This window comes from Xyrauchen texanus, chromosome 25 (genome assembly GCF_025860055.1).
Source record: "Xyrauchen texanus isolate HMW12.3.18 chromosome 25, RBS_HiC_50CHRs, whole genome shotgun sequence".
Classification (NCBI taxonomy): Eukaryota; Metazoa; Chordata; class Actinopteri; order Cypriniformes; family Catostomidae; genus Xyrauchen; species Xyrauchen texanus.
Genome location: NC_068300.1, coordinates 37,966,204 through 38,074,015, shown reverse-complemented (window position 1 = coordinate 38,074,015; position 107,812 = coordinate 37,966,204). Strand labels below are relative to the sequence as shown.

The following is a 107,812-nucleotide window of genomic DNA, read 5'->3' as shown; positions in this document are numbered from 1 at the left end:
TTATCATTGGATATTCCCACTAAAGTTACCAAACAACTAGATAAAATGCTTTTTGATTTTATTTGGAAAAACAAGCCACATTATTTGAGAAAAGAAATTTTATGCAATCCTAAAGATCATGGTGGTTTAGAGGTTTTGAGTTATGATGCTTTGAACAATGTATTTAAAATAAATTGGCTTATTCAGTATTTAAAAAATAAGGAATGCATTTGGAATTCCTTTCCCAATTATCTGTTTAAACAATTGGGCGACCTCTCATTTTTACTGAAGTGTAACTTTTCGATTGACAAAATACCATTTAAGCTTGCAAAATTTCATAAACAAGCTCTCATGGCATGGACACTGGCCTACAAACATAACTTTTCACCTAGGAGATATTACATTTGGAACAACAAAGACATCCTTTACAAAAATAAATCTCTTTTTTTTGATTACTGGTTTGAAAACAATATTATATTAGTTAGCCAGCTTTTGAATAATGATGGAAATTTATTAACATATAGAGAATTTTTGAATAAATGTAAAATACCAGTTAGACCTAAAGACTTTGCAGTTGTAATGGATGCGATTCCCAGGAAAGTATTGATCCTTCTTAAAAATGCACCACAAGAGGAAGATCTAAATTTTACAGACATTATGGGTAAAATATTTCTGGGTAATACAGACATTTTACAAAATAAAGTCTCAAATAACTATGTTAGGAATATACTTAATAATATTGTTTACCCTCCAGCTCGTTTTTTCTGGTCATCTGTGTTTGGAGATGTAAATTGGTGTAATGCTTGGTGAACAGTGGATAAATTCTACATTAATAACAAAGTAAAAGAAGTCTCTTTTAAAATAATGCATAGAATATATCCAGTAAAACATGTATTGGAACGTTTTAAATTAGATATTGATTACTCTTGTAATTTCTGTAAAGGTGAAAAGGAAACAATTTTTCATTTATTTTTCCATTGTATACATACAAAAATATTTTGGATTGATGTGGAGCGTTTAATTAAGGAAAAATTGACCATTGACTTACAGCTGAGTGGATTTGACATTATGATACACTTTAGTGATCATGGGATTGAGAAAGATAAGGCATACTTTATACAATTGTTAATACTGATGGGGAAGTTTCACATTCATAAAATGAAATGGTCTGACTCCAAACCTAACTTTTCTTGCTTTAAAAATGATTTTAAGCTTTATTGTTCTCTTTTGTGTAAGTGCACAAGTAAAAAGGCAATTAGAGCTTATAGCATTGTAAGCAGGATATATAATGTAACACCCCTTTTCTGTTTGTAATACTTTTTTCTTGTCCTCTGGCACTGTTCTTTTTTTTATTTTACTTTATTTACTTGGTTTTTTTGTTTCATTTTGAAGGATTATGTCTCATTGTATTGTTCTGGTTCGTGGCATTAATAAAAAAAAAAAAAAAAAAAAAAAACAAGTCTAAAGAGACGACCCTACACGGTCATTTCTATAAAGAACTCTAAAATCACAGAGAGATTAATATAGATACTATTTAATTTGAAAAACTACAGTACCCATTTTGAATTCGGTAATTTATTCGATGTTTTTTCCCGAAGCGCTTGTTAAGACTGAGGGACATCTAGTGGACTGGTGAGGTACATCAACGCACCAATGAGTCCGACCAAAGGTACTTTCAAGGCAAGTCAGTCCACTCAGCGTGTATTTCTGGAACGCACTAGGGAGGCTATTTCCAGTCATGAAAGTGCAGCTCCGACATACTTGAATGGGGAAAGACCAAAATCTCCATAACGGTTTTTGTCAAGATTAAGATCAAAGAGCATATTTAAAATCAGCAGTAAAATATGACAACACTGGTATCATAAACTGTGTTTCTTTTCCTCAGTTAAAATAAATAAAAAATTACTAAAATACGTAATTTTCCCGTCTTGTATAACTAATGCGCATGCGCGTTCTACAGTTGATTGACAGGCGATGTCTTTGGTCATTCCATAAAATTGATGCCTTTTGCGTCCCAGAAATAATCAGACATAGAATTACTATAACACCAAATAAATGTGTGATTTAAAAACATAATAATACTATTTATTCTTTAATAGACATGTCAATTAAATCTTATTTTAAATAATTAAAATTGCATTTATGCTAATAAGGGTAGGGTTTTTGGCCTGTCTCTCACTATGATTGTTCTTTTTAGCAGGACTTTTAATTTGCAAATTGAAGGCTAAATGATACAAAAATCCCATTTGCATATTGTTCTAAGTATAGTCTCATTGTTAAGCAATGTTTTGGTATAAGTATACATTCTTTTTATAAAATAGAAATAATTTTATCGGTGTCCCTGATTTCATGTCAGCCCTGTAAAATAATGGTACATTCCAGTGACATCACTTCCAGGAAGATACATCATCTCTCAAGCAGGATTCCAACAGTTAATACACAAATAAGTTTCTCTCTCTTCTAAAATGTTCTATTTTTTAAGATTTATGAGTTTTGACCATAGAGCTGATCTATATATAGATCATTGGGTTTGACTGATGGGGGACATCATGCAATGTCAAAACTGTTAAAATTTTTAAAAGTATAAATTTAAACAATTATTTATTTAACTTAATATAATCAATAACTACAAGTAATATCCTTTCAAAGTGTACAACATGCACATTTTGTGGCCTTGACCTATTAGCTAGCAATTAGCAAATTAGCTTTAAATAATCAAACCTTTAATTTAATTCTCAAACTTTTCCAGAGTAACAGGTTTTTACGTGGGTAACGGGTGACATAGATTAGTTGTTACCTTAGGGTTAGGTTACCTCACCTTAGCCACACTGTTTTTAAAGTTTATCTGTGTAAAATGCAAATATTTTAAAATGTCATCCTGGGTGTATTATTGAGCCTATATCGTTCAGTGTTGGTGGCATATGAGCAATAGTTAAATTTTTAGTTCATATTGTGGGTATTATTAGTATTAGTATTGTTGGTACATGGATCTGGTAATTAAAGTATTAACTATTTAAATAGCTTTAACATTATTTAGTTGATTTATATTTTATTTTATATTTGCACTATAATACACTTTTACAGAAGATGGTAGTATGCCATTAAGTGCAACAGAAAAACAAAGGCGCTATCCTGCTTGCCGAGACGCAGATCCTGAAAGAAGGGCAAAATACCTTGAATGGGAGAAGCAGAAATGGAGGAGAGACAGAGAGCAGGAGAAGAAAAAACATACAAGAGTGCAGCGAGAGGGAGCAAAGGTTAGAGTGAAAAAAATGGAGAGCAGCTCAGGCAAAATGTAGGGCACCTAAAAAGTCCGCTTCAGTTGCACTCAGCACCTGTCCACACCTCCAGTGAGCCCAGAATCACTACAGCCTCAGAAAATCCAACCAGTTCCCTCAACAATGCGCCTACATTAGGCTGTGACACTGGCAAGAGGTAGCCTGATCTGCCGTGATGTCAGTTGCATATGTGTAACTATGAAATGGCTTGAATGTCAATCCCCTGGCTCCCAGTTCCTCAGTTTTCTGTGTGACCAAACTCCAATCCAACACAGTGCAGTTGACTGGACCAGTTCAGAGGTCATTGGAAAGTGGTGTGTGGTCAGATACGTTGATGACCTTTATCCAGGGATTGTGATGGCAATGGATGACTCCTATGCCCAGGTCAAATGCATGCACAGCGCAGGTCTAAATAGATTATTTTGGCCTAATCGAGATGATGTACTCTGTAACTGTATGATGATGTAGTTTGTTTCATCCCTGGCCCCCTGCCAGTCACTCCCAGCTATATGGAGATCCAGAGAGACATATGGTTGGATCTTACTCCGTAAAATGAGTCATTTCTCTGTCGAACGTAATTGCCTTTGAAAAACCTATGAAGAAGGTAAGACATTTCAGCACTTTCATTTGTGTCTCTGTTCTCAGTTTGTTTTTATTGCTACAAAATATAATGGTTACATTGTAAGTTTTGAAATCGGTTCCCTCCTTCAATGTGAAAACAAGGTTTTTCACTTTGATATGTGATGTGAAGTTTGTATGGCTGTTCTCATTCTCTTTTAACAGCTAATTTTTAACAAATTTTTTTTTTACCTTATTGCCTTTGGTGAAATGTTGGCTCCTTTTATGTGCTGGCTGTTTTTGTTTGGTTTAATGCTGCCAGTTGGTTTTAACATGTTAAAGACCAAGATAAGATGATCGGTCTCAGTAAAACGTATTTATTCCATAATTCATTGTCAGTAATGCATCCATGTAAGTGCAATTAAAACAAGAGCAGTAAGGTGATTGCAGACCCTCGCCCCAATCTTGCAATGTTCAAGAAAGTGAAACCAAATTTCAGCATCAAGATCTTGGTCTGGTTTCAGATGATCATAGGAAGACCATGATCTGATCATCGTCATTGCCTAATAATTGAACCAGATCAGTATATTTTTAGTTCTGTGAGTGGACATACACAGACAAACAGATGGACGCATGGGTCTAATTACAATACCCTTAAAACTTTAGATCTCTTAGAAATGTAATGTGCTTCACTAATACAACTATGACAAGTGCACAACAATATAATGCAATATAAAAAGGTAAAAAACAAATATGTGCAGTGTATGCCGAAGAATGTGTGTCCTGTCATCCCTGTTACCCTGTGACGTCAATCCTGTTGCTGACATTCATTTCACTATAGTCTAGTGTATTTTGGACAAAGCTCTTCTTTTAATATATCTCTTGAAAAATATATATTTTTTCTTAATTGACATGTGATCACCCTCCAAAATTAGAATGTTCTTGGTCATCTGAATAACAAATATAAGACTTGAAAACAATCCCAGTGAAAAGAGGGTCTAAAATACTGTTCATATATGTGAAAACTATTACGTAGTTCTTATTAAAACTATATTATATAGTAACGCTTGTGTCTGTAACAGGGATGACAAAAATATCAAAACATGAGGTAGGTAAATAGTCATAAAATCAGAAATTGCATAGCCTGAGATGGCACAATACAATTTCTTGTCATTTTAAGCTGTCTTCATTTCATGCATATTCTTTTTTTTTTTTTTTAAAAAGCACAGATTTTGTGGAATGACCCCTTTATCTAAAAGGTGATTGACTCTTTTACCTGTAAGGCAGGACTTCCTTTCTACATTCCCTGGTAAAGAAAAGGTATTCCCTGATGGCAGTGGCCTCTTTCAGCAGGATAATGCGCCCTGACAATCTGCAATAATTTACAGAGTTCAAGGTGTTGACTTGGCATCCAAATTCCCCAGATCTCAATCCAATTGAGCATCTATGGGATGTGCTGGACCAACAAGTCCGATCCATGGTGGTATGAGGTTGTTCATCAATTGTATATGCATCCTTTGAAGTCATCCGTCTCTGTTATTTCAACAATTGGTCTGTCTTGAAAGTTATATATGTTATCACTGAAAAAGAATCTTGACATGAGAGGGTTACCTTCTAGACACGACCAGAGAATATTTAGCATAGATGGGCCACTTGAATTGGAGAAATGGGTATGCCCAATTATGGAACGTGGAAATAGAGACTCCAGCCACCATTGTTAAATTCATTTCGGGGGCTCGAGCATCTGACATCAAGGCAAGGCAAGGCAAGGCAAGTTTATTTATATAGCACATTTCATACACAATGGTAATTCAAAGTGCTTTACACAGAAGAGGTTAAAATAAGAATAAAAAAAAAAATAAGAATAATTGAAACAGTTTAGAATATAAAATAAAATACAGTACAAACAGTCGGACACACAGTAGCACAGTGCTCATTCAGTAAATGCACAGCTAAACAGATGTGTTTTAAGTCTGGATTTGAATGTGACTACTTTAGGAGCACATCTGATCTCTTCTGGAAGCTGGTTCCAGCTGCGGCTGGCATAATAGCTAAAAGCAGACTCTCCTTGCTGAGAGTGAACCCTTGGTATTTCTAGATGATGTGATCCTAATGATCCTAATGATCTGAGTGATCTGTTGGGTTTATATTCAGTGAGCATATCTGCAATATATTGAGGTCCTAGCCCATTGAGTGATTTATATACCAGTAATAATACTTTAAAATCAATCCTAAATGTAACTGGGAGCCAATGTAAAGACCTGAGGACTGGTGTGATATGTTCATATTTTCTGGTTCTGCTCAGAATCCTGGCAGCAGCGTTCTGTATGAGCTGCAACTGTCTTATGGTCTTTTTGGGAAGGCCAGTGAGGAGTCCATTACAATAATCCACCCTGCTGGTGATGAAAGCATGCACAAGTTTCTGTAGGTCTTGACTGGAAACAAAGCATCTAATTCTTGCAATATTTTTCAGATGATAGTATGCTGATTTAGTTATTGCTTTGACATGACTACTGAAACTAAGATCTGACTCTAGAGACACACCAAGATTCCTGACTTGCTTTTTTGTTGTTTGACGCCTAGCGTCAAGGTATGCATTCACCTTGAGCAGTGTTGCCAACTATTTTCAATGGAAAGTAGCTAAAGCCTGCTCGAAAAGTAGCTAAATGTCGCCAGATGACGTCATGCATCATTAGCATATTAATGACGTCATCGCATCGTATTTGCATTCTGCCTAATTTGTCGGTACTGTAGCCTACTTCAGTTTATAATAACGGTTATCTCCCCTAAACCGTGCTCATACTGTTTTTATATAAGTATATAGCCGAATGTCCAGTAAAACAGTTCTCAATTACATATTTTCTGTTAGACAACGGAACGGAACGGAACTTAGCTAACGTTACATGTTCATGAGTTTGAAGAAGGTTTATAGTTGTGTTTGGATAAGTAAAATGTATAGAGTCTGTAAATATACGATCTGAAGTTGGAGAGTTCAGAAACCGAACCGGAATGAATTAAAACTCTGATTAGTAGTGAATATAAGCGCATGCCAAGAAAAAACGGTGAAATTAAATGTTTTGAACTAAAACAAAGGAGAAGGCAGCTGCTATGTGATCACTGATTGGTTCCTGCTAACACAGCGTGCACATGCGCAGCTCATTCATGTCTATGTCCGCTGGCGTGCAGTCAACGGAATGTGCTGCTCCTCTTATCCGCTCACTGAACAGAGCAGACGCCGCGGGGAAGTAAGACCTCACGCTTGCAGTACTGGCGATATTTGGAATTTGGAAAGTTGCTAAGGTTTGTCCAAAAAGTCGCTAGATTTGTCGCTAGTCGCTTTTTTGAAAAAATGTCGCTAAAGGGGTCTGAAAAGTCGCTAAAAATAGCGACAAAGTCGCTAAGTTGGCAACAGTGACCTTGAGAACTTCATCTTTGTTTCCAAACGTAATGACTTCAGTTTTGACTTTGTTTAACTGAAGAAAGTTTTGGCACATCCAACTGTTTACTTCATCAATGCATTGGCACAGGGAGTCAATGGGGCTGTAATCGTTAGGTGATAAGTAGATCTGTGTGTCGTCTGCATAGCTGTGGTAAGCAATTTGGTTCTTTCACATTATTTGGCTCATTGGGAGCATATACAGGTTGAACAGGAGTGGCGCAAGAATTGAGCCTTGAGGGACTCTGCATGTCATGGACGTCCACTCAGACTTATGGTCTCCTGTACTCACATAATAACCTCTCCCTTCTAAGTATGACCTGAACCATTTTAGGACCATAACAGAAAGCCCCACCCAGTTTTCCAGCCTGTCAAGAAGTATGTTGTGATCGACAGTGTCAAATGCAGCACTGAGGTCGAGTAGTACCAGTACTGATAGTTTGCCTGTATCAGTATTTAAGCGAATATCGTTTATTATCTTTATGAGCACTGTCTCTGTGCTGTGATGCGATCGGAAACCAGATTGAAAATTGTCAAAGTATCCATTCGAGTTCAAGAATTTGTTCAGCTGATTGAAAACAACTTTTTCAATGATCTTGCCTATGAAAGGAAGAGATCGATCTTAATAATCGGTCTTGCTTAATATGGTCTTATCCAGATTGCTCTTTTTCAAGAGGGGCTTGACAACTGCAGTTTTCAGGGAGTTTGGAAAACTCCCAGAGAGAAGTGAGGAGTTTATCACTTCTAGGAGATCTGCTTCTAAACAGTTGAACACACTTTTGAAAAAAGATGTGTGAAGTGCATCAAGGGCGCAAGTTGATGTTTTTAGGTGTTGTACGGTTTCTTCCAAAATTTTGCCATCAATTTCTTTGAAATCAGACATAGTAACTACTTTCTGAGGTTGTGGTTTGATTTGTCTGACCCCAGCACAACTCAAGGATGTGCTGATAACCTTTCTGATATTATTGATTTTTTCAGAGAAGAAAGAAGCAAACTCACTGCACTTGCTGTCTGAGAGCAGATCAAAGATCAGATCAATATACAAATTCTGGCTAATGCTAAATGTAGATTTTTTAAAAACTGTTATTCATGTCAACACTAAAGATGTCTAGCTTCACCAGTCAGAGATGATTAAAGATAATGTTAAAGAGTTGTGTGAACTTACAAGAACGATGTCAGACACTGTAATATGCTCTAGTCCCCTCCCTGCTTGTCGTGGTGATGAAGATTTTAGTAGATTAGTGTCAATAAACGGCTGGATATTTGAGTGGTGCTAAAGAGAAACAGACTCCATCCCTCCAGGGCCACTCTCTTCTCAAGTAATTGGGTTCATTGTTTTAACAGTGATAGTATTTGACTAACTGGGGCCCAGGTCAGGAAGCAGACAAACTGGTTAATCTGAACATATACTAGCTGCCTTGAGATATCACACGGGTCACATAAACTACTAGACATAGAGACAGTATCACCTAGATGTCATATAGAGACTGTGTCTGTTTCCCGAACTGCCAAACACAAAACTTTCACTTAGAATTTTTTTTATTAACGTCAAACTTTAAAAAACACACAAATTAAGATGAACATCATATAAATGAAGGGCTCTCTTTCTACCTAAACACAAATTGTAAATTAAATTATTACAGATCATAGTTTGGATGTGCTCTGTTTGACTGAAACCTGGTGTAAACCAGATTAATATAATAGTTTAAATGAATCTACTCCCCCAGGTTATTGTTAAAAATATTATCCTCATCTGTAGGGTTGAGGTTGCTACAATTTAGAGTGAAGTGTTTGGTGTTACTCAGAGGACAGGATATACATTTAAGTCTTTTGAACTAATAATGCTTATTGTGACACCGTCAGATATAAATAAAAAATCACTGTCGTCTTTTTCCCTTGCTGCAGTGTACAGATCACCTGGGCCACATTCAGATTTCCATGGAGAATTTGTAAATTTTATATCAGATCTAGTTGTTAATGTAGATAGAGCTTTAATTGTTGGTGACTTCAACATTCACATACAGTAGATAATGAAAATGACATTGGGATTAGCATTTATCGATATTCTCAACTCTCTTGGAGTCAGACAAATGTGACAGGACCAGCTCATTACCATAATCATACACTAGATTTAATTCTGTCATTTGGAGTTGATGTTGATACTATAGAATTTTACCACAGAGCAATGATATCTCAGATCATTACCTGGTCTCTTGTTTGCTGTGATCATCTAATGTCGCTCAATCTATACCATGCTATCGTTCAGGTGGAACTATTCTATAGACCACTAAAATCACTGATCACTGAAAATATTCCAGAATTGTCTCAAATAATCAGTGAGCCAAAAAGTCTAGAAGAACTTGATGTAGTATCAAAATATAAATACAGTCTTCTCTAGCACTCTTGATAGTGTCTCCACCCTTCGACTAAAGATACTTCAAGAAAAAAAGCCTCACACCATGGTACAATGATCCTACTCATGCTCTCAATAGAGCAGCTTGGAAAATAAAGCACAAGTGGAAAAATACAAAATGGAAGGATAGTGTCTGTAGCTACAGACAGGCACTAAAAGCTGTCAGGTCAGCACATTTTAGCAAACTCATAGATAATAACCAATGCAATCCTAGGTGTTTATTCAGTACTCTCGTTAAATTGGTAAGGAATAAAGCATCGACTGAACCAGATATTCCATCTCAGCACACTAGTTATGACTTCATGAATTTCTTTACTGATACAATTTATATAATCAGAAATAAAATTGGAACTTTGCAATCATCTGTCACAGCACCTCGGAAAACAGTGTCTCATAATTTTCCTCATGAGTAACTTCAATCCTTCGCTGTCATTGGTCATGAAGAGCTAACAAAACTTATCAAAACATTAAAAGCCACAACATGTATATTAGATCCAATACCAACTAAGCTCTTAAAAGAGGTATTCCCTGTAATCTCAGAACCTCTTCTTAATATTATTAATTCCTCACTATCCTTAGGATATGTCTCAAGAAACTTTAAAAGGGCAGTTATCACACTGAAGAAGCCACAGCTCGATCCTGGAGAATTGGCTAATTACATACTGATTTAAAATCTACCATTTATGTCAAGAATACTAGAAAAGGTAGTGTCCTCCCAACTATGTTCATTTCTACAGAGAAATGGTATATATACAGTGCATCCGGAAAGTTTTCACAGCACTTCACATTTTACACATTTTGTTTTGTTACAGCCTTATTCCAAAATGGATTCAATTCATTATTTGAAATCTTTGCAAATGTATTAAAAATAAAAAAATAAAAAATCACATGCACATAAGTATTCACAGCCTTTGCCATGACACTCAAAATTGAGCTCAGGTGCATCCTGTTTCCAAAGATCATCCTTGAGATGTTTCTACAACTTGATTGGAGTCCAACTGTGGTAAATTCTGTTGATTGGACATGACAATACCATCCCTACAGTGAAGCATGGTGGTGGCAGCTTCATGCTGTGGGGATGTCTTTCAGCAGCAGGAACTGGGAGACTAGTCAGGATCGAGGGACAGATGAATGCAGCAATGTGCAGGGACATCCTTGATGAAAACCTGCTCCAGAGCACTCTGGACCTCAGACTGGGGCGAAGGTTCATCTTCCAACAGGACATCGACCCTAAGCACACAGCCAAGATAACAAAGGAGTGGTTATGGGACAACTCTGTGAATGTCCATGAGTGGCCTAGCCAGAGCCCAGACTTGAACCCGATTGAACATCTCTGGAGAGATCTGAAAATTGCTGTGCACCGACGCTCCCCATCCAACCTGATGGAGTTTGAGAGGTACTGCAAATAAGAATGAGAGAAACTGTCCAAAAATAATTAGATACTGCAAAAATATTAATACATTATTTGTAAAAATTTGTAAATGGTACAAGCATGTATACATACCACAACAAACAAACAGCAAATGTTTGGCTTTTAAAGACCTTGGTTATTAATTAGCTGGACATTAGTTAACAATTTGTAAATAAGAATTACATTTGTAGATGGCAAATTATATATTAAATGTAAGCAGAGTGACATCACTACCACGTGCGGTCGATTGCGTATCAACAGGTTAAACAATGCTTAACAGATCACAGGTTAATATCAGTTAAATTCATTAGTTAACATTAACAAGGGCATAATCTCATATTTCTACTAATTTGAGAATGCATTAACTAATGATCTGTTAAGCATTATATAATGTTTGTTAATGATTTGTTAATTAAAGTTATTACAAATGATTGTCCAGAGCAGCACTTTTTGCACCCACATTTAGAATTTTTGAGGCTTTTTTGCACAATTCTCACCAACCTCAAACTGTCATTCATTATAACGACAACTTGATCCAAAAGCAATTTGTTGGATGGGAATTAAACTTGGGTCAACTGCTTGAAAGGCAGCTACAATATGTTCACCACTATACCACCAATGCAGGTAGATAGGGTGCCCAGAACTATGAGTTTTGCTAAAGACTGGAGGAAGTAAATGTTTGTTTAGGGGCCACCCTGTGAAACACATGCCTAGAGTCTGGATTCCACCTTACATATCTTTGTGAGAAAGTGTTCCCTGTTAGGGAGTGTAAGGTAATCCTTGAATTCATGCTGCTGATGTTATAATGTTCTTGTTGTGGAAGCCCATGTTTAAAGGTCCATTAATTTTTTAACAAACTTATGCAACTGAACTTATGCAGTTCAGTTAATTATTCAAATTATATAGAGCAAATTTTTTTATATAACTGCAATTACAATCTGAGAAGTCACAGAAGTAACAATAGACACAGTGGGCTATGGCTAGGGCTACAGCTATGGCACTCCTCTACTACACCATAATTCTCATAAAGGGTAATCTGTGGTGCATGCTCCTCCCAGATCCCTAAGGTCCTGCATTTGCTTGTGAGTAATATAATAGTTATCATGTAATTCATGTAATATAAAAATGCTTTTATATTACATGAATTACATGATAACTATTTTTTTAATGAATGTGTTAATGGAATATAATGTTTCCTATTAGCTAGCTCACAGTTTGCCTTTTTTATTGTTCGTAATAAATATGGTAGGCCCTTGTCAGCGGCTTTTAAAATAATGTTATGTTTGATGTGCAAGGATTTCAGTGCAGCATGTTGCTCACTCGCATCACGTGCATGCAGATTTCTCCCAAAAATGTACAATTTTGACCTCATTTGTATATTTAGTAAAGTCAGATTTAAGCTTAAAAGAATTTCAAGCTTCATATTATACTGGAACAGGTCCCCTCTAAGTGCCCTGTGGTCTGTCTCTTTAAGAAAATAAATAAGTGTAAGTAATTTTTCATGTAATGTAACTCATTTAAAAAAAAAAAAAATTCTGTATAAAGTTAAAATGCTGAATGTTTATAAAATTATATTTTCCCTATTCAGGTCCAAATTACAAGTGATCAGCATAAGGATGGCTCCAGTAAAGTCTGGAGTATCAGTCAGTTTCTCTGTGCCTTCATATTTTATCATTCACATATTATAACTGCAAATATATTACTAACCTATAACTAATAAATATTAATAACCAATGACATTTCTATTCCAAAACATATTTTGGAGGCCAATATTTTTGTGCCACTCTGTTATATGAAAAAATATTTAAGGGTTTATATAACTTTGCAATGCATGTTTGTATATTGGCATTATACTGTCTCCACTTTGTACTACAGAAACATAGAAGCTCAAAATGAAAGATGTCTAGAAGTAAATAGTATATTTACATACAAACATTTCTGTTGAAGACATAGCTAAAAGAAAAACAGATATTGTTTTAATTGAAGGTTTATTTGTTGCCTAAAGTACATCTTCAACCAGTTACAACTAGGCAGGTATTAAAAAAGAAAACAAGGAAAAAACAAAAAGTAAAAACTTAACTTAAGATAATGAGAACAGGAGAATGGCAATATTCATTAAAATGTACATCTTTACAGAATATTAAAATGAAGTGCAAAAGAAACAATTCCAACATAAGACAACAGTCCCCACCAGTAAAAACAGAAAACAAAATGTGCAATAAAAAAATCCAACAACATCAACAACATAAACGTAATAAAATCAAACATATAAACATACTTCATTGATAGCTTTGATTCAAATTTTCCTATTTACACAGGTTATAAATGATAATTTCTTCTTTCAATGTAACATTTTGAGAAGGTAACAGTGTCCATAAAAGCAAAAAGAAAATGTAAATATTTACAGCACTATTAAACCTATTTTCTAACCATACCAACTGAACAACCAACTCAAACATTTAATAAATATTGCTCCATCAAAGTGAAACAGACATCTCAACATTTTAGACAAAACAGAAATACCCAGAAATAAATACAACTGAAAATCTCTAATCACAAAAAACAAAAAAATTAAACTCTAAATATTTGGGATGAAAGACATTATGTGAGCCAACCAGTGTTTTGTATGTAGGTGGAGAGAAGCTAGGCACAGCTGATGCTGAATATTTAAAACACTGTAAACAAGCAATATGACAAGAAAATACAAAATATTGAACCCAAATTTACAACAAACTTTTGTTGAAAAACATTTTTAAACCACAAACTCATTGCCCAACATGGTCCCATGAACACAACCAAATGAACCTTAAAATAAGACATTAAAAAATCATATTTTTCTCACTTTTTGCCAATTACATTTTGTAGTGGCTGTTTTGTTGTTATACAAACCAAAACAAACAAATATCAAATCTTAATCAACATAGCAATTTTTCTCTATACACTTACAGTATGACCTCCCAGTCTGATATGCATTCTGGCATTAAGAAAACATGGCATGCAATTGGTCACTGGCGATGCTAGCATGGTTCCAGCCAATATACTCAACCCATACTAATGGCATATTTCTACACAATAAAAGTAAAGAGTTATTGTCCTATTAAGATTCTGTCTACATATGACACTGAGATTATGCCAGATAATGTAATTAACATCGGTCATGTGCTTTTTATTTATCTTAATGCTTGAAGGAAACATTTATATAAATGTACTAGAATATTATATCCAGAAGTTAAGCAAAAACATTGTTTAAGAGAGAAACCTGTTCAAAATGAACTTACAATGTTCTGTAGAACTTACAATCATGATCTGACCTTAAAGCAGAAAGTTTTGTTATACAGCATGTGATGGAAATTATTTGAAAGTTAAATCTGTATAGTGTCCTGCTTATATATGTAAAAGCTACTTTGTGCAACAAAATTAAAGTGTAGATATGAGCCAAATTCAGTGAAGTACTTTACAATGTAAATATATAGACATACACTTTGTACTGTGTCTTTAAGTTCTGTAACATGTTCCATGTGGAAGGTTTTCAATTAGATGGCATGTTGTCCATTTTCCAAGCTTCTTATGCAAAACTGCTAGAACTGAGACACTGGAACTTTTCTCTCAGTGATTGGACAATTTTGGGCTGATTTACACCCTGCTGGCTGCAGTCCGGATTATTCCACAGATATCCCTGTAAAGCCATCTCAGGGGTGGTCTGCTGTCCCTTTCCAAGGGTCTGAATGCTGCTTTGAGATTGGCTGCAGTACTTTACTGTGGTTCCCGACAAACTATGCAGCTGAGCCTCTATGGGCGTATCTTGATTTTGCTCTTCACCCTCATCTTCAGAACGGATCTCCACATAATCGTCATCATCATCTCCAGTGTCTTTAAAGTTGGCCAGATAATTCTCAGTGGCACTTTGTGCATTCAGTGGCACCTTTTTGCCCAGAACCACCACTTGCTGTGAATCCTGTAGTGTGATATCACATGGCATTGAGAGGTCAGAAGTCACCTGGACAGGGCACTCAGGAAGGCTGTGCTGCCGAGACATGTACATCATTGACTCTTTTCCGTGAAGCTCCCACATCTTATTACATTGTTCACTGCCATTCTCTTTTGCAGTTTGATCTATCAATGAAGACGAGGACTGGCAGCAATTGTAAGGTGACACTTTAGTGTTGCGTGGTCCTATTGAAGAGTAAATGTGATCGGTGTTACTTTTACTTGGTGTCACACAGGCACTCCAACGCTGATTGGATGGAGTACTTAGAGCCGGTGGGAGGTTCATCAAGGCAGGAGTTGAAATGGCAGAGGTCAGTCCTCTCTGTTGAGCTGAAGTGCATACTGCAGATTCAGCTGGCCAGGACACAAAATCAGCAAGTTCCTCATTACTGTATGTGCAGTTCAACCAATCAGACTCTTGGGTAGCACTATCGGATAGGGAAGTGGAGGAGGTGGTGTTGGGGAAAAGTGGATGGGGGCCTGTAATACTGACAGAGGACTTCAGTACTTGAGGAATTGTTGGAGAACCCTTAAAAACCACCTGCTCATACAAATGAGAGTACTCTGCTATTCTTGCACCTGGCCAAAATAAAGGAAAAAAAGAAAGAAGCATTCATAAATAAATCATTTCATAAAACTTGCATGCGTCACACTGAGTAAAACTTTGTAGAACAAAGAAAGAATAATAATAGCCTTGCAAGTATCCCTTACCTATAGCAGTGCCACCTTGTTTATTCTCCTCCAGTATGGCTGCCAGGTCTTTCTGTTTATTAAGCCTTAGCTTGGCACAACTAGGTTCATGGTCCATGCTCTTCATCTTCAGTAACTGGTTGGCCTTTTTGATCTTCTGACTGTACTGCCTAGCCATGAGGAACACTCTGTTCTTTCCCCTCTCTCCAAGATCAAGAACCTGGTCGCCAGCTTCCCCACCCAGCAGTAGACTAGAGGAGCCAGGCTCCAAACTACTAAACAAGGTCTGAAGCTCTGAGCCCTTCGGTGAAGGGATGTCCTCATCATCCATCCGGAAGCTTCCACTGCTTAACCTCACTAGTTTGTTGCGGATACTCTTCACTGTGCCAGGTTGGGGCTCAGGGGTGGGGGGCAAAGGAAGGGAAGGTGCTGTAGGAGAAGTAGACACCTCATGGTCTTTTTCCTTTAACCTTGTTTCTGGAAGGAGGTCTGGAATGTTGAGGATGGGGATATGGAGAGTTGGAGGGGGTTTAAATGTAGTTGGAATAGGTGATCCAGGTGGAGCAGAAATGTTTAAGGGTAATTTGCTTGGAGAGTCATTTGCCATTTGTTGCAACCTGTTGACTTTACTTGGGGAGCTGTATGTTTTACTTGGAGAGTCTTGTGCTTTTTGTGGAGAGTCATGGGTTTTATACGTAGAGTCCGTTCCACTTACAGGAAATGCTGCTGGAAGTCTATCTGGTTTCTTTTCATTGTTCCGGATGTAGTTTTCCAGATCAGACCAGATTTCATCCACTTGTTCTAACGTGTTATTGGCTGTGGAAAGCTGAGAAGTTTCCGTGTATAAAATTGGAGTGGACGGAATCTGAGGAAGGGGTCGATCAAATTCAATATTGTTTCTAGGACAAAGGCTTTCCTCAGAAACAAAGCCTCCTAAAATCTGTCTAGCCATGAGATCTATCTCCGATGTCTGCAGACTGTCTGTTTTTCCTAGATCAGCATCAGTTGAAAGGACTGGGCGATCCTGGAAACCTATGGTGTCATAGACATTCTCTTCTTCCTCAACAATTTGCAGATCGCAGGTCTCAAATTGCTCCCCCTCTTGGCCAGAGGACCTGTTGCTCTCACATGAACTTCCAGTTACAGTTGGACTGATTATAACTTGTGGCCCTATACTATATTTGACCTCTGTAATCTCTGCAACTTCATCCTTGCGAATCAGCCCCATGGCCTGAAGCTCTTCATAACTAATGTTGTCATAAACATTCTCAATATCGTCAATAGTTAACTGCTCGGCAGAAGATGATCCTGAGATTTCAGTGCTTGAAGACTCAGTCTGGGCATTGGTCTTTTCCTCTTGCAGGGCTCGTTTGGTAGGGCTTTGCCTCTCACTCTGTTTTTCTCCAACACTGCTGACCCTACGAATTACCCTGCCTCCACTAATGGGGACGTCTAGCTGCGATTTCTGAGTCTGTTCAATATGCCAGCTACAGGGTCTCTCTGGATGGTCAGCAGTTTCATGGTCACTCTCTGCATAATGACTGCTTACATCATTCTCTGTTGGCTGGAACGTCTGATAGATGTCTTCATCATCATCAATTTGGACAGACTTTTGACGAGTAGGAAACATAGCCCTCCGTACTCGATGGTGTGCCCATATGTTGCGGACAGATTGTTCCCTGCCTGTTCCCAGCGTGTGAGAGGTGTGTTCGGCGTTCTCTGTTTCAGGAGGACCGGTCACCCGTAGGACAGGGGCGTTCATTTTGACAGCCTCATTTTGTAGAGACTGTTTGGTGGTCTGAGAAAATATTAATATGCACCATTACAATATATTCAAATCATGCTGTGTACTTGTACATGTTTATATATGTGATATTACAAGTAATTTGTAAATCTGCATTCACTCAGGTCATTGTACAATGTCTACAATTTCAGCCAGACTTGAATGATCTGTTCGATGTCAAACATCTGGATACACATCGAAGTGCACCACATGGAACAGCATAATGTTTTGAGACTAGTTACTGTTATTAATGTTATAAATCATGCCTTTAAAGATTAATTGTGACCATCACACAACTTATGAAGCCTTTTCAATAAGAGGTATATTAAACAACTTAAATAAATGGAAATAACGAATTCTGTACCCAGTCTTTAAATTCCAACTCTGAATACAGGCAAATTATGTCCTTTATTATTTTCAAGTTGTTCCTTTAAAACACAAGCAAAAGGATGTGTTTCAAGTTGACTCTGGATATATCCACGGGAAGAAAATGTCTGCAGCAGCAGTCATCACAATGGAGGGGCCATATCAGCCAAGTGAATTAAATCCATGACAGGTTGCATGTTTCATACACAGTGTTAGAGCCAAATTTCGATTCCTAATGTTTAAAGGAAATATGTATTATTTAGCTGATTATGATAATAGTTTAATTTGACAATTCTGAAATATTGTAATGTAAATTTATTGTAATGTAAGTTTTTTTTTAAAGCTTTTATTTAATTTGACTTTTAGTAATATTTTTTAAGAAGCAATATGGTGGTTATTCAGGACACACCTCTGTTGTGAGGTGAGTATGTAGTTAGCGTTTGTCTTTAAACAAGCATGGCATGGTAGCTTAGGAAAGTGGTGCAGCCTGAAGCTACTTCTGGTAGAGTGAACGGTGGTGTGTTTGTCTGCCACTGCTCCAGGTACTTTTCAATGTTTTAAGATGCTTTTGTTTTGTTGATTAGGAAATCAAGTGTTATGCTTCTCTTTTATAGACTATTAACTTTTTAATTTGTTTGAAATCTACGCTACACCTCACAATTACTTCAAAGGAAATTAACTCCGCTGCACTCACTGATGGTCTTCACTGGGACTGCTACATGCAGTCTTACATAGGCTGCTTGGTTTTCTGTCCATCATCCATGTCCAGTGGGGCTGGAGTGTGTGGACTTTGAATTCGAGTCATGTTGGTGGATTCTTTGAGGATGTTCTGCCTTCTGTTGTCCATCTTGGCCTTTTGGAGTTTTGCTGTTGGCCCTCGCCAGTTTCAGCGGAGAGCTCCCTGTTTTGTTTGCAAGTTCATGCAATCATCTTTCTTCCGATATGGTTTTACTCTACTCATCTCTGGATTTACGGCATTTGAATCCCTTGGCCCTTCCTATCGCACTGCTTATGAAATTGTTCCTTGCCCACTGGTATGTCCATCGAGGGTCACACAAATGTCCCTGCAGATTACTGACTAATTTCCTTGACTACCAACAACATACCGGCCATATTGTCTCCAAGCCTTCTCCCTCCGACTGGTGAAAGTGATGTGAAGCAGGGTGTCAATCTTTTATTTCACCGCAAAAAACAGATGTCGCCACTGTTAAGATGGCCCTCATTAATGCATGTTCAATACTGAACAAGTCTTTTAATCTGAATTACTTTTTTTATAGCATGTTCATTGGACTTTTTATTCATCACTAAGACCTGGCTCAGTCCTGGTGATCTAACACCGACAGGCTGTGACTTTTTAAATTCCCCATCGACTTCAGGGCGAGGATGTGGTATTTCCTCTGTTTTTAGAAACTCTTTTAAATGCAAAACACTACCTATGGACATGTATTCCAGTTTTGAGGTCCAATTATTAAAGATTGAAATCTTGGTTCCTGTGCACATGTGTACAGACCTCCCAGATTTAATGAGGAATTCATCCATCAATTTTCGGACTTTCTCTCTGAACTGGTGTGTCGTGGTGACAGACTCCTGATTCTTTGGGATTTTAATTTTCATGTATGCTGTGCAGCAAAATCTCTGGTAAATGAATGTATCTCCCTCTCTGAGTCTTTACATTTTGTATGACATGCATTTTGTAGGTCATACATAAGATATTGCGTTATCTTATGGTCTTTCTGTATCCAACTTAGACGTCTTAGATATTGACATTTCTGACCATTATTCAATAATGTTTGAGTCTGTCTCTACTTGTCCTCTCCCTACATTTTCTCAGGCCTTACATCACTCTAAGTCTATTCACTCATCTACTCCCAATCTGTTTTCAGAATTTTATCTAACTCATTTCACAGATGATGTCTTAGCTGGACTCAACACTGAATCATTGGTTGAAGCTTTTAATAAATCTTGTACTTTTACACTTGAAAATGTCGCTCCGCTCAAGTAAAAGAGAATTAAGGGTGTTTCACAACCTTGGTTAAATGACGTTACCCGCCCTCTCAAACAGGAGTGCAGAAAAGCTGAGCGCAATTATAAAAGAGACAAGCTTCAGGTCTCTTATGACATTTTAAAGGAGTGTTATCAGAGAGCTGTAAAAGAAGCGGGAAACTAAGTTTTTCTCTACATTAATCTCTGTTAACGCAAATTAACCAAAACTATTGTTAAAAACAATTGATTCTGTTTAAAACCCAACTAGAAATGCTTTTCTGGACACCAACCTAGAGTCCTGTAAAACATATTTAAACTTTAACTAACAAAATTGAGCAGATTAAAGGTGCGATTGCACCTTCACAATTTGATCAACGACGAATTTCTTCCCCATCCAGCTCCCTGACTCACTTTGAACCAGTTACGCAAGCACACTTAGCAGATGTAGTCTCCAAGATGAAGTGTTTCAGATACAAACTGGATATTCTTTCTCCACGTCTTCTTAAAGAAGTTTTCATGACTAACATTTCCAGTGTGACAGCTATAAATAACAACTCATTAGCAAGTAGTTTTAAACATGCAATTCTACATCCTTTTTGTATTCGCAGCTCTACTCCAATCTAAATACATTTAACAATTTAGATACATTTCAGTCTGGATTCAGACCTTTGCACTGCACTGAATCTGCATTGTTGAAGGTCACTAATGATATTTTTTCTCTCCATGGATTCAGGTTCACCTGCCATCTTAATTTTATTAGATCTGATTCGACACTATCGACCATAATATTCTTCTCAATTGTCTAGAATGTATTGTTGTCATCCAGGGTACGGCCCTCCATTGGTTTTCCTCGTTCTATGTAAATGTATGTAATTTTTCTTCTATGTCGGTTCAATTACAGTGTGGTGTCCCTCAAGGATTGATTTTAGGACCCTTGTTATTTTCCCTGTATATGCTTCCTCTGAGCTCTATTTTTCAGAAGTACAGCATATCGTATCACTGTTATGCTGACGATTCCGTATAGACAAGAATTGTTCATCTGAGAATGGCCTAAATTGCTTCAAAGATATTAAACATTGGCTGGCAAATAATTGTGTACAATTAAATTAATGCAAAAACGAAGTTCTGATTTTAGGTTCCTCCATGTCCTCCTTACCTGGCCTGGTTGCCCAGTTAGGTCCTCTGTCGTTGAATGTACAAGATCACGTCAGGAGTCCTGTAGTGATTCTAGACGTGTTACTTTTCAATAAGCAGATCAATGCTTTTTTCAAGGGTAGCTTTTTCCACCTGAGATCTATTGTTAAAATAATAACTTTTCCATAAAGACTTGGACATTGTGATCCACACACTTATTACATCAATGTTAGACTATTGTAACTCATTGTACATTGGTCTGCCCCAAACTAGTTCAAAACCCGGCAGCTAGGCTTTTAAAAGGGTTAAGAAAGAGGGATCACATTTTCCCGGTTTTAGCATCTCTACACTGGCTTCCTGTTAAATTCAGGGTTGATTTTAAAATTCTGATTTTTGTCTACAAGTCACTATCTGGTCTCACGCCCCAATATATCAGTGAACTTCTACACCTTACTCCCCCACCAGAGTGCTCAGGTCTTCTGATCATCTTCTATTGAGGGTTCCTCGTTGTCGCTATAGATCTAAGGGTGACCGAGCCTTTTCTGTGATAGGTCCTAATCTATGGAATAGTCTCCATTTCCATGTGAGGTAAGCTTCATTATTAGCCATTTGTAAATCTTCTTAAAAAACATGTTTTTATTCTGTAGCTTTTGCATAGATAATTGAATAGTTTGAAATTGATAAATACATGATGTTGTATTCATTTCTTTTATTATATTTTATATTTATCTTTTAAATCAATCTGTTTTTATATCATTCTGTTTATATCACATTGTTTGTTTGATCTGTAAAGCATTTTGTGTCAATTTCTGTTGTTTTTAAATGTGCTCTATAAACTTCACATTTTATGGTTCTTTGGATTATTTAGTTTGAATTATTGTATCTCATATCTACACGAATGATGGTTAGATGAACTGAACTTTTTGTTGCGTTTTTTTTTTCTTTTTCCCAGAAACAAATAAACTATAGAAAAAGCATTTGGATTGTTGGAGTGTTTGTGAAAATTAGTCAACCACAGGAGCACACCTCAAACCTATAAGAGTGAATTGGTTGCTCTTACTCACATAATAACTGTTGGTTTGGTGTTAACTATGTATTATGTGTCACCTACAGTATGTCCTTACCTGGAGATCTGTATGAGTGAGGTTGTGGTTTCTCCACTGGTCAATGCTGTCCACGGACACTTGCTGATTCAGCCTTTTACGGCTGCTCTTCCCTGGCACCCTCAGCTTGCCCCCAGAGCCCTGGTTGTACAAAGGTTATGATCAATGAAACATAGACACTATGATTGCACAAAGTGTGTTTACTTTTCCCTGTGGCGCTGCCGGAAGTGCAATGCATCATCAGCATTGTATACTCTGGTTCAGATCCCATGTTGACACCAGAAAGTAATCAAGTTTTGCATAATAAATAAGCATGATTCTAACATTCCATTTTACTCCTCTGATGGTTAGGTTAATGTTTGTTTTTGGGGTTTGGGTGGTACAGTTAGGTCCTCTTTACTGAGGAATGCATAACATTTACCGTGATGTATTTGGTATTACCCAGAGGTCAGGATATAACTTTAATTCTTTTGAACTGATAATGCTTCATGTGAACTTTTATGTGACATCGCCCGATATAAATAAAACATCTCTGTCATCTTTTGTTCTTGCTACAGTATATAGACCACTAGGGATAGATTCTGATTTCCTTAGAGAATTTGCTTGATCAGATCTGGATGTTACTGTGAATAGAGCTTTTTTCGTTGGTGACTTCAACATTCACATAGATAACGAAAGTGATACACTGGGATTAGCATTTATCGATATTCTCAACTCTGTTGGGGTCAGAGAAAATGTGACAGGATCAACTCATCACTGTAATCATAGGGTAGATTTAATTCTTTAATTAATTTCATATGGAATGGAAGTTGATAATATAGCAATTCTGCTGCAGAGCAATGAAATTTCAGATCATTACCTATTCTCTTATATGCTGCGTTTAGCAAAGGTCACTCAGTCTACGCTGCATTATCAATCGGGTAGAACTATTCTTTCGACCACTAAAGATAGCTTCATTAATAACATTCCTGATTTTTCTCAAATTCTCAGTAAGCCAAAATGTTCAGAGGAACTTGATATAGTCCCAAAAATATATAGATACAGTCTTCTCTAATACTCTTTACAGTGTCGCCTCCCTTCAATGAAAGACAATTAAAGAAAAAAGCCCTGCACAGCTGATCATACTCATGTTCTCATGAGATCATCTTGGAAAATGGAGCACAAGTGGAAGAATACCACTTAGCGAGACAAAGAGACCCAAGATCAGAGGAAGAGTTCAAAGGATTTATTAACATTAAATTGTAAATTCAACTGGGCTGGTAAAGAGTGGAGTATCCGGCACCGTTTGCAGTAAGCAGGAGATAGGTGTTCGTTGATATGTGTGTGCTGTGGCCACGCAGTGAGCAGATCTGTGAGGAATCCTCCATGAAGAGTGTGTTCATAGGCGAATGTATGCTTTGTGGTAGTCAGAGCAGATCTGTGAGGAATCCTCAGATGAAGAGTTGTGGGTGCAAAGAACAAGTGCACAGCAGACTGGAAGGTAACCATACTCTCGATACACGGGCAGCGACAGGCAACCAAACAGATACATGAGACAGGACCAGTTAGGTGGAGAGAGCGAGGTAAGTTACTTCACATTAAACAACAATCTAGCAAAGATACTGCCACAACAGGATTAAGCAGGCAGTGAATCAGTGGGGAACCAGGTGCTGCTAGCATGCTAATTAGTGTGCCTGAGACACATGAGGGAGATAAATAACAAAAAAAACAAGAACATACCGACAAACTCACTGGAACATGACAAATGTCTCCAGACAGCCTCTAAAAGCTTCAAGGACAGCATATTTTAGCAAACTCAGAAAATAGCAATCTTTGTGTTTATTCAGTACTGTTGCTAAATTGGTAAGGAATATCTGGCTGGACCAGATATTCCATAGTAGTAATGACTTTATGAATTTCTTTACTGATAAATTTTAAATAATCAGAAAAAAAAATTTGAATTATGCACCCATCCAAAGCACCTCAGTGTCTCAATATTATTCTCTATGAGCAACTTCAGTCTTTCGCTCTCATGGGTCAGGAAGTTAACGTCAAAACATCAAAAGAAACAGCATGACCACCCCTTGAGTCGTGAGTTTGAATACAGGGTGTGCTGAGTGACTCCAGCCAGGTCTCCTAAGCAACCAAATTGGCCCGGTTGTTAGTGGAGGCTGAGATAACACGCTCAACAAGCCACATGATAAAATTTGCGGATTGATGGTCTCAGACATGGAGGCAACTGAAATTCATCCTCCACCACCCGGACTGAGGCAAGTCACTACGCCACCACAAGGACTTAGAGGGCATTAGGAACTGGGCATTCCAAATTACGGTAAAAAGGGAGAAAAAAAGCAACAACATGTATTTTAAATCCAATACGACTAAGCTCTTAAAAGAGGTGTTTCCTGTAATATCAGAACTTCGTAATATTATTAACTCATTATCTTTAGGGCATGTACCAAGAAACCTTAAAATGGCAGTTATTAATCCACAAGAAACCACAGCTTGATCCTGGAGTGTTGGCTAATTATAGATCAGTGGAACTGCGATGCACCTTACTGGCCTCTGCCTGTATCATCTTGGTCAAAGGATGGACTATTAAAATATACAGACAATAAATGTATTGCCAACTAAAGACTTCATCAGCCAAATAACAAAGGACAATGCATTTTTTTTGGACTTCCGCAGTTAATTCAGGATGGACTTCAAAGACTTTAGTCTTTAAATTTACAGTCCATAAAAAATATTATTGTTTAAGAATTGGCCCCTAACGCTAACTTAGTTTACTTACTTAAAGCATGACTTTTACTTTACATAAATAACTAATATTGGCATTATATTAATGCTGTTTAGCCAGAAGGGAACTGGCCCCCCACAGTGATCCAGGTTTCCCCGAGGTTATTTTTCTCCATTAACCAACATCTTTTTGAGTTTTGAGTTCCTTGGCACAGTCACCTTTAGCTTGCTCACAGGGGGTCACAATACAAATATGAATTATTTATTATTTATTTTAAGGCACAATTTACAATCATGTTTTTGTAAAACCACACAATCATGACACTAAGACAATATCATACAATACAATGCGTTTCAACGGCCTACTGTCATTGAAATAATAGCATCAGCAACTCTCTACCACCTATTTAATATGAGTGAGAGAGGCGCCTGAAGCACAGTGAGGAAGAAAGAATATAAATGAATGTGGTTCGGAGCTAGAGAATTTTTTTTTGTTGAGGATATAGCCCCGAAAGCCTAGAGCTATCTACGCCCCTGAGCACTTGCAGTGAATATTTATTTTTATAATAACAGGAGCACAGTTCACTTCCAGCGCTCTCCTTTGTCATGTCTCATGGACCGGGTGTAACCAATTCATCCAGTCAGCCAGGGTCAGCAGGACTCATGATAGGGTGGGCCAGGTCCACCCTTTCCTCCTTATGGATCTGGGCTTGTTTTACTGTGAGATCAGTCTGTTGTTACTTATGATTTAGAAAACACATTTTATTCAGAACTAGAAAAGGAAAAGTAGTTAGAAAACTTTGAAGTTTTGAAGATTTTTAAATATGATTGAATGGATGGATAGATACTTCAGTTGAGCAAGTCATAGTAGGTGTTCCAGGGATGTTAAGTTGATTTGTTTGTTGTATTTAAAGTAGATCTATCGAAATTACCACGATAACACATGCGATACATTTAAAATGTTTAACACATATTTTTCTTAAAGGCAATTAACACATTTACCAAATTTCACATTGGATTCTGACATTTTATTCAGCTCACTGTAAGTCCAGAGCACATCTACACTGACGCACACCAAAAGGTTTGCCAGAAGTTGGGTAGTTTCATACCTGTGCTATATTCCTATGTAATTAGGGTTAAACAAAAAATAAATAAATGACATGAAGTGAGGAAACACATCAAATGTCATATCAGACTTACCACACCAGTATCATCTTCATCATCAGCATCTTGTGGATGCCCTTCATCTAAATCACTGTGGTCACCAGTGTCCAGTGACTCCTGTGATTCGCTGACAAGGCTACGGGATCGACCAATAGAACCCAAATGGGCCACAGGTGACAGCAGGGCGACTCCTAAACTAGAATGCTGTGAAAAGAAAATACAAGTTTCTGACATATTCTTGAATACTTAGGTCTAACACTTAAGCCATGCCCTTACTACATGATTTTTTAACAGATTTTACTGTCGCGGACAGATTTCAGAGACATACATAGACAGCCTGTCCGCGTCTTCCCAATCATTCTGCTCTATTTATTTTTTTGTCTCCTCTTTTGTTTTTCAGCCAAAATCAGTGCACAGACAACTTGGACATTAAGCTGATCATGACCCTCCATTTCTGGAAAAATCGTATGATCACTAATTTCTTGTTGACTTTATGTAAGCGTTTTTTTAGCCAAAGTTCTTGTAATTTGTGAACCTCGTCTGCATACTATCGAATAGTATGTGCGCTGCTACGACAAGAAGTTGTATAGTGAAGGCACGGCTTTATTTTATTTACATTTTTTTAGATGTATTTGATAAACTCTAGATTTATTTAATGGATTCATGCTTTGGTGAATTGAGTTCTTTACCTTCTGTGTATCTGGGCTGGATACTACAGAAAAAAAAAGGGAAGAAACAAATGATTTAAGTGACATTTGTAGAATTTGTAGTAATGTTGTTTCATTGATCACTTTTACAAGTACTTACTCATGTGTTTGGAGTTTTTCAGTAATTTTGCTAATGGCTCTGAGGATAAGGAGAGACAGAGAGAGAAAGACATTATAAACAGATACTGAGATTAAGGGGGCTTTCACACTGGCAATTTAGTCCACAAAACAGAACAATTTGCATAAAAAATTGGTAACATGAAAGCTGTTTTGCGGATAGTGGTACAGAACCCGAGACTACCTGTAGGGGGTGCTCTGAGCTCAGTTGTAATGGAACTGTGGCACAGTTTAAATGAGAGAGAAAGCAACCTGCACTCGGGTCCGCATTTGTTCAGGATGTAAAAAAACTTGCTCATGGGTTTTTGCTGATTTTAGCATGATGACATCAACAGTCTTTTGGACGTTTTTTATGATGCAAGTTGATGAAGGAAAAGCTCCTGGGATCGACAGAATCTAAGGCCATGTTCACATTACCATGTTTACTTTTGAAAAGCATTAATTTGAAAGTTTTGTTTTTTTAAATGATGATGCATTTGTTGTAATGTGATACCGAAATGTAATCCATTTACCCCCACAAAATCACACGGTGGCTCATGTTGTAACGGCATTGCTGTGCCTGCTTCCTTCAAAGGCAATTGCGTTTCAATCCATACATGGAAATGACGCAGGGTCACATTTCTTAAAAAATGTTCTGCATATGCATTAAGGGGATTTAAAACGTGCAACTTTCGGAAAACATTTGAAAATGATAGTGTGGACGGAGAGCATTTTGAAAAGAAACCAATGTTTTTGATTTTATCCGGATTCATGTGGACTTAGCCTGAACGTGTCTGAAACCAGACCAATGCAACGATCATCACACTCGGATTCGGACTGCAGCAAACGTGCCCAGTATGAAAACCACCTAAAAGAAGAATCAGAAACATTTGAATGAAACTGTTTTGTTCGTTGTATCTTTTGTGTCTTACCGGTCTTCCTGCGCACTCTCCTTGGTGAAGGGCCCTCTTTAGTGTCCTCTCTCTTGTAACCCTCAGAGTTAAAGTTAAAACCTGGGTGGTCTACAAAAAGTTAAAGAATAGAGTCTGAAATCCAATTACTTCAATTTTACACATGTACTTCACATATACATGCACCGTAGCTTTCAGTGTGAAGTTATGCATAATACTTACTTGCAGTATCCATCTCCAGAATGGCCTGCTTAGCCTAAGGTGAGACAGAGAGAACATTTACTTCCTGTAACACCTACACAACCACTGCAGCACTCTGCATTTTGGTTCATCAATTTATATGATATTTATACCATATAAATGAGAACTGTGAATAGTTGCAGCTTCTGTTCAAAATATTGTTGATTTTGTTTCAACTAAATAGACTATTGGAGGTGCTATGCCCTCACTTCTGTAAAAAGGGAATCCTCTGCTTCACCTTCACCATTCTTTCATTCTCTTGGATATTAACTACTTTATCGTAACACAGTTCAGTGGCAACAGCCATATTTGGCCCCATTATATTAGACATTGTGTACAGTATGTGCACATTCTAACCTTGGCTGGTATTTTGGCTGTATGATTTTCAAGGATCAGCCTTTTCAGATGCAGGACCCATATTCTCTTGTCCTGTTGAGACTTTGCCTGAAAGTGGATTAGAGATATATCAGCACAATCTGCAGGTTTAAGATCATTTACTGACACACATCTATAACACCGCTGTGACCGAGTCACCCAGCAATCAAATAACATCAGCACCAAACATCAAAATCAAAACAAACTTTGAAATCAACTGGGTGGATGTCAGCAAATGTCAGTGACTAACAAACAGATAAGATTGACTGGAACTGCCGCTCATCAGCGACATTACTGTATTTCATAGACAGTCACAATTAAAAGCCTGTAGCACATTTTTTTTATTCAAGCTAACAGTGAGCTTATGGACAACTAACCGCAATGAACATAAGAACAACATGTAAAATGATGTTATCCAATATACGTTATAAAAACCATATAAAATGATGAAATATAGCCCAGAAAGGCTTATTTTATCACAACAAAGACAGTCTACAGCAGATGTTACAATGATGTGTAAGATATTTTAAATTGTGACAATTTCAGAACACTTAAATAGGGATGTCCCGATACCTCCAGAACAAAAGTTTGTAAAAACCATCTGACATACAAATGTCATTTTCTAAACATGTAGCACACAAATATAACTCTATTATTATTAAACCGCAAAGGCTGCAATTTAATGAGTTGAAGTTTGCATGTTCTGCATGCTTCAAAGTGAATGTGTGAAGCTGGACACTCATACACTTATAACACATGATAAACATCACGTGCAGTCTGTTTGTAGCAGATGACAACAAGCAGAGCACTAATACACAATTAGGTAATGTAGCAACATGCTTTTCAGGAGGTTAGAAGCCACCATCAAAAAGGCACAGAAAAGGAAATGGCTTAATTTCTAAATAAAAGCTTCCGCCAAAATAAAAGCTCCATCGATGATGTCTTTTTAAAAATAATACAAATATAATAAACAAGCTGACCTCAAATCGTCAGTCTCACAGTATTGTATTTATAGAACTGCAACAATACAATACAAAAAACCCTAAAAATATGTAGTATCAGTATCTGCAAGAACCTATAAAAAAAAGGAGCGGTATACTTTTTTAAATAATGTTTTAGATTAACATTATAGACTATAGACTTAAGCATATTTTACCCCCCAACTCTCAATACCGGGTTTTACTTTTACATTTGAAAACTATTATGATGCATGAATTGTTTAGAATTTAATAATAAATATTTTTTTTCTTGTTGCAGTAATGAGAGTATCATGATGACCATCTTTTTTTGCATTGCGGAAATTAGAATTTGGAGGTAAATTAAAATTAAAATTACATGCAAAAAATGCTAAATATAATCTCTTTTGATTTTTGGGTAAAATATGACCCAGCTTATGAAAGAAAAGGAGAACATGTATTAGCTCCTGAGATAACAGCGAGCCATCCAATCACATTAGAGTGGTGGTGATTTACGGGCATTCTGAAAGTTGTAGCACATACTGCATCACATTTATGACTTCTTGACTGATGTCCAACACACAGGTCAGATGTAACATTACTGGCTTTAGACGAGACACACACACACACACACACACACACACACACACACACACACACACACACACACACACACACACACACTTGTGCATATATTCATACATACCAAAGCCTGTAGGTAGAGGGGTGTGGTTTTACTAGGGTAAATTTCAAGGCGACTGGCCATCTGTCAGAAGCCTGGCCTCAGGCTGGACATTCCAGCATTTGTTTAATACGACCTACTGATCATAGGTTACATACCGTATGCATGTACATGTGTGTGACTGTTTGTGGTTACCTGCACAGTGTGTTGAAGTTTGGGGTTCTTATAGTGAAACACACTGAAGCTCAGAGGTTCTTTAGGAATTACCTCCACCAACATAAGGTTACAACACTGCAAAGAAATAAATAAAGAGACAGAGAAAGAGAAAGAGAGGAAGAAATTCAATTACAGTTCCAAACTATTTATACAACCATGAAAGAAATTTTTGTACAGTTCATCTCCACGTTGCTGGACAATCCAGTAAAAACCAGCTTCTGAAATTAGCTGGTTTTACAAGGGTTTTAGCTGGTCATAGATGGTAATTCATACACTCCAGCAAAGTTAGTATGGATGAATAATGCTGATTTTACACATTACTTTAGTGTGATTAATGAAATGAAAAGTAAAGTATTAATAAACGCAATTAATCATGCCTCCGAACTGTACGATAATTCCATAATGAAGGATTTTCCTACTATCGGAGCATTTCAAGCTTGATGTACCACCTTAAATAAGTAGGGACAGTCAGCGCTCCATCTGTACAGGCAACGCGCCTCATCAAACCAATGAGCCTTCCACAGATGCGCTTTTGAACTCATACAGACATCTGGACCGATCTGGGATCTCGAGGTGTGTTTTTCAAAGGCACTTCGTCCTAAAAGCACAGCACTTAGGACATAGAGGCGCTGGAAACGAATGAGACATGATGCAACCAAAGTGAGAAGTTCCAAAAGCGTCCATCTGACAAACAAGTACACAGGCCAACAATTCAAAATAGAGCAGAGGTATGTAGGCCAATAATAGGGTTATGTTTGCTGATATGATCATTTGTTATCAATGATGACATGCCTCATTTTATGAATAGAATCCACATGGGATCATTAAAAGAAGTTGTTTTAATCACTCGATGATGCTTTAAAGTCATATGCTGTCGATACCCAGATAGCACACAAGATGTCTGTTTTAGATCTTTTATCTGGAAAGAATCACAGTCTAACTAACATCTGAATATAAATATGTCAAAGACATCTGCTGAATGTTTTATAGGCATATTGCAGATGACTAAACAACCTAAAAATGATGTATTTCAGATGTAAACACACATGAAATAGACATCTGGGTGATGTATTCGTGCTATTAGGGTAATGTGTAGATTGTCATGTTTACAATCTGCATTCATGGCGCCAATGCTAGTGCTTACATCGTATAAGCGGCCATAAAATGCATTGGTTTATTTTTCAAGGGATTTATTTTGCAATAATGACCGACTGACTACATTATCTTGCTTATTACATGACTACCAACAAAATAAATAAGTAAAAAGACATGAAATATTAATTTGCATCGGAAAGATGTAATTATATGACAAGAAAGATATTGAGTCTATAGAAACAGCTGAATATTACCACTATTTGTGTCTTTTGGTGTTTATTTTGCAAAAAGGACGGCCTGACTGCTCATATCCCACTTATTATAAGACTACTTGCCAGACATATAAATAAATGGACATGAAACATGGATTTGTGTTGAAAGATTTTATTAGCTTTAAAGATCGCAGAGTCGTACGAGAAGAATGAAAGATGACTCGCAATATCCAGATGACCGGTCTGAAATCTCTAAATCCCTGGTTTTGCAGTAGTTATTTAGAACTATCTAGATGACTGCTAGATTGCTAGACGGCGCAATTGAACAATCAGTATCAAGTATTCAAGAAAGTTCTGTAATAATGTATTTTATAGACTTCTGCAGACTTAATCTGAAAAGAAATCACATGACATGATCTTGGAATATGTCTCTACATGAACGATCAATTGTCTAATCTCAACTGACTGAAGAAATCAACCTGAAAAAGACGTTCACATCAAAGTAATGGAAGCACTGGGTAACACCCACCAGTGATGTGTACCAATAACAGTATGAGAGTGTTTATCAGCCGGCATGAAGTTTTCCTGAAGGTTCGTGCTGGCAAGCTGCTTCGAACCACCACGATACCTTTGTTTTTGGCAAGATTTTCTTCAAATTATGCCATAACCGTTCTTTCTTCAATTCACCAGAAGTATATTGGTGCCTTTAGGCTGTTTTCACACTTGGTTTGACTGATTTGTCAGAAGTTCATCAAGAGTTCGATTCCACCCCTTCCCCAGGAGTCACACTGTGCTATTCGGGTCTGAACCATGGTACATTTGAGTCATCATCATGAATACCACTTAGTACTAGCAGCAGCTGTTTACCTTTGCAGCCATGTAATGAAACAATTTAGGAGAATAACAAGCCAGCTTCACTGTGTTATTGAAGAATTTGTCCCTTTTGCTTTACAATACCAGAATGGCACTTGTGTTTTTCTGCCATGGATACATTGCAAGAGATGTGAAGAATGTGAGGTACTCTGTGAAAGTCATTTAATCTGAGACAAGCAGCTATAGGAAATGCATTATACGTTTGACTAGGATTTGACTAAAATTGCTTTCATGCTTTCATTCTAGCATGTTTGATACATACCCGGGTTCGTTTCACGTCAAAGTTTGGTTTGTTTAGTGTAAACACTGTTTGGCAGGTGTCACAAACCACATTTGAAAATGGTTAAAAAGGTGGTCAGTGGTAAGCTTCATGTGAACTTCTGATATGAACTATCAATCCTAAATCGCGGAAGTGGACATTTCAAGTGGACTCAGTTTGCTGGCACACACCTAATATGGAAAACCACTTTCACAACAACCAAACAAACTGAACTCATCAAACTGACTTGGGTGTTCTCCAAAAGCTCTAGTGTGAAATTGCCTTTATGGTCATTAGATGGTCACACTAGTCTACTGTAAATGGTTGATCAGATGGACAACCATCTGGTAGGCCTGGCTTTGACCTGGTTGATCACCTTGGCTAAGCTTGTAGTCTCACAATAAACTAGCTACCCAAAACACTAACTTGACAACCTGGTATGACTTGGTTTTTCAAGCAGGAAAAACTGGTGGGTTCATTGGCTCTCACCAGGATGTGGGCCTTGTAGGTGTAAGTATCCTCTCGTTTCTTGGTTATCAGTAGCAGTCTGTCAAACAGGAAGAGCGTTCTCTCATTTTTCGCTCTCTGGATTCGAAATGTTCCCTCAACAACCAGCTCGCCATAGCCAATCAGATCAGGCCCATTCCAGTTAGTCAACAAACTTTGAATCTCCTGTGAGATAGAAATAGAAAACAGAAGAAAACATCAATTAAATTGGCAGACAGACTTTTAAGTTTGATGAACCTCAACCAGAATGTTCTTCTATCTGTTACCATACCCACAAACAAGGTGTTTTTCCTGCTAGAAAATTCAGTTAAAACTAGCTTAGGGTAGAAGTAGATTTTACGTTGGCCAAGTTGGACATACAGTATATGGTATTTTTCTGGTCCAAGCTGCAATTGGGGAAAGGTGCCCTGATTATTGCGGGTTGATTTTTATTTCTTGAACCAGAGAAGCTGCTGTGCTCTATATAAGCGAGGAGACATTTAGAGTTATGGCCTCGTCAGGCTGTCAGGCACAAAGCGTGGCACCCTTCTCCAATAGGCATGGTCTAAATCCAATCTAGTGTAGATGTTTTATCAACTGGACAGCTTGTCCACATGGTTTTTCCAGAAACATGTAAAAGCACAACCTAATATATTCTGGTAAAATAATTTATATACCAGTCTATTCTGAATATATACTGTATGTGTATATACAGTAACTGTGTAGGCTACACAAACCTGTAGTCTCACTGCATGCTCATGTTTTCTCTTCATGTCATTAATGTGCCAGGCAACTCTCTGCATGGTGTCAATGGCCTCCTGAATCACGTCGTACATCTCTGACTCCTTCTCCAGATGTGTGGCAATCTCCTGCAAGACACCAGCACATCTTTGACCTCCTCAGTGTGACTTGTGTGTGTGTGTGTGTGTGTGTGTGTGTGTGTGTGTGTGTGTAGGTAAGTGTGTCATCAACAAAGGATGACCATAGAAACATGATCATGACATGATCTTACACTTCACAGAGTACAGTAAATTAAATTGATGTGAACATGAAAGGACATATGGCATGTAATGGACACCAACAGATTTTCTGATCTGACAAAAAGTACCATGTTATTACCATATTTTTGGACATGCACAATGGTATTGTCATTTTCTGGACTGTGGTTATGCCAAGGTACATTGAAAGGCCCCAAAGGGCCACTAAAAACAATGGCTTATCAATATTTTTGACAACCAATATGGTATTCATTCAGTCCCATGTCAAAGTACCATGTTAAGTACCCAAATATCAAAGTGACTCGGTATTACCATCTGATACCATCACTGTTCATGGTACTACTATGGTAGGCATCTACGACTACCTTCAGAAATAATCTAATTAGTTGACTAGTTGGTACAACCCCTACAGTACATTTTTTGTAAGGAGTGTGTGTGTCTGTATGTGAACACTTACATGCAGTAGTAGATGATACTTGAGGATCCTCTGGACAGGTTTAAGCAGGTATGAGCCGAGAGGAAGGGAGTGTTTTAAACTCTCCTGACGCTCACGCAGAAACTTTGCCACCGCTTTATTCCGCATGCACTCTGTTAAGACAGCGACGGACCTGCAGCCGCACACAAACACACGTTAGCAATAAAACATCTTTATTTTATATACACTAAATCACAGACTACATATTTGACAAACAAACATTACAACAACCAAATATTATAAATACACTGGCAAAAATACTATTTGGATGCTTAAGTCATGCTTAAGGTCCTTTTACACCAAGACCAAATTTTCTGTGTTTATGTTCGTTCCAAACAAACTTTTGAATAGAAACAATGGATTCCCATTGCGCTATTCACACCGGGTCTGACAAATTATCTGGAGATTTTTTTACATAGAGCAGTCCGATTTTTTTCTACTGACTGCAATGAAAATTGATTGACCAATGAGGTAAGAGCTTTCTGTCATTTTTCACAGTCACTGCTGCTGCACAAACCAGCGCGTTGGTGGCGCCAATCGACAGGCAAGCAGGTGCTGTGCTGAGTGCTCTTTTACTCATCTCACACACAAGAAACCTTGACTTCAATACAAATATGCAATAATTAAATAAAGACCTCGAGGCTGTCTTCTTTTAGATAATTTTGAATGTTATGCATCACATTTTATGCTCTAACTGTGTTACTTAATGTGCATTATTCCATGTTTATTTATATAACTGTACCTTGTGTTATATTATCAAGGCTTTACAAAAGAGAAGCTGGGTTCAGGAGTTTGCTTGGAATATACTCGTAGCAAAATAAATGTATAATATGAAGACAGTGGACACATGCAACAGTGCTATTTACTCATCTCACTCGCACAAAAACGTTGATTTTATATCACTCATAATGCATTAAAAACATGGAAAGAACATAATGAAACAGTTATGCCAAATTAGGTAAATAAATGCATTAACTGTTGCATTGACATTTGACATGCATTGACAGCTGAATGCACTAGAATAAATGATAGTAGAACATCGCCACCTACTGTACAGGAGTGAAATTGTTTTTCATATTTATTCGTTTGTCTTGGTGTGAAAAGACATTTCGGCAGTTCGTCTCAGAAATCTGTCATAAATTTGGTGTGAATACGCCTTTATTCAGGTGCACACATTACTGTCAAAATCTGCTGGGCATTTTTGCCTGCCACACCTCCGCCTAGTGCCTTCAGTCCTGCTGCGGGGTCATAAGCTGGGAGCAATATAATCAGGGCCATAGCAAGGTATTCTGGACCTCCTGACTGTATATTTCTCTAGGCCTCTTTCATATAAAAAAATACCATAAAACATTTGTAGTGGAACCCCCTGGACCTGTGGGCCCCTAAAATCGTTACCACCTTTCACCTCATTAGCTTTGACCCTGCATGTAATATATTCAGTATATAGCCATATAGCTTATAAATGTATGTAAAACATTCTCTTAGTTTATAACATTATATCAATTTTTTTATCATTTAAAGCCAAACAAACTTCTTTTTGAGAAATATTTTGCTTGAAAAGTGTGCGTGTGCTCTCTTTTAAAAACATAAATGCCACTTGGTTGGATATTCTGTGATCTAATGCAATGATATTCCGATATTTTGAAGTATGACTTACGTTTTTCTGGCCAGTATACAGTGTATTCAAAAACACATGCACGATTGAGATCGAGCACTGCTTTTAAAACACAGATTTTACAGTTTATTGGGTCTGCTACCACACCTCACTAAGCACTGTGATAGATAGACGCGTGTGTGTGTGTGTGCATGCATTCCAGTGTCCTGCACACAGAATTCACATTGTCCGAATGGGAAATATGACCCGAGAATCACTGAGATACAGCCATTGCTTTCAGGAGCGTAACTGTATGTGTGTGTATGATGTGGGAGCATGCCATGTGACCTTGGTTAAGGTCAACAGCTGTGTGAGGGTGTGGAGAGAGTGTCTCAGTGGTCCAGACAAGAATCCAGTCACACACACAAACTATGCAACATCTGACAAAATTACAACTGATCCATATCACCTTTATGCCAAGAGTAGCCAAAACAGAATAGAGCATAAACAAAATATGACGCATCTGCTGACGAATTGCTGTTTGTTGTTGGTGCGGCTATCCATAGACATAATGATTTTTATACTGTATGAACTATAGATTATATCCCCTAACCCTCAAAAAACTTTCGCATTTTTACATTTTCAAAAAACATAGTTTAGTATGTTTTTTTTAAGCAATTTGAATTATGGGGACACAAGAAATATCCTCATAAAACACATTTATAGCATAATACCCTTGTGATTACCTGTTTGTAACCTAAAAATATGTCCTCGTAAACCTGCCAAACCCGCCCACACATACACACACTTTTTTGGGGGGATTCACTTCCTCATCCAGTATAAATGTGGTTGTCACTAAACTTTGCAGTGTGTAAGTGGCTTTCATTTCTCTTAACATCAAAAATAGGACACTGAGAAGCACGTGCTGCAGCCGTATGCGTGTGTGTGTGTGTGTGTGTGTGTGTGTGTGTGTGTGTGTGTTTAATAAAAAAAGAGTCAGTGGGTGTGTGTCAAATTTTGCCAAGGAGAAGGTGTTATATGTCAGTGCTTTTGTTGAGCTTTGTTATATTTCAGGCTGATAAATTTGCTTCAAATGTCTGCACACATACACTCACCCAATGGCAAACACACATCTGACACATATACACATTAATCTCCAATAACCTTTGGCCTCGATACACTTCTGCTACAACAACTCTGACATCCTGTTTGTTTTCACCTTCTCTGACTCTTTATTACAGAGCTCCTTTAAGGAATGAGAGGGACCTTATTTTCTGAAATAGCTTTGTGATCCCTTGAAATACATTTTGCGTATCCTTGCAAAAGTTTGCATTCCCTCACAATAAGTTTTGTGCACACTCCAACAGTTTGTGTTCCCTCGTAATACGTTTCTTGTTTTCTTGCGATGAGTTTTGCGCACCTTTGGAATAGTTTGCGTTGACAATAGTTTAGATTTCCCTTGCAATACAATTAGCATTCATTTGCAATAGTTTAATCACAATACATGTGACATTCCCTCGCAATATTTTGCATTCCCCCACAAAAGTTTGTGTACACACACACCATGTATAATATGAGCATACACTCCTAACATTCCACACACACACACACACACACACACAAACATGCACACACACACACACACACACACACACACACACTATGCATAATATGAGCATACACTCCTAACATTCCACACACACACACACACACACACACACACACCGACACACACAAACACACACACACACAAACACACATTCACACATCTCTTGAAGTCTTTATAAAGCTCTACATTGAGAGACAGATGGTGATATGTCTATACATACAAACACACACCACATGAAGTGAACTACAACCACAAACCACTGGATGTATTTCTTACCTTGGATAATTTGTGCAGTATTGTGTGTATATATGGAAGTCTTCACTCTGAAAAACAATTAGGAAATTGGTGTCAGTTACTAAAAGTAGATGTGTGGGTTTACAGTGCTTAGATATACTTTGGGAACATAACAGAAGTGAGAACATTTGACAAACCCTCACATTTTGGGGCATCCCCAGATATAAAATAAATAAATAAATAATAATAATAATAAGAAATAAGAAATTTGGGTTACTGGGTAACACTTTACAAAAATGATACATGTAGTTAACTAAACTTTTACATTTCCTGAAGAAAATGTAAGTGGTGCTTGCCCTGACGAAAGTCACCACCTTCATTGAAAAGTAGTCATTTTACTAATTACTTTACTTTTAAGTTACTTTCTAAAACACTTTTCAAATATTTTTTTTCTGCACAACAAATTCAAAATCCTTTCTTTTTGTTGCACACCCTTTAGCTGTCACAGAAATGCAAACAGCCAAATGTTTTTTCTTGTACATAAATTATATTTAAGGAATTTACAGTGTGCAACCCATGTAATTAAAGGTAATTACCTTAATTAAAAGTCAGTAAATGTAATCTGATTACAAGAATTTTAAATGTAATATATTACCCATATTTTTTACTAAACATGTAATTAGATTACAGTAACTAATCCCTTTGTAATCAGATTACCAGGGTGTTACTATGCGGTTGCTAAGGTGTTCTGAGTGGTTTTAAGTGTGCTTGCTATACAGTTATATAGGGTGTTCTGAATGGTTGCTAGGATGTTACAAGAGTGTTAATCTCTAGATATAGCTCAGGACTCTCCTTCGATGTTTGTATGAGATTTTTTTTATATTCCATCAAGTGATATTTATAGTATTTATTAATTAATTTAATATTATGTATTAATTGTATTATATATTTTAATTAGGCATATATACATTGCATACTATACACCAATCAGCCTCAACATTAAAACCACCTGCCTAATATTGTGTAGGATCCCCTTGTACCGCCAAATTGTGCCAACCCTCATCTTAGAATAGCATTCAGAGATGATGGTAAGAAGGGAAGGGCATGAAGCGATTCACCGTCATGCATAGTGCCCACTGTACAAGCCTCTGGAGGCAGTGTTATGATCTGTTCGACTCTCTCGTCATCAATACAAGATCATGGCCAAAAATGTATGCAATTCTGGATAAAAATAAATGTTGTGGCGTTGCGTAAGTTTGTCGAAACAATGCTATGATGAATGCGTGCTGTAATCAAAGTTAAAGGTGGCGAAATATTAGAGTATGCTACATTTTATGTTCAACCATGCTACTAAGTTTATTGTAAGCAAATGTTCATTGTAAGAATTATAATATCATATCTGTTATTATATTGCTAATTGTATAGTAGCACAACTGGAATGTGGTATTGACCAATCAGCATCCAATACCAGAACTATCTGTTTTATAAGTGCTAATAGGGTTGTGTAATATGTGTCTGTCTGAACTGGAGAGCTGCTAACAGCACATTACTGTTCTCAGAGAAATACACCATGTCAGCATTAGAGAGAAAGAGAAAGAGGGGGCTGTGTTCTCATGAAAACTTTGATAGGAATCAGATGTAATAAAACCCCACACTTTTACTGCAATCACAAGCTCCTTTGTACTAGCAGTACCTTAGAACTGTAGTTATGCAGAGTAATGCATTTTACACACAGTTCTGGATCTGGGATTGTTTGCTGATGAGGATTAATCTCAACCAATACACACACACTTTATACCTTCTAAACTCTTATCTCCACTGTGAAGGCCTTTTCACACCAGAGGCGATGCACTTATGTGAAGTGAATCACTGTCGAGCAGTCCTTTCACATATAAAGCGGCACAAATGTTCGCAATAAGCACATTCATGACTGTACAATTGGTGGCGCTAATCGACAAGCAACTGGGGATGGGGAGCTTGGGTTACCTTCTAAACACAACATTCTGGGTGCTTTCTTCTACAGTGATTAATGTCAGGTGTTTATAGCGCCACCAAATGCGTTGGTTTTGGTAACTGCAGCAGATCCTGACACGTAATCCACAGCTCAAATTTGATTGGCCGTGGCGTTTTATCAGCAGGCGAAGAAAAAATATCAAAACACTCACCAAAAGTGTTTTTTGCAGCACAAATGTCGCTACAGGTGTGAACGGCTTATTAGGAATCCATTGTTTCTATTCAAAATGTCAATCATGGTGAAGATTTGTGTTTGGCCAGTCATTATAGCTAACTAAACTCAGACAGAGGACCCAGACACAAAGTGAAGTCCTCCTTATTAAATGGCTATTTACAACATTATTAAAATAAATTGTATTGGGTTTAAATGACATAAAAAAGAGAGTGTGGAGTTATATGAGAGACATGAAAATTGCACAGCTATTTAGGAAATTGGTCAATTTTACAGTTAAGCAACGACATATTTGTTCAAAGAATTATGGAATTGACCAATCAGAATCAAGTATTTCAGAGAGCCATATAATTAGTTTAAAGTCCTCAATATATTCAGTAGTTTGATGTTCAGTTTTACGTTATCATTTTACACAAAGGTTTTATGGTTTTATTCAAAGATATTATGGAAACAGTTTACATTAATATTCCAGTTGTAAAGGATTTATAAAGGGTTCATTAATGACTAGTAATTAATTTACAAATACATTATATATCTTTAATCTGCATTTATTTCAACGTGCATAAAAAGGTTGACTTTCATGCAATACCTGCCAATGAGTGAGCCTGTTTACTTCACATGTTATAAATGCTTCATAACACTTAATCAAGATTAGTTACCTATGAAAATATACCTTAATGTAAAGTGGACATATATGGAGAATTTATTATGAAGTTGACAACATTAAAATCATATGTGCATCAAGTTCAGTATGGTTTAATGTTCATCAGTCTTTATTATATGATATATGCTGTGAATGAGCATGAATTGCTGAAAAGTGTTTTTTTTTCAGAGGATTTTAGATTGGGACATTATTCAGAGTAGCACCATTCTTTTGACATTGACATTGACATGGATAGTGACAACACAAGTGAGTCAAGACATTGCAGTCATGAATAGAAACACAAAATGACATAATCCCTGTCATAATCTCACTATATTAGTGTATTTTTGCTACTCTGTGACATAAATCATGAATTAGGGCAATTCGTTTTTGATTAATATAAATATGAATATGTGTATTTATTAAGTATTTAAACTTAATAAATTTTCTATTACTGCATATAAATGATTTATAACGCAATAGTAAATGACTTATTAGTCATTAATTAACCCCTCTATAAACCATTAACAGATGTAAAGTGTTACCAATATTATTTAATATCACTGCATCAAACAGACTTCTTTACACACACACACACACACACACACACACACACACACACACACACACACACACACACACACACACACACACACACACACACACACACACACACACACACACACACACACACACACACACACACACACACACACACACACAGCAGAAATAGCAACTTAAACTAAAAATGGTACTTGTGAAAAAGGGTAGTTTTATGTGAACAACGAGGAATCCAGTAAAGTAAGGGTTGGTTTCAGAGTGTTTAAGGAGTGAGCAAACACAGGAATGCTCTCTGTTTTTCTCTGTCATTTTGTAGTAGTAAACCTTCATTTCCTCACGTCTGAAGGCATGCGCTCAGGTCTGGGCTGTGTGTTTGGAAGTTTGGTTGTAAGGTTTTTATAAGTTTCTTGTTTCCCAAGTAATTTGCACTTTGTTAATTAGCAGCCCCCTGCTACCAGTGCATTAGCACAACAATAACCCGAACAAAACAATCATCACACAAAACCACAGCCCAGAAACCCACTGAAACCAGCATTTCAACAGCTGCTAATTAGAGCTGTAAAACAGCTGCAACACTTTGTTAAAGACTTAACTATTATTAGACTTAAGGACTATTGATGCTGTCAATAGAGACACTTGAGGTGAGAAACTAATTATAGCACAAAGCAGTGTGCAAGATTGTTAATGTGTGTGACCAGGGACAGTCAAGCCCAGATCAGGACAAAAAAGCACCATTAAAAGTAATTCAGAGGATTTGTGTGCTTTATTCCAAGTCTTCTCAAGCCGTACGATATCTTTGTGTGAGAAACAGACCCGATTTTAAGTTCTTATTCACTTTAAAATCTTCCACTCCACTGTAATTCTCAATTCTAATTTGTGCGTGCATGCACATTCATAATTGGTTCAGTTATGAGCAATATGTCAATGACGTCATTGACGCAACCTGTTGCAACGCATTTTTAAATATGCACCATGTACAAATTCAAATTCTTAGTTACTTTGGAGGGCAAGATTCAGCAAATAATATCTTAAATTTCAGTCTGTTCCTCATGCAAAGCTATTATATGGCTGACTTGGACTTGGATAGCGCCTGAGTTGTATGCACTACTTTAATGGTGTCATTTTGGAGCTTGACAGCCCCAGTCCCTACTCACTTTAGGCTTAGAAAGACATGAGGGTGATTAAATGATGATGATTAAATGATTTACTTTGAGGTGAACTGTACCTATAAGGTTTGTCAGAGTGAAAAATGTGAAGAAAAAATAAGATGCAGTTACCTTGGCTACGAAACACTTCGCTATGGCAACTGGGTCAGCGTTACACTTCTCCAGGTCATGAAGTAAATCACTGAAACATACACACATGGATTCTATGCACTTAATAACATGCAATAAAGCACATTAATGTGCTATATTTTGAACACAGTCACAGCTAAAAGGTGTTGCAACCTCACAGCAAAATGGATCACTATATACACAATATAGCATAACCTCAAGTGTCATTGCTTTTATAAAACAGTTACTAACTAATACAAATATAAAATACATACAATACATTTTAGGTTTAAATGTTACTCAAATATTCATTAAAGGTTCATACTGTAGATTGGAGCCATCTGCCCTTAACAGTAGAAGCATGCTCACTTGATTTCTGACGTTTGTTTTTAGGCAAAGCAATTATATTATACTAGTAATAAATAACTTTAGATATTACCTAAAACTGTACCATTTTCCAGATGTAAATTATATTCCAAAGCTGACAGGGGCAGCAGAGACAATCATGCCGACCAACGTCGAAAGATGGCAGTATAGCGTCTAACACCACTGTAATATCGGTACACGAAGAAGAGCAATGCTAACCCTAGCTGGAGAACTAACGAATGCCCGTTTAAGTGCCATCTTTCCGCTAGAAGATACAGTCATTGACAGGTAAATTAAGGATAATAGCTGGTCTCACTAGGTGCTGTGCATTGATTTAGACAGTAGGTTGGTGAACAAGCATCATAACTGTTACTATATTGTGTATTAATTAATCAGCATTCAGGAAAAGAACGCTCCATTAGTGTTGGGTTAGTGTCCACCTTAGTCGAGTCTGAGTCAAGTCTGAGTCTTTAAACAATCCAGTCAGAAAGGGGCCGAGTCGGACTCAAGACTGAGTCCATAACTACGACTGTACAATTTGTATTTATTTATTTTGTTCAGTGCATCACAAATGATATGCCATGGACTCGTATCCGAGTCAAATCCAATTAAAAATGCACCCAAGTCCATTCCAAGTCCTTTAAAATTGGATTTGTGACTCCAAAGTCCGAAACTCAAGTACCCCAACTCTACTATCCATTGATATATTATATTATTACTCTATTATATGTGTGTAAGGGCTGAACCGGTTATAAAACTATTCAGATTCTATTCTAGTTATGTGCTGTATTGTATGTATTGGAAGAAAAGGCCCACTTCCATGAATTGAGCACCATTGTGAAAGTGTGTGTGGTCACTTCTGCATTGCAATTGTATGAGGTAACACTTGGTAAGTGTGTGTGTGAAAGGTCAGAAGTGAACCTTTGGTGTGAGACTGGCAATGTTCAGGTTTGTGTGTGGTCTGAAGTTTTTTGTCACTGAAAAAAAAACAGGAACCAAAATATGTGTGTATAATCGGGGTTATACTAACATATTTGGACTTCCCATTTCAAAGGTTAATATTAGCAGGGTTCAGAAGGTTACTTTTACAAATTTATAAAATACATGCAGTAAAATGTAATTTGTAACATATTCTGTCAGATTACTCATCGTCAGTAATGTAATCTAAATACTTTGGATTACTTCTTCAGCACTGGCACATTTTTTAAAACAATTTGTTTTGACTATAAACAAGTAAATAAAGTAAGATAATTTTAACACCACTGTAAAAATACATTCTCTGAAGAATATGTATAAATGTTTTCTAACTGAATAGACTAAATATTAAATGAATCAAATTACAATAAAATGCTAAGTAATCTATACAGCTATCAAAATACTTTTGGAATGTAACTGTATTCTGATTACTAATGATTTACATTGTAACTGTAGTGGAATACAGTTACACATTTTTAGTATTTTAAATATATAATCCCATTACATGTATTCCATTACTCCTCAACCCTGAATATCAGTAAATTTTTACTATTGACAAGAATGAAAATAAGCTACAAAACTGTTTTCTCCTGAAGTCAATGCTTTTTAAAAGCAGACAGATTTATGCTAGAAACACACTTTGCATAATACCTATGAATACTAATGAGATCATGTTACCTCATGGAACAAGATACCTGTTAAAGTGGTAGATGTCACGGATATTTCCAAATAAAGAATTCCTCTCTTCATCTCCTAACAGCAGAAGAGATTGATTACTGATGCACTCCAGGTAATCCTGCAGAGAGAGAGAGAGAGAGAGAAGGACAGATGAAAGAGTGGGTAATCTCATCACCGGTCATGTGAGTCAAGCAGCATGCCTGGCTTCAAACAAGGATGGAGGAAGTGCTGCCCTCTGGCTTTATGTCACTCAGAGTTTGCCATATTTGGACAGTCAGACCTGCTTTACTGTTTAAAGTCAATTCAGTTGCGGCCTCATCACTCACAAATGACATGAACATTTCTGCCTCAGTAGCTAAGCTATGTCCGCAAGTTATGTAATACCACCTCTAAATGCTATACTTTTCTGAACAATTCTGGAACTTTGGATTGCGGCACTTCTCATGTTATTGTCTCCCTAGAATGAATAAATACAATCCCCATTAAGCAGATCTAGACACATGGTGCTGGGGAGGAGGAGGGTTTCATAGAGAAAACACTTGTAGCATGCTGCAGTGAGAATGTCTATTTAAATATATGACAAAGAGTGAGAACACAAGTTTATTGGCTAATAGAGGCTATAGATTACATGTTCAAAGGACTGATCCGCTTGCACCATATAGAGTTTCATTACTGAATAAAGAATCATAAATATAAATGTAAATATGCGCAAACCTCTCAAAAAGGAATTTCTAAAAGTAATTTTTGAGGGTTACTACTAAGGTTTGTGGAGGTTTGTGGCGCTCAACCCAAATAGTTTTTTGGCACTCCTAGCAAATTTTAGCACAAAAATGATTCTTGATAAGAAGTTGGTTCTTCGATGAACATAAAGTGCTACAAAAGAGCATTGAAGAACACTTATTTTGAAGAGTGTAAAAGAGTGCACTATCAAAGCCCCAGTGAGCTTATACACAGGCACAAACACAAAGCATGTCAGAATGTGTAGTTGTGTTGTAACGGCTCTTCTGCTCTGCCCTGCATTTCAATGTCTCTCTTTCTGGTTGACAGACGAGATAAGTGATTCTCTCATCCTGATAGAAATCTTTACCTGAGCACCCTCCGGCAGTGTAAAATAACCATTCTGTGTCTACCCAAGAACACACCCTATGTCACCACTCCTCACACACATACACATAGACATTGAGGTTGTGTTGTGTGCCAGTTATTTTCAAAACTGAAAATTAAAGTGATGGTAAACATTATACACATTCCTCATTTTATAGTGCACAATTCATGTGTTATACCAAGAAAAAAGTTTTAACAATCTTTCATCAAAATGTAATAACTTGCTCCGCCTCTGAAATGACTATATTTTGGCTGATGTCACCAAGCCCTCTTATTTCTCAACCCCTCCCCTCCAACCAACTGTCATATAGCATCTGTTCCCAAGAGTTTGAAGGTAGCTTGTTGCTAAGCTAATGCAATGCTTTAGATACTCTAATAAGCATAAATGTTAGTAGCACTCTGACGTAATAATGTGACGTGGAAAGTTTTAATTTGGAGGTTGCATTTTCGCTCTAAAATTACATTTATAAAACAGTTAGTTCCAACCCTGCATTCTGCTTGGATGAGCCGCATTCAAAGCCTGTAGAATGACTATAAACCTGGCATAGGCTTCTGCTTTCAACTGTAGCTAAAGAACGGTTGCCAACTATAGCTAAGCAGGGTTGAGCCTGGCTAGTACATTAAGGTTGCTGCTGGAAGAGGTATTAGGGAGGCTAGCAGGGGGTGTTAACACTGTTGTCTGTGTGGATCCTAATGGCCCAGTATAATGAAGGGGACACTATACTGTAAAAAGGCACCATCCTTCGAAAGAGACGTTAAACCGAGGTCCTGACTCTCTGTGGTCCTTAAAAATCCCAGGGTAATTCTCGTAAAGAATAGGGGTGTAACCCTGGTGTCTTGGTCAAATTCCCTCCTTTGGCCTTTCTCAATAATGGCCTCCTAGTAATCTCCATCCATAAATATAACTCTGTTCTCTCCTCTCCACGAACAGCTGGTGTGTGGTGAGAATACTGTCGCACTATGGCTGCTGTCGCATCATTCAGGTGAATGCTGCACACTGGTGGGAGGGGTGAGGAGAGTCCCCTGTTCCCTGTATAATGCGTCTTATTGCTTTATTTTACTCCACTGATAATTAGGTTAGGGTTGTGGTTTGGGTTAGGGGGTACAGAGCAAATAAAATAAGCATTCATGTTGACTATTACATTAGGCCCTGCCACACATGCAACCAGGAAACTTTCAGGAAAATCATTGGGTTGCTTTTACTGGTAAATGTACCAAATGTTCTGTTCACGCATGAAAGTCCTTTCTGTTTGTTTCTGCTTTGCTACCATTCACACATCAGCACCAAATGCCGTTAAACTGTGACGTTATTTGCCAGAAATGACCTCAACACAATTGCGCCAGAAATGTGGGCTTTTAGCTTGAAAACATGGTGGGTATGGTTTTGTAGTGGGCAGTAATGCTGGTGGGTTTTTTTTTTCTGTTTTTTGACAAATGTTTTCATTTATGCACCTACTTAAGACTCAACAACACCATATGCAACAACTTTAAATGAGACTGTTGAACTACAGAGAACAAAATGCTGTTGCTAGCATCCGAAGACATAGAAGACTCTATCTGCGGCTGAAAAAGAGGTCTGCGTGAAGAATGTGGGTTCATCGGAGAATACATGGGAAATCGCTAACTGTTCCTTTCAGTTGTCGGGAAATGTATTCATCCACTCGGATGAAGACTATCTGACCAGTTTGTTGATATTTTTCTTACTTCCGAGTCACCTGTGTTAAACGCCGCAGATTAATTTCTTCATCTCTGTCTGAACGTTCATACGCCAGTGCGCCCTGACTACAAAACCAGTAATCTTATGGCTCTGTTCACACAAACCATCAATATAGAAATGTATAGGTAATAAAACAACATCGCATTAAGGAAAATCGCCAGAGCAAAATTTACCAGTATTTTTAAAATGGTCGTGTTCACACACCTCTAAACTGGAAATTGTAGGTAATTTTCTGGAAAAGTCTGTATGTGTGAATGTGACTATTGTAAACTACTAGAAATGATACTTACTTTTGTTTCCACTCTGTGGATGTTTCACTTCAACAGTACTTTCAGCTTTGCTCTCTGGGGGCAGTGGTTTGAATATCTTTAAGTACAGACTAATTTCAACAGAAGAAATGTCAACCTACTGTCACCGAATTCACAGTGTGATCATTCACAGGGGCGGAGCCAGGAGTTTTTCACAGGGGTGGCCGGGCAGGGGCCAGCGATCAGTCTGTGGTGGCACAGAAATTCTCGGGCACTACATGTTAAATCTTGTGCTCAAAAATGACAATTGCAAGTGGGGTGGCCAGGCTTCAGTCCATGGTGGCCATGGCCCAAGCTCTGCCACTGATCAGTCTGTTGCATTAGGAGCGTGCTTATGATGATTTAAAATGCCACCTACAAAGGTGGCTCACTAGAGTCTACTAACCATCAAATAAATTCTGGATAGATAAAAAAAAATATTTACAACTTTTTTCATGAAATATCTTGTATTATTCGGAAATACATCACATTATGGAAATAAAAGGTGACATTTAAAACAAAGAGACTTATGAATATGTAACTTGTAAAAGCAATACAGAATACTATTGTCAAAACAAAGTAAAGCCTCAGTTATGTGACCTCAACAGAGTTTGTGTTGAAGCCCAGATCCTTCACCATCAGACTGGCAACACCCCAAATGGGGCTTTGTCTGGGTTCAAACTCAAGGCAAGTGAGTTGTGTGTGTGATTATGGCAAATTCAATGCTACTGGAAACTGGGAGAAACTCACACATATGGATATGATTATTGTAGGTCACGACCCTTACTTATGTGGTCTAATGGATAAGGTGTCTGGCTAGAGCTCAGCTGAATGGAGGATGACTTCTGCTGTGGTTGCTGTTTAGACTGCAAGCATCAGTCAGCAACTTTTGATTTGAGAGTTGTAAAAATGTTTGCCGGAGGTCAGGGCTGGACTGGGAAGAGAAATCGGCCCAGGATTTTACATGGCTACTGGCCCAAAAAGGGGGGTGGGGGGGACTGTGGGGTGTTCGCTGCCCTTTTCTGCATATCGTGGCGCCGCTTTGTGGTCCGTTCTGCATAACGTGGTGGCTCATTTTAGCTTATCGCAGCCCATTTGGCAGGTTTCGCAGCCGACCCACCAGCCTGCTCGGTTCTCCCGATGGCCAGTCAGCCCCTGATCGGCACCAAAGTGTGTTGGACCACCGGGAAAATGCCCGGTAAGCCAGATTACCAGTCAAACCCTGCCGGAGGTTCACCACTACCGGTGAAGAGCTGCAAACTTCTGGCAATCATTTTCGGCAAATCACAAGCTCATTTGCCTGTGAAAATAACGAACTGGAAATTTGCGGCAAGTTTGTGGCTAGTTTAGTTTTTTTGTAAGGGTTTTTCAATGAGTGAAAATCTTAAATCTCAGACTAGCAAGAACTATCCACTTACAGTGCATTATAGTCACTTAATATATTTAACAACTGATAAATTTGAGTACTAAATGATTATATTACAGAGAGAGAGAGAGAGAGAGAGAGAGAGAGAGAGAGAGAGAGAGAGAGAGTTTATGAGTGTACATTGCCTCAAGAACTTTACATACACACACATGTAAACAGCAGTGTATTAGTGTTAGCAGAAAGCACCATTGTTTTTCTAACCTACTTTCCTCTCCTTTATCTGCTATCTCAATCTATCCTGCCTGCTTTCCTTTTCTCCCTTTCTCCTCTCCAAACATCTATCATCAGTACCAGGGAACATGTAGAGTTAATGTAGATAGGGCCAAGGGACTCCTAAATATCATTGCCCCCATGTTAACAGAGAAAGAGTGAGAAAGTAAGGGTAAGGGCGAGATGAAGGGTTCATCTTCCTCATTCATCTTCTCATGTGCATGTTACACTTGGTAGCAGGTTTGACCAATCAACTGGAGAGTTACCACCCTTTTGTACCCTTTACCCTTAAATGCATGGGAGCATCATCAAACATTATTACATACATCGGGTCTTTAGCAACCGATCTACCAAATGCCCAAGTAGTGTAACATTTTAAAGAATTCTTAAGACAATAAGAAAATAATAGAAAAATAACATGTTCGGTTTTAATTGATGTCTTATTTCTCATCTATCAAAGAGATAATGCAACTAATGATAAAATGGAAGTTATTACTTCCACTTCACACAACACATAATCTACACACAAGTATTATCTCAGGCACTTATTGAGTCTAAATAGACATACAGAACATCGATATTATAGGGTACTCAATTGCCTTGTAATAAACAAAGAAATAGTTATGTGATTGGAAACTTATGTAGATAAAAAGTGTATCATTAAAGAGCACCTATTATGTATTTTTTTTAAATATGATCTTGCATGTAGAGTGTTATATAGCTGTTTGTGAATGTAAAAAAGTCTGCAAAGTTTCAAAAATCAAAGTGCACCACAAATGGATTTATTGACTCCCAAAAGAAAGAACCGATTCTGAACACCTGAAACGAGTCGTTAGTAATTTCAGACTCACTTCCTGTACTAACCTATGGAATTTGTTAACGGTAAACCCTCCTCTGGTCTTCATTGGTTGCTCGTGAAAAGCTTTGTCCCGCCCTCAAACACTACACTAAGCGGCAGACCAATCACAACAGACTGGGACATCTGACCAATCAGAGCAGTGTAGGCTCTCTGAAAGGAGGGGTTTAGAATGAACGAGTCGTTTTTGACACTGGGGGAAAAAAGTAATGCAATTTAAATTATGAGCAAATTAAAGTGATTTTTGACCTTGGATGCATGTAAATCTATTGTATGAGACCTCATAAAAATATGATTTATAGAAGCGCAAATATATGTTGCTACACTTCTACATTTAGAGGCATAGAGATACTGTGGAAGTCAAATTTCGGTCTGTTTCAAGCACAAAGCTATCGCATGACTTCAGAAGGTTCAGAATAAAGCGCATGAGACATAGGGACTACTTTTGTGATACTTTTATTATGCTTTTTTTTATCATTACTTGACAGCCATGATCCCTATTCACTTTCATGATGTGGAGAAGAACAGCCTGAACATTCTTTAAGCTCAATTGACAAAATGTGTGGCATAATGTTGATTACTACAAAAAATCATTGCCAATAACTTGTCGCTCATTAATATATATATATATATATATATATATATATACGTATATATAAAAGAAGACAAAATTGCAAAATGAGTTGTTCTACATTTGAACATGTTCTCTTTTCCTAAATATTCATACAATTATTTAAACTTGTTTTGTTTGCATCCAAAAGGCATTATTAATAGTCTTTGAAATCATATTTCTTTTCTTTTGACTTTATTCACATATGTGAACTTGAGGTTAACCAAAAGTAATTAAACTAGACAGATTACATTACTTTCTTATTGCGGTAATTGAATTAGGTTACAATTTGTTTTTTATTTGTAAAGGATTACATTTTAAAAGTAACCCTCCCAACCCTGATGATGACAATTTTCCTTTTTGGGGGGAATACTCATTAAACATTGTCTTTTTGCAATTACTGTCCTTGAATGAGAAATCGGATCATGATAAAGTCTCACACTGCTCAGGAATTAACAACACAAACCTTCCATTTTGCTCACCTGAACTATACTGCGAAGGTCCTGGACGTAGGTTTTTTCTGTGTCGAGAATTTCTTGCACCACTCGGTCCACATACTGGAGTTTACGCCCTTCGGGGGACTGAACATCTCCCTCGCTCTGATTCGCCGGTGTCGGTGTCTGTCTTCCTGACTCCTCCTCGTCTAGCTGACCGGCAGGCACCAGCTCCAATCGAATGGCCCCAGAATCCCGATCTCGCTCAGGGGTGGAGCCTATCACCGGCCGACCCACCAGCGAGCAGTGGCTGTCCCGGGATGAGGCAGAGGAAGAGGTGGAGCCATAGCTGACCGGTCGGTCGTTGCAGTGCGTGGAGTCCATGCTGTGCGGGGAGCAGTATCTCCGGGCAGAGTTTCTGATGGGACCACCCAACTGGCTTATGACTGCCCCTCCAACAGGGACCTCCGGCAGCGGTGGTAAAACATCAGTGGAGAATGAATAATCTTCTGAAAGAGAGAAAGATAAAGAGTAAGACCACTAATCGTTTGGACTTTTTACTGGTATTTAAACTTTTCTTCTTAATTGGTAATCAGTTTTTTAATATTGGGTCTACCAATAAATGCCACCAATTGGTGGATCTTTAGCACAGGAATAGGAAACAATACTTTTCACAAGAAATAACGTAAAATTATTTGACTTAATTTAAATTATTCAAATTTTACGCAACAGCCATTAATGCTTTTTTTGCTTTTAGCGTATGACTGTTATCTTTAAACATTGTTGGGTGTAAACTGATTACAAAATAATTAGTGTAATCTAATTAGTTTTTAAGTACAAATTGTAGTGTAACAAATTACATTTAAATTCTTGTAAATTACAATAAGTACATTACTTTGCTTACACATTCATAAATAGTATTATTTATTTAGAATAGATTTAAAACATGCATTTGCATTTATGTGACAGCTGAAAGGTGTGTGCATTGGTAACCAGCTGGTAGGTAGATGTGCAGTGTGTAAACCTCACTCCTCTGGCCTCAAGAGGCCTCGTCATTTGTGCGCCCACCTCCTTTGCCGGAGACGCCGGTTTGAATCCCGCTTGGAGTGGGTCGAATAGGATTAGTTACATGTGCGTAGATAATAATATATAATATAGACGTTATTTTGAATGTGTTGAGAGAAATGTGTAAAGTAATTATTAATGGGATTGTAATCAGTAAGGTAATCTGATTACATTTTTAAAAAGGTCATTGGTAATCTGTAATGGATTGCTTTTTTTGAGTAATTTACCCAACACTGGCTTTAAAGAAATCTATATGCTAGTGTACTCCTAAAAGTTGATAAAATGTACTTTTTAGACGATAATAAAAAAGACCACTGTAATTACACATAATATTTGAGTCCCACAGACCCACATCTCTTGGGGAAACACTCACAAAAAAACATCCTGAGAATGCACAGTGGTCTAAGTATTCTTCTAACATAATCACCACACACACACACACACACACACACACACACACACACACACACACACACACACAATTTTCGGTTTTGTCTTTCAGACAACAATGCTGATCTCTCATTCTGTGCTCCTGTCTTTCTCTCATACACAGCTTAGAGGAAAATTTGAACTTCAACCCACTTTTAGCTTGTAGCAGAAGCAAGCGTCACTATTGCTCACACTTAGGGTTAGGGATTTTAACTAATTTCAACACGTAACTTTTCCTTCACCATTTGTGCAACAGACATCTTAAATCATGTGGCTTGTTGAGAAGAAATGTGTTACTTCTTTTCTAAACTTTAAATTTTCACCCAGAATGCCATAAACCCGGTGAAAAATCCCATAGATTTACACTGAGGAAGAGACCCCAGTCATATCTACAGACTAGAATTTCATAGAGACTTGAAGGTGGACTCATTTGACTTGGGTCAGCAACACTTCAGAACTCCTTAGGAACTGCAGGGACATGCAGATGAGCTTGCAATTCACTGTACATGTTTGCCAGAAGTTTCTACCGGTACTGGTAAACCTGCAGCCAACCTTTGACAACAATGAAGTGTGGCAAATTTGCAGCAAAACTCTTGATTTTTGTAAAGGGTAGGATATACACGTTTTTCATCATGCCGTTCAGTCTCGTGCATGGTCGGGTGCTTAGCCTTTTAAAGATTACTCTGTTGACCACGAGCGCATACGGATACGTTCAACACATGTGCACTATAACTTCTTTGTGATACTCTTTAGTCAACAGCAGGTGCTAGAACGCCAATGGTGTGTACAGACGAAGACTGAAACTGGGATGCACAAACCGGAACGTGGATAACCAAAGTATAATTTGGCCTTTAGCAACACGTAGCAAGATGCTACATACCACATAGAGCACCTTAGTAACTGCATAGCAAGACACTAAAACCACTCAGAACAACTTAGCAATGTCCTAGCAGCCACATAGCAACACTCTTAAAACTACCCAGAACACCTTAGCAACCCCATAGCAAAATGCTTAAAACCACTCAGAACCCTTTAGCATCTGCATAGCAACATGCTAAAAACCACTCAGAACACCTTAGCAACCCCATAGCAAAACGCTTAAAACCACTCAGAACACTTTAGCATCCACATAGCAACATGCTAAAAACCACCCAGAACACCTTAGCAACCCCATAGCAAAATGCTTAAAACCACTCAGAACACTTTAGCATTCACATAGCAACACGCTAAAAACACTTAGAACCTGTTAGCAACCCCATAGCAAAATGCTTAAAACCACTCAGAACCCTTTAGCATCTGCATAGCAACATGCTAAAACCACTCAGAATACCTTAGCAACCCCATAGCAAAACGCTTAAAACCACTCAGAACACTTTAGCATCCACATAGCAACGTGCTAAAAACCACCCAGAACACCTTAGCAACCCCATAGCAAAACGCTTAAAACCACTCAGAACACTTTAGCATCCACATAGCAACGTGCTAAAAACCACCCAGAACACCTTAGCAACCCCATAGCAAAATGCTTAAAACCAATCAGAACACTTTAGCATCCACATAGCAACGTGCTAAAAACCACCCAGAACACCTTAGCAACCCCATAGCAAAATGCTTAAAACAATCAGAACACTTTAGCATTCGCATAGCAACATGCTAAAAAACACTCATAACCCGTTAGCAAACCCATATCAAAATGCTTAAAACCACTCAGAATCCTTTAGCATTCGCATAGCAAAACGCTAAAAACCATCCAGAACACCTTAGCAACAACACCCAAACAACATCCTAGCATCTACAGTACATAGCAACACCCTTGCATTGTGGCAGCGAGTTTAGCATGTACAACAAACACCACTCAAATTTTGTGTATATACACACATAATGCCAAATTAATTTCCATGGGAGAACACACATGCACACAGATAAAGGCATATACACGAATATACACAGACACACACACACACACACACATGCACACACAGACATGCACACACACATGCACACACACTGAGTCTTTCATAAAAGAAAAGGCCAGCACTGAAAGAGAGAGGCTTTAATGACCAGATTAACGTGTAATGGAGACACTTTACTTCTTGGGTTAAATGAAAGAGAACACTGTGACAGTGTGTGTGTATGTGTGTGTGCACAAGTGTGTGTGTGTGTGTGTGTGTTGTGTGTGTGTGTGTGTGTGTGTGTGTGTGTGTGTGTGTGTGTGTGTCGCTATCTATTAGTCTCACTAACACAATATTGCAAGACCATCCATTTAGACGCACCCTCTCCACACACACTCGCACAGGTGTGCACATACAATCAACTCACTGTAACATGGCAATTTTCCCTCTCCATTGACACAATGGGTCATTTACCTCTGTGGAGAGGAGTAAGTGATACACACTTCCATTGAAATGTTTGAACATACCTACTTATTCTTTATTGTTAATAATTTTTGACATTTTAGAATAATAACATTATTCATAACTATGAAATAACACAGTGGGAATTATGAAGTGATGCTTTTTAAACAGTATTGAAGGAGTTCATATGTATGCTGGACACCTTATGTCTGCTTTTGCTTCACTATCTGGTCAAATAATGAATAAATAAATAAAATGATAAAATCAATTAAATAATAAAAATGTATTCCTACATAGGGGAAAATTATATTGGTCTGCAAAACTAATTTTAAGCCTTTAGCATAAGTCTTTAAAATGTTTTTAAAACCATGAGAAACATACATTGCAAAGTGTTTCTGAAGTTTTGACTGGTAAATGGGAAAAGAGGGACAGACAGATAAAGCAAAGTCTTGGATTACAATATAATGTGGAATTTGCACCAAATGAAAGACACTCAAATTGCAACAAGTTATCTCACTCTGAAAACAAAACCACATAAACAATCTCCAGGGAATTGAAGACTTTCGTTTTATCTTGCATTCAGCCACATATCTTCCATTCTCAGCTGCCAGTAAAAAAACCACTGTCATTATTCACTCAACACAGAGACATCTACATTATCAAGGGCTCCAGAGGAAAGCCACATGATTGGCTTTTGCCTGTCTGGACCAGCCTGTGATTGGCTCTATCCTGTACATGCCAAACACACACACACAGACCCACATTCACTACACAAACACAAAATGAGGTGCTGCCACCTAAAAACTCATGCACATATTGAACTATTGAACATGTAAGTTATTCATATGTATATAGATATTGGTGACACTTTACATTAATGTTCTCTTTATAAAAGAGTTAATTAATGACTAATAAGTAATTTACAAACGCATTATAAATCATTAATATGCAGTTATAGCATACATGTTTTAACATGGTCAAATGTTATAAAATACTTAAATACACTTATTCATACTTAGTGAGATTAAAAAGAGGGATTATTATTTATATTCATTACTGTAATGTCTTGACTCACTTGTGTTGTCACTTTCCTTGTCACGTTGATGTCAAAAGAATGGATTTACCTAGTCCTAGTTACTGAAAGTCCTCTGCAAAACACTTATCAGCTCTTCATACTCATTCACAGCATACACCAGATGAGCCAAAACATTATGATCACCTGTCTAATATGCTCTTGGTCCTCCGCTTGCCATCAAAACAAGCCCGACTCTACAAGACCCCTGAAAGTGTTCTGTGGTATCTGGCACCAAGACATTAGCTGCTGCTGATCCTTTAAGTCCTGTATGTTGTGAGGTGGAGCCACTGTGGATCGGACTTGTTGGTCCAGCACGTCCCACAGATGCAGATGGAATTTAGAGGCCAGGTAAACACCTTAAACTCTTAACATTTTCCTCAAACCATTCCCAAACAATGTGTGCAGTGTGGCAGTTCACATTGTCCAGCTGAAAGAGGTCACAGTCATCAGGGAATAACATTCTCATGAAGGGGTGTACCTGGTCTGCAACGCTGTTTAGGTAGGTGGCACATGTCAAATTGACATCCAAATGAATGGCAGGACTCAGGATTTCCCAGGAGAACATTGTCAAGAGCATCACACTCCTTCCACTGGCTTATTGTCTTCCCACAGCCCATCCTGGTGCCATCACTTCCCCAGGTAAACGACACATGTACATGGCCATCCACGTGATGTAAACTCATTGGACCAGGCGACCTTCTTACATTGCTCCAAGGTCCAGTTCCAATGCTCGTGTGTCCATTGTAGGCACTTTCAAAGGTAGACAGGGGTCATCATGGGCACTTTGACCGGTCTGCAGCTACGCAGCCCCACACTCAGAAGAGTGCGATGCACTGTGTGTTTTCTTCCCGTAACCATCATTAAAATGTTCTGTGACTTGTGCCTGAGTAGACCTTCTGTCGGTTCGGACCAGACGGGATAGCCATCGTTGTCCTCGCTCATCGATGAGCCTTGGGCAACCAACACACTGTCGCCAGTTGGTTTGATCCTCCTCGGACCACTGTCGGTAGGTACTCACCGCTTCTGACCGGGAGCACCCCACAAGTCATTTGGCCATAACAATTTGGCTGCTCAAGTCTTTACTCCTGCCCATTTCTCCTGCATTCAACACTTTGACTATGAGAACTGATTCTTTGCTTACCATTTGATCTACCCAGACCTTGACATGTGGCATCGTTAGGAGACGATTAACGTTATTCGCTTCACCTTTGATTGGTCATAATGTTTTGGCTCACCAGTGTATCTAATAAAGACTGATGCAGTTAAACCATACTGAAATTGATGTACATAGGGGTCTCATGTTGGCAAGTCCTTCATAAATGCTTCATATGTGTCCACTTTACATTAAGGTACATTTTCATAGGTTACTAACGTTGAATAATTTCTATTAAGCATTTATAACATGTGAGGTTAAATAGCTCACTATTTGGCAAGTATTGAATGAAAGTCAACATTTTATGCATGTTATAATAACTACAAATAAATTATATGATGCATTTGTACATTAATTAATAGTCATTAACAAACCCCTATATAAGCCCTTAATAAGGAGAACATTTAAGTAAATATGTATGTTGTACCAGTATGTTACAGCAGTTTCATGCCGGCTCAATGGTTATTGTTTTTTATTGGGTTTTGGTGGGTGGAGTCATGTTTAAGTCAAATAAACTTCTGTGGGGTTGTGTTTGTACATTGTGTTCATGCCACTAATTTAACACAATTTTTCAGTTGTGTGACAGTAGCTCAGTTGTTTGCAAAACAGTATTGTTTTTCCACAAGCTATTTTTCCAGTGACTACATTGCTGTTTTTATGTCACATTGCATTTTTTTTATAAAATCAAGTCCCATCCTGAATTTTGTTCTCATTGAATATCCTTTTCACTCTGAAATATGTCATATTACAGTATCAACAACCCGATCTCATGACAAGTTGTACATAATTAATGAATTGGCTATTTCGTATGGTCTCGCACGATGTTGTTCACATAAACTCAAAAATTCTCAAATGTTTAATGCGGAAGCGTGAGTTCAGCACACAAGGCATTAAGGACATGCTTATTAATATTATGCCCTCACCCAACCCTTTATCTAAACCTAACTGATCAGTAGAGTGTGTAAACATGACAGAAAGCTGTTGTGTGTGACAGAAGCAAATATTTGCCACGTATTAGATGGAAACGATGTCCAGTGACATCATTGGCTGTAGTGAAAGTCATATGAATTCAAATGAGTTCAGTCACACGATATCATACGTTAGCCAAATTTAGGAAAGTCGTACGAATCCTGACGATTTCGCCTTGAGAGTGTGTTGGTATCAAGGTCTAATGATGATAGTTTATAGTTTGCTCCATGCAGGTTTCGAACCAGAAACCTCACAGTTATGGTTACCACAGTTTTGCTGACTACGCCACACCATTTTGTTTACCTTCTTAGTATTTTTCAAGCAGAAAAAAATGGCCTAATTGGGCTTTAGTGCTGATAAAATAGGTGATTTCATACTTTTTACCCACATACAAACACAGTCTGAACTCATGTGCTGATTACAGTATTGTGAGAATCATGGACGTTGGAAGCAGACAAGCGTGTATGTGTGTTTGTATAGAGAACGTATCCTGTTACAGAGAAACTCCAACTGTCACATGACTTGAACTACATTTGATTGCTCATGAAACCTCTCTCTCTCTCTCTCTCTCTCTCTCTCTCACACACACACACCGGTGTTAGAGACACACCCTGTAAAGACAGCTGAGTCTGACTCTGAGTGTATATACAAACGTATGCACATGTCTAGATGTTTACATGCATGTATACACAAACAGACAAGTGTGACGCTCCTGTTCTACCCGCTCCGTACAGGACTCGAACTACCGTCTCTGGCATGGGAGGCTGGTGCACTAACAAGGAGGTTAAAGGCTACAGCCCCAGCATCAGTCACTAGTGCACCTCTTGAGGTCAGGAGAGTGAGATTTATATACATTGCACAGCTTTCTATCAGCTGGCTCCCATTACACATGCAAATAAACACGAAGCATGGCGTGTGCTGCTGAGCTCGAGTTGTGTGTGAACACAAAATGTGTAATAACCCACATAATGTAATTTAGCTAAGAATGCCTCCATAGTTACGTAATTTTCATCTGAACATATTTGTGACATCTTCATACATGTTTTCTAATAGAGGTTAAAAAAATATACAGCCCCTGTATGAGCCATCCTTTTATTTACAGCAAAAATATCTATGTTGTCATATATTCTGTACCATTGCTGCGATATTAAATTACTCATACTATAGTACTATACTATGTTCAAGCTAAAATTTTGGTCGATGCCTGAGTGAAACAAAACAGCCATTTCTATTCTTCAATAAAAAGTATTAGTTCTAAGTAATCTTGTTGTGGCCATTGCTATGTGGTTGCTAAAGTGTTCTGAGTGGTTGCTAGGGTGTTCTGAATGGTTGCTTGGTGGTTCTTCACTGGTCCAAGTCAAAAGAGCCCACCCCCAAGTCTCTATGTTATTCTGGTCCTTAGCTATCACTATGGTCCCTCCTTCAATAGCCACTTTTCCACTATCGGGCCAATGCGAGCAAGGGCTCCAAAACCTGCCCTTAATACGCCACCCTGGTGCCAACATCTGAGGTATTATGTTATCTAGTTATCTAGAATATCAAGTTGATATCATACTGTATGTAAACATTAGCTAGCTAGCAAGATAAGTTAGTTTTGACTAACTTACCGACCGTAACTGCCATGATGTCCTGAGTGATCTCTCCACTAACAGTTGGACGATGTCCCAGCACACTGTCCATGAACCCAAACCATGATCTTTGGGCACCACTTTGTCCATTGTGCCTTTAAACGGATTTGTACTCTGCAATTTTTTTATTTTTTTTCCTCACATGTGCTGGATACACAACCTGCAACCTCTGCGCACTTGATGCTGAAACCTCTGACCTGACTCTGACTTTGACCTCACCTCAATCCCCAGTTGGCCTTGTATGGCCCAAGGGTTATCAGTGGGCCAAATGCCATTGGCCCAAAAGAAGCCCAGAGGCAGCACAATGAAGCCTCGGAAGAGACAATGGGAACACAATTAACCCTGTCACGAACTAGCACGCCATCATTTGGCCTGATAGTTGAAACGTGGCTAATGGAAGTATATAGGGGTTTTCCCTGTTTTATTGGTCACCAGATAAAAATTGTAAATCTGATTTCTTACTAAATTAACAGGCCACTTCATATCAAGAATTAGTATGATTTAGGTATCATTCATGTCTGTAGGTCAAACGATGGAAAAACTGAAGTTCAATACTTAGGGTTAAGGATTTGTTCATATCCCTAACCTTAAGTATTAGCAATAGTAATAGTGATGCTTAGCAACACCACTAATTCCAAAAACTGAAAGAGTTATGTTGCATTAGATGACAGAGTACACTTGAATGAGCCTTATGAACCCTTATGTAAGTCTTAAGAAGCTTCCATGTAGGTCCTAAGTCCCACGATGCTCACTGCAAAGTTCTTTTTCGTTCTTTGATCAAAGCCAAAACAAAGTTCAAAACAGCTTAGCAATGACATACTGTTTGCAAACATTCAGACACCATGCCTCTGGCCGGAGAAGCATTTAAATGAGGACACACAAGAATACATGTAAAACATGAACTAATGTGACATTCAAATTTATTGTCAATGACTTCATGCCTCATTCTATTAGTAGAATTCACATGAGATCAGTAAAATTTGCCATTTTAACCACATGATGATGATTTAAAGTAATACATATGCAGTTTATTATGTGTAATTTGACATGTTTACATTCTGCATTCATGGCGCTAATGTGCTAACAAGCTATACAGGGACATTATATTCACCAATTAAACTTTTTGATACTACTACAAAGATGGGTGTATAAAAGAGTGTTAATGGGCAGAATACAGACAAATGAATGGAGATAAGTTTTAAGTAGTTTGTGCAGATGTGTGAATGGCTTTCGGCAGCAGACAGCACATGAGTCACTAAGTATATCAAAACACAGAGTGAATGGGCACTTGAGAGTATTTGAGTAGATTTAATTCCTTTTGTAGACTAATTAAACAAAAAAAAAATGACATGTTCTTGGAAAATATCTCTACAAACAAACGCACGGATTTAGGTATGTTTGCACCAGCTCGCTAATAACTCTACAAGCCAGTGTGTTCATGTTGACTGAACTTAACTGACTGAACAACGTATGGGGAATTAGCTGTCGGTCTCAAAAAAGGTGGAGCTCCAGGTCAAACACATCGATGACGTGGACCAATGGTAGTAATAATGTGTTAAGCAGCTGGTATGAAGTTTTCCTCAAAGTTTGGGCTTGCGAGCTGTTATGAACTACTGAAACACGCCCAAAAACACCTTAGTTTTGGCCAGATTTTGTTTGAAATGACGTCACACCTGTTCGTCATTCGTTTGATATTTTGTATGAAGTATACCGGGGCCTTTACGGTCTTAAGGCTTGCTTTCTCACACACACACACACACACACACACACACACACACACACACACACACACACACACACACACACACACACACACACACCCTCACAGTGAAAGCTAGATGAAGAATGGGGGTAAGAGTGATGGGGAGGGGGTGTAAAATGCGGATTAAGTCCCTGTCTCCCCCCTTCTGAGCTCTACTGCTGGGAGACTCAAACATGACATAATTCAGAGCAGACTGAAGGACAAAGGCCTTTCTCTCTCTCTCTCTTTCGCTGGCTCTCTCTCTCTCTCTCTCTCTCTCTCTCTCTCTCTCTATACACACACACACACACACATTCACCGTCTTTCTCGGCCACTAGAAACAGATTGACAACATCAAATAGTTCTCCCCCAGCAGCTCTCCTCAGATGAATGGTGCACGTTTCACAGTTACACACACAAACACACACTTTCCTTCAGAAAGTTGAAGGAGTTCAGGGCAGGCGTCCTCTTAATGCAGAACTTTTACAGTTTACGAAGTCCTAAAATTGAAGTCTGAAGTCATTTATGTGTGTATATATAGCTGGTGGTCAATAAAACTTTTAAATACATACTTTGTTTTTGAAGATGAGCCAGCTGTGAGGTAAGCGATACGGTTGAATGGTGCCTGTGGCCAGTGTGTAACGGGTAAACCTAAATTAAATTTATACAACAAACTAGTGGTTGCCTGATAAGGGGTTTCAATGGATTGCGGACGATATTATGCCAATTTTTACTACTGTTAGATCCGATCCTCTAATTATATTGGCCAATAGGCTTAAATTTAGTATAACAACACTGGGACACTTCAAGGTTTGTCACTCTTCTGGTTTGTGCTCCTGGCATTACAGATAGTCTGTCAGTCTGTATGTTGCTCTGCTACTTGCATCAGTGTATCCTGCTTTGGATTCATTTTATTAGCGTAGCGCACAAAATTTACAATTTTCTGTCCAACGATAGTGAATGATATGCATATGCATGTACACATACATATTATACATGCTATTTGTTCCTCAAGGTTGTTATGTTGTTCAGTGATTGGCTTGATTTATATTTGACATTGCTATTTGATGTAGAACCAATGTGGAAGTATACAATAGCAAGTACAACATATGAGCATGATATGGATATTAACATTTGGGTGTATTTCTAAATTCTGTAAGTTGTTAATCTATTTCGACTCAATAAGTGCCTGAGAAAATACATACACTGGCAGCCAAAAGTTTTGAATAATATACAGATTGTGCTGTTTCGGAAGGAAATTTGTGCTTTTGGAGCTATTTGGTTCATTAAATTAAGCTTAACATTGTCTTTGTGTTTGTTTTTGAGTTGCCACAGTATGCACTAGACTGGCATATCTTAAAGTCTTAAAGTCAATATTAGGTCAAGAAAATCTATAAACTCATCAGTCAATCATTGATTTGAGGAATGAAGGATAGACAGCTTGAAATTGCCATAAAACTGAAGATTTCCTTCAAAGGTGTGCACTACAGTCTTCAAAGACAAAGGACTACTGGCTCTAACAAGGACAGAAAGAGATGTGGAAGACCAGATGTACAACTAGACAAGAGGATAAGTACATAGATGCCTCACATGTCCTCAGCTGACAGCTTCATTGAATTCTACCCGCTAAACACCAGTTTCATGTACAACAGTAAAGAGAAGACTCAGGGGTGCAGGCCTTATGGGAAGAATTGCAAATAAATAGCCACTTTTGAGAAAAACAAAAAGAAAAGGTTAGAGTGGGCAAAGAAACACAGACATTGGACAACAGATAATTGGAAAAGAGTGTTACGGATCTTAAACCCATTGAGCTTTTGTGGGATCAGCTAGACTGTAAGGTGCGTGAGAAGTGCCCGACAAGACAGTCACATCTATGGCAAGTGCTACAGGAAGTGTGGGGTGAAATGTCACCTGAGTATCTGGACAAACTGACAGCAAGAATGTCCAGGATCTGCAAAGTTAGTCATTGCTGCACATGGAGGATTTTTTGATGAGAAATCTTTGAGGTAGTTTAAGAAGTTCTTCATATTTTTTTCAAATTGTAATAGTAATTTTTCACATTATTAATGTCCTGACTATACATTGTGATCAATTGAATGCAACTTTGGTGAATAAAAGTACCAATTTCTTTCCATAAGAGCAAAAACTGTACATTATTCCAAACTTTTGTCCGCCAGTGTATGTGTAGTTTATGTGTTATGTGTAGCTCAATATGTGTTTGAAAGCCATTTGTGTCTCATAAAATTTCAGCTTGGATGCAATGAATCCCGTTCCCATTCTTTTTATTGTCAGGCAGGTGAAAATTTTAAGTTCGATCACTTTGAATAGTAATTCCACAACTCTCCTCAACAAGATTCCACCATTTTTCATTTATGTCCAAAAGTTTGATACTTAGTTTAATACTAAGGGGTTATCCCTAAAAAGCATGAAAATTTATTAAATGTGATTGTTGCCTTAGAAGCACCACTAATTAACACAGCCACACAAACGTGTAATCCCACCAGTCGTGCACAACTGCACAGAGATAAATGCACACTGAAATAGTCTGCGGTGTGTATTAGTTGCAGTCTGCGGTCCATCAGTCAACTATAACTGTAGTCTGTGTGCACACTTCTGCCCAGTCATTATGCACAATAAGCATTTCTTGCCACACATACTGTACAGTGAACATACAGTACATAATCATTCTCAAACACACACTCATATATATGCCAAACACTCAAACGCGGGTGTGAATAGCTCATGGTCTTGCATAACATAGTCACATATTGGACATGAATGATCAAATGTGTCAAGTGTGCAATTGTTTTCATTTACACAATGATCTAGATTGAAGTGTACAAAGGATTAAACTCTACCTTGTGTTACAACACATGTCCACCTACAGAGAATGTGAGCTCTTGAGGTATGTGTGTGGATTCTTTCTTCAAGGCTGGGCAGTGAACTGGGCTCCATTGCGAGAGGAAACTCTTGCAGGAACCAAAATGTCAATATGAAATGCTGTTTGCAATCTGACGTACAGTGAAACAGGATATTCAACAAGAAAAAATGTAGAGTGGAACTGTATTTTTTGGGAAATGATTGGATTGTGAATAGTGGGCATCAAATACCAAAACAGAGCCAGGTGATTGGAGGGGTAAAAGAAATCCTAAAAGTAATTTAATAAGTATAAGTGCAGTTTGACTAATTGAAATAACTAGTCCCCACTAGGGATGCCACTGTCATGGTCCTGTCGCCGTGGCATCATCGGCCCATGTCAGTCTTGTGTTTCGTTATCTGTCTTTGTGTGAGCTCATGGTTTTGGTTGTATTCGTGCCATGTGCTCTTCAGTTTGTCTTGTTTCATGTCGGGAGCATGGTATCTGGATTCTGACTTCCTGTCTGGTTCGGTTTCGATCTGTGTTGGGATCCAGACACTCGTGCTCCATGTCTGTCTGTTATTGACGTGGTTGCATCGTGCTTATGTCATCTTGGCAGCTTGCATTTGCATCAATAATTTCAGGTTCCGTTTAGTGTGAGAATGCATGGCATCGCTTTGATTGGCATTGCTACGCATTCTCTCCTCTTTGTTTGTTGGTTGACATGGTTGTGTATTGGCTTATTGTCTTGACCAAGTGTCCTCATGCCATTCGTGTGATTCGTTGTCTTGTGAGAGCATGTGGCTTAGTTTTGTTCTATATTACCGCATGTCTTTGTCTTACATCATACCCACCTGCTTTTTTGCCCATTATTAGTTTATTAGTCACACCTGCCCTCTCTTTTGATAACCCATTTGATTTCTCTACCTCTTTTAGTCTCCTCATTTTTGCTGTCCAGGGCCAGTTCGTCTTATTTGCAGTCATGTGTTTGTTCCAGTTAGTCGTGTGTGTTGGTTGGTCAAGTTTGTCAGTCGGTTTAATGGTAAATGGTAAATGGTCTGCACTTATATAGCGCTTTTTTATTAACCTTAGAGGTTACCAAAGCGCTTTACACTGTGTCCCAATCACCCACCCACACTCACATTCACACACCAATGGCGGCAGTCATTGTTTATTCCCCCATCTCTACCCGGTCCGGTCGGTCCTGTCTCCAGTTTCTCCTGCCCCAGCCTGGATTATTTAGTTTTTTTCCCTTATTTGTATTTAATAAATTCCCTTTTATTTCTTCAAATCTGTGTCTTGGTCCTGTCTCTGCATTCTGTGACAGCCACGATTAAAAACCGTTACAGGATTTATTTTCATGTGGCAAAGATCTTATATCTAATGCATAAATATATCATATAAAATACTTTTTCGAAAGATTTACTAAGCCTAAATGGGAAAACTCTTGTGCCTGTGTGGGTTCTGGAGCTCTTGCTATGGTTGCGGTCAGTGGCCGCGTGGTGCCATTTTTTTAATGTGTGTGTTTATCAGTTTTCTTATTATAGGTCTTCGCTTAGCGTCCACATATCCCCCAGAAATAAATGAACTTAGACGTTCAATTGTTATAGTCACGTATTGGACCCCTGTAGGGACTCTTATTTTGAAAGTTCTTTTGTTTCCCTCCATTGTCTCTGTCTTCAATTCCTGTCCAAATGTTATCACAGGTAAATGGTCTGCACTTATATAGCGCTTTTTTTAACCTTAGAGGTTACCAAAGCACTTTACACTGTGTCCCAAGCACCCATGCACACACATACACCAATGGCGGCAGAGCTGCCATGCAAGGCGCTAGCCTGCCATTGGGAGCAACTTTGGGTTCAGTGTCTTGCCCAAGGACACTTCGGCATGTGGAGTCATGTGGGCCAGGAATCGAACCACCAACCCTGCGATTGGCAGCCGACCCGCTCTACCACCTGAGCCACAGCCGGCTTGTTAGCCCTTGTGGGGATAAATGTTGTTCCTTGTTCTTGTATATATGTAGAGTATTGTATGCCAGTATACTGCTGTTATGTTTACCTTCTTCATTGATTTGCCTCTTTTTCTGTTTGTTATCCATTAAAAAAACTGCATTGGATCCTCTCTCTCGCCTCATCCCTACACAAACTCTGACAGTTATATGATATGCATTTTTTGCATCAACGTTGTTTCATATCACTGCTGTTGCATAATAAGTTTATGATTCACGTCAGGGCGGAATAAATGCACTTATGATTCGTGTTAGGGACCCAGATTATGTTGTATGTAGCAATACAAATACAATCAAAATGGTCCCAGGTCCTACCGGGTATGCAGTAAGCCATGTCACAGACATAAAGTCATCTTTTGAGCTTTACATCTCACCTCCATTTGAAAGAATTATTCTTGAGATGACAAATTGAGAGGGGAGGCAGGTTTATGGTGACAAGTGGAAAGATGTAAATGCAATCCTCCTTCAAAGCTATATTGGGCTACTGCTCCTTGCTGGCGTATACAGATCAAAAGGTGAGGCTACATGTAGCCTCTGGAATGCAAAGACTGGTAGAGCTATTTTCCCAGCTACCATGTCTCTTCAGACTTTTCATGTCAAGTTACAAGTCATACAGTTTGAAAACATGGAGACAAGAGTTCACAGGAGGGAACATGACAAACTGGCAGCCATACGGGATGTTTGGGAATGATGGGTTCAGCAACTACCCCTCTTCTATAACCCATGTCCCTATGTGACTGTCGATGAATGTCTTGTTCTGTTCAGAGGAAAATGTAGATTTCGGCAGTACATGCCAAGCAAGCCTGCGAGATATGGTCTAAAGATATGGGCAGCTTGGGCAGGTTGCGATGCCAATAATAGCTATGCTTGGAAATTTCAAGTCTACACATGTACACATACATATTATACATGCTATTTGTTCCTCAAGGTTGTTATGTTGTTCAGTGATTGGCTTGATTTATATTTGACATTGCTATTTGATGTAGAACCAATGTGGAAGTATACAATAGCAAGTACAACATATGAGCATGATATGGATATTAACATTTGGTTTATTTCTAAATTCTGTAAGTTGTTAATCTATTTCGACTCAATAAGTGCCTGAGAAAATACATACACTGGCAGCCAAAAGTTTTGAATAATATACAGATTGTGCTGTTTCGGAAGGAAATTTGTGCTTTTGGAGCTATTTGGTTCATTAAATTAAGCTTAACATTGTCTTTGTGTTTGTTTTTCAGTTGCCACAGTATGCACTAGACTGGCATATCTTAAAGTCTTAAAGTCAATATTAGGTCAAGAAAATCTATAAACTCATCAGTCAATCATTGATTTGAGGGATGAAGGATAGACAGCTTGAAATTGCCATAAAACTGAAGATTTCCTTCAAAGGTGTGCACTACAGTCTTCAAAGACAAAGGACTACTGGCTCTAACAAGGACAGAAAGAGATGTGGAAGACCAGATGTACAACTAGACAAGAGGATAAGTACATAGATGCCTCACATGTCCTCAGCTGACAGCTTCATTGAATTCTACCCGCTAAACACCAGTTTCATGTACAACAGTAAAGAGAAGACTCAGGGGTGCAGGCCTTATGGGAAGAATTGCAAATAAATAGCCACTTTTGAGAAAAACAAAAAGAAAAGGTTAGAGTGGGCAAAGAAACACAGACATTGGACAACAGATAATTGGAAAAGAGTGTTACGGATCTTAAACCCATTGAGCTTTTGTGGGATCAGCTAGACTGTAAGGTGCGTGAGAAGTGCCCGACAAGACAGCCACATCTATGGCAAGTGCTACAGGAAGTGTGGGGTGAAATGTCACCTGAGTATCTGGACAAACTGACAACTAGAATGTCCAGGATCTGCAAAGTTGTCATTGCTGCACATGGAGGATTTTTTGATGAGAAATCTTTGAGGTAGTTTAAGAAGTTCTTCATATTTTTTTCAAATTGTAATAGTAATTTTTCACATTATTAATGTCCTGACTATACATTTTGATCAGTTGAATGCCACTTTGGTGAATAAAAGTACCAATTTCTTTCCATAAGAGCAAAAACTGTACATTATTCCAAACTTTTGTCCGCCAGTGTATGTGTAGTTTATGTGTTATGTGTAGCTCAATATGTGTTTGAAAGCCATTTGTGTCTCATAAAATTTCAGCTTGGATGCAATGAATCCCGTTCCCATTCTTTTTATTGTCAGGCAGGTGAAAATTTTAAGTTCGATCACTTTGAAAAGTAATTCCACAACTCTCCTCAACAAGATTCCACCATTTTTCATTTATGTCCAAAAGTTTGATACTTAGTTTAATACTAAGGGGTTATCCCTAAAAAGCATGAAAATTTATTAAATGTGATTGTTGCCTTAGAAGCACCACTAATTAACACAGCCACACAAACGTGTAATCCCACCAGTCGTGCACAACTGCACAGAGATAAATGCACACTGAAATAGTCTGCGGTGTGTATTAGTTGCAGTCTGCGGTCCATCAGTCAACTATAACTGTAGTCTGTGTGCACACTTCTGCCCAGTCATTATGCACAATAAGCATTTCTTGCCACACATACTGTACAGTGAACATACAGTACATAATCATTCTCAAACACACACTCATATATATGCCAAACACTCAAACGCTGGTGTGAATAGCTCATGGTCTTGCATAACATAGTCACATATTGGACATGAATGATCAAATGTGTCAAGTGTGCAATTGTTTTCATTTACACAATGATCTAGATTGAAGTGTACAAAGGATTAAACTCTACCTTGTGTTACAACACATGTCCACCTACAGAGAATGTGAGCTCTTGAGGTATGTGTGTGGATTCTTTCTTCAAGGCTGGGCAGTGAACTGGGCTCCATTGTGAGAGGAAACTCTTGCAGGAACCAAAATGCCAATATGAAATGCTGTTTGCAATCTGACGTACAGTGAAACAGGATATTCAACAAGAAAAAATGTAGAGTGGAACTGTATTTTTTGGGAAATGATTGGATTGTGAATAGAGGGCATCAAATACCAAAACAGAGCCAGGTGATTGGAGGGGTAAAATAAATCCTAAAAGTAATTTAATAAGTATAAGTGCAGTTTGACTAATTGAAATAACTAGTCCCCACTAGGGATGCCACTGTCATGGTCCTGTCGCCGTGGCATCATCGGCCCATGTCAGTCTTGTGTTTCGTTATCTGTCTTTGTGTGAGCTCATGGTTTTGGTTGTATTCGTGCCATGTGCTCTTCAGTCTTGTTTCATGTCGGGAGCATGGTATCTGGATTCTGACTTCCTGTCTGGTTCGGTTTCGATCTGTGTTGGGATCCAGACACTCGTGCTCCATGTCTGTCTGTTATTGACGTGGTTGCATCGTGCTTATGTCATCTTGGCAGCTTGCATTTGCATCAATAATTTCAGGTTCCGTTTAGTGTGAGAATGCATGGCATCGCTTTGATTGGCATTGCTACGCATTCTCTCCTCTTTGTTTGTTGGTTGACATGGTTGTGTATTGGCTTATTGTCTTGACCAAGTGTCCTCATGCCATTCGTGTGATTCGTTGTCTTGTGAGAGCATGTGGCTTAGTTTTGTTCTATATTACCGCATGTCTTTGTCTTACATCATACCCACCTGCTTTTTTGCCCATTATTAGTTTATTAGTCACACCTGCCCTCTCTTTTGATAACCCATTTGATTTCTCTACCTCTTTTAGTCTCCTCATTTTTGCTGTCCAGGGCCAGTTCGTCTTGTTTGCAGTCATGTCTTTGTTCCAGTTAGTCGTGTGTGTTGGTTGGTCAAGTTTGTCAGTCGGTTTAATGGTAAATGGTAAATGGTCTGCACTTATATAGCGCTTTTTTATTAACCTTAGAGGTTACCAAAGCGCTTTACACTGTGTCCCAATCACCCATCCACACTCACATTCACACACCAATGGCGGCAGTCATTGTTTATTCCCCCATCTCTACCTGGTCCGGTCGGTCCTGTCTCCAGTTTCTCCTGCCCCAGCCTGGATTATTTAGTTTGATTATGTTTTGGATGAGATTTTTTCCCTTATTTGTATTTAATAAATTTCCTTTTATTTCTTCAAATCTGCGTCTTGGTACTGTCTCTGCATTCTGTGACAGCCACGATTAAAAACCGTTACAGGATTTATTTTCATGTGGCAAAGATCTTATATCTAATGCATAAATATATCATATAAAATAGTTTTTCAAGATTTACAAGATTTAACCTTAGAGGTTACCAAAGCACTTTACACTGTGTCCCAGTCACCCATCAACACTCACATTCACTCACCAATGGCGACAGAGCTGCCATGCAAGGCGCTAGCCTACCATTGGGAGCAACTTTGGGTTCAGTGTCTTGCCCAAGGACACTTCGGCATGTGGAGTCGTGTGGGCCAGGAATCGAACCACCAACCCTGCGATTGGCAGCCGACCCGCTCTACCACCTGAGCCACAGCCGGCTTGTTAGCCCTTGTAGGGATAAATGTTGTTCCTTGTTCTTGTATATATGTAGAGTATTGTATGCCAGTATACTGCTGTTATGTTTACCTTATTCGTTGATTTGCCTCTTTTTCTGTTTGTTATCCATTAAAAAAACTGCATTGGATCCTCTCTCTCGCCTCATCCCTACACAAACTCTGACAGTTATATGATATGCATTTTTTGCATCAACGTTGTTTCATATCACTGCTGTTGCATAATAAGTTTATGATTCACATCAGGGCGGAATAAATGCACTTATGTTTCCTGTTAGGGACCCAGATTATGTTGTATGTATCAATACAAATACAATCAAAATGGTCCCAGGTCCTACCGGGTATGCAGTAAGCCATGTCACAGACATAAAGTCATCTTTTGAGCTTTACATCTCACCTCCATTTGAAAGAATTATTCTTGAGATGACAAATGGAGAGGGGAGGCAGGTTTATGGTGACAAGTGGAAAGATGTAAATGCAATCCTCCTTCAAAGCTATATTGGGCTACTGCTCCTTGCTGGCTTATACAGATCAAAAGGTGAGGCTACATGTAGCCTCTGGAATGCAAAGACTGGTAGAGCTATTTTCCCAGCTACCATGTCTCTTCAGACTTTTCATGTCATGTTACAAGTCATACAATTTGAAAACATGGAGACAAGAGTTCACAGGAGGGAACATGACAAACTGGCAGCCATACGGGATGTTTGGGAATGATGGGTTCAGCAACTACCCCTCTTCTATAACCCATGTCCCTATGTGACTGTCGATGAATGTCTTGTTCTGTTCAGAGGAAAATGTAGATTTCGGCAGTACATGCCAAGCAAGCCTGCGAGATATGGTCTAAAGATATGGGCAGCTTGGGCAGGTTGCAATGCCAATAATAGCTATGCTTGGAAATTTCAAGTCTACACAGGAAAACCTCCTGGAGGTGCATCAGAAAAAAACAGGCTATGAGAGATGTGTTGGAAGGTGTTGTGTTGTGTTGGTCACTGAAGGGCTCTCTGGCCATATTGTGACATGTGACACGTTTTTTACTTCATATGCACTAGGAGAAGAACTGCTGAATAGAAAGCTTACAATGTTGGGCGCAATAAGAAAAAAAAATATGCCGGAGATTCCAAAAGAGCTTGTTCAGGCTAAAAGAAGAGAGAAAACATCTTTGCATTCACTGACACTACTACACTTACTGTCTCCTACTGATCCCCCCAAATAAAAATATCCTCCTGATGAGTACATTGCACAGAGATACAACTTTCAGCACCAGAGATGACAAAAAACAGACATGGTGTTAGATTACAATAACACAAAAGGAGTGGTGCACAATCTGGACAAAGTAGTCGCCACATACAGCTGTCAACGAAAGACGGCTCGTTGGCCTCAGGTAATATCCTTCAACATCCTGGATATCAGTGCATACAATGCGATTGTGATATGGTGTGCCATCAACAATGAGTGATGTGGTGGCAAAATGAACCGAAGGAGAATATTCTTGGAGCAGCTACGATATGCCTTGGTGAGGCCTCACATTGACAGGCGAGAGCGCCTTCCAAGGTCATTTTATACTGCATCCACTGTGAGGGAGATTCAAAGTCAGCCTGAAGCAACCACTTCTCCAACAGCTGTTGGAAAACTTGCCATCCTTTTTGTGTATGATTTGTTATATATGAAGATAGAGGGAATACAAGAAAAACTCTTTCAATATTAGCAGTTCAAGACATATTGGGTTTTGGCAAAATCTATTACAGAGAGCACATCAGTTATCTATCTTTGGAAATGTTCTGTTTGAAAAAGTGTTTTTCTTGGGTAACAGTAATATGTGCCTGTTATTTTTTCACTAGCACTAGGAAACAGAGGCTGCATTTGGCTGACCTGTTGCTTGGAGGATACTGTAAATCTGCACATAGTTAGTCTGCCTAGTTGGTGAGAGTGTGGAAAAAAGCACTTGCATTTGGATTTAAAAAAAAATAAATATATAAAAAAAAAAAAATATATATATATATATATATATATATATATATATATATATATATATATATATATATATATATATATAAATTTCTTTCTATATAACATTTTTTATTTATTTATTTTGTGTAACCAAAGGTATATGGCTATTTTTAGATTTCATTTTTTTCGGACATGTGGCCTTAAAATGTGCATGAAATTTACATTTGGCTGTCCTGTTGCCCAGACGACTGTAAATCTGCACATAGTTAGTTTGCCTGGTTAGTGAGTGTGTAGTAAAAAAAAAGCACTTTTGTATTTACTTTATTATTATTATTTTTTTTTTAAACTATGATATCTGACTGGGGTCAGATTGATCCCAAACATAAGTAATGTTACTATTTCTGAATTGTTTTTATATATATATATATATATATATATATATATATATATATATATATATATATATATATATATATATGTATATATTTTTTCAAACAAAATATTTTTTTTTTATAAATTAAGAAATTATATGGAATTTCTGTATTTAGTTGCGATTCTGAAATGCACATTCCTACATCATTAAATGTAAGAGTTAATGACACACTTATATCTATTCTTTTATCAGTTCAATAAGCTCAGGATCAATGGAAAGGAACATTCAGGCAGGAAAAAAGGTTTATTTCATAATTATAATGATCATTTTCACACTTTAATCATTAGGGTAACAGTGACCCCAAACAACAAGGAAGTGAAGCAAATCTCAACAGAACATACGGGTTAAGGAAAATGAATGCGTCAAACTTATTTAAATAATTGTTTGCTTTAACACATTAATTCTGACAGCTCTAATAAGTGAACTTTCAGGTAATATAACTAAAAATGTATTAAAAGGATACGGATAAGTGTCTTAACATAACACAGTGCACTTAAGAGTCACCTTTGAAACTGTCAACTACCTTTTAAATCAATACCTTTTTTAAATGTTTAGTGTACTGTAAAGAAGAAGAATTAATTGGATGTATTGCTAACATACTAAAGTGCATTTTAACAAAAGTATACTTGATTATCATTTCATCTTAAGTGTGTTATTTAAAATTACATTTAAAGTCAGTACATTTTAAAATGTTCTTCTGTATGTTTTCAAGAAATGTATTTATACAGGACATTATTTCATAGCATAGCTTTAGTGAATTTAGTTTTTTCTTAAAAAAAGAGCGTACTTGTTTCCACGTCATCTTTATTGTGAGACAAACAATTAGGCCTGCAATTGAAATCAATACATTTTTTAATGTTTTTCAGTGTGCTTTCCCTTTTTACAAATGAGAATATGTTGTAAACAAGGTACATCCAAAATTATACTTTAATATTAAAACTAACATTTAAAGTAAATTTAAAAACAAATTAAATATCACTTAAATACAGTGACGTTGCAACAAATTGTTCAAAATCATTAAGTACATACTGAAGTTTGTACTTAGAAACTATATTATTTTCATAGTAAGTACTCTTTTTAAAAGTATGTGTTAGTGTTCACAAGGACAGGAATGTGCCCTAAGTAAATAGTGTCTGTGACAGGGCGGAGGGCGGGGCCGGGTTGTGATTATACACACCCGGTCCCTTATCAGGCTAATTAAGCCTCCAAAAGGGATAAAGGCCGATTGCAGAAGGTGGTGCGATGAGAGAGAGATCGTTTACGGACATGTCCGTCGTGTGTGTGTTTGTCTTTTGTTTAAGTTAATCATTAAAATATTGTTTATATCGTCAGGCCAGTTCTCGCCTCCTCCTTTCCATTGAACTGCTTTACACTGGTGCCGAAATCCAGGAAGGAGAAGGGATACGCCGTAGTAGACTTCTTGCCACTACCGTCCACCCCAACGGAGCAGCCGCCTGCAGGGGGATGGAGGAGCCCGGCCGCCTGGAAGCGGAGGAACGGCCGCCGACCGCGAGGGGAGAAGGGGCTCCTAACCAACAGCCTGAAGCAGTCAGGGCCACTGCCAGGGGCGGAGGAGGCCCCTACCGGCCGCTGAAACGTGGCGGGGTCTGAGACCGCGAGCGGGGAGGGGCTCGCTGCCGACCACCTGGAGTGGGAGAACCGCTACCAATGGTGGGGGAGAGCCCTTCTGTTCCCCGAGAATGCAGCGGGGCATTCCGTCTGCCAGGGGCTGGAGGACTGCCTCCGATCCGCCCGGAGAGGCATGGCTGTCGTCTGTTAGAGGGTGGAGGAGTGGCCGAGGAACAAGCTACGGCGTATCGGACAACTGGCGAGTAAGTGTTTTTTTTCATCTCTCTCCTCTCTTTCTCTCTCACTGCCGATCTGCGTTGGCCTTTTCCCTCTTGTTTAAATTTTACAGTGTTTTTTGGGGGGTACTACACTGTTACAAGAAGTACCCCGCCCATTTTTAATATATCTGTTTCCTTCCCCTTGTCCCCTCCCTCATCCAGGTAGACGGGGATGGCCTGCCGGCCGACGGGGCTTAGGGCACGCCCTCCCCCAGGGAAAGAGGGGCTCCCATGCCTGAGAGAACGAAGGAGGAATGTGACAGGGCGGAGGGCGGGGCGGGTTCGTGATTATACACACCCGGTCCCTTATCAGGCTAATCAAGCCTCCGAGAGGGATAAAGGCCGATGGCAGACACTGGTGCGATGCGAGAGAGATAGTTTACAGACATGTCCGTCATGTGTGTGTTTGTGTCTTCTGTTTAAGTTTATCATTAAAATATTATTTATATTGCCAAGCCGGTTCTCGCCTCCTCCTTTCCATTGAACTGCTTTACAGTGTCCATTTAGATTTTATGTTGAATTTAAAAGATAAGTAGAATTATTATGAGAGTTTCTTGCTATAGACATTTTATTTTTTAGAAAACATTAGCATTGGCAGAACTCAATAATATGCATGAATATGTCATCATATGTGAATTAATGCACCAAAAAAAAAAAAAAAAACGTTCCTAAAACCATTCTTACATAAACTGTGGTATTCAATTCCATGTGACAGTTTACATAAGCATGATTTTACAAAGATTTGTACAGACATTCATCTTTCTGCTCGTTTCATGAATAGGCCAATATTTATTTATTTTTTGGCCCAAAAAAATGTCCCAGATTTAAAACTTTGAGTTCAAAATGATCATCTAATCTTTAGTAGCATCTGTTCAAATAATGCAAATCCTTTAACAGTGCTTTAAAACAAACATGGCCTCAAAGAGTGTGACAGTATGCAAATTATTTTCATGAATGAGTTACTGAAAGATTTACGTACACATTATATAAATGTGCCTTTTTTGCTTTGCAATGCCATTTCATCTCCAACTTAATGGCGAAACTCACATGTTGTCTAAAACACATGCAAACACAAACTAACTGATGATATATCACATTTACATTGAGGCTTCAAAGAAACTCTGATCAAAGACAATGAAAGAACAGAAAAGAATACACACAATCGCACACAGCTCTCATGGTATTGATATCTCCCTGACGATATGTGTTTTGCTGAGAAGAGCTCCGTGTCCATAACCAATGGGATTAATTCTCTCAAGCCTGACTGCACGAGACTGGCTGCACACACACTCGCACAAAGAACAGAAGTTCTATTCTGGTTGCTGAAACATGTTGGAACTCTACCACGGGTTCAACAGAGCTGGAATGCCTGTAACGGATTCATTACATGCCAAAAACATTCCCAGAGCAACTCCAAACTTCTCTCTTACTTGGCTTTTTAAGATCCTGAGAGATACATTTCTTTCTTTCTTATCTCGCTCTATCAGAAATCTCTTTAATGACTCAATGTAATCACATCTCTATTAAAAGCTCTTCCTTGCCCATTTCCTGCAATCAAACCCGCCTGTTATCTCTCGTTCTCAGTTATCAAACCAACCGAATGTACAGATGATCTGATTCTAGAACGTTCTACAAGTTCGGCTGATTGATTCTAGAATGCAAATATGGCGGAAAACAGAACAAAACAATATAACAAGCGGAAATGCTAGTGTGGTTGTCAGGTTATCACTATGCTGAGGAAAATATGTTTTCACTGTTATTTGTGCTTTGCTATGTGGTTGCTAGGGAATTCTGGGTGGTTGCTAGGTGGTTGCTGACAGGACCAAGTTGAAATAGCCTACCCCTAAGTCTCTTATATGCTGGTTCATAGATATGACCCAGATCCCTCTTTCCTTTCTTTATTGGATTCTATTTCTTGGCAGGCAAAAGTCATTAATCAAATTACTTAAATAGTACTTACACACCTCTTCTCAACAAGCCACTTGATTTCAGATAGTATTCATGTCTATAGTGCAAATGGTGCTGAATGAATTAAGACAGACCCATACACACAAAAACATACTCTTGATGGATGACTGATCATAGATCAGTGTTTCTATAATGACTTATGCAGTTATCTGCAAAGCGGTGCTGAGCGGTATGACATCTGAACTATGTTTGCCCTGTCTAGAGGTACATTTATTTTATTTTTCTGTTTCGGTTCCCAGACAGCAGTTTTGTGATGCTATTAACATGTTAGATTTATTTTTGCACTCCCTTGTATAATATAACATACTTCTGGTTTGTTACACATTTATAACATAGTCCACATTGAACGACAATTTATTAATTACACATTTATAACAACCAATTTTAGACAGGTTGGTAAGAAGATCCATTAGATAACTAAATGCGATGAAAGGACTATGACATGACAAAAGGAGTTATCCTGCATGAATGCACACACTAATATACACAAACACGCACATATACTTGGGTGAGAGCCCGCTTGTGACCCACTGCCCCAGTGCTGCCCACCGATTAGATTGCATTGAGATGGATTTGGTACAGAGAAACCTAAAGCTGACTTTTATACACAGCACACATTTATAACCCTAACACATGCACACAGTATAGCATGTAGCACTGCAGGATATAGCAACTTCCCAAAAGTATTTCAGGTCAAGTTTTCATCTACACAAAAAAATATAACAAAGAGCAATTCGACTGGTAAAGTTTGCCAGTACAAACTTCAATGTTGGTTTTATAAAGTCTTGTTTAAAATCATTTTAAAAGTTTAAAGGTTATACAGGCCAACAGAAAAAGTTTGGGTGTTCTAGCTGGTCACTTGGGTGTTCTGGCTAGTTGCTAGGTATTGCTATGGTGTTCTAGATAGTGAGTGGGGGAGTTAGTTAGTCCAATTGTCCATTACGGGAAGTCTGATCAGTTATAAAGGACATAGCAACCTCAGTCAGAACAATATCAAGCTCTGTGCCAAGTGTGGTGGATGTAGCTTGAAAGCTCTAGAAAAACAGTATGCTGGCTTTGACAAGCCAACATAATTAGAGTTCAGAAATGTAACACAAACATCTCAAAATGCAATTTCTCACAGATGTGAAATCTTTTTACGTGAAGCTCTTGGACAAGGCAGTACAATTTCGTTGGATTAGCTCTTTTTGTACTTTTAAAACTAGTAATTGTTGTCTGCAAATCAGTTCTGACAGGTTTCCACAGAACCCTTCATCCATCTTTCAAACACGTGCTTCAAACTCAGTCTTTCTCACTCTCTCCAGCTGGGTTTTGTCTGGGGGTTTGCTTTAGGGACAGATGTCCTGAGGGGGTGCTGGTATTGTCTAACGCAGACTCTAAACTGTTATTATCCTCCCAAAACCCTTAACCCATGGGGGAGTAATTTAGGTCAGGGATGGGGGAGAAACAGAGGTTTCCTCACAACAACAAAATAATCTAAACATACATTTACCTAATGTATTACCCTGATTTAGAACCACACTACCATACATACATTTCTGCAAAATGATTTTTACGTGGCTTGTTGTATCACAGCAGTTTCCTGATGAAATGAACACTAGAGGCGCTACAACAACAATGACTTTTATTAACTTTCACTCACACGAGTGAAACGCACATTACCAGCTAATAGAAACTTTGTTAATGTCCTGTTCCACACACAATGCTATAGTTAAAGCTAAACACCTTTACTATAGTGCATGAATTGTTAGGCGATACATTTTCACATTTGCGCTACATAACCAACTACATTTATCAAGTTGATCAAGTGCAATCAAACTGTGTGGCAGCTCAACTGATAGAGCATTGCACTTGCAAGGTAAAGGACCAAGGTGTGAGTCCTGAAGGGCACGTGAGTCGAAACGTGAGCTGAAAGTGACATTAAAGCGCCACAAAATGACTTTGTTGTTACAGTAATTTTGTTTTTCATTTCGCATTTGCTTTTCAGACACTATAGGTTAGGTTTAAGGTTTAAGGTAGGGGGTTTGTTGATTTAAAACTAGATAGAGCATTAATCTTAAAAACCTCATCGGTTTGGGAGTATATTTTAATAGCTTTTAGCGCCACTCAGTGGACATTCACCTTGGAACTGCCACAAAATTGGTACGGAACCACGTAATGTCATTTTGCGAAAATGTTGAGAGATCAATGATATGAGGCTGCACATTTGCCTTGCTATCTAAATGTCAATTTTCCATTCACCTCTATTATTTTTATATAAAACAAATTATAATGACTACAGACTAACCCAAACACTACCACTAAAAAAATAAACAATTATTAATAATTTTCAATGTTGAGTTTTTTTTTTGTTGTTGTCAGATTTAACTAACTTCTTTGGCTAATTTCACAAGGTACCACAGACTTTCTAGACTTTTCTAGACTTTTTAAATTACTCTGAACTAACCCTAAAATTAGATTGTTTTACCTTTCAAAAAATTTATAATAATACACATGCATACACACTGACAAACATTTTAGGCTGCATCTGAAAACGTAGGCAGTGGACTTAGTGAGTTAATGGCTTAACCTGCAGTATTTTTGAATGAATGGAACTCTTCAATGAAAAGCACCTTATATTCCTCCTACCTCCGTATACAGCCTCCGAAGGCAGCATTTTTCCGTTTTCGGATGCAGCCTGTTACAGCCGAGGTTGTAAAGGGGACAGCCACTTCTGTTTGGCACATACTTTAAGCACCCCCCAGCATGTAGAAAACAAAATAAACACTCTCTGTTTACAAAATGCCAGTGTACACACACACACACACACACAAACACGCACACACACCGACACTCATTTATACAGACATACCAGTATGTTTAGTTAAACACAGAGTGCCCTAACATCAGCGCTGAGGCTGTTTAAACACCCACGGACATCAATCAGAGATGTGTTTAAATGTTGGCACACATATACACACACACACACACACACACACACACACACACACACACAAACACACACAAATGGGATACTTTGAACTAGTTTTCAAGAGCTGCTATGACACTAGAAGCCATTAGGACATAAACATAAATATTCTGCACATAAAACACACAACCAACACGTCTAAAGACATCAAATTCATGCAAAACTGTACCACAACACACTGAAACAACAACAAAACCCTTCTAAAGACTTCTAAAAACTGTGATGTTTCATGCGAGACTCTTCTCTTACCCATAGGCATTGCAGCAAATTCCAGATTTGATCACATATCCACTTAGTATTCCAGTCAAGTGCCACACACACAACAAACTTCTGTAATCCTTCAATTCACTTTACATTCTAACTGAGACCGGCAGGACAGCTCCGTCTGTGTGTCAGTGATAGTGAGAATATCTGCTAACACACACATACACACACTCACACTCTCTTATTCGGTAAATCCACGGTTGGTGCACACATAAGCTCTAAGCCGCTCTACAACGCTCCTTTTTGTCTCCTTGTCAGTGACAGACTGAGTAGTCTTGGATTTCTCCATCTCCCTCTCTGTTTTCCCAAATCTCCCTCCCTGTAGCTCCTCCCTCTCCCACTGCAACAAATTAGAAGCTCAGACTTCCACAGAACTTCTCTCTCGCTGACCCTGGAAAAGTTCCTCACACTGGTCAGAGGTGTAGTTTCCAGGGGGATGGAAACTACCCCCTGATAACCCCCCCCACCACCACCACCACACACACACACACACACACACACACAAAGCAACAAACAAGGCAACAAATGAACCAACCAATGGACTAATGAATGAATTAAGGAATTAAAGAATCACTTAAATGACTGAAGTTCAGCCATGTAACTCCATGTGGCGCAAGCTGATAGGTTGATTTAAACTGTAATCTGTTAGCCAATCAGCTCCTTCACATGTGACATGTTAAGCCAGTTGGTTTGCATGGTGTAAGCTGATTGGATGTTTGACATGTAATTGCAAATCAACTTGGGTTTTGTCTTTTTGTCTAACATTGAAATAGCTTAGTTTTGCAGATAAGATGGTTTTATTCCAGCATGCTGCAAGGATTTTTCTCTGAAACCCACCTCCACCCCAGCTTCACCTGTCTAGATCTGCTACATGGATGTCTATTTGTGCAGCAGCATGTTCATACATGCTTAATGCAGCATGTCTTGCGTTTTGTCTAATTAAGCAGCAGCAGCAGCACAATGTCTGTATGCTTAACTCAGTATGTCTCTGTATTTTCTAGCAGAAGCAAGTCGCCGCTGCAGCAGCACATTTTTGTTAAAACACTTTAATGAGAGAAAATGATAGCATGATTTTCTCATGTTAGTCAGCAGGTTCACAGTGAGTCAACCCTCCCACAAAGAGACACACACAATTACTTTAAGAACTGAGGTAGGGGGTTTAGGCATCAATAGCTGAGAAGATCCCCACATAAAGACTGCATCCTTCTGTTCCCATACGAGAGGAAACCACCCCAACCTCAACAGCAATACACCACTGCCACTTCATCAAACACTATCAGTCAGGGAGATTTATTTCTGTAAGCCTAACAAGACTGATTGCACCATACATTTGTAATTACACATCAGCACTAAAATGATTCAAGTTCTTTAATTTCATTCACAGTAGCACATGTCTGTAACTAATGAACAAACTAACCAAAAAGTGAGCTAGTGAAATGAACAAAAAAACCTAATGAACTAATGAATAAAACAATAAAAAAACTAATGAACGAACAAATAAACGAACAGAGAAACAAACAATGAATGAACAGACAAACGTACTAATTGAGGGATGAATAAATGAAAGAAATTAATGAATCACCTAACTAAAAAATATAAAAAGTAGTGATGTTCTGATCAGTATTTTTACAGCCTATACCGATCATTAACTTTTTATCAGGATCTCTCTCATAACTGATTATATGTAAGCTTTCTTCCCAGTAATATCACTTTGCCTAGTTGTTGCTGATAACTGTTAAGCTAAGACTTTAAATCAAGTATATGCTAACAAAATATTCTCTTTATTAAGATAGATAGCCCTATAAAAAATGAAGCTTAGTGTCAAACTGAAGACAAACTGATAACAAATATGAGCAATTAAACTTAATGTGACAATTTTGGTTATTGATTCACTGTCTATTTCATTCAATTATTATTCGTCCTCATTTTATTTCTATTTTATTTGTGGGTTATATTTAATCTATTATATTATGGTATCACAATATTGTATAACCCGCGACCCTGTACACAGGATAAGCGGTTGACGATGGATGGATGGATGAATATTGTATAAATAATTATTATATTTATAAATTCATTCCCTGCCTTTTCATTTAGTTGGATTATTGTAATAATAGTTTCTTTTTCACTTGTTGCTGCTTGAACTTTAATGAGGGGAACACGCACTCTCTCATGAGGGCAAGAGATGAAAGAGCACATGTTTCTGAACACTACAGGTGCTTCTATTTTTAATGCTGTTTAATCGGGAGATATGTAAAAACAAATTTGAATTACACCCCATCTTGTAACTCGGAGACTGAGAAGCTGCCACCATCCATCCATCCATCTTCAACCGCTTATCCGAAGTCGGGTCGCGGGGGCAGCTGCTCCAGCAGGGGGCCCCAAACTTCCCTATCCCGAGCCACATTAACCAGCTCTGACTGGCGTTCCCAGGCCAGTGTGGAGATGTAATCTCTCCACCTAAACCTGGGTCTTCCCCGAGGCCTCCTCCCAGAGAAGCTGCCACCATGAACGATAATAAGGACCATTTTACAGCTCGCTCTGTTTATTGTCTTACAACACTATGCCGGTATTCACCACACTCCTGATGCCATGACAGTTCTGCTAAAGTCTTAAAGGAGCCACTTTTGCGAAATGAGCGATTGGTTTATGCAATCGGCCACATTATCAATCACCAATTGAGCACTGGGGGGGATTCGGGGACCACAATGGGACCACCTCTGCCGGGTAAATCCTCATCCGACCTCCCATTCCCCGACACATTCGTTTGCTCCGGTTAGGAACTTGGAAACTTTCAACCTCTTATTCAGGGCCCACGATGGCGATGAGCTCTTGAGCACAGTCTGATGTGGAAACCTCCGCTGGGTTTCCCCTTTTGGGTGTGGTTGCCCAGTCACAGGCGGACGCCCAAATGATGGACATGCTTTCCCGGGCCGCTCACAGCCATGCCACACCCCAGTGCCTTTCTACCCGGAGGTCCATGATGAGCTGACAAGATTGTGGGAGGCACCTTTCACTGCCCAGTCCCGATCTTTCGGCTCCACCACTCTCACTACCCTCGATGGCGGAGTGGCCAGGGGTTACTCGATGATGCCCCCAATGGATAAGGCGCTCACGGTGCACCTACGCCCGCAGAGCGCCGCCAACTGGCATGGGCACCCGAAGCTCCCGTCCAAGTCCTGTAGGCTTACATCTTCCCTGACGGCCAGGGCCTACGGTGCCACTGGGCAAACCGCCTCCACCCTGCACACCATGGCTCTCCTGCAGGTACACCAAGTCAAGGTGCTGAAAGAGCTGCAAAAGGGTAGTATTGATGCAGAGTCTCTCTGGCACACGATGTCCACTTTACTGGTCCAGGAGCACCACCTATGGCTTAACCTGGTTGAGAGGCCGACAAGACAAGCTTCCTGAACGCCCCCATCTACCATGCTGGCATATTTGGCGACACCGTCAGAGACTTCGCCCAGCAGTTCTTGATGGTAAAGCAGCAGATGGAGGCCATTTCACACATACCACCCCGTCTGCGTGTTGCCAAGGGCATCTCCCTGCGGCGGATGCATCGGCTCCGCCTCGGCACACCCCTGTGGCCCCGTTCTGGCGTCGAGCCCCTCGCTGAAAGAAGATGCCACCTGTCTCACGGCCGCCTGCTAAGAAGAAGACTTCTAAGATGAGAAGACATGCTGTCCTGGAGCTGGTACACAAGCCTCCCATGGCTCCTTGCTCCAAGCCTCCCATGGCTCTTGTTCCAAGCCTCCCACGGCTCCTTGCTGCAAGCCTCCCACTGCTTCACCCCTTGAAACTTCCATGGCTCTTCCTTCCATGCTTTACCCCTCAAGCCTCCCACGGCTCCACCTTCCATAGGGGGAAGCCCCTCGAGCTTCCCACAACTTCGTCCTTCGAGCCTCCCATGGCTTCGCCCGTCAAGCCTTCCATGGCTTTGCCCCTCGACCCCTAGAGACTCCCACGGCTCCGCATTCTATGCTTTGCCCCTCGAGACTCCCATGGCTCCGCCTTCCAAAACATTGCCCCTCGAGACTCCCACAGCTCCGCCTTCCATGACTTTGCCCATCGAGCCTCCCTCGGTTCTGCCTATAATACTAGCATGCATTGGAAGATTTGACAAAGGTGTCATTTCAAATCTACAACAGGCTAACACTAACCCATTTTTAGAATATAAGAATTATTTACTTATACAATTATTTTTAGATATATTACATTGGAGACAATTTTGTAAGCACAGACACACACACATGGGGGATGGGGGGGGGGGGTGGGGGTCTGCAGATTGCCAGGAAGACAGCAGTTGTCATGACAACAGGTCAGTGGCAGCCCCTGCAGTGGCCCACACAACAGAACTAGTCCCACACTCTTTCTCAAACTTCTCAAAGAGAGAGAGAGAGTGAGAGAGAGAGAGAGAGAGAGAGAGAGAGAGATTTAATATTTTAAAGAGTTCCTCTCAGACACACACACACTTATCATGACTTTCACTGTATAAAGGTCAATTCTCATTTGTAACTTTTGCATGAACATTTGCAAGTTTAAATCCCGATCTACCAGAGCATATGCAAATCTCAAACAAAGGATCTCAAACACATCGTTATAGACAGGATTACATTTCAGCAGTCCCCATTTGGTCTCTTATTGTGTTTGTGCTGTTGTGAATTTGTGCTTAAGTTATGTGAGTGTTAGTGTTTTAAAAAGTGGTGAGTTATTCCAGATGTGCAGTTTACCACAGGAAATGAACATGCCTACAGGAAACCTATAGGGTAGGGTCAGTGTGTGTCAGTGTGTGTGTCAGTGTGAATGTTACTGGTAGTTTAGTGTTAAATGAAAGAAGAACGTCAGAAGTGGCATAAAGTCAACCAACGGCAATGTGAAAGACTGGTAATTACAAGGGTATTGTGCTATAAATGTGGTTTATGAGGACATTAGTGTCCCCATAATTTAAATAGCTTAAAAATCATATTAAACAATGTTTTATTGAAAATGTAAAAATGCAGAAAGTTTTTTGTGAGGATTAGGTTTAGGGATTGTGTTAGGTTTATGGGATAGAATCTATAATTTGTACAGTATAAAAATCATTATGTCTATGGAAAGTCCTCATAATGATAGGTAGACCAACATGTGTGTGTGTGTGTGTGCCAAGACGCATGAAAGCTGTGATTGAAAATCAGGGTTATTCCACCAAATATTGATTTCTGATCTCTTCCAAAGTTAAAACATTAGTATTGTGTTGTTTAAAAATGAATATAAACTTCTGTAAACGCTGCATATTTTTTGTTATTTTGATCAATTGTTATTTTCTGCAAATAAATGCTTTAAATTACAATATTTATTATTTTGAATTTGGGAGAAATGTTGCCAGTATTTTATAGAATAAAACAACAATACAAATTTTACTCAAACACATACTTATAAATAGAAAATCCATTGAAACTGATAATTTTGCAGTGGTCTCTTAATAGTTTCCAGAGCTGTATATACATTATATAGTCTATGATGATTTTTAGTGATAATGATCAGCTGACTGTGCATTATCCTTTACGTTCATAATTATATATTCAAATGTATAAATAGTGTTCTGTATAGTGGAGACTGGGGCAAGTTGTCACTTGGAGAAGTTGTCACAATCACTTCATCTTAGTAACAATTCAGTTTGGTGTCAAGCAGTGGTTTTCCATGTTGGTTCAAAATCCTCTTAAATGAGAATATTTCTTGTAAATTCTGCCATCCAAAGTACATTTCACTATCATCACATTTGTCCAGTAAACAAGTGAATATAATCAAACCACATTAGCATACATTCAGATAAGGGTCGACTTTATTATGAAGGCAGATTTTTACTGAAAGATTTAAATATGTTTTTAGGAGAAATTAAAATGTTTTCATTACAAGTCAGGTCAGGGCATGTTGTCACATTGTTATTAGGGCAGGTTGATTGTGTTTTTGATACAGTTTATCAATCATCTTTTACACACAATGCCTTACCATTGGATCACAAAATTTCAATGTGTGTTCAATGAACTTGAAAATGAAAATGAAAATAGCTTTTTTGCAGACAAGACTTTAAGGTATTTGGCTCTGCAAAAATGGACATTTAAATATAATCCTACCATGTTAAATATTTACTGGAGTAAATGTGTGACAACTAGCCCCAATCACCCCTATATATGAATGTATGATTTCAGCATGCATGAATGTCTATGTGTCATCATCACTCTGTGTGAGTGAGTCAATGTCAGCAGGTGTGTGTGTTTGTGTGTGTGTGTGTGCTCATGTCACCATATGTGTGTGTATGTAGGAAGTGCTGTTTGGACTGAGATTATCATGCTGGGTGAGCAGACAGCGGGAAATGGACATGATTTTCCTCGGAATAACACAATGCAACATGGATTTGAGTGTGTGTGTGTGTATGTGTGTGGGGGGGAGGGGGGATAAGAGTTATTCTAATTTAGAACTTTTCTTGTCTACAACAAAGCTGATCACCAGGAACATTCACACTCATGGAATGACTTCATTTACAACTTCACTACAGTTCAGTATCTTATCACTGTATTACGCAAATTTAAACATAACACAATTTAATGTTAAGAACCAAATGTTCACACATACACACGCACGCACGTACGCACGCACACTACAAAATCACCACATAAAACCATTTAAACACACAGGACACAGGTATGACAATGCAAACTATTCTTTTCTAAATAAGTAAGTTTGCTATGTGTGTCTTGTCAGTACAAACATCTAAAAATCCTCTAAACAAGACACATCTACAAATATTAGATGTGTATTTTTGATGGCATAAACCTCACTAAATGTAGTGTATTCATATGTGTTGTGTGAAGGTTAGGGTTACTCTTTGATGGGTATAACATGACCAAATGTAATTAAAAATTAAAAATGTTGGTTCATTAAAGCTAAGTTGCCCCGTCAACACACACACACACAATACCCCAAACACTTATACAACTACTCATGTCAACAGAAGAAAATCCGAACAAGAATCGATACACATGCATATCAGATTCATGTGTATGAGAGTCTTGTGTATTTATAGAATATTTGACCATTTGAAAACACATTTTTCAGCATAACAATTTGAAGTTAAATTGAAAAATGCATTCAGATATTTAAGTAGTAAGTAATATAGTATCTGGTAATAAACTGCCTTATTTTACAAATAAATTGGCTTTTTTTTGTGATGAATTGGCCAGTTAATAACTTCTATAATATGTTTGAATTTTAGTAATATTAGATTTTTATTTAGAAATGGAGCATAGGAATTTAAATATCTCTTCTTAATTTTATGGCAACAAACCTTTGTTTCAAATGTTTCCTAAAATGTTCTGTTTATTTTCATTAAATTTGGAATCACAGATTTCCAGTGTGTACTCAAACTTCTGGACCCCACTATATCTCTCTAAATGCTCATTCAGACTCATCACTACTTTTTTAACTGATAAAATTCTTTCCCAATGTGAATGAATAAATAACGGACATAAACTCACCTTTCAAGCAGCTTTGCAACTGTTTCCTGCCCTCTGAAATGATTCAAAGAGTATTCTTGACAGTAAAATCCTTTGTATGTTTAATTCCATCTCCATAGGTTTAGTCAGTCTTGCTCACAGTCTGACACACACAAACACACACATACAGATCGAGTTTAACACTCAGGCTGAGCGGTCCACAGCATCTACACCTCTATGAGATCAGAGAGTGAGAGAGATAGAGAAAGAGAGAGAGAGAGAGAGCGAGAGAGAGAGAGTTAGAGAGTGCATATATCTTGCTGTTCCCAATGTTCCTTCACATCACATAGAGACACACTCATATTTAAAGTGGATCAGGGCAACACAAAATATAGATATTACTGGAACAATCGAAAGAGTTCGGGAGAAAGAAAGAAACGAATGGGTTAAGAAAGCAAGACAGAGCCAAGGACGAACTGACGTCCCTATATACACACACACAACTGGGTCACTTTAAAGAGGTTACACACACAGAAATAGACCTGGCAATGGTCTGAGAGATGTAAAGATGTAAAGATTAGAGTTAATGCTTTGAAAACACACACACACACACACACACACACACACACACACACACACACACACACACACACACACACACACAGTAATGTCACAAGAGGAAATTGTATTCAACCCAAAACATTGTCATGGTGTAAGGCATTGTTTCGATAATTGTTGCACACACACACACACACACACAGTAGTGTTTCCATGTTTTATGGGGACTTTCCATAGACATAATGTTTTTTATACTGTACAAACTTTATATTCTATCCCCTAAACCTAACCCTACCCCTAAACCTAACCCTCACAGAAAACTTTCTGCATTTTTACATTTTCAAAAAACATCATTTAGTATGATTTATAAGCTGTTTTCCTCATGGGGACCGACAAAATGTCCCCACAAGGTCAAAAATTTCGGGTTTTACTATCCTTATGGGGACATTTGGTCCCCACAAAGTGATAAATACACGCTCACACACACACACACACACACACACTTGTGCTTAAGGAAAGTCCCCTTTGTAGAGTTCAAAGGTCATTCCTACGTCCTTTAACTGAAATGTTTTCATCAATAAAGTGTTTTATAACTCACACACACCTCATATATTTATGACCTTATTCATAAGAATGTGTACAATGCAAAATAAACAATAATAAGTATCCTTATTACTGCCACTTAGACACACCCTTGCAGGGCACACAGGGACAACACTGTTTGAGTTTGTTTGAGATTCAGGTCACCGACTACAGGTAGTTTGAAACATGAATAGAAATTGTACTTAAGGTGTACTATGTTTAAAATGTCTTCCAATAACGTTACCAAAAATGTAATTTAAAATCTTAATATTCAAGTAAATAAAAAAAGATAAAAGGTAATCAGTTTCCCCTCAAATTTACAGAAAAGTTATTCCAAAACAAATAAAGTGATTTAAATGTATTCTGTCCTGACTTTAGCTGGGTTTCCATACATATATTTTCATACAAATTTTGGAATATCGCATTAAAAATGCTGGATGGATCACGATACAAATAAAATCTCCAAAATGCACATAAAAGATATACATGTTCGCTTGAGGAGGACACATTTTTTATTCAGTAAGAAAACCTGTGCACAAACTGCAATAGAAACTTATGTAGAGCTTATATTGGAATATACTGTAAATGGGCATCACAAAAGTACATTATTTGCTCAGACAATATCATCGCAGAGCATCTGCCGCTGAAACCTGAGTGTTTTGGTCTGTGAGCTCTCAAACCACAAGTAATTTATTATATTAAGAAAAGAGTCAAAGTGGCGTCAACATCCATTTTTCATTTAGATTTTGGGGGCTCGTCTGGGATTAAACAAGTAAAAGAAAACACTTCAATACGTCCTGGGATATAACAGTGCCAGTTTCCCCAGAAGTAACTTTTTTTCCCTCTTAAAACACATGGGATGGAAATGTTATAACTGGAGGGGACATGTCACCCTTACTTCTAAACATGTATAAGTTTATATCGTACACCTTTTGGGAAATATCATATAATATTTGAAGAGTTTCAACTGCCGTGTGGAGAAAAAGTAGCCAGCCACAAAAAAGTACACCTTAAGACAGCAGAAGCCTCTCTCCGGGCTTCTGTCTGATTGCTTTTGCAGTGAACTGAACAAATGTGTATCATGTAAAACGGTACCTACCACTGGCAGCACCAACTGCTTTTCTTAATACACCAAACTCTTTTGCCATTTTATATGTCAGATAAACTGAACATTTTAAACAGTGAGCACATGCAATGTCACGTTTGGTGGGGAAGGACAAACTTACAGGATTACAGGCTCAATTTGATCACTGATGCTCATTGCATCATACTTCAAATCTTAAAATTATAAATCTTTTTTGAATGAATAGATGTTTTTAATTATGTTTTGCTGTAAAAAGTTGTGTTTTGTTTAAAGTCACCAACAGTGTGGTTCGTTTTCACTTTGATGAGGTTTATTCAGTTATTAAGTTGACTTAACTTTTAACTGTTTTAAGCTATTGTTACCTATGCCTCTTTTAAATTGGACTAACTGCTTGGTACCTTGGTGGGGCTGATGCATGGTTTTATGTAGAAATGTATCTTTTTAAATCAAGAATATTGAAAATGATGATCAGCTGTACCTTAAAATGCAAGTTAATTGAACTTATACTAGTAAAAATCATTCATCTTTCAGAGTTGTTGAATTTATTGAATAGAGTTAATGGAACTTACAATGCAACTCGAATTGTTAAGTTGGTGCAACTAATTTTCCTGAAGTTGAGTAAACTCAAAAATGTTTTGCAGCTAGTTACTTTACTTTTTTAAGTATACTCAACTTTAAATTTTTTATGTCAACACTGAAAATGCAACAAGTGTACTACAAGTACCCAGATGAGTGTGGAATGTTGGAAAATTCATGCAGCAGCCTCAGCTTGCTGTAAATAGCAGAAGGGATGGAGTTACTTGACCGTACTTTATTTTAAGAATGTGAAATGTCAGAATAACAACAGAGTATTATTTATTTCAAAATTTGACATACACTTTGTTAGTATTTGGTAGCATTGCTTTTACATTGTTTAACTTGGGTCAAATATTTTGGGGAGCTTTCTACAAGCTTCTCACAATAATTTGCTGGAATATTGGCCCATTCCTCCTCTGGAAACCACGAATTTCACTCCTGATGGTTCCGCCCGAGCAAACCAAATGATGAAACGTCATGGGAAAAGGAAAATAGATTTTGACATTCTTTTGTTTAATATATTTATATATCATTTATAGTTATGAAATGTTCATGTTTATTTGTTCCTTTTTTTTGTCTGGATGTAATCTATATGTATAAATGTTATATGTTAAATGTCATGTTAATGTTTATCCCCTATTGTGTTTAAGTGGGCCTGTATTCTTCCTTTATAAGATTGTTTGTTGTCTCAGTAAGGTCAATTTTACTCTGTTTAGTTCTCTTTAGTTGAGCAATAGTTTGAGTTTTGTTCTGTTCAGTTGACCTCAGTATCTCAGTCTAGTCAGTTATGTTATTTCACTGAGTTTATTTGTTTTGTATATTTTCTGATATTTGTTTGAAAGATTGTGGGTTACAATAAAGACCCATTTTTTTGGTTGAAAAGCTGGTGTTCTTGTGTCTGCCTGCTTGGTCCCTCACATATGGTGGCAGCAGTGGGATCTCAACAGTAGAGAACACAAATGTTTAGTTTTTTGTGTACCCCACATGGCTGTTTTCTAGATGCCATGAATAGGTCACAAAAGAAAGGCATCCCTAAAGCCATTCCCTCAGTAGGATGAGGATCGAGGTGAGGAGGAGCCAGTTGGAGAAGAGATGATGGAAGGAGACAAGGAAAGGGTGAGTATGGAGCCATCAGTGGCTGAATTGACAAGCCTGTTTTGAGCCCATGTGGCCAAGATGGAGGGCAAGGAGGCTCTGAGGATGCAAGAGTCTGCAGAGCAGGAGCGATGCTTCAGAACCCTCCAGAATCAATTCAGGTTACTGCAGATGGTGGTTCAGGCCCGCTCTTCTCCTACCCCTGATATGTATAATTTGAACTCAGACCCCCTGCCAATGCCAGGGGGGCAATCTGTAGACTGTGTAGACAGAACTTCTCCTTTTTCTGGTACATCTCTTTTGAGGATTTCCAATCATGCTGTGGACTATCCAGGCCCTCTAGCGACTAGAGAGCCCAGAATAGAAAAAATACATGACTCTGATGATATAGAACACTTCTTAGTCACTTTTGAGCGAATTGCCATATCCTGTCGTTGGTCAAAATCTGATTGGGTATTCCATTTGATTACCCTACTGACTAGCAAGGCAAGAGCTGCTTATGTTCATATGGACTTGGATCACTCTATTGACTATGATAAAGTTAAAGCATCTTAATGAAGTATGACATCAACTGTAAGACCTATCGAAAGCGGTTTCACTATTTGGAAGTGGACCTGTCAAAGAGTTCAAAAGAAATCTATAATCGACTTAAAGAACTCTTTGGGAAGTGGGTCAAACCCAAGGGGAAAACTGTTGAGGAGGGGAGTGAGATCTTAATTTTAGAACAATATCTCAGAATGCTGTCTCCTGAGCTCCAGATCTGGGTTCGAGAATGTGATCCTGGGAACGCGGCAGAAGCAGTATCACTGGTAGATGTCTTTGTGGCAGCACGGAGAATGAATCAGCCATAGATGTGAAAGAAAGCCAGTGGTTACCTGCACTGACAAAATATGCCCCAATTTAAAAAATAGAAAAGCCTCCACCCATGGGGGAACCCCCTGCAGCCAAATGAAAAATGGCTCATAAACCCCCTCCCATTTGCTATTTATGTGGACAAGAGTTACATACTAAGAAAGTCTGCCCAAAAAATACAGCCAAGCTTACACACTATAGGTGATGGGACTACTGTAGAGAAATCCAGCTACCTTCGAACAGTAAAGGTAGAGGTAAATGGAAAAACCCTGACAGGCTCAATAGACACTGGTTGTGACCAGACCCTGGTGAACAGAAATTTGTACTACCCTCTTTAGTTCTAATAAAGTATCTGTCTGCTGTATTCATGGTGATGAGAGACTAATGCCTACATCTGACATATACATTAAAATAAGGGGCCAAACTTATCTGATGGAGGTAGGGGTGGCCAATGACCTGCCGTTCCCTGTCATCCTGGGCCGTGATTTGCCAGTACTCCTAAGGTGTGATTGCCTGGCTGCACAAGTTGTAATGTAGCAGCATAACAATCACACTCAGTCGAAGACACACGCACACACTGTACACTTTACACGCTGCTCACAATCATCCCTAAATCTTATCTCTTTTCATATCCCGGTAATATAGTTGGTTAGATACTTTAAATGCATAGTTAACATTTAAATTTATATATTGTTTATAATAACTATTAAAGACAAAACGGTTTCTATTTCAATTCTTTATTTATATTTTAGTACATCGTTAACTGGTTTAGAGTGCACACAAATTAGTTGTACTGTATTGTTATTTTGCATTGTTTCTTATATTTATTTCTGTTGAGTTTAAGTTACCGGTGATGTGGAGAGATGAATGGTGTTGATCTGTGGTCATGACTAGCGGTAGCGGTGCTCTGGAGAGTGACAAAGAACGGGGTCCGAGCGGAAACCACGAATTTCAATCCTGATGATTCCGCCCAGACAAACCAAATAATGAAACGTCACGGGAAGAGGAAAATAGATTTTGACATTGACATTTGACATGACATTTAATATATTTATGTATAATTTATAGTTATGAAATTTTTAAGAATTATTTTGTTCTTTTTTTGTTCCTTTTTTGGTCTGGATGTAATCTAGATGTATAAATATTATATGTTAAATGTCATGTTAATGTTTATCCCCTATTGTGTTTAAGTGGGCCTGTCATCTTGGTTGTTGTCTCAGTAAGGTCAGTTTTACTCTGTTTAGTTCTCTTCAGTTGAGCAATAGTTTAAGTTTTGTTCTGTTCGGTTGACCTCAGTATCTCAGTCTAGTCAGTTATGTTATTTTACTGAGTTTATTTGTTTTGTATAATTTCTGATTATTTGTTTGAATGATTGTGGGTTACAAAAAAGCAATAAACCATTTTGTTTTGGTTTAAAATCTTGTGTTCTTGTGTCTGCCTGCTTGGTCCCTCACATCATGCACAAAGTAGATGTCCTAAACGACTTGCTAAAACTATAGTTTACTAATATTAAATCTGTGGAGTGGTTACATTTTATTGTTAAGGCTCCTTCAGGAAATGTAACACATCCAAGCAGACATTACACAAAACAAGATATATCTGCATTGTAGTAAATTACAACAGCTACAACAGTATATTACTGTAACGTTTGGTGTGGAAGCAGGACAAGACAGACGAGAGGTGCGGATCCAGACGCGGTTTTATTGTATGTTAAAGTGAACACCAAACAAACAGGAACAAAAGAAAACCTCCACATGGGGAAAACAAAACTAAATCAGGAAAACATCGAGGGTACATGGAACTGGATGAACAAACGGGAAGACAGGCAACGGAGCAAAACAACAACATGCATCAAACAGCGTCTGGATCCGCACCTCTCGTCTGTCTTGTACTGCTTCCACACCAAACATTACAGAACGATCGACCGGGCAGGGACAGGTTTAGGTGGTCTGGGAGATGGCCATAGAGCAGGGGCCGGTTCGGGGGGCCTGGGAGGAGGCCATCGGACAGGGACAGGTCCAGGTCCAGGAGGCGGCCTCAGGACAGGGACAGGTCCCGGAGCTGAGAGGGGCTCTGGAGACGAAGCTGAGTGAGGCTCTGGAGGCGGAGCTGAGGGAGGCTCTTGAGACGAAGCTGAGGGAGGCTCTGATGGCTCAGGAGGTGGAGCTGAGGGGGGCTCTGGAGGCTCCGGAGGCGGAGCTGAGGAAGGCTCGGGAGGCCCAGGAGGCGGAGCCGAGAGAGACCCAGGAGGCAGAGCCAAGAGAGGCGGAACCATGGAAAACTCTGGAGGCTCAGGGGGCAGAGCCGAGGGAGACTCAGGAGGCAGAACTGAGGGAGGCTCAAGAGGCAGAGCAGAGGGAGGCTCAGGAGGCGGAGCCGAGGAAGGCTCAGGAGGTGGAGCCGAGGAAGGCTCAGGAGGCGGAGCCATAGGAGGCTCTAGAGGCGGAGCCCTGGAAGGCCCTGGAGGCGGCGCCGTAGGATTCTTTAGAGGCGGAGGCCTGGAAGGTTCTGGAGGCGGAGCCGATGGAGGTGGCGCCGCAGGAAGCTCCAGAGGCGGAGGCCTGGAAGGCTCTGGGGGCGGAGTCCTAGGAGGCTCGGGAGGCGGAGCCGAGGAAGGCGGCGCCATAGGAGGCTTTAGAGTCTCTGGGAGCAGAGCCGTAGGAGGCTCGGGAGGTGGAGCCATGAGAGGCTCGGGAGGCAGAGCCGTAGGAGGCTTGGGAGGCGGAGCCGTGAGAGGCTCGGGAGGCGGAGCCGTAGGAGGTTCGGGAGTTCCTGGGAGAAGAGCCGTAGGAGGCTTGGGGGGTGGAGCTGTAGGAGGCTCGGGAGGCGGAGCCGTAGGAGGCTCGGAAGGCTCAGGATGCTCGGGAGGCGGAGCCCTAGGAGGCTCTGGGAGGCTTGAGAGGCGGAGCCCTGGGAGGCTCGAGAGGCTCAAGAGGAGGAGCCCTGGGAGGCTCGAGAGGCTTGAGAGGCGGAGCCCTGGGAGGCTCGAGAGACTTGAGAGGCGGAGCCCTGGAAGGCTCGAGAGGCTCGAGAAGCGGAGTCCTGGAAGGCTCGAGAGGTTCGAGAGGTGGAGCCCTGGAAGGCTTGAGAGGCTCGAGGGGCAGAGCCCTGGGAGGCTCGGGAGGCGGAGCCCTGGAAGGCTCAAGAGACTTGAGAGGTGGAGCCCTAGGAGGCTCGGGAGGAGGAGCCCTGGAAGACTCGAGAGACAGAGCCCTAGGAGGCTCGGGAGGAGGAGCCCTGGAAGACTTGAGAGGCGGAGCCCTAGGAGGCTCGAGAGACTTGAGAGGCGGAACCCTGGAAGGCTCGAGAGGCTTGAGAGGCGGAGCCCTGGAAGGCTCGAGAGGAGGAGCTCTGGGAGCCTCGAGGAGCGCTGGCTCTAGGACGGTCGAGGCTACAGGCGCTGGCTCAGGGACGGTCAAGGCTACAGGCGCTGGCTCAGAGACGGTCGAGGCTACAGACGCTGACGATCGAAACTAAAATGGATCCAGCGGTCCAACAGGCCAACTATCAGCTGCTTTGTTTAAAGCAAGGGGACCGACCGGTTGAAGACCACATCCAGGACTTCCTTGAGCTGGCTCACGTCTCGGACTTCCCGGATTCAGCTCTGGTGGTCTTCTTTAGGGGCAATTTGAACGCGACTGTGAAGGAGCGGCTGCCCACGGCGACGCGCGGCTGGACCCTGCAGGAAATCGTGGAAGAGACTTTGCTGGTCAGCGGCTCGCCACTCACTATGGGCGTGGCAGAAGAGGATCCAACCTCACCTCCCGCAGTGGTGACTTCCCACTCGCCCATGGCTCTTCCCATCACGCCTGCCCCACCTGCCAGCGAGCAAACCCCCACACCAGTCTTTTCCCATGAGCCTGCACGGTCCACTTCATCTGCCCGGAGGAGGAAGAGAAGACGGGCTTCCGCTTCCCGGCCCACGCCTGCCCCGGTCTGCGGGCCTGCGCCCATGCCTGTCACTGTGAGCGAGCCAGAGCCCACGCCTGCCCCGGTCTGCGAGCCAGAGCCCACGCCTGCCCCAGTCTGCCAGCAAGAGCCCACGCCTGCCCCGGTCTGCGAGCAAGAGCCCACGCCTGCCCCGGTCTGCGAGCCAGAGCCTACGCCTGCCCCGGTCTGCGAGCCAGAGCCCACGCCTGCCACGGTGAGCGAGCCAGAGCCCACGTCAGCCACGGTCAGCGAGCCTGAGCCCTCGTCAGCCACGGTCAGCGAGCCTGAGCCCTCGTCAGCCACGGTCAGCGAGCCTCAGCCCTCGTCAGCCCCGGTCAGCGAGCCAGAGCCCGCGTCACCCACGGTCAACCAGCCAGAGCCATTAGCCCCCGATGTCAGTGAGCCAGCGCCTGTAGCCTCGACCGTCCCTGAGCCAGGGCCTGTAGCCTCGACTGTCCCTGAGCCAGCGCCTGTAGCCTCGACCGTCCCTGAGCCAGCGCCTGTAGCCTCAACCGTCCCTGAGCCAGCGCCTGTAGCCTCGACCGTCCCTGAGCCAGCGCCTGTAGCCTCGACCGTCCAAGAGCCAGCGCCAGTAGCCATGACCGTCCAAGAGCCAGCGCCAGTAGCCATGACCGTCCAAAAGCCAGCGCCAGTGGTCGTGCCCGTCCAAGAGCCAGTGCCCCCCGGGCCTTCCAGGGCTCCTCCTCTCAAGCCTCTCGAGCTTTCCAGGGCTCCGCCTCCCGAGCCACCCAGGGTGCTGCCTCTCAAGTCTCTCGAGCCTCCCAGGGCTCCTCCCCTCGAGCCTCCCAGGGTTCCTCCTCCCGAGCCTCCTAGGGCTCCGCCTCTCAAGTCTCTCGAGCCTTCCAGGGCTCCTCCTCCCGAGCCTCTTAGGGCTCCACCTCTCAAGTCTCTTGAGCCTTCCAGGGCTCCACCCCTCAAGCCTCTCAAGCCTTCCAGGGCTCCGCCCCTCAAGGCTCTCGAGCCTCCCAGGGCTCCTCCCCTCAAGCCTCCCAGGGCTCCTCCTCCCGAGCCTCCCAGGGCTCCGCCTCTCGAGCCTTCCAGGGCTCCGCCCCTCAAGCCTCTCGAGCCTTCCAGGGCTCCGCCTCTCAAGCCTCTCGAGCCTTCCAGGGCTCTGCCCCTCAAGCCTCTCGAGCCTTCTAGGGCTCCGCCTCTCAAGTCTCTCGAGCCTCCCAGGGCTCCACCCCTCAAGTCACTCGAGTCTTCTAGGGCTCCGCCTCTCAAGCCTCTCGAGCCTCTCGAGCCTTCCAGGGCTCCGCCCCTCAAGCCTCTCGAGCCTTCCAGGGCTCCGCCTCTCGAGTCTCTCGAGCCTTCCAGGGCTCCGCCTCCTGAGCCTTCCAGGGCTCCGCCCCCCGAGCCTCCTACGGCTCCGCCTCCCGAGCCTCCTACAGCTCTGCTCCCAGAGACTCCAGAGCCTTCTAGGGCTCCGCCTGCAGAGCATCCTACGGCTCTTCTCCCCGAGCCGCCTTCAGCTCCGCCTCCTGAGCCTCCTATGGCTCCGCCTCCCGAGTCTCCTACGGCTCTGCTCCCAGAGACTCCAGAGCCTTCTAGGGCTCCGTCTCCAGAGCATCCTACGGCTCTTTTCCCCAGTGTTTGTGTTCTTTTGTTTAGTAATAAAGAAAACTGCACTTGGATCCAAACCACCTGTCTACCTTCTCCTGCTTTCCAATTCGTAACAATTACAAATAATAAATTGGACTCAATAACTCAAAATATATGACGGTGGATATATAATAGAAATGTATGTTTTTATAATATTAAGTCACCTACAGTAATTCATATTCATGAGCAAAGCTAAGGTTTATAAAGTGTTCCCCCCAAATTTTCAGATAGTTCCTAATTCCTATGCCCCTTGTCATTTATAAACTACTTGTAAACCTTTTTTGCAGTGATAATATCACAAATTTTTTATATGACTAGCTAATGAAACAAACAACTCACACATTACAGATAAAATAATTTACAGGCAATGCATAATACCTCGACATCAGCTCTCATTTATCATTTGAATAATTGTCTATTGGGTTGGGAGGGGCATTTACTGTAAATCATCTTGCTCTCCTGATTGGTTGTGAGTCATTAAGTGACTAATTGATTAACATTCAGAAAGACTCCTCTGAGAGCCAATCAGCATTGAGCATGAATTCTCAGTTCACAGGCCAGGTGACCTCTGCAAAAGCACGTTCGCCATAGCAACAGGAAACTCTCGTCTTCCTGCTCTGTATGTTTGAAGTTTGGGAGGCAAACAGGATGACATCATCAAGCAGGGACCTCAGTCATATGTGATAATTCATGTATATTGTGATTATTACCTCATATTTATAGTGACTTTTCATCACCAGCCTCTCACAAACACACTGCTGCATGCACACACACACACACACACACACACACACACACACACACACACACACACACACACACACACACACACACACACACACAGAGAGAGAGAGAGAGAGAGAGAGAGAGGAGACCATAAAGAGTTACCAAAGACCATTTCCAGCACAAAGGCAGAAATAAACAGTGGTTTTTAAAACACACACTTATAAAACTAGTGTGGGTAAGCCAATATTGGGTTTCCATGTGTTTTGTATTAAAGATGAAACCATAGTCTCTATAATAAAAAACAATATATATAAATACAACCTAAATACAACCCAAATATAACTGAACCAAAAGTGTGTGTCAATCACTGCTTTTTACTGCTGTCCCTCTAAAACTTCTATGCAAATGCAAGCTTCACATGTGAAAATGAGAAAGTGAGCTGCAGGTTTGCTGCCGACAGGCTTTTGCATATTCTGTATCCTCAAATCTGCACTGAAATGTGCCTCTCAAACTGATAAGATCAGACTTAAATGATCAGAGAACTGCAGTCATTTGTTTCAAACATTGTGATTCAGAGGTACAGTATATGCAGAGCAGCAGGTGCTACACAGCCAGAAACAGCACAAGGTTTGACGAACTTGCTCTATAATAAAATGAACTAAGCTAAGATGAAGCTGTCCTTTGGAGTGAGTAATTACACTACAAGCTACATCACAAAAGTCAATGTGATTAGGTCTGCATATGTTAAGAAGCCATATGATAGATCTGTGTAAGAAACAGACCCAAATTTCAGTCTTTATTCAGTGATCTTCATCTCCATCCGCCATATTGGCCGTAACAGTCAAATCACACACTCATTTAAACATCCAAAATTGTCACCTGAAGAAGCATTACGAAAACAAATGCTTATTGGCTTTCGCCTGTCTCTTATATAATAATTATAGTGTATATATATATATATATATACACACACAATTAAATATAGTATTTGAACTAAAATTATAATTAAAATGATAGTGATTGTACATTTATCTGCCTGTTAAATTTTTTTTATATTGTTGGAAATTGGTTAGGTTTGGGGTAGGGTGGGGTTTAGGGATCTAAAATATCTATATAATTTTACAAATTTAACTATGATTCAAATATATTTATAATACAAAGGATTCATAAATATATTGTTTCTAAAGCTGTAAATATGTAAAAAGGTTTCATATAGATACTGTTAATTGGTCCATACTGTATGTTTCAGAATCTATGCAAACACACAAATATTCTGGTTTAAATGTTACGAATGAATATCAAATAATGAGTAACTCATTACAATAAGGTTCCATTTGCTAACATTAGTTAACAACATTAGTTAACATGAACAATACTTATTAAGCGTTTATCTAAGTTAAAGGTTCTATATGAAATATATTCAATGTACTAAATCATAAAATGACCATAATATGTCATTAGAGACATGATAAGTTGAAATACTGGCTTCTCCGATAACAATGCTACAGCCAGTATATTCTACTTTGAAGTTTCCATTCCGAGCCGGAATTTTTGTTTATGTTTTGGCCTGTGTGATCACGCCCACTGCCTACTCACCAATAGTATTCAGACACCACCGGGTTGCCAGATATGAACAAGTTTGCAGACAAACAACACTGCGTGCTGCATCATGAAAGCCAGCAAACGAACTGGATCAGAGATAACAGATTCCACCCGACATAAAAACCTTGTCATCCGTCTAAAAACCACTATGACCAGAGGCGTAGTAAAACAAGCATAAATATTGAAGATCCCTTTGGAAGATGGAGACAGATAAAACAGATGCTGAGTTGGCTAAATTGCATGTCAACATTACCAATTTCAATTGCTTGATTTTAAATATAAGTTTAAAATCTCAAAACTATTATTTTCTCTGGATGCCGTTCAGTCTTTATCGCACACAGGATGGGTCTCTCTCACGCCATTTTGCTGTTGACACTGGTTCACATGACAGACGCTTGCGGGTGAAGTCTCCATTCTCCATACAGTAAATCCGCTCCCGTGTTTATCATGCTCGGGTCATGTGTCACACGTAATAAATAAGCATGCACTACTCCACACAGTTAGTTTCTGTGCTGGAATGTGCAGTTGAGTCAAACATGTACCTCCTGGAAATGTATTTATGACAATTTTAGCCACAGGAAATATTTGGTTTATTTAAGTGTTAAACAGTCCACTATTAATACAAGTAACATGTTACATTTCCCAGCCCTAATATATACAATATTATGGTACTAAATGATTGCCAAATTTATGTACCATGTTATTTACTCATAAGTGCTTCACCATGGTACGGCCATAGTACGTGTTCCAAAATACACAGTTATGCAATGCTATTTAAATTGCTTATGTGTTGTGTTCATGTTTTGACACTCTCTTGGTTGAAAAATGTGTGTTCAAATGCTGCGCACACACAGTTGAAATTAATATCTACTTTACTGCTGACTACCAACTCGCTACTTTGAAACGTAGTTAAATGAATAGCTTCTTTTTTATAGCAACACTACTGCATAACACTGTTCATTTTACACCATTAACCTGTTCTTACATTGTGTTCAGTGCTCAGATCATTCAGATAAAATATTTTAGAAAAGAACATGGAGAATACTTAACAATACACACAAGTCTCTCCCTGTCTCAACAAATCTGCAATGAGGAAACATGAAGAGAGAGAGAGAGAGAGGTCTGTATTTCATTTGGGCTTGGTTTTCTGCTTTCATTGTTGGCTGGACGACCAAAACCATTAAACAGGAGAGCACATGTCTAACTAATGAAGGGTTATCTATGTTGAAACTCTGCTTTTAGACATGTACACACACAGAGAAAGCAGTAACAGGGCCGAGATATTTGTTGAGCTGTAAGTATGAATATGTCAGAATGTAAAGAATGTCCTGACAAAGCAAACTGTGTAACTATATAACAAACTGACAGAAGACAAACCAGAGATCTCATTCTGAATATATATCAAGTCTTTCTAGAATTCTTTATGTTCAACAGATAACATCAGAAAACTCCCCTAATGTATAATGCAACACTGATCTACTTGTCCTGTTGCCCCATTGCCAATGCAAGTCACCACCGCAATTCTATACTTTTTTATCTTACTTTTTAGGAAAAATTTCTAAACATTCTTGAAAAAAGATACGTTTATCTGAGAAGCAAAATGCCATAAGATATTAAAGGGATAGTTCACCCAAAAATGAACATTCTGTCATCATTTACTCACTTTCATGCCATCCCAGATGTGTATGACTTTCTCTCTTCTGCTGAACACAAATTAAGATGTTTAGAAGAATACCTCAACCCTCTAGGTACTTACAATGCAAGTCAACAGGGTCCAAAACTTTGAGGCTCATAAAGCACATAAAGGTAGCGTAAAAGTAATCCATATGACTCCAGTGGTTTAATATACGTCTTATGAAGCGATCAGTTTGGAAGAGAAACAGATACATTTTTCAATCCTGTTTTTTACCATAAATATCCACGTTCACTTTCAGAATTAACTTCAATATTGATCTGTTTCTCACCCACAACTATCATATCACTCCTGAAGACATAGATTTAACCACTGGAGTCATATCGATTACTTTTATGCTGCTTTTATGTGACTTCTGGTCATCATTTACTTGCATTGTGTTCAGCAGAAGAAAGTCATACACATCTGGGATGCATGAGAGTTAGCAAATGATGAGAATTTGAATTTTTTGGTGAACTGTCCCTTTAAGTCTTGTTTTAAAAGTAATCTAACCAAATTCAGATATGTTTATGAAAAATAATAATAATAATAAAAAAATAAGTACATTTATTTGAACTTTTTATATGGTGGTTTAAGGGCTTTTTAGAATATCTAACCATACAGGAATATATATTATTGATGCTAAAACACTGCTAAAAAAGCCAACAACATGCCAATCACTGCACATCTCTGACCATTTTCAATCTAATTTGCATTGCCAAAAACTACAGCCAGGACATTTGAACACTCCTTAATTAAAGAACTATTGCACAATGCCAGAAACACAGGACTTCTTTAAAAAAAAAGAAAATATAGTGGCCTCAATTATAGATGTTCTGCTGTACTACGGGTAGAGCTCATTTGTGTTTTCAGAATAAATATTTGCCTATATGCGCTTTAGACATTCAGCTCATTTGTGACTGCAGGTTGAGGGTAACTGATATCCTGGACTGTGTCCTTTAATACACAGATCAACACATTGAACTGCTACAGGTGGATTGGCTGTAACAACACATGCTGTGCAGACTTGCAGCGATGAGAGAGTGTGTGTGTGTGTGTGTGTGTAGACACAGATGGTGAACCTGTGAGTCATCCTGCTCTGCATGTAACAGATCATATATTTTACATTCTGAACTCATTTTTGTTAAATTTAGGGGCTGTTTAACACATTGTGAATTCTTCCATATGGGAAACAAAAATCATATTATAATTACGTCAGATCTTCAGATTTTCCTCCTGAGAAAAATATGCTAGGAATTTCACATGGATCTCTTCTAGAATTTATAAAATAATCTCAACAGTTCTGTGACTACTGGCACTGTGGGTGGGGCAGTTGCATTGGGGCCCACAAAACAGGAGGTCCAAAGACCTTTTTTCCAGTCCGCACAGGTTGGGAGTTTATTAAGTTACTTCAGTTTTATCCTTTATCAATGGCAGCGACTTTAACATGGATTTGTTTGTTGATTTTAATGTAAGATTTCAGAAATACATCTGAACCCTGCCTCAGTTTCCAAAGATTTCTCAGAGATGAAGAAGCAAAGAAAAGGGGTTTTATGTCATTCGACTGGATGAAAGAACCCATTGCAAGCAGTAGAGTTCAGAGTCTGCATTCTATTTTATTGAAGAAATGCAAAAGTACTACACAAATAATTGTACAGACACCGATGAGCCAAAACTTGATGACTACTCACAAGTGAAGCAAATAACTTTGAGCATCTCCTAACAAGGTCACATGTCAAGGTCTGGGTAGATTAAATGGTAAGCGAACAATCAGTTCTCATAGTCAACATGTCAAATGCAGGAGAAATGTAAGCGCAGCGTAGTTCTAGCAGGAAGACAAGCAGCTGTACCTCATCGCACCATTAGCTGGGTAATTCCCAGCCAATCACATGTAAGCCGTTGCTTTATAAGTCTGCTCACAATCTATCACATTGCTGTTTCAGTGTGCTAACACGGCAACCTCCACCACCTCACCACCACCAGTTGAGTCCCGTCCTGCACGGGGGCAGGCTCCTCGCCCCTGCCTCCTATCTCCGGCAGGATATAATGGTTCCAAGAGAGGCATTTGCCAGTTGCTTTCAAGATTTAAAAAACTTCTTTCACGTTGTTGGTATTATTTGTAGAATTTTGAGGAAAATAATGAATTTAATCAATTTTGGAATAAGGCTGTAACATAACAAAATGTGGAAAAAGTGATGCGCTGTGAATACTTTCCGGATGCACTGTATGTTGGTATCCCCTGAGTTTTTTAGAAAACAACATAAAGAAGACAATAGAACAATCAATAAGACAATAAAACAGACAATTAAAATACATAATAGAACAGCATTTATATGTGTGTGTATTGGAGGGGGGATTAAGCAGTTTTCCACTGATTTATAGTTCTGGGAAAAAACTGTTTTTCATCCTTGTGGTTCATGAGTAAATTATCCTGTAATGCCTGCCAGAGGGAAGCAGTTTAAAGATGTGGTGTGCTGAGTGGGTGGGACACTGATGATTTTTAAGGCTCTGCTCTGATATCTGGATAGATAAATGTCCTTGACTGCTGGTAGCTGTGTGCCGAAGATAATTTGAGCCATCCCGATAACCTGTTGGAGAGCCCTCTGGTCTTCTCTTGTGCTGCTGGCGTACCATGCAGTAAAGCAGTACATCAGTACACTCTTCATAGTACATTGATAGAAGGTCTTGGGGTAGTCTTGCTCTCCTCAGTCTTCTCAAGAAGGTGAGGTATTGTTTTGACTTTCCAATAACTGTGGAGGTGTGTATAGCCCAGGAGACTTCCTCTATAATGTTCACCCCCAAGAATCTTTCCACAGCTTTGCCATTTATGATCCAAATCTTCCTAAAGTCCACCATAATATCCTTTGTCTTCCTGTTGTTAAGGATGAGATTATTGGTGGAGCACCAGGCTGTCAGGTTTTGTACCTCGTCCCTGTATGCAGTATCATCTGCGAAACATGGAGTTTGTTGCATGGGCAGGTAGACAATCATGGGTGAAGAGTGCATACAGCAGAGGGCTCAACACACATCCCTGTTGAAAATCAGTATTCAGAGTGATAGGTTTGGATTTGTGCTTTCCTAACCTGACATTCTGGGGCGGTTGGTTACAAAGTCCAGAGTCCAGCTGCAGACAGCTGTGCTTAGGTCTAGGCTATGAATTTTGGACACCAGTGCATTGGGGATGACTGTGTTGAAGGCCAAACCGAAGTCAAGAGCATTCTGATATGTGTGTTCGTCCCATCCAGGTGCTCTAAGGCAGTTTGGAGAGCGAGGTTGATTGCATCCTCCAGGCAAACTGATATTAGTCCAAGGTGGAAGGGATAGTGTTTTTAATATGTGCCAGAATCAGCTTCTCGAAGCACTTGGAAATCAGAGATGTGTGTGCAATTGGACAGTAGTCATTCAGACAATTCACATTTTGCTGTTTAGGGATAGGCACAATTGTTGTAGTTTTGAGGCATGTAGGAACAATGACATTGGTCAAAGAGAGGTTGAAAATGCTGGTGAAGACCTTTAACAGCTGGTTGGTGCATGCACAAAGTATGCACCCTGGAACACCATCAGGACCAGCCGCTTTTTCACACATTTAAACTGCGTAGAACCCTTCTAACCTCATTAGAGTCTAGTGTCGGAGGTTGATGTTGGTCAGGTGGCAGTGAAGGCCTAAGTGTTTCCCTACTATTGTTCTCTCTGTCAAAGTGGGCAAAGAACATATTTAGTTTCTCTGCCATGGGGTGATTGCGGTTTATAGGCAGTTTATCATTCCTTTTGTAATCTGTGAGAGCTTTTATGTCTTGCCACATACGTTGGGGGTTGTTGTTATTAAAACTGTCTTCAATCCTGAGTTTGTGTTTTTCTGATCTAATGCCTCATCTTATATTAGCCCTGGCTAGACTATAGGCAGCTGTATGAACTGTCCTGTAAGCAGCATCTCTTTGTTTTAATAACTTCCTAACCTTGGTCATCCAGGGTTTCTGGTTTGGGAACACACATTTTTCCTTAACTGTGGTAATCTTAATATGTGCAGTAAGACAGGACAGATGAGGTGTATTGCTCTACTGTAGACCTGTAAGATAGATGTTTTCTGCAAATACATTCCACTCTGTACACTCAAAACAATTTTGTAGTTGTGACATTGCTCCCTCAGGTCATACTCTAACCATTTTACTTGTTGATTTAATCCTGTTAATGCATGGCTTGTAAACTGGCAAACTTAACAAGGAAATATGGTCAGACTGTCCTAGATGGGAACAAGGCAAGGCCTTATATGCATTATCAACATTTATGTAAACATGGTCTAGTATGTTCTTACCCCTGGTTGAGCATTTAACATTCTGATGGAATTTTGGATCAACTGACCTGAGGTTCACCTGACAGAAATCCCTTGCTACAATGAAGACTCCTCCTTCGATAAGTGAGTTCTGCCGATTGCTCATGACTGAGTATAGTAACTAATTTAGTATTAGCAAGCTGTGGTTTGTAGATTACATCTGCAAAAACCACAGAGAATTCCCTAGGAAGATGGAAAGGCCTGCACCTCACCATGATATATTCCATATCGGGTGTGAAGAGTCTGTCCATTGTGATTGCATTCGTGCATCAGACATTTTTCACATATTTACAAAGTCTGTCTCCTGTTTTCTTTCCGGCTAGCTCCACAGCAGAGTCGGGAATGTTGTGGTTTAGCCATGTTTCCGTCAAGATCAGGATACAACAGTCCTTCATACCTCGCTGTGATGTAATCCTCAGTCGTAGTTCGTCCATCTTATTAGAAAGGGATCGAGAATTTGCGAGAAATATGTTAGGGAGTTGCAGTTTGTGTGGCGTAGCCTTTAACTTAGCTTGTAGCCCCGGTCTCTTCCCTCACTTCTGCTAATGTTCCCTCCACCGCCACCGGCATCTTCCTGCTGGAATAGTAACCCAAACTGATCCTGGTGATATAGCAATCTCTGCTGAAATTTGTTTGCTGTCAAAATATAAAAGATCAAGAAGGCTATACGCTAAGTGTGCCTTCGCTTTGCAGTCCAAAACAAGCAACAGAAGATGCTACACAAACAGCAAAAATTACTTTTACAGAAGTGCCAAGCCACTGCGACCATGCACGCCACCATCTTGTCTTGTGGTATTCCCCAGATCTCAATCTGATTGAGTATCTGTGGTTTGTGCTGGAACAGCAAGTCCGATCCACAGCAGATCCATATAAATAAACAATCCATATACAAGCTATTCCACTGAATCTCATCAATGTCACAAACTGTCTTCAGATTTACCAATGATAAAAAGTCAGAAATTTCCAAATTAACTCATGACTTATCAGATTCTTCCAACATTAAATTATCTTAAATATGCAATCCACCTCCATTTTTTTGCTCCTCTTCCTAAGCAAGACCAACCTATGAGCAATATAACTTTTTTGGGCTCAGGAATTCCTTGTGGCATCACTGAAAACTAAAATGTGAATGACTAATTACATTAGTATTAAATCACAAACACGGTTCTGTTTGCTCTCTCCTCTAATGTTAGCT

At 39.3% G+C, this 107,812-nt stretch overlaps 1 protein-coding gene across 6 annotated transcripts; it reads right to left on the bottom strand.

Moving 5' to 3' along the window:
* Positions 1-13,054: 13,054 nt before the first annotated feature.
* Positions 13,055-88,374, bottom strand: LOC127619128 (pleckstrin homology domain-containing family G member 1). 6 transcript variants are annotated; one of them, XM_052091897.1, is made up of 18 exons: positions 88,033-88,374; positions 51,393-51,853; positions 44,718-44,818; positions 42,685-42,754; positions 38,061-38,107; positions 34,564-34,714; positions 33,846-33,977; positions 33,112-33,294; positions 30,163-30,258; positions 28,312-28,398; positions 27,937-27,970; positions 27,736-27,825; positions 26,808-26,846; positions 26,690-26,712; positions 26,037-26,204; positions 22,143-22,262; positions 15,774-17,550; positions 13,055-15,641 (listed from the first exon to the last, which is right to left on the bottom strand). In XM_052091897.1, exons 2-18 carry the CDS (start codon positions 51,726-51,728, stop codon positions 14,641-14,643), a joined length of 4,455 nt encoding a protein of 1,484 aa, XP_051947857.1. In that variant the 5' UTR covers positions 51,729-51,853; positions 88,033-88,374; the 3' UTR covers positions 13,055-14,640. The 6 variants fall into 6 exon arrangements, with proteins under 6 accessions (XP_051947857.1, XP_051947859.1, XP_051947854.1 ...); XM_052091899.1 differs by having other exon boundaries at positions 51,393-51,850; XM_052091894.1 differs by lacking the exon at positions 88,033-88,374 and adding an exon at positions 80,504-80,834.
* Positions 88,375-107,812: the final 19,438 nt, after the last annotated feature.

Excerpts from the sequence above, each read along its gene's own strand:
- LOC127619128 (XM_052091893.1), bottom strand. The coding sequence starts at position 79,942 with ATGCTGCCTTCGGAGGCTGTATACGGAG. Across the intron at positions 38,108-42,684 it reads CGAAGTGTTTCGTAGCCAAG|AGTGAAGACTTCCATATATA; the intron begins GTAACTGCATCT and ends ATTGTTTTTCAG. Across the intron at positions 26,205-26,689 it reads CCAGCCCAGATACACAGAAG|CATTCTAGTTTAGGAGTCGC; the intron begins GTAAAGAACTCA and ends TTCTTTTCACAG.